Genomic DNA, 144,179 nt, shown 5'->3' with positions numbered 1-144,179 from the left:
AGCATGGGGAATGGGTTACCAAAAGCCAGCAAAGCACCAGGGAGAGGTCCCGTTCTCACTGTTAGAAGCCTTACTAAGACACCAAGCTACAGAATTGTCACACCCATACAGCTGGGCCTAGGTTGGTCTCATCCAGTCTCCCTGATGTTGGTCCAGTGTCCATGAGCTCCCACGAGCTCAGGTCAGCTGCCTTTGTGGGTTCCCCCATTGACCCCCCTGGCTGGTACAGTCCCTCCTCCCTTTCTTCCACAAGACTCTCGGAGCTCAGCACAGTGCTTGTCTGTGAATCTGCCTCAGATTCCATCAGTTACTGGATAGAGTATCTCTAAAAGCAATTGGGGAAGTCACCAATCTGCTTACAGTAGATGGCCAGTTCAGGCGCCCTCTCCACCGTTGCTAGGAGTCTTAGTTGGGGTCATCCTTGTGGATTCATGGGGTTTTCCGTGGCATCACGTTTTTTCATAAACCCATCAAGACATCTCTTTTGTTACTCTGCCCTCTACCCTAATTTTAAATAGCAATTATCTCAAAGCAACACAGAAGTTTAAGCACTCAAAACTTCTGTGTTTAAACTTTTAAACAAAAGAAACAAACCTAGCTATCCTATTCCGAGATCTCACTGCCCAGCAGAATTTTAAAAATATTTTATTTTGTTCTTTTAATTAACATATATAATACTAAGTAAGGTTTTAATGTTGCTACTTAATTTCTAAAATTTTAGATACTGCCTTGCTATTGGCTATGGCCTTTGTCTCTTGATAAACTGCTTACTACTTGTTCTGGAGCTATTTTTTTCATGATCCTGGTATTTCTTTTTGGGATATTCTACTTCCTGGACTCTATGATTTTTCATTTCTTAGTTCCCCAGATGTTTTGAGAAAACACATCCTTCTGTCCATGACTGGAGAGGGGGCACTGGGAAGGTAAGCTCTCAGGGACTGCTGGTCTGCGAGCTAGTTACAGTGGCTAATGTCTATAACTCCAGCATCTGGGAGGCTGAGTCAGAGTGGTTGTTAATTCAAAACAAGACTGTGCTATTCCACTGCCTCCAGAAAGAACACACCTATCTGGAGACATGCATGGTGGACTGGGAGTTAGATAGGTTCCCTGATAGACAGACAGACAGACAGAGAGGAGTCATGAGTGGGAAATAAAGATGGTGAACTTCCGAGATGGCTTCTTCCTCACCACCTAACCTGGGTGTTTTCTCCTGCCAGTGGGGTGTCTGCTGGTGCTCCTTTCCTGTGTTTTTCTGCATACGGACGAGTGCATCTCAAATTAGGTCACTGGTTTGATTTTTTTTGAATGATTAGTTCTTCTAGTAGAAATATTTACAATGTTCAAGGTGGGCTAGGTTGTAATAAGGTTGAGGTGGCGTTTCTCTTGGCTGCCCTGGGACCGGCTCAGTAATTAGAACCTCAGCCTATGTGTTTGGGGCACTAGGCTAAGACCCCTATTATAATTCCAAGAGTAGGACACTATCTGCAGGGATAATAACTATAAAAGCATAGGCTCAATTAAAAGACAATTCCTCCCTCAACTGTAATTGTTTCAGGAAGGGGGGGGTACTCTAAAAATACCGTGTGTCCTAAGATATTAGTCACTGGTGGTATACGGGAAAGTAAATAAGCAGAACATGGCTGACTATTACTATTAAGATGCTAGAAAAACAATGGAGGGAAAATGAGGGGAAACACATAGACGAAGGGGAAGGATGGGGCAGCTATGGCTAATGGTAGGGATGAAGAGAAAAGGGCAAAGAGAAGCAATGAGATGACCCTATAATCACAGCTCCAGAAAGGCTGAGACTAGGGATCTCTAGTCCCTAGCCAGCCTGAAGTCTTGAAACAGTCTATCCAAAGGAAAGTGGGGAAGAAAAGAGGGGGGAAAAAAACCCCAAATGACAATAGGACCAGACAAAGCTGGCTTGCCAAATTACCTCAGGCATTGAGTAAAGAAAGTCTAAAAATGAAGCGTTTGTTGGAGTTTAGATCTGACTCTGGACTCTCACCTCAGCTCTGGCTTCGGTATTACCTCTGAGCAGTCTTTCCTAGGTTCACGGACAACCAGTTACATCCTAGAAGGTCTTTGCTGTCGGGCTTCTGCATGCCAGTCATGCTTCAGAGAAGCCAGTCTCCTGATGTCAGTATGTGTTGGGGCTGGGCGTCTGTGGTCCATGCTGTACTGTAGCTCAGGTCAGTTCTGATTTGGAGATTCTTCCCTGCTGTCCAGAAGTATTCTTCAAGTCAGGTATAGTGTATTCTTCCAGTCAAGTATAGTATCACAGTGCTTGCTCTCGGTCTCCAAGTGTGTGGTCAAGTACCGTCATTTTTCCCCAGAGTCACCAAGCCAAGGGCTCTTCAGGAGACTTTTTACAATGGTTTCTTCCCTCTGCTCCCCCAGTGCCTCCCCATCCTCTGCAGAGCAGCTGCTATGTTTGCCCGGCCCCCCTCTCCATCCCCACCTTCCTAAGTCCACTCTTACTGTCTCTGTCACCCCAGTTATTCTCCAGAGCCTCTGTTAGTTAGAATTGCCGTGCTTATTTCAGAGTTTCCCCTTGATCTGTGGTCCTGGCCTCCTGCAGTTGTACCCCTCTCACTCCTGTCCCTAGGGACACACTCTGAGCTTCCCCATTTTCTCTCCATTTTTCTTACTTTGCTTTGCTACCGAACTATGGCTTTTTGCGGCCACAGCCTTCTATTTATAACTGTCTACCTAGCTACTCCAGTTGGAGATCCTACGTGTCTTTTTCCATCTCCTGTATCCTATAGACAATCTTTTTAAAGATGTCAAGCTCTACCCATCCTTCATTGCCCATCTTAGGACTGTGGTCTGGTCTCAGCTGCCCGATGGATCCCTCGTCCAGAAATAATCATCGGCCTTCTGACAGAAATACCGCATTATATGCTACCCCTGGCTTTCTTAATAGTTTTAGATCACACAAAGTTTGGGAAAGAAAAGGCAGGGATCCACATCAAACACCCAACACAACATCAGCTGCAAAAACACAATGTATAAGGGTGCACTTCAGCAACTATTAGACACCTGTTAGTGACTTCACGTCTGTTTAATCTATACAATGAATTACTATACACATCACTATACTCACCCTGCTTACCTCGCCGAGTTGCAGTAAACTAAAATATGTGCACATAGAAATACTTATTAGAATGTTAGAAACCTAAGATACTTTTATTTGATATTCCATCAGTGTTTACTTGAGCTAATAAAAACATTCTAATGGATGTATGTTTCCTGTTTCATGGAAATGAGGGGAAGAATGTTTGAAGCGGGTGTGACTTGCATATTAATACAAGTGAATCTTCCATTTAAGGAGAACAAACTTAAGTGATGAAGTAGCAAGTTGAAATTACAGATGATTTCTAGAACTCATAGATGGAGAGTGTTTTTCCCATGCATACAAAACAGGCCCATCACATTCATTTAAAGCACCACAGACAGGATCTAGAATAACGGTACAGTGGTTGAGAGCCCTGCCTGCTCTTCCAGAGGACCTGGGTCAATTCCAGCACCCACATGGCGGCTCATGCCTGTCTGTAACTCCAGCTCCAGAGCTTCTGACACCCTCTTTCCGGGGTCCCCATGCATCAGGCATATACTAGGGAGTACAGACATATGTGTGGGCAAACACTCACACATATAAAATAAAAACAAATATATTTTTTAAGAATAATCAGGCAGTGGTGGTGCATGCCTTTAATCCCAGCCTTGGGAGGCAAAGGCAGGTGGGTTTCTGGGAGTTGAGGACAGCCTGGTCTACAAGAGCTAGTTCCAGGACAGCTAGGGATGTTACGCAGTGAAACCCTGTCTCAATAAACAAACAACAAACAAATCAAATAAATAAACAAATATCATAGAACATTGAAAGTGGGTGAGAAAATAATCCAGTTGCTGTATCTATTAAGTCAGTAGCCAAGTGTGTTCCTACCACTTCTAGCCTTCAGCATGGGTGGCATAAGATTTCTGAAAATACTCAAAAAAATTAGTAATTTCGGTGAAGTTCATATTTTTGAGTATGTATAGCTTAGTAGTTAAGAGTAAAACTTGGAAACTAGATTGACTGAGCCTTGTTCTGTTGCTGTCACAAAGTACTCTTGCCAAAAACAACTTAGAGGAGCTGTATTAGTAAGGGTTCTCTGGAGGAACAGAACTGATAGAACAAATAAATATAATATTATATATATATTATATATAATAATATATATATATATAATATATACTATATATAATATATTATATATATATATATATAAAACTGATGGGCTGCGTCCCTTCTAAATCAGTCAACAAGTAAGGCAATGCCCAAAACAATGCCCCACATACATCCCTACAGGTCAGTCTGATGTAGGCAATGTCTCAACTTATGTACCCACTTCCTAATTAACTCCAGGTTTTGTCAAGTTGACAGTCAAGACTAACCAGCAAGAGTCTGGAGAGATGGCTTAATGATTAAGACCACTTTTGCTCTTGCAGAAGACCAGAGATCAGTCTCTGGGACCCATGTTAGAGAGATCACAGCTGCCTATCACCCCAGCTCCAGGCCTCTGTGGGCACCTCTGCTCACATGTACATGCTTACATACAAACACACAAGTACACACAATTAAAAATAATAAAAATAATCTTATAAGTTAACAAGCAGAACAAGTTTAGTATTTGGATCTTTCACTTACTACTGACACCACAACAAGTTATTTTAGCTCTGTATTCCTAGTTATGAGTATTAAGTTGAATTGATAAAAGCAGATCTTAGAACAGTGTGTGACGTGTACAACACCACCACATTATCTGTGTTAAATTGTTTCCTTTCTGTTCAGAGGAGGTGGGCTCTAAGGCTCATGTGGGTACAAAAGTCTCCTAGCTGTTCATAGTCTTTATGTAAGACAACATGCTGTCTTCATAGAACTTATGCACACCCTTCTAAGTTCTGGAAAACATCTACTGACTACTTACAATACCCAGTTCTGTGTGCTGTGAAAATAGCTAGTATGTTACATTATTTGTGAGATATCTGATCACACCGTAAAACTCCAAGACCATGTTAATAAAATTAACCTTGGGTCAGGTGGCAGAGCAAGTGACCAGGTGACAGGAATTAGCCATTGAGAGGTTAGAGGAGCCAGGAATAGAGATAGAGAGACACAAGAAGGAGTTGGGAGGGACTTATAGATTCATAGTCTTTTTGGTTTGGAAAAAGTGGAGAGACGCTTCTCTTGCTGGGTTTCTGGAAAAGGAAGGTTAAGGGTTGCTTCTCAGTTTCTCTGATCTAACAGGTATTCGCCCCAACATCTGACTCCCAAGTCTTTATTGGTAAATAGAACAATAGAGACTTAATTAAAACCTAGATTTGGTGGTCACAGCCTAGCTGGTGCCGTGGGACGGGAAAGCCTCTTGGGGCATGGTCTGAGTGGCAGAGTGCTGACTCTGGGGCTGTTGGGTGCAGAGTATAGTTAAAATATCAGAAACCAAGAGAAAAACAACAGAATACTGACAAGAAAAAAATTCTGTACATCTTTAGTACAGACCTAATTGTTCCTAAGGTGTGTTGGTCAGCAGCTGGTTAAATCCGGGAATGTGGAACCACAAGATGTAGACAGACAACTGTATAACTAGTGACACAGCCCAGGGTGTTGTTGTTGTTTTTCTCTTTATTCTTACTCTTTAATCGCTTGGGGGTCTAGCTCCCAAATAAATACACACACAGAGGCTTATTATTTCTTTTGAATGCCCAGCCTTAGCTTGGCTTATTTCTTGACGGATTTTCTTAAATTATTCCATCTACCTTTTGCATTTGGATTTTTACCTTTCTCTATTTCTGTACAACTTTTCTTTCCTTCCTAGTCCATGTCTGGCTCTGTGGCTGGTTGGCTGGCCCCTTCTTTTCTCACTTCTCTTTTTGCTTCTTCCTTGAACCTCCCTTCCCAGATTTCTCCTTCTATTTATTCTCTCTGCCTGCCAGCCCTGCCTATCCTTTCTTCTGTCTTGCTATTGGCCATTTATATCTTTATTAGACCAATCAGGTGTCTTAGACGGGCAAAGTAACACAGCTTCACAGAGTTAAACAAATACCACATAAAAGAATACAATACATCTTTGCATCATTAAAACAAATGTCCCATAGAAAAAACAAATGTAGCACTTCTTAAAATAATATTCTACACCACCAGGGTAAAGCATTTGGAATGCGAAGCTAAACAGGGTTCATAAAACTAGAAGGTAGGAAAGTGATCTTAAACTAAGCAATTGTCAAAGAGGATGCACCAGGTAGGACCAGAGAACAAATCAAGTCAACAGGAAAACCTCGCTGTAAACCATCAAGTTGTCTTTGATACATTTACAGAAAGGGAAATGAGCTTTGGCTGCCTGTAGTAGTGCAAGGAGCAGGGGTTCCACTATCACAGAAGATGATCTTACATTCATTTCTGCTCAACTTTAGGGAGCATTCTGGTATCTTTCCAGGGATGGCTTGGCTAAGGTTATTTTACTGAAGTCGATATTTGAAGCACGATTAATAAAAACTCAGAGAGAGAAATTGGGGTTCCACCTGAAGATCTGAAAAGCAAAACAGCAAGCCACTGGCTCTTACCTCAACCTCTGAAGTGGCGATCCTGCAAGCCACTGGCTCTTACCTCAACCTCTGAAATGGCGATCCTGCCTCCCAGAATCTCAGAATGAGACTATGTATTGAGGGCTGTTTCCTCCCATCTTATAATTCTCTCTAGGGCTGGATTAAAGACATGTACCACCATGATTAAAGGCATTCATTGCTCATTTTCTATGTCATCTAGTGTGGCTACTGGGATTAAAGGTGCCTGTCATTGTGGTTACTGGGATTAAAGGTGTGTGTTACCATTACCTGGTGTGTAAGGCTGACCAGTGGGACTGTTTTACTGTCATATCTTCAGGCAGTCTTTTCTTATTAAAGTACAATTGAAACCTCACTGTAAATATTAAAATAACTTTTTATTGTACGAAGACTCCAGTCTGTGAGAGAGGGAAGGGCATGAAGCATGACTGTGAAAATGATTGGTGGATCATTGACTCATTATAGAGAATCTTCAAGGTAAATAACAGAGACAGGAAAACAAGCATTTAGTAAAGTCCCTAGAAGACTTACCTGACTTCAGTGTGAAGGCATCCTTATATTGAGAAAGAGGAGACAGCATCTAAGAACCTCTCCTGTCACTGTTGGCAACTGAATTCTTTTTTAAAAATACTATATTTTTAAGTGTGTGTGTGTGTGTGTGTGTGTGTGTGTGTGCCATGGAGGCCAGAAGAGGGCATCTGGTCCTCTGGAACTGGAGTTACAGGGGTTGTGGACCAGCTGACACGGGAACCGAACTCAGGTCCTTTGCTATAGACATATGCATTCTTAACCACTAAATCATTTCCCTAGCCCAGAAATTGGATTCTTAATGTGAATGAGGCCATCATTCATCTCTGACATGGGTCGGATGACAATTTTTGCAGTGTTATTGTAACAGCTGCTTTTACTAGATAGTGGAAATGAAAATTGGAAATGTTCCAGCTGTTGGTCCTTTCAGCACCCTCTAAACTGCTTGACATGAAATTCAGAATGCCAAGTAGTTTCATACAGAAATAGAAGTTCTCAATATTATAAATTTATAAATATCAGTAATGTAATTAAAATGTAAAATCGTAAAAAAGCCATGTTATACTTTGTCATTATTATAACCTTTCGGTGAAAACAATCATTTCAGAATTTAATGTAGATTTATTCTGGACTTCGTCAAATGGTGGTCAATCTCTATCTTCATAATTTCACTTCCGTTTTTTTCTTTAACTTTTGTTGCTATTGACAGTTAACTAAGTACAAAACTTGACTGAATCACCTGGACTGATATTTTGTACGTTCACCACCAGACCCTTTTTATCTGATAGCCTGTCTAATAGACGGCTGACCTTTTCTATTTCTACTGACTACATTCATTCATGGAATAATTTCCTTATGAACAATAATAGCTTTCTAAATAGAGAAAATCAATTCATATTTGAATATTTCTGTTCATACTAAATGACAGGCTGCAAGGAAAAGAAAGGGCAATGGAACATGCAGAGGACATAATATCCAAACAGGCAGCCCTCTGAGGAAGGGCAGGACAATGGCCGTGTGGAACGGATGTGTGACCCAATCCGAAACTGCCCATGAGGTTTCTGCCACCTTTTTACGGGAAACCCTGATAGAGTGGAACCTGTGGGCACAGCATTTTCACACCATCGAGCCATTGTGTAGCTTACATTTAAACACTCCACTATTTTATTCTCCCAGAAGCATGGAATAGAGAATTCCAGCAAACAATACACACAAAAATGGAAGATCTGTGTGCATTTAAAGGACGGTATGGCCCCCAGCACTTCCCAGACTGGCCGTTTCTGGTGAGAAACTTAGCACTTCGAGCTTTTCAGTCATTCACCCTTTCTGTCCATGTCAAGATGAAGCGGTCTTTGTTCCTAACAACGCCCCATTTGACGCTCGCATCATCAAAGCCACTGGCAGTGGACAAAGCATGGGGGCACGTCACACTGTGCAAATGGCCCTCAGCCTGACTGCCGCGGCACAGTTACCATTGTGGCCGAGTGTCCAAAGCCCGGCCCGGGCCATCCCGTCAGCCCATCACCCTGCATGAGAGAATTCACTGAAAATGCAAACCTGGCCCATGACCTCCGCTCACGGAATTTTAACTAGAGATGGCGGCGGCCGTGAACCTGATTCTCAGCCCCGCACGAGCGCTGACTACAAATAAAAGACCAAAGAAGGAAATTGTCAGAGGGACTATATTAAAACCCTGCTCTTCCCCACAGTGGCAAACACACGGTCTACTTAGATACGACTTCCTTTGAGGTTAAAATCCCAGCAAGCTCCCATCTGTGTCCTTCCACGAGAATCTGTCAGTTTCAGTTCGCTGGACCAAGTTTGTGAGTTTCATTTTCCAAAAACAACTTGGCTGCTAACAGGAAGAGAAAGGGAGCTATGGCCATGCATACGATCTCCCCTTTTTATAAGACGGTGTGCGTGCTGTGAGCCACTCTGGGTCCATCTGCATAACACTATCTGGCCGTTTCTCACGTGGCACTGTAATTCTGGTGTCAATGTGGTACGCTCTACTTGCCTGTAAAAGCTTTGTGCATTCAATCTCTCCCCTCGCTTATACCTTCAAAGCGTTTGCAAATCCAATATGTAGACACCGTCAATAAAAATCAGCACAAAGGTGTTTGCAATGAAAACAATGTCCCTTTCTATTTATTCGCAGTGATTTTTTTTCATTCTAAGTAGCTACCATTGATTTTGGAACACATGCTGCTCAAAGAGTTTTCTGCGCACACATGAGTGTGTGCGTGCTAGCCCCTCATTATCTACTAGGATACATCTCGAGAGCCCCAGTGGGTGCGGGAAACACAGATAATATCACATATTATATATGTCACGTGCTTCTAACACAGAAATGCATAGGATAAAGCACAACTTAGGAATTCATGACCACATAGGTTAGCATAACAAAAATAGACCTGTTACGACAATGTACTCTGGTAGAAGTTGTGGGACTAGGAACCTTGCTAAGCATCCTTTCAGATCGTACTCACCTGCTTTGTAACGACGTGATAATACACCCTACACGGTAAGATGAGCAAAGTGAATGGTACAGGCCTCACGACACACTGTTCTGCCCCTGCACCAGAATGATTTCACAACAAACACTGGTCAAGATGGCTGCTGACCAGAGTGTGATCTGCCTGTTCAGCATGCGTATCATAGAGCTACTCAGAACAGAGCACCTGGAACTTTCCACTGAATAGTTCCTGAATGGAGCTTGGGTGTAGGCACCTGAAGCCAGAGGAAAGGCTCTCAAGCTAGAAGGTATAGCATTGCTTTCTTTTCCTTTACAACCACATTTTGTATAGTTTTTGACACCAGCCTATGACCTTCCTATTTGTGGAAATTCTAAGGGCAGCTTTATAGTCTATTCTTCTCAAATAAATAATCCTTATGTTCTTTCCTGGCATAGTAAATGCAAGTCCATGTACCAAGGACTTACAGTGTTGTTTCTGGGAGTCTCTCTGCTTTACATCCTTAAGGTCAGAGCTGACATTTGTGACAAGTAGGATAGCATGGGTTTGATAAAGATGATATCTTGATTAAAGAAGGAAAGAAAAAAATGGAACATGTTTCTTAAATCTTGTTTTTCATATCTGACCTCATTTATTGTGGCACATTCCACATTGACAATTGTGAGACTGTAGTAGCCTGGGGAAGAGCTCAGTTAACACAGTTATGTTGATTCAGATACGGAGGCACACATTTATAATCTCAGCACTTGGGAGACAGAGTTCATGAGTTCAAAACAAGCTGGGGCTGCGTACTAAGACCTTGTCTCAAAAAAAAAGAAAGAAAGAAAGAGAAAAAAAGTTTATTTTCCTATGATTTGCTTTCTAAGCATGTAATTCTCATGACCTATATTTCACCCAAGTCCCTTCATAGGACTATCTTTTTTCTGTTTTCTCTTATGTATCTATTCCTTTAACCAAAAACTGGGAAGCCAAATGGGTCTTTTGAGTTTATGGACACCTGGGAAATTTGGGAAAAGATCCTTCAATAGTTCATTCAGTAGTCTTTACCCCATTAATTTCCTGGCCATTTCTGGTTTTCTTTTTTATTTAAACCTATTTTATCTAATATTTAAATGCAAGAATCAAATCCACAGCAAGGAAATTAGTTCTCGGAGCCCTTTCTGATATGTTGGGCTTCCTCTCTAACTAGAGGAAGTCTACATCTCAATGCTGTCAATAACCAATATGCAACACTCTCGATTTTCTGCCTGAGCCCTCTTTCTATTTTATAATATCATTTTCCTTTCTGATAATTGATGCACATGAATACAGTTGATTTCGGAGGGAGGATACGCCTGGTGCCTTTTGTTACACGCATCACTAAACACTCAAATGGTTCTGGCCAGGCTGGAGTACAAGCCGTGCATGCATGAGGATCAAAGGTCAAGTCCCCAAAAGGTAAGTGAAGGCTGGATGCTTAGCATGAGCATCTGTAGTCCCGATGCTTTGATGGGGAGATGGAGAGGAGACAGGATGAATGTTGGAAGCTAGCAGGCCATGTAGCGTGGTGTTTGCAGGGAAAACCAGCAAAGACCCTCTTTCTCAAACAAGGCAGAAGCAAAGGACCTACACCTGAAGTTGTCTTCTGACTTCCACTATGGAACATATGGGCCTGCATATCCACCGCCCCACCCCACCCCACCCTACCTCACCCCACCCCCAGATCTACTCAAGCTTATGCCAGTCTCTGAGACTTTTAAATAAGAAAGCGAGACACTTTTTATTACTAAAATTGGACTCTACTGGCAACCTATATTCTTTTTTATTAAGGGTAAAAACATGCAGAGGTCAGTGCTAACTCTTCCTTATTCTATCAGTTTATTGTCATCAGCAAATGAACAGCAGTCTCACAACTGGTTCATGGGGACACTCTCCAAACCGTAACTCCCATTGCACATCTCCAGTCATAATGTCACGGGATTGCACAATGTGCTCCTTTACGCTCATGAGAGATGTTACTTCTCTTTTAGTGGTCCAAGGATCCATTTTTACCTGACCACGCAATTGCCTTCTTGAGAGATGAATTAAATTGCTTGTCCAGTTCATAGAAATGGCTATCTCTGAAGCTTGTTCTGCGGCTTTCATGCTCATCTCTTGGTTTGGTTCCCCAAGGGGGCTCCTTTAGTGGTTTCAGAAATGTGTGTTTACTTTTAGATTTCCCCTACCATATGCTAAGACATCTGAATGCCAACCCTTGATTTTAAAAAGAAGTAGATGTTGGAAACTTTCAAACTAACCCTTGATAAAACATTTTAGATGTCATAAAGGCAGAAATCTAAGAATCTTCTGATGCGAGTATTTCTTTTGTCTTTAATTTTTTGTTTATTTTTAATTTATTATTGCTTTGGGAGTGTGCATGCGCATGCATGAGTGGTGTGTGTGTGTGTGTGTGTGTGTGTGTGTGTGTGTGTGTGTGTGTAGGTAAGGTGACACCTTTGTCAAGTTGGTTCTCTCCTTCCATCTTTTTTGTGGGTTCCAGGCACCAAACACAGGTTGCCAGACCCATGTGACAGTCACATGACCCACTGGGCCTTCTCACAAGCCCAAGAATTTTTTTAAATAGCTCACTCCAGCTCTGAAATTGCTATTGCATATTGCAACCGGGCAGAATTCAAGCATCCTCCTGATATAAGAGGCTGAGGCTCAAATCAAGTTGTTTAGCTCTGTAGGTCTTCTCGGACTCTCTGCTGGTGAGAGAACACCCCGCAGGATGTATGCAGACAGACTCTGTTGGTCAGAGAGCAACCAGAAGATGTTGTTGGGATAGCTCTGGTTAGAAAGCAACCAGCAAATGTCGCTGGGATAGTTATAAAATCTGAAATCTGAGTGTATCCTTTAATTGGACAAATCCACGGCAGGTGCTTAGAGTATTCACGCCTGTTTTGAAGCCTCTCTTCCTCCCAGGTCTGCTGTGACTCAGAACTTTTCATTACGACTTGGCATAATGCTTGCTTTCAGAATGTAGCTTTGAACTAGCCAATTCCAAAGCTCTGCAGAGGAAAACAGCTGCTTACCATAGGCTTCCATCTTCTGCATCCCACCTTGGTTGCCTCACAGAAACCTAGAGATGAGAAAGGGGAAACAAACAGGAAGACATTTAGATCCGTGTGGACACGGTACTGCGTAGCGTGCCATTGTACACATTCCATTGAGAACCAGTTAAAAGGCCTCGCCCCTTCTCATTGATGTGCAAAATGATTGTGGAAAAAAAATTCTATCTTTCAAAAGTGATAAATGATCATGCTCCCTTTTAATTTAAGCCACGGAAATACGTTTTCCAGGCCAACTCAGAATAAATCACACGTGATGCCCGATCTGTGCAAAACACGCTTGGATAACAGCAGCAGAGGCAGCGAAGATTAAAAAGTAATGAAGCCACTGAATGGGGTATTGGAAATAATCACAAAGGATAAAAGCCTAACAAAGGGTGCCCAGCCCTTGTTGCTACTGAGTTTGTTTTACCAGCTTAGAGAACTGTTGGATGCTTTGGTCAGATATAAAATGAAATCGTGCATTGTTTCAAACAGGAAGTGATTTATTGCCCTGCAGCATCTTGACATGAAAAGATTCCACAATTACTCTATACATGCCTGGCTACGAAAAAACAGAGGAAAGCTTCCAGGTGGGCAGTGTGTATGAGCTTTAGACACCTTCAGACGAAACTCCGCAGTGGGACTAGGGCCGTGAAATACATGGAGTTATTTTAATGATTGAATTCATCTCAGGAAATTCGTTCTTAGGCTGCTTACACTGGATGTTAGCATTCTGAAACTTGTAATGAGTTCCAGGGCCAGCAGGTTCTGAGGACAGCTGAAGCGGGTTAACTGTTGTTTTTCTCTCTTTGCCGTCACACCCAAGGAGGAGAATTCAGTTCTCAGGAGAAGCACCATAGAAGCAAAACTATACTTGTTTTAACACACAGTGCTCCACCCAGCATCGTATTTATGAAAATGATTACACGAGATGACAAGAATGAAGCTTTCAAAATACACGTACTTAAAAAAAAAAACTCATACCAAGGAGTGTGTGGGAAGGAGCTAAAATGTTAATCACTGTAAACTTCCAGGAACACAGAGGTAGACTCCTTGAGTTCTGCTAGTTAACTCAGGAGCAGGCACCTTGTTCACATTTAAGAATAAATACAGTACTTATTAAACAAAGCAATTATATACATACAATTTTGGTAAGAATAAATGTGTATTTTGAGACATGCAACATCCTCTATTCTGCCACGTACAGAAAAAAAAAAATACCTGGTTCCCATGTCTGCTGCATAACTTAACCTGTCCCATCAAAGGCTCAGTAATGTAAGCCGCACAACCCAGGGCATTGACTCCCCACAAGAGGGAGACTGGCTAATCACAGGACTGCAGGATGGTTCCCCTCCCTCAAATTTGCTGTTGCATGATTAAAGCATATTTATAGCAAGCCTTACCCAAACCCACCTTTCAACAAAAGAAATTACAAGCAAGCTAAAAAGGAAGCGAACACCCAGATTGAATGGATGGAATCTGAGTCAGAGATATAATAAGAATTCATAGACGATGAATATCCTAAGGGTTTTAATGTAAAAATCAGATAACATCCATAAACAGTTGGGAAAATGAAGGAAGGGTCCAAAAGAAGTGATAGAGACCAGAACACCATCCAAAAGAAGTGATAGAGACCAGAACACCATCCAAAAGAAGTGATAGAGACCAGAACACCATCCAAAAGAAGTGATAGAGACAAGAACACCATCCAAAAGAAGTGATAGAGACCAGAACAGCATCCAAAAGAAGTGATAGAGACCAGAACAGCATCCAAAAGAAGTGATAGAGACCAGAACACCATCCAAAAGAAGTGATAGAGACCAGAACAGCATCCAAAAGAAGTGATAGAGACCAGAACACCATCCAAAAGAAGTGGTAGAGACCAGAACACCATCCAAAAGAAGTGATAGAGACCAGAACAGCATCAGAGAAGTAAAATCTTCCTCGGGTAGTAAACACTATTGAAGACAGTTATCTCCGAACCTGACATTACGAAAACAGACATTTCCAAACCTGAGGACCACAGTGAAGAAAGGAAAGGAGGAAGAAATTAGAATGATTAGGACCCATGAGACCACTCTCGATAATGTATCATAAACATAGTAGAACAATGGAAGAAAGACAGGGATTTTAGAAAAGGGCTAAAAGCAATAATGATTGAAATCCTTCAAAATGAATGGTAGACCCTAAGTATTAGATCTAGGAAATTTAAAAATGGACAGACAATGCAAAAATAGCCAACTTTGTACTGAGGAAAAACAAAGTTAAAGGCCTAGTACTATCCAACGTCAGAACTTACTGCTAACTCACCATAAACAAGACCATACGCTGATTGTGAGTGACACATGTCATCGGGAAGGAATGTCAACAGATGAGGAAAGCATGTGTATGAGAGGACATGATTATGTGTCGAGTCTCTGCTTTCTACTGGTCATTTACTGTGACCCTGTGACTGCTCTAAACAATAATTTATTTTAAAGTGGCATTTCACCTACATAAGATTATCTCTGCTTTAAAACATACTTGCTCTTTTACAAATTTGCTCAGGGAAATGTACCATTTCTATCCTTGCTTCCATGGTGTTATTGAAGTCTAGGAATGACATACACACCTCTAAGGTGTGATGTAAAATCATCTAAGCAGGACACTAAGAAAGGTCATCTTGTCACCAAGAAGTTAAGCCAGGATCGAGCGCTACAAATATTAGGCTTTCTGACTCCCCAGACTATTTTTTGCGCCATTTGAAATCGGGTATGTTATTTATTTGGAGTTATAAAATATGTACTTAATATCCTATGGCAAGTCTAGGGATAACAAAGTCAGTAGCTTCTCTCCTCAGGTAAATAACTATTGTCAAATGAGGTGAATTATTTTGATCATGCAAGGTATCAACACTAAAAACATTTTTTTTCAATAAGCCAAGCCCCCTCCACATTCCCTCTTCTATCATTCTGAGAGTGAGCTGATGATCAGATGATCAGGTGATCAGTGAGCCTCTCAGTCCACGAAAGAATTTGAAGAAGACACAATGAAAACTGCTTCTCCAGCACCATAAAAACACACTACAAAGAGAGTGAGCTACTTAGAGGGAATATAGCATAGGTAAAATAATGAATGGACCTAAATAATTGCTATGGCTGTCTTAGTCAATGTCCTGTCGTTGTGAAGAGACATGACCATAGCAACTCTTATAAAGGAACACATTTAGTTAGGGCCTCCTTACAGTTTCAGAGGTTTAGTTCATTATTATCACAGTGGGGAGCATGGTAGTATGCAGGCAGACATGGTGCTGCTTAGGTAGCTGAGAGTTCTATATCTGGATTGGCAGGCAGTAATAAGAAGAGAGAGATGCTGGGCCTGGATTGCACATTTGAGGCCCCAAAGCCCACCCACAGTGACGTACTTCCTCCAAAAAGGCTACACCCCCTCCAACAAGGTCACACCTAATTCCTGTTAAGCATAGCCATTCCCTAATGATCAAGCATTCCAATACATGAGCCTATGGGGTCCATTCCTATTCAAACCACCACAGTAACTATGTTAAATTGAGATGAGACTTCCTTAACTACAATGACAAAAACTCTGCATCATAAAACAATGTTACAGGAAGAGGAGTTGTGACCTGCTTGTGGTGCAATGAGGAAAAAAAAAAACAATCAGAAGATCAAGAAAAAACAAGGGTGCTCTAGACCAGGTAGAAGTCAAGTTAACATCATCACTTCCTACGTGGGCCACCTATACTAATAAAGAGAGCAATGTGTGTTTAAGTCTTATCCTCCACTTCTGCAGAGTGTGACAAGATTCCGATCATGGAAGAGGGGACAGAAAGAGTGTAATAAAAAGAGGGAAATGACTGCAAGGAAAGAGTGTCTTCTGAACACAGCAGGGTGACTGCATGCATGAACTCAGAATGGTTATGACAGCATGTATAAGATACATACAAGCACAAGTCAGACCAAATCCCAGTGTGGAGCGGGAGCTGGGCACAGATGCCACTCCCAGCCATGGAGCTATTGACAATTATCAGCCGTTAGGGGAGGGAGAGTCATTGTTCTCTAAGAGTATGGTTTCTGGTGTGTCAACCATAATACAGTGGAAGACCATGCATCCAAGAACATTTGGGTAGCCCAAAATGGTCCTGAGAGTTGTTGTGGGGGAGATGCAGAGTTAGGTGAATGAGAACCAGGATGGATCTGGGAAGAGTTGGGGGAGAGAAGTTAAATATAATCAGACCACGGTGTATGAAATTCTCAAAGACATAGTAAAACCTTTTAAATGCCAATAAGAAATGCGACCAGAAGAGCTGACACTGTTGAGCACAGTATGAGGGCTGAGTTCACCCAGTTGGCTGTGACATAGGATAAAGGACCCGTCATGCTCTGCCTCTCCAAGAAAGCAGCTGACTTTTCTATATTCTCCAAGGTCTCCCTTGGAGCCTTGTTCTCCTTCGGTTTCTGAATGAATTTCCAACAGCGTAAAGCTTGGAGCAGGAAAACAGAGGTCTGGTTTTTATCAATGGAGAATTTGATATGTACACAGGCAAACAAAGGCTTTCCTTGAGGTCACCCTCTTGGATAATGACGTATCCCTTTGTATGAAAGCAAGGGCTCCTTATTTATCACCACCACTGCCACCATGTGAACTTGTCCTGTATTAAGTACATGACGCTTTAACAGGTTATGTTTCATGCTTCATTGCTAAGTTTTTTTTAGTGGCACTTCGCTTTTTAATATTTGTTACTTTGGACTGATTTTGCCTTACAATCATCTATGTAATGAAAGAAATGTTCTAATATGTGTTCATCTAATCAAGGTTTAATGGAGCCCAATTTATGTGTACCAGGTGCACAGCTCATAGACAAGTCCGTTATCCTCCTAAGGGAAGGACGTTCCTTCCAGGATCATTTTATTTTCTTTCTTTCTTTCTTTCTTTCTTTCTTTCTTTCTTTCTTCCTTCCTTCCTTCCTTCCTTCCTTCCTTCCTTCCTTTCTTTCTTTCTTCATTTGCTTTCTTTCTTCTTTCTTCTTTCTTTCTTTCTTTCTTTCTTTCTTTCTTTCTTTCTTATTCATTGAAAATAGTTTTTAAATACAATATATTCTGTTTATGGTTTCCCCTCCTCCTACTCCTAAAATCCTCCCTACCTCCCCTCCCATCTGGGGTCATCACCTTTCTGTCTCCTTAAAAGCAAACAGGTATCTAAGTGAAAAATAAAATAAGATGAACTAATAACAAAGAAACCAGGATATGATAAAACAGCAAACTAAGGAAAGGAACCAAAGAAAAGGGTCAAGAAACACATAGAGGCACAGAGACACACAGGTTTGCACACTCAGGAATTCCATAACACCACAAATAAGAAGCCTTAATATATACACAAAGGACCTGTAAGGTTAAAAAAACAAGCAAACAAAAATAAAACAACCTTGACTTCACATTATGAATTGAAGAACCTGCAAAGATGCCTTGAGTGTGTTTGCTCTTGAGCATCTACTGCTGAGGCCAGGGACTACCCTTAATAATGGTTTGTATCCCCACTGAGACTCCCTTGGAGAAAACTAATTTTTCATTTACAAGTGGTTGTCAATTGCAGGTAGCTTCTGGGTTAAAGATGGGGGCTTGTGCCCACTTCCCTTCTCAGCACTGGGACCCCATCTGGTCAATGGAGGTCCTCTGTATGCTGCCACAGTCTCTGCGAGGTCAGATTGCACCAGCCCTGCTGTGTCTAAATGGCCTTGATTCTGTAGTGTCCTCCAGCCCTCTCTCTTTCAATCTTCCAGACGATATTTTCTAATAAATGATTTAGACACTCATCCCTCACTGTAGGGTGAGGCTATTCCCTGATTACCATCTTGCTCTCTCCTATACAAGGGCAATATCACATTTTAAGTTGTCATGTCCTGTCAAAGACCAACTTTGACAAAACTTGTATGTTCCAGGGTAGGGGCATGAGGATTGGAATTATTAAGCAAAATGAATAGAGATATAAGAGAAATAAGAGACAGAAACACAGAATAACATCAGGAGGAACATTTAGTGAATAGTGAATCTGTCTCATTTATTTTCCACATGCTTACTTTACTCCAAAAGGGAAGAAGGTATTGCAGCAGACTTCATTAGCATGCTATAAGGAATAGACTTGAATTCTTTGACCTTTGGTCCAGGTAGAGTGGATCCACCTCTATACCCAAAATACTAATTAACCACACCCTGGGTCAGAATCTTTCTTTTGTAGCAACACGTGTTGTCAACAACTTTGAGAGAACAAAATTAAGCTCAAACTCTCTGACCTCCACTTTTGACCGTTCATGGAACAAGAAGGAAGAAGCAAGGAAAGGACATTGCTCCATTCTTTAGGTTAACACACAGAGAAATGGTTTTATTACAACATTTTCATACATCCCCATCATTATCCTCTGTTCTTATCCATTATCCTCTCCCATACCCCCTGCACCTCTCTTTCTGATTTTCATATACACATTTCCACTGTGTATACGAAGTATGTTTTCTTTCATTGTATATATGAAAGCACATTGATTCATATCTGTGGATGGACATCGGCACTGCATTCTTTCCTGGCCATTGAGAATAGTGCAGCTATGAGAAAGGATGTGAAAATATCCCTGTGGTGTGCTGATACATATCAAAGCGTGGTAGAGTGGGGGCATATGGGAGTTCTACTTTCAGAGTTTTGAGGAACCTCTGTACTGATATCCATTCTGGCCACATTACATTTCCAGCAGCAGTAAGGAAGGGTTCATCTTTCTTGTATCCTCGCTAGACGTTGTTGTCTTAAGACATTTAGGGAAGACTGTGTTCATGTCTGTCTTCTGCTTGTACTAATGACCTTTAAATAATAAAAGAAAATGTATCCTGGGAGCTAAGTTGTCTCAGTTGGCATGATAAATCTAAGCGTGGATCCCTAGCATCTCCATATAAAAGTTGAGCGGGGTAGTGCCTGTCTATAACTCTAACACTAAGAGAGGCAGAAACAGGCAGATACTTTGGCCATCTGGTCTGCCTGAATTGATGAGCTCCAGATTCAATAAGAGACCTTATTGTGAAAAAAGGGGGGAGGGGAAGAAAAATAATAGGAAAGAAAAAGAAAAGGATGGTGGAGAACAATCAAGGAAGACATCTAACATCGGCCGTGGGGCCTCCACTTCCACTTGTATACACAGACACATGTACTTGATGTGTGCACATGTAGGCATGCTATACAAATACATACACCCCTACCCACATACAAAACAAGAAAAAACAGCTTGATAGCCAGCTAGAAATCCAGAAAACAGGTTCATTGTTATTTCAGCAGCATAATTTCTGCTTTGGGGAGCATTAAATGGAGATTATAACAGGCTAATGGATTTTGAGTCCTATTTGTAGTTGTCTAAAGGTCATTTATTCCATAATTCTGGGCATATAATGCTAAATTATTAAATATACTATGGCTGCATGGCCAGTTTGTGATCCATTTTGATATTTTCCCACCACATTATAATCAGGAGTGGATTCTAAATCATTAACACTAGACAAACTGTAACATATCATATGCCAAGAGCTATGCAGGTTTTCATTCATTCTGACCTTGGAGTTTTATTTTTATTCGTTCCTTAATAGCAAGTTAATGATAAACAGGTGCTTCTGTTTTTCCAGCTTCCTCCCTATGCCCATCCAGAACACAGCATCTTCTGTGCCGAGCACAGCATCTTCTGTGCCCGAACACAGCATCTTCTGTGCTGTCATTGCTCATTATCGCTTCTTGATCTATACTAGTTTGTATCAAATACTGAGACAAAAATTTAATGGGGGATTTTCAACATCCTGCTGACAGGTGGTCTTCTTGTTCCAGCAGGAGGCACCACTGATGTTGCGGCAGGAGAATAACAGGCAGTTGAACGACTTAACTTGTCTAGTCATTACTGTCCTTGCCTACTGTGGCCTCCTCCCCCTTCCTCTTCCAGCTCACACTGTCTCTATCTGCTCAGGTTTTCTTTCCTTTGTAAACATTTTGTCAAGCCTTCTAGTGTGGTTTAAAGTTCTTCTATCATTAAGGATCTAGGGATTTCTCCAGGATGTGCCTTCCTCCGTATATTTTTCATTGAATTTTCTAAAAAGGACAGGCCGTTTCCCAAAGGGAAGATTTGAATGTCTGGGTCACATCGTCAAAGTTTTCTTCTGTTATTCTTTTATGACTTCATGGTTCCTCTTTTCTTCTAGACCAGCAGCTTCTTACATACTAGGACCTTTGGACCAGTCTTTGTTTGCACCTATGATTTCCTAAGATTTTACTCTTGGGCTGGGGAGATGGTCCAGGTGGTGAAAGAACTTGCTATATATAACCACAGGCTCAGTGGGAGACCTTGCCTCAAAAACAAATGTGGAAAGCAATAGAGGAAGACACCTGACGTCCTCTTCATGCATACACAAAGATACATACACACACACACACGAAAGAGAGAGAGAATTTTAATTCATCTCATCTTTGAAAATATGAACTCAATCTTCTTATCTTCCATGTTTTTATGTTCCACTTATGAATTTTTAAAGTAATGTCAATTTTAGTTCCAGGAAACTCTTTCTGCCCCCATGATTATATTCCCTATGAGCTTCACTCTTTTTCTAGGTGTTTCCCACATTACCTCCATCTCCATTATAAAGGCTCATTTAATTGTCTACTTTCGGTTTTTTCCTTCTAACTGTGTCACACATCCCCACCAGTCTTTATCTGTTCATATAGATAGTGTATTGAATTTCAGCACATCTGTAGATCTCTCTGGTCTTTGGCATAGTCCAACAAGAAGCCTTAGCAGGTAGTTACTGGACAGGCTAGTCCTTTTTACCACATCACTGGCAAAAGGCCTCCAGTTTGAAAATCCAAGTACAGATAGATGTTCTCAGCCCAACTTGAAAAATATCCTTCCTTGCTTAAGAGAACCCAACACTGCTAGCTTCTGTCACTTCTGTGAATGTGACAATGGAGACACCCCTCCTTTACTTTCTCTCTGTGTGCACTCCCAAGTCAGTTGGCTCTCACTGGGTACTCCCTTCATAATCCCCCCTCACCAGCTCACAGAAACTTAAATGTCATACTCATGTTTCCTAAAATTACTTCTCTAGAAATAAAGTATGTGTGGAATTATGTAACAGTATAAAATAGTCTGGGACGGGGCTGGAGAGATAACTCAGAGGTTAAGAGCACTGGCTGCTCTTCCAGAGGCCCTAAGTTCAATTCCCAGCAACCACATGGTGGTTCACAACCATCTATAATGAGATCTGGTGCCCTCTTCTGGCATGCGGGCATACATGGAGGCAAAACACTGTATACATAATGAATAGATAAATAAATATTAAAAAAATAGTCTGGGATGGATATGTAAATAGATAGTTTTTATAATATTCACTTGATATTCTGATCTGGTGATCACAAATTCATTCATATCGTTGATTATTTTTCATACTGGTGATCTTGCCTAACTTTTACCAGGTCATGTACTAATATTTCCAATATATTACAACATGGAGAATAAGGCCTTGAGAGGTTAAGGAACATAGCAATGTACCTAGTAAGATGATTTGCCTCCCTTAACTGAGGAGAATGACTTGGAATTGTTACACTTCTCTGCATTGTCAACTTCACTGACACTGAGATCCATAAGGAAAGAATTTTTTCATTGTTTTGAATGAGAATAGCTCCTGTAACTCAATTTTTGAATGCTTGGTCCCCAGTTAGTGGAACTGTTTGGGAAGGATTGAGAAAAATGGCTTTGTTGGAGGAGTTATGGTTTTGTTTTAATAGATGTGTCACTGGGGGTGGGCTCTGAGGTTTCAAAAGCCCAGTCTCTCTCTTTCTGCTTGCTGCTTGTGTATCAGGTTGAAAGCTCTCAACTACTGTTTCAGCACTATGCCTGCCTGCCTGCCACCATGCTTCCCACCACGATGATCATGGACTCACCCCCTGAAACTGTAAGCAAGTCCACATGTGAATAAAATGAGGATTCTGTCTTTCCAGAACAAGTAATATGAGGTTGGGGACACAGTCGGATTAGTAAAGTACTTGCCTGTCATGCATAAAGCCCTGAGTTTGATCCCAAGCAGCATATAAACTAGACATAGTGGTGTACCCCTATGAAAAGAATATTATAGTTGCAAGTCACGACAACTTGAGGAGCTGTATTATAAAGGGTCGCAGCCCTGGGAAGGCCGAGAATCTCTGTTCTGAAGGGAAAGCATACATATTTGCAATTACATATAATAAAGTGCTACTGCTTTCTTATATACAGGCAAAGTACTATGGAGCCACATGTGACCAAGTGTCAGTTTTCTAAGAGCATCATGAATCTTTCTCTCATTGGTCAACAGTCACATGAAGAAATAAATACTGCTTTAGAGATTTTTTTTAATCAGAAAGTTTATTGCATTCATCTATTAATCTACTTGGCAGAATAAATGTCAGCGAAACCGATACTGAGGAGGTTTGTCATCTTTGGAAAAGAGAGATAGCTTAACACTCGAAGCGTTACTTTTGTTTGCCGTTACCAAGTAAACCAGACTGCAGTTGGATTTTTTTCCTTTTAAAATATATATATATGGATAGATAGATATTTTGCAATTTGGTCATATCAAAACAAAGCTGAGACAAAATAACAAACAGGGCTCTATGGGGCAGTTTGCTGTGTGTCGTCCCATGCTTCATAACCAACCACTTCACACCAAGCCTCTGGACATGTCCATGGTATTAAAACTTTAAAATAAAAATAGCCCTTGAGTGTTTCATTGAAATAATAAGGACATGTTACCCAGAGATGGAACATTCATTATTTTAAAACCACAGCCCCCAAATTAACTGTTAAGATTTTTGTCTTACTTGAAGTGTATCAATATGAATTATTGGTGGTATTATGACGCTTATGTTTGACTTTCATATTTGGCTGAAAATTTCCCCAAGACTGACCACTGTTACGGCCCACTGAGGTCCAAATGACCATATTTCCACAGAGTAGCCTGCATTTCTCACAGTCAGCGGTCCTTATGCTGATGGATTTGGCTATGGCACCCTGTGCTGCTCTGTTACAAGCGTCTAAGGTCAGTTTTTCTGTACTTGGTCAATACCCACAGAAACACTGCTAAGCACATTGAATTCTGTCTGCTACTAGTACTCTACTGGGAGGGGCTCATGTCTAACACTGTGAATAATTATGAAAATTTCCTTATCATACAACTAACCACAATGATCATATTCTCCTAATGAAAGTAAGTATATGTGTTATCACTTGGGCAAGTTTGGATGTAATGCTGTACAAATGCAGTAAACGAGAGAAATTTTAAAACATCGACTTCAAGGCAGAGAGTAGTGGCTAGCGTCACATTCTCATACGGCTATATCATCATGCAAGGCATCGCCGACTCATTAAGTGCTTTTTTTTCTTTCTGCCACAGGAGACTGGAGAGAAATTACAGCAAAACATCTAGAAAATAGATTCCTCTCCAAAGACAAGGAACGTGGGATTTATAATGTCTGAATTCTGAAGTGTTCTGACTTAGGAAAAGTCTCACAGAAACTGCTAGGTAAGCGCTGCCTCAGAAACTGGCAGGACAGCGGCTTGTCTTAGAGCGTGGGTCTCAGTTGGACTCTACAGGGTAGCTTGCTGCTGCGTGTCCTTGCTGCTTCATAAGACGGCAATTTGGAGTCTTCCTCAGCTCGGCAGGCTTTCCTTGTAAGGCTTTGCACACAAAGCTTTCTCCCAAGGGGCGGAATGAAAAAAGATAGAATAAAAAAAACCTAATCTCCAGAGAGTAACAGGGAACCTCAAACTTACCCTCATGCTCAAAAAGAAAAAGGGCAAGTACTCATCTTTTTTATTTATTTATAACCAAGAAGGACTCAGTCAATGCTTAACTACTGGAAAAAAAATCAATTGTTTCTAAAGTACGCTCCAGCTAATAAAAGAGAAATTGCCCTAAGTGCGTTTGCAGCAGATTTATTATTCACCTGACCGAATTAACCCATCATGACAGGCACAGGCATAGCATGCACAATGACTGGATGTCCTACCTGGAAGACTGACCAGGACAATACTTTATGGCTCCTGCTAGTAGACACACATGGAGCAGGCCATTATAAACGGACTCCAGCAGAAGGCCATGGAGGGCTTCCTATCTTTAGAACATCAGAGACTGCTGCATTCTGTTATGATATTACATCGCCTTTCCCATCCTCTGCTGCTCATGTGTGGCATTCTCATGAGATGAAAGTCCGGGGTACAGATGTGTCTGCAATAGTGTGTGCCGGGCAAGCCTCTGTTCTAGTCTGCAGGGAAACGCCCATATTTTAAACCCAATGCAGGGTGACTATTAGTCATGCCCGCATTTACTACGAAAAGTGTTCCAGTTTAGATGGTCAGTTGTCGATAACCGTGATGGAAGTCTTTAGTAAAGTCACCTGTAGTACCCACTCCTTCCTGAGTTTAACCAAGGCTCGGGAACTACCACGGAAAGAAGAGCTCCACTGTGGACTCTAGAAAGTTCCATTCCAGTGATCTGCTATGTACCTATGGCTACTATACTGTTTTAGTAACGGCCAGTTTAATAGGTCCAAATTGTATATTTTCATTTCCTCCCTCCAAAAGAAAAACGATGGATTTGTATCGAGCAAAAGATGAATGGCAATGACGCAACAAACAATGGCCATTACATATTCTTGCAATTTAACAATCCAAACACTACAAAACATAGAATATACAACTTAATGAAAATACAAACTAAAGAGGCATGGGTACATGTCACATTAGCAATGCAAAAGGCCAGCTTAAGCATAGTTTCTCTAAATCAACAATTAATAAGGAAAGTGCCCTTTTCCCAAATATGAACAAAAATATTTCAGTCACTTCTAGGGAAAAATTAAGGAGAACAGTCGCCTGAGTCTATATTACAGCATGTATTACTAAAGGTTCATCACACCCAAGCATCTTATACTTAAATGTACACCCTCTGGCACTCATCACACACTCACGCAATCAAAAATAAAACAATGGCATCTTTGTATTTATGATTAGCTGATAAGGTATGAATCTGACGTGGTAAATACGCATGGTGGAGACAGCAATTAGAATGATGTCATGAATCTAACATGGGCCAACGGTCAAACAGAAATATTACATTTATGTGCTGCTTTCTCCAATGTTTATGCTATATCTAAAATAATTTTAATTGTACATTTCTCGTTCTAAAAACAAAACCTTTTGTATTTAGATTTGCTCCCATTGCTAGTGTTTATTAGAAGTTGATGCAATTTCACAGCCCGACGGACTGCTTCCTCCCAGGATCATACAATGCCTATGAAACCGAGTCCAAATGGAAAAACATTATGCAGAAGGACTTGGGAATGTGTTTTCTGCCTCCTACATATTTAGTAATTTCCATCGTCACTAAGTAAATGTGTGGTAACCTGAACAATCCTAGGGGTGTCTCTGTGATGGTAAGGACAACAAATCGATTTTAATTTTCCAGGGATAATTACAGTGTCCCCTCAAGCCTGTGTCTCTGAAAGGTTTTGCCAAGTTCACCCCATCAGCTAACATCTTAAAACAAGTCACTGGCTTTGCAGCTCCTAACCTAACCGCAATGAGAAATGATGGAGTTCTCTCCTTCCAGACCACCTGTTAACAACACACCATGCTGGGCGTCGGCCTCAGCCTGGAGCTTTCTGGTATGTGTCCAACAACTGCTTATTGGATTAGTTCATGTCATCTGCAGCATCAACTGGAAGATGGAGACCTCAACAGTGGGCCTGGAGAGAGTTCCAGCGCTCACCCAGACGTCCTTGGATGTCATTCGCTGCTGCCGCTGCTGCTACTGCTGCTGCTGCTGCTGCTGCTGCTGCTGCTGCTATTGCTGCTATTGCTGCTGCTGCCACCGCCACCACCACCACCATCCTCTGTCTTGGGGGAGGATGAACTGTCCCTTACTGGCAGCAGGTCATAATGGCAAGGGATGTGACTGTTCTTTGGAAGGTCATATGGATCTTGGGTGAGATGACCACTATTGCTGAATACTCCTTGAACAATGCTCACTGTAGGCTCTGTAATAACCAGCAACAACAACAAAAAATTTAAAGATGATGCTCTTTATTTCAAATATAAAACACAACAGAAGTACTTTATAAAAATCTACAGAAATAGTTTTTTTAAAAAAATCTTTTGTAATCTTACAGTGAAGAGAAGTCTATAATTATTCACACAATTGGCACCCAGAAATAGTATTCAGAGAAAAGGGTGTGGAAATCAAGAAGATGTGCAGAAACCACAAATATGAACCATTGTCTCAAAATACCTTGGGAATAATGTAGCCCAAGCCCCTGACTCTACAGGTAAAAGTGTTCTTAGAGGTTGCCTCAATTTATGGAAATACTCAACATGTTCACAAGGTTAGCCCTAAACACTGAGCTGAGTTCTCATCTTATTGTGATGGGCTTAAAGAACAGCTGGGGGATGCTATCACTGACTATAAATAAATAAATTTACTGTACTTTTTCCATTAACAAGATATTTTTATACTATATCTATGGACAGAGAGACTAAAATAAATATATCTCCTATCTAGTCAACATTGGCGGCAATATGTTTTATTTTTTCCCAAATGACATTCATAGAAGGCACTCAGAATGAGTATAATTTTGTATTTAATTACTCCTAGTTCATATCAGATTCATATGAGACTGCACCTGACATATTAAGTAAGTTTAAAACAAAAGTGTTCCAGTTCTGCTAAAAGCATTGTATTAGCATCATGGTTACAGCCAGGAAACGGAGCCACCTGTTTGGTCAACTCAAGCCGTTCGTTTTGACTTACCTGCTGTCTTAACTAATATGGTTCATATGCTTCTTCACGTGGGTGCTAAAATATTTACCATGCTTGTAAAACAAAAGATGATGGCCATGTGGAAAACAAGGGAAATAAGTTTTAAGTTGCTAAATGTCGTTTCCCTGAAAAATTCACTTCATATCAATTAATACGATCTTTGTAAAACACAGTCGCGTATAAAACACGAGCTTACTTAGAATTGTCTCAAGCACGGTCTTATGCCAAGGTTCTTTAAAATGTGGACAGAGAACTCACCAACTTCATAGACATTCCTGTTGGCCGAAGTTGAGTTATTGATCTCCGCATATGGGGAGTCTCTCCGTGCGGGCGACTTCATTTCCACATAGCCACACTCGGTGCTTTTAGGCAAGAGTGCAGGTGGGTCTTTAATTGTGGCGTATGGGTTTTCAGAGCTGCTTAGGGAGCAGTTGCTGGAATTATAGTCAGAGTTCTTTCCCAGATCTGAGAAGGAAAAGAGAAGGAAAGGAGTAAATGTGGTTCACCGGCACCGTCCTTTGTCGGTGGTAATTTCCTTGGGAAGATTATTTTGTTTGCTTTATGGGTAGGTTTCTCTAATGGTATATGCTAAAAACAATGTGCACTTTCTACTTATTTTGAAGACCATTTGCTATAAAATTGCCCATCTATAAAGTAATTTTAACTTCCCTCTAAGGGGATTGCTAAGAAAAATGTCATGGGTCTGGTTTCATTTCAATGATCACGTTCAAATACAATTAATTCTGTTCTGACATTATGAGGAAATTTACTAGTTAAAGCCTTTAAATCAATAATCAGGAGTTGATGGCCCCAGAAACACAGGCTATTTCTAGTATGGTAGAAAGAGGGGCATTTCTGCCGTGGAAACTCTCTGTAACCCTTCGGTACTGGATAGCGTATTGTTCAAAGCCATTGTGGAGGGCCGGTGTTAATAGCTGATCCCGTCTTACTGCCTGCTGCTTCTCGACCACATTTGTCTCTCCCCAGACACTGTTTCATTTCAAAAGGAGTATTCTGCAGGGAGCCGATTTGCTAGCCGCCATTACAAGATGGCGCTGAGCCCCTGCACCACCGAGTAAACAACTCCATATATGGTAGGGCTGTAGACGGAACCTCTCGCATGCGCAGTAGTGTGCAGTAATCTTAGCCAATCCCGTGGCCGGGGGCATCGGAAGATGAGTGAGTAGCCAATCCAGGCATGACCCGTGTCCGCTCTCCCTATATAAGCGGCTGCCGTTTAGTGCTCTGCCCCTTCGCTTCCTGCTCTCCCAACAACCAAGAGGCTCCAATAAAGCGTGATAGGAGAAGAATCCTCGACTCGGTGGTCGTTCTTCCCTGCTGGCCAGGGGGGTTCGCCGCAATTGGTGCCGAAACCCGGGACGCCGGGACACCCTTCGGTCACCGGGCGAGGGGCAAAGAGGATCCAGAACTCCACACGCGGGGCGGCGACGTCGGTAAGCAAGTCTCCAAAAAAATGATGATTGCTGGAGTTGATCCTGGAGTGTTCTGCCTTGTTTTTGTGGTAATGGTGATCTGTGTGCTCCTGTGTTGCTTTTGGTTGCGTTGCCATAAGCCTGGTCAAGAGTGCCTTTGCTGTTGCGACCACGCCTAGTCAGAATCGAAAGTAAGTCCGTCGTAAATAAAACGGCTTTTCTCTGAGGGGAAATAAGACCGCTGTAGCTTAAGCGGCTCTCCGGTAGGGTGCCCGTGCATAAGACCTCATTATGGGCAACACTCATGGCTCTGGTCCTGGTCCCATCGACCTCGTTAGTCCCCTGCAGGCGCTGCTTAAACAGCGTGGCCTGAAGGTTTCTCGGAGCACGATCGATAAGGTCGTGAAGGACATTGACCAGAACGCACCATGGTTCGCGGTCTCTGGGGATTTCACCTTGCCCTCATGGGAAAAATTAGGACGGGACTTGGAAAAGGCAAAACATGAGAACCAAATAAGCCGTGGCACTATGCCGCTATGGCGACTAGTGAGGAACTGCTTACGAGGGGGTGATAATGCAGATCTTGTTAGGAAAGGTAGAGAGGCATTAATAGCACACCAGGACAGCTTATCAGAATCGGAATCAAAAGGGGGAGACTTGGGTAGGCCTAAAAGAAAAAAAGAAAAAGAAAAAGAAAAAGAAAAAGAAAAAGAAAAGGAAAAAGAAAAAGAAAAGGAAAAGGAAAAAGATTCAAAAGTTAAGCCCAGGGAAAAGGGCCAAAGAGAGCCCTTGGGCACAAAAATGGAGGAGAGGAACCGGCTTTATCCGGTTCTTGAGGAGTTCGCCGACTTAGACTTGTCGGACGATGAGCTCAGTCCTCAGGAAGAGGAGGACTTAGAGGAGGAAGTTGCTAGATGTGAGGAGGAGCGGCGTGGGCGGAGATGCCTGCCGCAATTTTCTGCAGTTGGAGGCGGGGCCAGAAGAGGGCCTAGGCAGCTGCTGGGTGAGTCTCCACCCACAGCGCCGCCGCCATCTTACGCACAGGCAGCAAAGCCTGCCGGAGGTTATCATTTCATCAGCAATAACACTTGGGCTCGTTTGGCCTCAGCCTTCCCAGTGTTTGAGGATGCTGATACACATCATAGGTGGTACGAGCCGGTGCCCTATAAACAGCTGAAAGACATGGTGACTGCGGCTAAGGACTTTGGGCCCACCGCAGACTATACCATTGCATTGTTGCGCAGACTCTGTACCCAGGTTTTAACACCCACAGACTGGACAGAGGTCGCTAGGGCATGCCTGTCCCGAGGACAATTCCTGGAATTCAAATCTCTGGCTGCTGACAAGGCACAGGTTCAGGCTCGACTTAATGCACAAAATGGCCACCCAGATTGGACTGCTGAGATGCTTTTGGGACAAGGGGAGTTTGCTGAAGACCAAGTTGATTATCCTCTTGAGGTGTACCAGCAAATTAGTAATCTTTACTTCAGTGCTTGGAAGGTCCTACCCAGTAAAGGGGAAGTGGCAGGCAATTTGACTAAGATCGTCCAAGGACCCACAGAGCCATTCGCGGACTTTGTGGCCAGGATGACTGAGGTCGCTGAAAAGATCTTTGGAAATTCAGATGTGACCTTGCCGTTTGTGCAACAGATAATTTTTGAACAAAGCACTAAAGAATGTCAGTGAGCCATAGGACCAGTCAGGCATAAAGGACTGGATGCTTGGTTGAAGGCTTGTAGGGAAATTGGAGGTCCTTTAACAAATGCAGGCTTAGCAGCAGCGATGCTTTCGACCACTAGATCGGCCCGGGATACAAAAAACAAAGGATGCTTTCGGTGCGGCCAGATGGGACACTTAAAAAGAAATTGTCCTAATGGCAGTGGTCCACGTATGCCAGGCATTTGCCCTCGCTGTAAGAAGGGAAAGCATTGGGCCAATGAGTGCCGCTCAGTAAGGGACATTAATGGTCAGCCTATCCCACAAGTCTCTAGTTCTGAGACAAAAAACGGGATGAGGGGCCCCAGTCCCCGGGGCCCGAAAATATTCGGGGCGCTTCAGGCTTCAGCCCCACCTCTGAGTTACCAGAGGCAGACACGTCAGTACGGAGGGCCACCATCGGTTCCGCAGGGTTGGACCTCTGTGCCACCTCCGGAATGGTATTAACACCAGACATGGGAGTTCAGATTATGGAGACTGACATGTCGGGTCCCTTGCAGGAGGGACATGTAGGGATTGTTTTGGGGCGCTCCTCATCTACTATGAAAGGGCTGGTAGTTCACCCAGGTGTTATTGACCCTGATTATACGGGGCAGATTAAGATTCTTTGTCACGCTCTTCATGGCGTAATTTCTGTTGCTCCCGGTGACCGGGTTGCTCAATTGTTAATTTTGCCCTCCAAGCATGAATCATTCCCCTCTGCAGACAGAGTAAGAGGGAATGAGGGCTTGGGGTCCACAGGAGTTGATCTTGCCTGTTTGTCCATGGCCCTTAATGATAGACCGATCTTAGAATTGACTATTGAAGGAAAAGTTTTTTCGGGCTTGGTGGACACTGGCGCTGATCGAAGCATTATCAGAACCCAATCATGGCCTAAGCAATGGCCTTTACAGCAATCCTGCCAGTCCCTACAGGGACTAGGGTACGCACGTACACCGTGCATCAGTTCAAAGGAATTGACTTGGAGAATAGAAGATCAGCATGGAAAAATACAACCTTTTGTAGTAGACCTCCCCATTAACCTCTGGGGAAGGGATGTTCAGCAGCAATTACAGCTCAGATTGACTAATGAATTTTCAGATAAAAGTAAAGATATGATGAGGTTGCAAGGATTTGTTCCTTCTCGAGGCCTGGGAAAAAATCTTCAAGGCATACCCGACCCGATAATACCGGTCAGTAAGACAGACCGCAAAGGACTGGGTTTTTCTTAGGGGCCACTGACATATCGGCTTCCACAATGGGCTCCATACCCATACCATGGACAACAAATAAGGCTGTATGGATCCCCCAGTGGCCCCTTTCCCAGGAGAAATTGGAAGCCGCTAAACAACTAATTGAGGAACAATTGCAACTAGGTCACATTGAGCCTTCTGTATCACCATGGAATACCCCGATCTTTGTTATCAAAAAGGCATCAGGAAAATGGAGGTTATTACATGACTTGCGGGCTGTAAACAGTCAGATGCAAGTCATGGGGGCAGCCCAAAAGGGTCTCCCATTACTCTCTGCTCTGCCAAAGGATTGGCCAATTATAGTACTAGATATCAAAGATTGCTTCTTTTCCATTCCGCTGTGTTCCCAGGATAGGGAAAGGTTCGCTTTCACTTTGCCTTCTGTAAATCATGAACAGCCTGATGCTCGTTATCAGTGGAGAACCCTCCCCCAGGGGATGTCAAATAGTCCTACTATGTGTCAACTATTTGTAGATTCTGCTCTGATGGCTGTAAGGAGACAGTTTCCCACTGTAAAGGTCATTCATTACATGGATGACATTCTATTGACAGCTTCATCTCAACAGGTACTTAGGGAAGCTTTTCAAAATACTGTTCAGACCTTGGAAAAGCAAGGGCTAATTGTAGCCCCTGAAAAGGTACAGTGCTCTACACCAGCACGGTTTCTGGGTTCTATTATTTCCCCAGATACAATCAGACCACAAAAGGTCCTTATTCGTACTCAAAACTTAAGGACCCTTAATGATTTCCAACAGTTACTAGGAGATATTAATTGGATCCGAGGGTATCTACATGTACCAAGGTCGGAGCTACTGCCCTTATTTTCTATCTTAGAGGGTGATCCTGATGTTACCTCCCCGAGGACATTGACACCTGCTGCTATGCAATCTTTACGCAAGGTTGAGGGAGCTATATCCAAGGCACAGCTATGCCGCCATGACCCGTCTTTGCCAATTTCTCTTTGTATATTAAAAACAAAAAATGTTCCAACAGGAGTTTTATGGCAAGAGGGACCTCTATGGTGGCTGCATGGTAATTCAATTGGAGCAAAAACGCTTAGATATTATCCTGACTTGGTGGCTAATCAAGCCTTAATGGGAATAAAATTTTGCTTGACCTGTTTTGCAAAGATGCCTGATAAGTTGATTATACCCTATACTAAGGAACAAGTGGAGGTCTTGGCCGCCACTGTGGACAATTGGGCTATTTTGCTTTGCACCTTTTCTAATACTATTGATAATCATTTTCCTAAACATCCAATTTTGAGTTTTGTGGAAAAGAATTTAGTGTACTTTCCACGAGTTACCTCCCCTAAGCCCTTATTGGGAGCTGTAACCATATTTACTGATGGCTCAAAAACAGGAGTAGGAGCTATGGTGGTGGATAATCAGTCACCGGTGCTATTCAATTTTCAACCCGATGCCCCTCAGACTACAGAATGCTTGGTGGTATTGGAAGTTTTTAAGAAATTTTCTGAGCCCTTTAATTTGTTTTCGGACTCACAATATGTGGTTAATGCGGTGTCCTCTCTCGAGGTGGCCGCTTCCATTCGCCAGTCAAGTCCGGTTTCCAATGTTCTAATACAGATTCAACAACATATACTTCAAAGGAGTAATCCATTCTATATTGGACATATTAGAGCCCATACTCTACTTCCTGGTTCTATGTCTGAGGCTAATGCAAGAGCTGATCAGGCAACCAGAGCTATGGCCTTAGTTGCTGCGGACTCAATGGAGCTTGCTCGAGAGTTTCACAGGCTCTATCATGTACCCGCTGATACTCTTCGTAGAAAATTTGCCTTGTCCAGAAGCAATGCAAGAGATATTGTGAAGGCCTGTTCCTCTTGTGTGACTTTTCTTCACCCTCCCCACACAGGGGTTAACCCTCGGGGCCTGCGCCCGACTGATCTATGGCAGATGGACGTGACTCATATCCCTGAATTTGGGAAGCTGAAATATTTGCATGTGTCTGTTGATACCTGTTCAGGCATTATCCATGCCACCCCTTTGGCGGGGGAAAAGGTCACCCATGTAAAGACCCATTGCCTGGAAGCTTGGGCAGCTTGGGGCAAACCGTTGCGCTTAAAAACAGACAACGGCCCAGCATATTCCTCCCACGGCTTTCGTTCCTTTTGCACACAGCTTCAAGTTGAACATACTTTTGGCCTACCATATAATCCCCAAGGCCAGGGGATTGTTGAAAGGGCTAATAGAAGCCTCAAAGATATTCTGACAAAACAAAAAGGGGGAATAGCAGAAACAGCTTCCCCCAGGGACAGAATTGCTTTGGCACTTTTTACAATTAATTTTCTAATTTTTGATGGTCAAGGCCGAACAGCGGCTGATAGACATGCTAACATGACCCCTGAAGATAAGGGATTGTCTGTTATGTGGAAAGATGTGTTGGATAACAAATGGTATGGACCGGATCCAGTTGTTGCGAGATCCAGGGGAGCTGTTTGTGTTTTCCCACAGAGTCAAGAAGTCCCTCATTGGGTACCAACACGGCTGACAAGGAGCCTGAGACCAACAGCTGAAGATGAGGGCTGCAACAACATGGATGCTGATCCTGGCAATGAAGACAGCCCTGCTGAATGCGAGTCCAATAACGTTATGGGCGGTAACGAAGGCCTGGCCCATGCCAATGCCTGTTCATGCTAACTCTTCTATATTGCCTACACTGTTTTCCACCTCCTGCGATCTGGAGGCACCCTGTCTGCCTAACTCAGATGCTAAACAGGAGTTGTTTAATGCTACAAGGATAGCCCTAAATGGGACTATGTGCTTCTCCCTTGAGGAGAAAGGACCCTGCATAAGGCTTTTACGCAAAAACTTGACCAATTGGATGGATCCCCTGATGCAGAGTAATGTAGGGTTAGGGTCCCTGGGCGCAGTATTAGCCCAGGTGACTCAGGGGATCACCTCAGGGTCAGGAGGGCCCAGTAATGCTACATCTATCAATGCTACCACCTTGGCTATGAGAGTGGAGTCCCTGGTACCATTGGGGGGTGCATCCACTCCTAAGAATGCTACTCGTTTTAGGACATCACCACACTGTGTTCCAGATTTTTCATTTCCACCTACATTTACAGCCTGCCAAGCTAAGACTTGGGAAAAGACACAGGTTGCCTATGGGTTCTCCCTATCCCCATCTATGAGGAGATACCTTTATAACCAGTCTAATCAAGATTCTGCTATTGGATCAGGATGGTCCTGGTATCAATGGCTGCTCTCTAATGAAGTAGGAGCCACTGCAGACATCTCAGCCCTGGCAACGCTACAATTAACTAGGACTTGGCTCCTTAATGTTTCTGGTAGCATATCAGAGTCATTGGGCCCGGGGAGATGGCTTCGCATTTATCAAGAAGAAGAATTGAGTAATGCTACTCTAGGGGGAGCTGCGGTCTGTGTGACCCCTCCTTTTTCCTTTTTGCTTACTAATTCCACCCCGGATTCCTCGGGTACCTTGGATTGCACAAATGGATCAGTTAATTGCCACTTGTCTGAATGTTGGAATGGCACTCAAAAGCTGGCTATAATGGTGAAGGTTCCAACCTTCGTACCACTCCCGGTCCAAGCTGACCCGGACCAATTTCCCATCACAACGCTTTTGCGTGAACGACGTGACTTCGGTATTACTGCAGCCATTGTCACCGCTGTAGCAGTGTCAGCGGCGGCTGCCGTCACGGCTGGGATAGCCATGGCTAATCAGGTGCAAACGGCGACCACAATTAACAATGTGGTTTCAAAAACAGCTGATGCATTAGAAACTCAAAATAGAATTAATAATCATATCCTTTCTGGCATAATAGCTGCCAATCAGAGGATAGATTATGTGCAGACTCAGGTGGATGAGTTGACCCGCCTGGTCCAGATTGGATGTGTCTCCTATCAGAAACATGTGTGCATTACTTCTCTTGTCTTTAATAATTCCAGGAATGAATCACGAAGAATTGGGGAGTATCTGGCGGGGAACTGGTCGCGGGAAGCGGAGCTGTTTCTCCAGAATCAATTGTTCCAGATCACTATCCTGAATAACACTCGTGTCCAGCCTATCACCCTTGGACAATTTTCTGACTGGCTATATTCTGCTTTCTCCTTTTTCAAGGAATGGGTAGGGGTTGGGATATTTCTGGCATGCTGTCTGGGAGGATGCATGGTCTGCCTGTGGCTGATTTGCCGTCTTCGAGCCCAAACGAATAGAGACAAGGTTGCTGTCCTACAGGCCCTAGCCGCTTTGGAGTGTGGTGACTCTCCCCAAATATGGTTATCGGTTCTTAAGAACCAGTAGGCATTTGTCTGTCCTGCATAGCCTTTGCACCCCTGTAGGGCTTGTTCCCATTGCACCAGGGAAGGTGTGCTGAGACAACGCTTGAGGTACTGCCTTTGCACCTCCTAGGGATTTGTCCCATTGCACAGGAGAAGGAGTACCACGAGCCTGGGCCTCCCTTGATCGGCCCCCACATCATGAGGTGGGGGCCAGAACGGGAATAAGACCCCTTGTTGCCTATAAAACAAAAAAGGGGGAACTGCAGGGAGCCGATTTGCTAGCCGCCATTACAAGATGGCGCTGAGCCCCTGCACCACCGAGTAAACAACTCCATATATGGTAGGGCTGTAGACGGAACCTCTCGCATGCGCAGTAGTGTGCAGTAATCTTAGCCAATCCCGTGGCCGGGGGCATCGGAAGATGAGTGAGTAGCCAATCCAGGCATGACCCGTGTCCGCTCTCCCTATATAAGCGGCTGCCGTTTAGTGCTCTGCCCCTTCGCTTCCTGCTCTCCCAACAACCAAGAGGCTCCAATAAAGCGTGATAGGAGAAGAATCCTCGACTCGGTGGTCGTTCTTCCCTGCTGGCCAGGGGGGTTCGCCGCAGTATTCCCTCCGAAAACTGGAACGTTTGCCCCCTCAAACAGATCTTGTCAGTCTCTCCATGCCCATCAAACATGTTGGTGCCTTACTACAGTGACTGTCACATTGAAAATACCAGGTCATCTTGGTTAATTCCACATCTGCTTGTTTTAAAAATTGTTTCAGTCTCTGAGATACGTCTTCAATTCTACACCGTACCTTTTAAGGACTTCCCCATGTAACTTCTCTCAAGTCCGAAAGTGCCTGTGAGGAAGAAGGAAACCCAGCCCGTGAGGACGGAAAGGAAAAGGAAACAAGCCCCCCATCTCAAATCACGGCAGATGATTGCTCCAGGGTGAGTCACCATGGCTCTGCTCTGAAATCTCTGTACCCCATCAATCATGCCAGGGCCTGGACCCCCGTGGGCAGTAGGCATGGATGCACATGTTTCATCCTTCACCTACTTGTTTGCAGGGTTTGGGGAAAGGTAGATGAATGTATGTAGGAACAGAGGGACAAGCAGAGAGGAAACCGCAAACCTGAACCAAGGCTGAATAACATGAAGGACGTAGTCAAGGCTAAACCCGAGAGGTCACTCTCTACCAGCTCCTTCAAGGGTCTGCTGGTTTTCACACCGTTTTCTCAGTAACTAGGATTCGGCTGTAGCTTCATCTTCATTCTGAGTGCACTGACTTTAACACTTTATCAGTCAATGCTAGAACGTGACCATTTTTATTAACTTTTATTTGAAATTGTTGACTTTGTCAGGTTTCTTGAGGGTGGGCATCTGTAGAGGTGTCTACCTAGACAAAACAAGTAGTTGTTTTGTTTTCAAATATCTGAACTTCATGGAGGTGGCTGTTGGTTTGGAATAAATTGCTCTGCTCACCCTGGGAAAAATGAAATCTGTTGGCGGCGAATATTTTAGCAAACGCTGAAACCAATGAAGCCATAGCACCTTTGACAGAGCATCAGACTGTAATCATCAATCCATAGCACCCAAATTCATGAGAAGACACAAAGTCCCCTCTGGTCCGACTTTTTGCCACCTCGTGTAAATGCTATATTGCCATTCTGGTGCTGAATGGGAGACGAGGATCCCACTGGAGCCATCAGGGGCTAGAGGAAAAGGCAGTACATGGGAGCCAAGGCACTTAGCTCCTCTCACTCCCTAGAGACATAACTTTAGGGCTTAGCTCCAAGCGTCAGTCTTCTCTTCCTCAAAACCTGCACTCCAGCCTTACGTAGCTATTCTCACCTTTACGTGAAATAGAGCACACACACACACACACACACACACACACAACACACAACACACACACATACACACATACACGCCTTGCAGACTTTGAAGCACCATATACATGAATGGAGTTTCAATTACTGTAACACTTAAGTTGTCAAAACACCATCAGCATCAGCTCTTCAAGACATTTTTTTAAATCTTTCAAAGCAATGTTAAGGACTTAGTTAAAAGCAGAAAGGGGGTAGGAAGAGGGGAATGGAAGGAGAGCGAGGTTGGGGGAGCATTCCTCCATGGCTTCTGCCTCAGGTTCCTGTTCTGACTTCTATGATGGATTGTCCTCTGGAAGTGTGAGATGAAAGAAACCCTTTCCTCCTCTGAGTGGCTTTTGGCTAATGGTTTTTCATCGCAGCAGCAGAATGAAACCGATACAAAGGGAGTACACACATGCTCCTTCCTGGATCACCAATCTTCCTCCACCTAATGAGCAAACTGCACCATATGCTGGTCAGTATACCCCAGAAGCTGGCACCCACAGTTCCCAATCATGAGGTCCTCAAAATTAAACCGATTTCCTAGTAAAATGGTATCACTTGCCTGTCATTTTAACTCTCTTTCTGGTGTGCGGAGGGGTTTCCCTGAGGCTGTACAGGGTGAGCTCCACAAATGACTGGCTACAGAGCAGATGTGAGAATTTGGCTATTTGCTCTTAAGCCAGACAGGAAATAAAGCTACGAGGCAGAGCCAGTCTTCTCATTAACCCTCGCGGGAAGGGGGAAGGAGAACACAGTTCTATAATAAGCTCTTAGTGAATTGAAATGAGATTATTATTGCCAATTAGCTAAAATAACTATTTTTTTAAGTTTCTCAATTTTTAATTTGTAATATGGTAACTATTAAGTAGCCATAGTCTACAACAGCAGGGGGCCCTTTGGGGTATTCAAATAAATATTTAAGAATATAAATTTATCCTGATTGCAAAAAGCTCATGGACCACTAATCTCATGACTGTTTCCACACCTGAAAAAGGGGAGAGGTGTTGAAGGTGGCCTTCAGTAGTAAGAGAAACACACTGTCATTTTTTACCAAGAGGAGCCCACATTATGACAGGGTTCAAAGGCCACTTCTAACAGGTTTTAAAAACATGTTCCTGGGCCTTGTGGAAATCACCCCAGCTTTTTATGGCTCATTAACTGTCACACGGATCTGAGAACTACCTCTCAGAGCTCCGGTGAGAACTGAGTCGACACTAGGATGAAGTTCCTAGTGGGCAGAGATGCTTGTCTGTCAGTTCTGGAGCAACGTAATAACTCAGAAAGTGATCATCGAACCAATAAGACGTTAAGGCTAGTAGTAAGCCCGATAAAGGAGTTAGACCTAATTCTGTTATTTAGGCATGTTTCTGGTGGATGGCTATAGCGCGCACACAGCAGAATGAGTGCTTAGACTGTCGAGAATGCGCATGCGCTTGTGGGCCTCACCAAGCTCATTAAGGTAGCCGCCTTGCTTCCAGTCGGCTGGCAACGTTCCGCTGCAGTCCACCAAGGCACCTCTCTTCCCCGGATTCTCGTTTTTAAGGTTCACAAAGAGCTGGTTGTTTTTCGACTATGAAAAGAAAAACACGCTTTAAGAGGAGACCACACTGGGGGAAAGCAGTTTCAGGGTTAATGGCAAGGCCCTTCCCTCAAGGGAGAGGAGAGGAGAAAGAGGTGAAGGAGCCCATTCCTGGCTGAGTGGACATCTCTCAGTACTCACGACCTGAAGGGCTTCATTTCACACTGTCACCTTTTACCAATTAGACTTTATTTGAGCTATAAACGAAGAATTTTAAAGAAAAGAATGGTGGGTCTGAGTTCTATCACAATCTCAACGCTGTGGGTCCCCAGCGCCTTGGCCATGCTGCTAAACACGCGCATGCGCATGAGAAGCTGTACCAGATTAGGTAGGATGATGAGCATGGCATCTGGGTGGGCAACGTGAGGTTCTATTTGACTCTCAGACGCCACTGTGAAAACCCAGCAGTGTCAACAATGGCAGTGGATTAAATTAACTTTAACCTCCCCCCTCTTTTGTTCTGTTCCTTCTTTCCCTAATAGAGAGCTGGACATGGTGAGCCAGAAGATGGAGCCTGGGGACAATGGGAAGGAGAGTTTGGAACTCAGAGCATCCTCGGAGGTCACAGAAATACAGGTGGTCAGAAAGGATTCACGTGGCGATTTCACAATAAGTCTTTATGCTTTTATTAGCATCATTATGATCAAACATTGTTTTAATCTCAGGTAAAATTAGGAACACAGCGAGGCCTGTCGGCGAGGAGACCTTAATGCCCACAGCAACAGTGGAAGAGGCTGGAAGCCATTATTACTTAGGCCCTGGTGAGTTCCCTGGAGATGCTAAGACACACTCAGAGGATAGTTAGGAGAATCAGGTGTGCACAATGCACGAAATAACTAGAGCAGCAGGGTGAGCTGCCCTCATGAATGTGTGTTCCTTATCTCTCTCCCCTCCCCACTTTCTGATTATTGGGGGCATTTCCCCCTCACCTTGGCAATGGTCATCCTGTCCCTGTTATTGACATGAGGGGATGTGGCACACTGGCTGAGTGTGTGGTAGCTGGGGTTGGTGAAGTAGTGGCTGTTGGCATTTCCACCGTTGCTGTGAGGCAGGGTTTCTGCAAAAAGAGAGGAAAGGGTTAATTGAAAGTGACAGTGCAGATGTTTCCCTCTCCTGCCCAGCTTACTCCTCAAAGCCCCTGGAAGAGCAGACGCCCACTATTGCCTCTTTGGAAATTGTGAAGGCATTGGCAGAAGACCGTTCTTAGCTTTGGGGCCTGAGTTTGGGAAGAACAGAGACAGCATCACTTGTAACAACAAAGCCACCTGCTTCTTGAAAAACACTTGATTCTTGACATAGTAGTTCTGCTCTGAAAATATACTCTTATGTAAATTTCCTATTTTGCATATTCTCCCAGAATTATAATATTTATAAGCATATCGCCAGGGTCCTTCAGTAATTGCTCAAGACTGAATAAGATTTTCAGTTTCTTCAGTTTAAGAGTTTACTTCTTTTGAAGGTTGAATGGATTCACAAGAGGTTTTTATAATGGACTGCCTTGGTTCTCGCTAATACCTCAGGCTTGTCTCCTGTATAACTAGGTACTCAACAGCTACTGATAGTGCAGGTGCAGAGACGGAGGATGCCGGCAGAAGCACACACCGGAAAATGCGCCGTCTCTCCATTTCTCCTCCCCACTTGTATAGGACAGAATTTGGGATTGGCTGTTCAGCAGATTCTACTCACAAAGGAAATTGCCTAAATATAAAAGCAACCATTCATCCACCCCAATTTAAAAATCCTTACAGAAAGGGTGGAAGGTGGCTAAGTGGTTCAGGGGGCTTGTTGCTCTTCCAGAGGACCTAGAGTCAATGCCAAGATTCCAAGCACCCATGTTGGGCAGCTCACAATCATCTGTAACTCCAGCTCCTTCGGGGATCTGTCTACTTCTTCTGGCTTCAACAGTTATCTGGATACACATAAGCAACGCAGGCATGCATACACACATACACACATGCATACACACATGCACGCACATACACTCACACAAACAATAAATCTTTTTCAAAAGCCTCTGGCAAAACTGAAAGTGGTAATTTTACTATGGGTGAATTGTAAACCCCGTCTCTAGGCACATGGACCTCTTCCAAACGTGTGGTCACCTCCCGGAAAACAGCCAGACACAATGGACACACAGCCAAACACCAAATTCCTGAGAGAAGCAGGCGAAGCCTAAATTTGCGAGGCAGGACATGCCTCCCTGCGCTGCAGTCCTACCCGCAATGGTATAATCTGCATTGATGACCCTCATGGCAGGGGTGTAGGTCACCGCCGGCATGCTGGACTCCTTCCTCTTCTGCTTGTGTCTGTAGATAATAAACAGTGCCAGCAGGAAGAGCACAACAAGGACCAGGATGATGATGCCCGCGATGGCGCCGATCTGATAGGAATCAGCGGGAAGGGCGGTGCTGGTCCGGCTTAAGCTGTTCAGGTTGCCCACGATGATGACACCAGCTAGGAGAGGGTGGAAACGGGCTGAGTGTGCATGACGGTGCGTGTTATAAAGGTCTGCTCTCTACGTGAAACAAAGCATACACACTCCCACTGGCCTAATGCCTAGGTGTTTTCACTCCATGAAACACCAATTTGGGAGCAGAGCAGGGGAAAAACAGACGTTCTTCGTTTTCAGATGTTGTTGGTACCTCTGTTCCTGACTCTAAGCCCCCAGGAGACAGGGTCTGAACCCTGAGATTCAGGAGCGGGGATAAGAGCAACTTGTGTATTTCATATTAAACACAGACTGGCAATTAAGCTTGGATAATGATTTATCTAATTTTTGTTTTGCTTTACGCATTCTCTAGTACTGATCTTACACGGGAATAAATCCTAAATGCCCACTTGTCTAACTCAAACTTTCACTTATCTTTAACATTTTTTTCCGAGACAGGGTTTCTCTGTAACTTTGGAGCCCATCCTGGAACTCACTCTGTAGACCAGGCTGGCCTCGAACTCACAGAAATTCCCCCTGTCTCTGCCTCCTGAGTTCTGGGACTAAAGGAGTGCAGCCCTACCGCCTGGCTTATCTTTAGAACTTTTAAGAGTGATTTACCTTCTAAACAAGCACAGCTCCAGTATAACCTTAGTGCCATGGGCCTCTTACTGCTAGCGATACTGTCCTCTGAAAAGCTATTTTGAGTAGCAGAAAGATTTCTCATGATAGTGCCTGGTAACAACACCTGAACATTTATTCATTAGACTCAGAATTCCTGGTGGAAGTCATGTGCAGAACCACCAGGATAACACTCTCCAAGGGCCCTCTACCCTAGAGAGCCAGAACTGCCTAGCCCAAGTGCATGCATGGAAAGTCCATTTGACAGATAATTCCAGTTGATTATGATACATACCCCAGCTAAAGCAGCATACACACACATTTAAAAGTTAACTATAATACTGCTGCTTTCTACTTCAGTCACTCTCTTCCAGTGTGTTTAACCCGAAAGAATGAAAACACGTGTCATGTGAAGATGGGCACACATTGCTCCCTGCAGCCTTAGGAGTAGTCAGCATTGAAAACTACCTGCATGGCCACAAGTGTGGTAGATCTCTTCAATGGAATACTAGCAGCAACAAGACAATGGAACTATTGATTTGCTTAAAAACATTTTTAATTTCAAAATATTTAGGGTGACTAAAAAAACAAGTATGAAAAGAGTAGCATGTGATTCTGTTCACATGAAATTCTAGAAAAATGGAAATAGTGGCAGAAAGATCAGCAGTGGCCTGCAGACTCGTGAAGAGGTAGCAGAGAAGGGCGTGAGTCAGCAGAGTGATGGGTATTGTCTTGATTGTGGTGGTTGCTGCAGGGATATATACCGACTTCAGAAAATCGTGGTTAAATATATATGGTTTTATATGTCAGTTATGCCTAAATAAAAATTTAAAAGTTCATGCATTTCATAATAAGAAAAGCATGGCATCAAAGCTGTGACATTCTAAGCATTAACTCCGTGACCTTGGGGACACTGTCTACCTTCTGTAACTTTGACCTCGTTTCCTTATCTATTAAAGGCAGCAAAAGCAAAGCATCCACCCAGCAACCACATAACTAACAAACTAGACCATATGTGCTTCCATGAGGCTAACCCAGGAAAACCCAAGTGAGAGTACTCAATACTGGTGTCCGTGGTGGCCACACACTGAGAGGCAGCCCTTGTCGTTATTTCCTAGTGCCTTACCTTGGTCACAGCGTGCTCCTTTCCATCCTGGGCTACAGTAGCAGGTGCCAGTGATGTGGTCACAGGTGGAGTTGTTCAGACAGTCACAAATCTGGCGACAGCCATAGCCGTATGTCCCCGCCGGGCATTCTGGGAAGGAGACGAAGCCATATTTCTCAAATTTCCCAAGGAAATGAAACTATACTTCCCAAGTCTTGAGGACCCAGACCAAAGCTGTCTTCGTCGGTGTGCTGTGTGTATCAGGTGCTGAACCCCATCCAGGGGTTTCTGCTTAGAGTAACCTGTGCCACCCGAGGTGTGGGAAGCCAGATGGTGGTTCTTGTGCATGGTGGGGTTCGCAATCCTGCTGCTCAGGACTGAGCCAGTCAACATTATGGCTCAGCTCCTAACACATTTGACTGCTGAATGCCCACTTCTCTGATATATATAGAGTCTGTGGGACCCCGGTGGAACCGATGAAAACATAAGAAGCAAACTGATGTGACTCCTACAATCAGATCTGTGGGTCAGAAGGAATGGGACCCACAGTGTAAACTAGAGATAATCCCTAGAGAGCACACATTTTATGTAAGCTCTGGAACCCCTCTTGAAGACATGTTCTCACTTGGGTTAGCTCTCACTAGGAGCAGTTTGGGTTATATTCTCAGTAACTGTTTCACTTGACATAGAATGCCCCAGTGTAGACTCGGAGTCTAACACAGTAGGACTCTTAGGCTATGCTCTAATTTCAAAGAACACTGCAGGGGAAACTTAAATCTCAGCATCTTCAACGCCGATGTTGTTTGCAAAATGAACAGCAGGGGGAGATGTGTCATTGCTACCAGGTCTGGCAACCAGGATAGCTGGTTTTAAGCACTGGGAGCAAGCTTCAAAAACATGTACACTTTAAACACTGTAATTCCACACCCAAAGAAATCACGGAAGCACTGGAGAGGTTTTTCTTAAGAAGACCTTAACTGGTTGCCTGGCATTTGCATGCGCGCCGGTTTAGAGCCTGTGTTGATTTCTAGGCCTGAGTTTAATAGGCATAGAAAGCATTATACACACACGGATTGCTGCACATGGGACTCGCTGTGACTCTGTATCCCTTTTATGATCACTGGGAACAGTGGCACAAGACTGACATTGTGCCATCTTTGTCTTGAACAGGCTCTGGGAGGCTCTTGCTGTTTTTGCAGGAGGGGGGTTCTGCACAGACATGCCATGCATCCGCACTTAAGGCTGAGACCTCTGAGCTGCGCTGGTTCTGTAAAGCTGGACTAAAAAGGAGGAATGCTGGCTCTACCCACTTGTCCAGGCCATTCCATCTCTACCCCATCTTGGGGGCCACCTTCCCAAGAATAAACTCAGTGGTCAGTGGTAACCTCTTGTTTCACGAGAAGGACAAGCCAGAAAAGACATACTGGAAAAGTTGAACCTGCCTTCATTCTTACAGACTCTCCCCTTCCACCCAGAGCACTGGGTGTCACTCAGAATCTTGAGGAAAGACAGCCAGCACGGATTCTAATGGGAAGGTCCTGAGATGGGGAAGTGGGCTGGGCTGGTAACTAACCATCTCCCAGACAACTGGAAAAAGCAGCAGCCATGCTGCCTTTGCATCTCTGGCCCTCGAGAAAGGTGACCCAGGTGCCCAGGGAGGCCAGGCAGCGTACTCACTCTGCTCGCAGTGCCGTCCCATGAATCCTGTGCGGCAGGTACACTGCCCTGAGATGTGGTCGCAGTCCGCTCCGTTCTGACACCGGCAAATCAGTGCACAGTCCTTGCCGTAAAACCCCAGAGGGCATCCTGTGTGAGGAGGGAGGGCAGAGGAAGTCAGAAGGGTGCCTGTGAGAAACAAGACTCCTGCCTGCACGGACTTAGGGTCTGAACTTCAAGGACTTGGAATACCATGGAGGAGTAAAGGCATTCCCACGCACCTCAGCGGTCACAGGGCTGCTTATGAGTCTCAAGTCTGGGCTCCTGCAAGGAGATTGCACTGCACAAGCCAGAGGCAGGAGAGTTCCCTAGATGTCCATGTCACCACCACTGGTGTCTTCCCGCAAAGCTCCATGGAGCCCAGGAAGGGTGTGTGGTGTTTATTAGCTTTATTCTTCACTCGGTTTCTAGAATCCTGGATTTGAGTTCCCCAGACTGAAGTGAGCACTTTGCATTTTGGTTCTCTTTTAGAGTTGTTTTTACAAGTTCAAAAAGACTCAAGTTCTCCTACGAGTCCTGTCCACCGTGTCTGTTTGTCACTTAAATCATATTATCACCATTATCAAATATATGTGGCCGAATGCCTAAGGAGAAGACGTCTGTGTCTCAGAGGTGCTTTGTGAAGTCCTTCAGGTCTTAATGCTACTACACAGCTTCTAAGATTTACACCACCAGGAGCCTGGGGCAGAACATACATGCGCACACACACATACACCCACACACACACCCACACCCCCCCCCCCCCCCACACACACACGCTCTTGGCTTACATGCATCAGCAGCTGCTCTCTAAGACTGCTTTAGGCACCATGAAGGCTAAAGTACAGGCAGATTTCTTAGTTGTTTCCAAATACTGTACACGCCTTTTATTTTGCCATTTAAGGGAAGCTCAGATTTTCAGGAGTGGGAATGGCACACGGATCTCAGAAGCCAGCTCGTAATGATACCCCCATATCCTGCTTTTGTTTGACACCCCACTCTGTGCCAAATCCTTTGCGTTCATTTTATCATTTGATCTTTAGCGGCCTAAAAATACAGAGGTGGGCCTTCCTATGCTGCAGATAAGAACTAAGCCTGGAGTATCCCAAGTCTGGCAAATGGCAGATGGAACTATGGTCAGACCAGACCAATGCAGATAACACTATGTTGTGCTCGGTCCACTTTAAAGGGTCCTCTGTTTAAAGTCATGCCTACCTTTGGAATTATAAATGATCTCTATGTTTTTTCCTAAGGAGTTCAAATATCTTTATAGATACACAATCTTTAGAGAATAGCATTCAAATTTGCCCTTGCCAATTCTGTCTTTCAAATCTTGGGTCAATAGCCATCTCTCCTCCTAGAAACTTCCAGAAGTCTTCTTCCAGCTATTCTCTATCCCACTTACGAATTAGTACTTAATAGGAATCACCTACTTCCTAACTCCTCTTTTTTTCCCTCAACACGGCTGTCATTTAAAGTTATGTTACTGTTGATAATAGCTGTAACAAACGCCTTCCTGGCTTGTTGCTTCACTTAGCTGAAAGCCGTGGGCATTTCTCCACAATGTGTTCGTCTGCGGGATGCTTGTACATCGCATCTGATTCTAAAAACCACACAGGGAAAACTGAAGGGCAGTATGAGAACGGGCTAGGAGTAAGAACTAGAGGGATGGCTTTGAAGACATGATCCTGGGCTGACATCATCACCAATAGACAGAAACCCAGATCCAGACACACTGAATCAGACACCACAGGAGGCGGGCCTGGCATATGGAGTTGGTTGATTCCTATAGGTAAACCTCATTTTCTCTGTGGCAACACAGTATGCTAATCTATGAGGTGTGTGTCTCTTCTTACTTTCTATTCCCTATCATGGATCCTCACATTTGTACATTCAGAAGAAATAAAAGCATTTCATGTACAGAAATATAGTCTGATAAAAAAAAAGAGAGAAAAGGGACATCGATTGCTCCACCTCACTGTGCTCACAGAAGCTAGCTGAAGGAGACCTGGCACTTGGGGGTTCTTAAACACTCAGAAAAAGGGAGCTATCTGGAGGTCATTGAGTAGGCATCACACACGTGGGAGGAGCCCTCACTGACCTAATATGATACACGCAAACAGGGAGGATATTTCCTCTGTAGCTGTGCCCCCCGCCTTGGTGACATCCTCCTTGCTTACTCTGAGTGCAGTAGAGCCCCGTCCATCCAGGAGTGCATTTGCATTCCCCGTCATAGGCGCTGCAAAAGGCTCCATTGTGGCAGTTGCAGGTGTGGATGCAGTTGGGACCCCAGTGGGCAGGCGGACAGGCTGAAAATCACATCAAGTGCAGAGAGATGAATTGGAGTCTCCAGGACAACACCAAACAGAACATTCCACCATCTCCTAACCTTCAAAGTGCTAGGTTCATACCACTAATATGGACAGTTCGTTCACACTTTAGTTGACAGACAATGGTGGTGACAATAACTACCAACATCGCTGACACACCCACACATTTTCAGCTTTGGAAGGACTCGAGGGAGCAAGAATTACTATAAAGATTCAACTCTTAGACAAATCACACTTGACACCGACTGTGTACCTAGCACTGTTCTAGACCCAAGGGAGAACAAAGGACAAAAAAAGGAGTCTGAACTCTTCTCTGGACACTTCTATTCTGCAAGGTAGCAAAACTGTCAGCCAACTGAGAAGCAGTGCAGGGAAGAGCTGTGGAAGAGAAAGGTGTGGTGAGGAAGACAATGATGGGGCTCCTCCTACAACCCAGCCTCCCTAGAGGGGACATTGAGTTAGGATCAGGCGGGAGGGATTGTCCTTATGACCCCTAGGTGGTGGGCTCGGGGCTCTGATTCTCCTTGGGGCTTTTAGGTCATGGACTCAGGAATCTAATTTTCCTTGGGGCTCCTAGGTCATAGGCTCAGGGCTTTGATTTTCTGATCCTGTCCTGGTCTCTAGGCTCCAGAGTTGCGATTAGAATCTACTTTATGTGCCAAGGTCACCAGCTTTATGAAGCAGTTTATTCATAGAAATTTCTGGCTGGAAGAAGTAGAAGACAACACAACTAAATCATCAGTGGCCCCTGTCACCGAAAGAGCTATTAGAAAGTCACATCCAGTATGGGCAAAATGATTCAGTCCCCCAAACAATTCTATCTCTACTACAGCCTTAAGAAAACATTTAAAGGGTGGCTACTTATAATTTCTATCTTATTATCTAATTGAGAACATGGAGAAATAAAGAAAATTAATGAATCTGAAGTATTGCCCATAAGCATAATGTGCCATTTTGACCCAAGAATGAGGGAAAAATAACAGCTCCATTCATGGTCCATAGGAGCCTTAGGATGGATTGTCTAAGAAGACATTCTTAAAGATGAAGAGCTTTGGTTCAATCCTGGGTAACAGGAGCGTATCCAAGGTCACACAGGCTCACAGTGGTAGTTGCTATTTGGTACAGATGCATGGCTTCACTCTAAAGGCCACAGTAAGGCTCAGTGTGAAGACAATTAAAATGTCCAACCTCCTCGATGCTGCGTATCGCCCTCTCTATCCCCCACAACCAGTTTCTAAAAAAGGAAAAGCTCAGTTTTGTTCTCCTCCACCCAATTCCCCTAAAACCATTTCTCTTCTTTTTGTGTTTATTTACTTTAGCTGTGTTTATGTGTGTGAGAGAGTGTATGTATAATGAGTGTGGGGGCATGCACACCTGTGTGTACATGGATCTCAGAAGAGGGCACCGGGGATGGAGTTACAAGTGTTTATAAGACGACCCTCCCAGCTTGTTTTCAGGGTGTTGGGATCCAGACTCTGCTCCTCGTGATTCATCAGTGAGAGCTTTAAACCACAAAGTAATCTTGTCAACCCCAAACAGGCTTCTTCTAATGATGCTTAATAAACCTTCATGAACTGTCTTCTGCCCAGAGCATATTTTTCTAAGTTGGCCCCTTGCAGCAGGTTTGACTCCCATGTCAGCTGTGATCAGAGATTGGAAATAAAGATCATTTAAATTTTCCATTCACAAAGGTAAATATAGAGACAAGGCTTCCGATAGTCATTTTGCCAAGGCCATGTGACCATTTAAATGCATCCCATTAGATCTCCAAGTCTCTGTTTGCATGGGGAAGGACTTTCCTCCTTTGAAACTAGCTGACAATCAGCTAAGAAGAAATATTAAGATGGACCCATAGGGAATCAATGAAACCAATGGTCCCCAGGAGAAGCAAGGCTTGCCAAATAAATCAGTTTCCTCCAGAGCGATTACGGGGACAAGCCATGCTATTGTCTCCATTCACTGTGCTGTTCCCATTTTTTTGTTCCTTCCAGAACATTCCTCCTCCAAATGAGGAAGTGACGAACTTCCAAAATAAAGACTATGTGTTAAAGGAGCATATCACACCAATGGTGTTCCAGCAATGACATCGCATCTCTGTTTTCCTTCCCAAGCCCTGGATGTTCATTTCTGAGGACCTAGTCCACATCCTGCTCCTGCGCCAGCCTGAATCAGAGGCCTTCCATGCACGGATCTGAATAGATGGCAATTGCTTCTGAAGTTCCACCCCCCAAAAGATTAAAACACATACTATGAAATTATAACAACAAACATTCCCTTCACTGAAGGCTTACTTATCTCAGAAATGGTCTGAATGGTTGAAAACAAAACTATCATTCAGACAGAAATATATTCCTCACCAATTGATATTTGCAGATTGATAGTCCTATAATCTGAATTCAGTGGCCTGCAAACCACCATGTAGTATCAGATCCTTCCTTGACCTATCATATGCGCAGTGTGTTGGCTTCAGTATGAGCTGATCATGGGCCATGCAGGCTATGATGAGGAGTAGGAGGGGGGACATATGCTGTCCTTGGTCAAAACCTGAACACTTTGTGAAGGTGACTAACGGAGCCTTTCCAAGTCTGGCTTATGGCCACTGTCCTCTTTTTATGTCACGGGGAGCCTAAAGTCATCAGCAGAATTCCTCTTAGGGTCATACTACACCCATCTGAAGAGCAGAATGAGAGGCACCTGGGGAGCCAAGACAGAGGACAAGATGTGAGGAGCGCTAAGGCGGTCAGTCTGCCCAGGATCCCAGAAAGTTTCCAAGATCCATGTCATTTTGATTCTACTCCTTCATGGCTCCATAATTAAGTCTTCTGATGACTAGATGACAAAAAGAGAGATCTCTAAATGCATCTACTCTTTATTGATAGATAACAGGAATAGAGATATGGCTTGGTTGGTAGAGTGATTGCCTAGCACCCTTGAAGCCTTGGGTTCAGTTCCCAGCACAAGACCAAATATGGCTGTGCACACCTGTAATCCTAGAATTCAGGATGTGGAGGCAAAAGGAGCAAAAGTTCAAGGTCAATTTAGACTACATAGTGAGTCTGAGGTTAACCTTGGCTACATGGAGCCTTGTATAAACAACAATAACAAAAAAAAAAAAGAAATCAATGCATAGAGAGTCACTGAGTAGTGAATAAGAAAAAAATTTACAAACTGAGGCTTTTCCCAAAAAGCCATATTATTTATTGGTAGATTCTGATCGGTCGTTGTACAGATATCTTAATTTTAAAATATAATACTTTTAATAGATGCTCAAGGTCATATAGTCTTTGCTGATCATATATAACTCTCATCATTCAATCCTAAGACACAGGAAATGGATTGGATGTTCTCCAACAAGACTTACGCTGAGAGCAGTCACTGCCGATCCAGCCTGGGTAGCACTGACAGGACCTGTCGATGGGGTTGCAGGTGCCATTGTTGGTGCAGGTGCAAACGCCCGCACAGTTTTTCCCAAATCTGCCACTGGGACACACTGTGAACAGACGGAGTTCAGTCAGCTAGAGTTGGAACCCATCTCATAGAACCCTGGGAATGGGAGACGAATTCCAGTGTCACACCCTGCTGCCCGCTGCCGGCCTGCCTCCACTTAAGAGATCACACATGCTAATCGCAGATGGGCTCACTTTTACAAACACGTGAAACCAAAGGCCTTATTCTGATATCTCAAAAAGAAACCGTGGTGTTCGTAGAACTCTGACTTGTGGTTTCTCCCTCAGGGAATCAAAATCCTTTCTCACGTTGACTTTTCATGAGTGGATGGTTCCAGTGACATCATAAGACACAGCCAAGGGAGCGTCATGCCAAGGAGGCATTTCCAATGCTCGTGCCATTTTCAGAACTACCTAGAGCTGGTGGTGGCACCTGTGGCCTTGGGGAAGTCTGAGGACAAGCTTCAGGAAGTTTGATCCTCCCCACGGCTCTCCAGGGTGCCTGGGTGCTTACCTTCATTGCACAGGGCTCCCGTGAAGCCAGGCAAGCAGTCACACAGGCCTGTGATGTGGTGGCAGGGCCCGCTGCTGTGCACACACTGTGGGCATGTCTGGCTACAGCGATGTCCGTAAAACCCCGGAGAGCAAACTGCAAACAGAATGGAAATACATAGTTACCTTTCTGAGTTGGGTCTATCTCCTGTTCCACTCAGAGGTCTAGTTAGAATGGAGAAATAAGAAAACTTCAAAAAGCTAATTAGGATTTTTCAGGTGTGGAACAAGAAGGGCAGCTTTTAACAAAGAAGGAAGCCACTAAACTCCGAATTTCACTGGCATGAGGGAATGTCACAGATAGACCTCACTGTCCTCCTGTGGTTGGCTCAAGGCCAGGCCCAGACCAAAGATTCAAAGACATTTGTTAAATGAATAAGGAAATGGAGAAAATAAAACTATAAATACCAATGCCTAAATTAAATATTACCAAGCCATTTGTTGGTCCTTTATTATTTAAGAACCGTGACTGGCAAACAAACTAACAAACAAACAAAAAGATAAACGCTCAAAATTCAAAGATCTTTCTTCTTAAAAAAAAAAAAAGCACAGGTTGACAGTTGTGGTTAGAGAGAACAAGTATACAAAATTCCATGTATTTGGATGCTTCCAATACTTTATTTGAATTTAAATACAGAATGACTGCATTGAACTCTTAGTGAAAAAAGAAATTGATCTTAGAAATTACAACAGTGTGTGTAATAACTTTTCTTATTACATTTACCAAAAGATTTAATAAAATCTCACAGACTCTTTCTTAATTCGAGGCTCCTACAGAGCAGTATCAACAACCCCATTTTTAACTTTGAAGTCTGCTTTCTCCCCAGCACTGACTTTCAGCTTACTAGTGAGATGTGTGATTGCCTCGAGGTTTGGCTGATGTTAACTTCTGGTAATTGAGGTGAGGCTGACGCCAAATTGCTGAATAAAATATTTACAGGTCAGTGGATTTCTGGAACACCATTTGCACCCTCTGAGGAAGAAATGAGAATCGCGCCCTGATGATGAGGCCCACAAGGTAATGAAATCATCACTGGGAAGAAAGGGTTAACGCCCCCATCTGTTAAGTTCATCCTGGAGGTTGAAAAGAATAAAGTTCTTGGGGAAGTGTCATTTGAGGACAGTGACAGTCCTTGACCGCCACAAACCATCATTAGAAACTAAAGAGTAGAACAGAGACCGATCTACACGCAGTTCCCAGGAAGAGGGGCGCAGAGACCATCCCCTACGAGACACTTACTTCTCTGACAAGAGGTGCCTCGGAATCCGGGCGCGCACTCACAGATGCCATCGTCAGGAGAACAAGAAGCCCCATTTTTACAGTAGCAGGGCAGCGAGCAGTTAGGACCCCAGCGTCCCTCGGCGCACACACTGTCACAGTGCACACCTGAAACACACACAGGGCAGGGCTGAGGAGGGTGCAGCGTGGGCTTCCGAGGACGCTAATACGTAATGGGGTTCAAGGACGGCGTAAACACAACGGCTACAGAGAGCACGGGACAGAGATGATACCAGGCTTAAAACACACTTGCCATCGCCCGCAGACGCCAATACACAGAGTCATTCGAATGTTAACGAATACCCAGAATTCCCTTCTATGCTGCCAAGGAGAAAATACTTTCACTGAATTGATTTTTCTTCTTTATTAGGAGGGAGCATCGGGAAGCCCGAGGGCTCTGTCTGTTGAAGGCAAAATTTATCAAAAAAAAAAAAAAGACTATTGATTTCCTATTTATCCCTCCACCCATTCTTTGCTTTTACAGAGAAATGAACAAAGGGTACAACGATCAGACAAAGCATAAAATGATTAAATTCTTTTACATGAAGGAAGCCCTACTGGGGACAGGGTAGGATAAACAAGGAAACACAATCCTAAAGTATTTCAATGATGCATTGTGCGGGATACACTGATGTGCTCATACGTATCACCAATTCCATTCCTAAAAAAATTGTTTCCATCTCGACAGATAGAGGCAGACTATCCCAGCCAATGTCATGTATGTGCTATTGTCTGAATCATTGTTATGAAATTGTATGGAGCTATTTAAGTTTTTGTTTGGGAATTAAAGAAACCTTCAGTCAGTCATGACCCAGTGAACCAATTTCTACGGGAAGCTGGGTCTGCAGGAATGAAAATAAAGCCAGGCATTAATGGAGGCGAAGGAGGATTCTGTAAGTTTGTGTTTGAAATACAACAGGGATCTCTTTGCTACATCAGATTCTCAGACCCTTCACCTGCAGAGAAAAGACTTCTGACCAGGGCTACACTGGTGACGGCTGGCATCAGAACAAGTGAGAACACGCGAGGACATGCTCAATCCAGGATTCTAGAAAGTTCACAGCGGCCCTGCCTGGAGGATGATGGGTAGGCCATACCACATTGAGGGTGCCCTGAACCTAGTATGGAAGGTATTCTAGAGGACCTCAAATATGTCACCAGCTAGTATAAAGCCATTACTATAAGATGATAAATCTCTGCTTTTTCCTGTCCCCGTGTCCATCCTCCAGCAAAGGCCTTAGCTTGGCAAAGGCCAGCCAGTGAGGCACAATCCCATTGTGTTCACTCAGGTTAGCAACACACTTTGATTCCAGAGGAAACCAGTTCTGGATGTAAACTGATGAGGGGTGGCTAAATGTCCCCCACAGGATAAATAAATAAAACATGGACCTGCTGTTCTTTCCTGTGTTCATACACACATCTTACGTTTCAAGGTCTTTTGGAAAAGCTGAGACACACTTGCGAATTCCACACTCTCTGAATATGAAGCACCAGCCATGGTGTCTCAGTTGATTTTTTTTTTTAAGCCAATACCTATACCACACAGAACTGCAAGGCATTCTGAGCAGCAGTGAACTTGGGAGTAGGCTGCAAATGTAAGCTTTGCTTTGCATCTGAAAAAAGAACTACCAAGGGTAACCTGCCTTGGGATTTCCCCTCGATTGGAATTCAGATTTTCTATCCTCACTGTAAGCCAAGGCTCCTGTTTGACAGACAAGGTGGTAAGGGACCACCTGCTTCATAAATTCAGATGTCCCTCAGCATTTTGACCCAGATCCATTCAGGCTAATCTCAACAAGAAGCCCGAGGAAGTAGAACCCAAATAATTATGCAGCTAACCTTATAACCATCCTGAAAATTAGTTCTGATTTCTTAATACTTTTTTTTAAATGTGGAGTAGGGCTTGAAGCACAGGACTTGGCCATTTAAGGTGTCTTAATTTATCAATTATTGGTCAAATCACATTACACTTAAATTCAGCCATAATGGAATGGAGTATATTTCAGGCCAAAAGTATATACATGGTTCTCTAGAGGAACGGAATTGATATAATAAATTCATATGTGTGTGTATGTGTGACCATATATATATATGCATGCATCTATATGGAGCTTATTAGAGTGGATTACACTTATAGGCTGTGATACAGCTATTCTAACAATGGCTGTCTACCAACAGATAGTCTAAGAACCCAAGAGTTGTTCAGTCCACAAAGCTGGATGTCTCATTGTACACCTGAATCTCATAGAAGTGGGTTCTAATGCCAGTGAAGGAATGAACTCACTGGTGAGAGAGAGAGCAAGCAGGCAAAGGGTTTTCTTCCATGTCCTTTATAAAGGATGCTACCGGAAGGTGGGGCCCAGAATAAAGAGGGCTCTTCTGACTTTAAATGATTTAACAGAAACAAACAAACAAACAAAAAAACCAAAAACAAAACAAACAAAACACCCTGACAGGTGTACCCAGCCATTTGGGTTTTAGATTAATTCCAGATGCAGTCAGGTTGACAACCAAGAATAACAATTACATTGATTTTGGATATTATAGGTTAGCATGATTAGTGGGTAAGCACACAAAGCTGGTTCTAAAATATGACTGAAGATTAGCAATCAAAATTAAGTGATCCTACACTTGGTATTTGACTCCTTTTCCCTCGGCTGGCTAGCATACCCATCTGTCATGATCAGCTTCACCATTTACTTCCCCAGTAAGTAGAAAGCACCATGGAATAACCAGGCAGCCCATTGAAAAACAAACACACGCACACTATGTTTCACATGATTTACCCAGCATTTTGTTCCAGAGACTGTCTCCAGTCATAGAAACGTATTTCAGCAGAACCAAGCTCACTTTTCAAATAACTTTGGTTTCTTAAGTTTTAGGATCATGAAGGAATTTTTCCATTGAATGCAAATTATAAACATTCCATTTTCTATTTTTTTCTTTGAAATTCAAGCTCTCTTATTTTATTCTATGCAGTAAAGGTGTTATCATTTTGCATATAAATACCTAATCTATTTTGAGACAAGTATCAGGTATGAGACAAACCCACAGAAAAATAGGCTCCTTTGTCCCCCAGTGCTACCTCCCCTCAGACTCTCCATGACTCTTGCCGTCTCTTCTTCCATAATATATTCAGGGAAGGGCATGATAAGTCTATTATTGCGGGGATCTTCTTTCTCTAGGGATTATTAATATTGCAAGAAGGCACACATTTTGAGAGTCTAAGAAGTAAATACCTATTATAAAATTTCAGGCAATGAGAGTCACAATTAAATCCTGCCTAAGTGTTTCTTTGAATCGCTTCCTGGACTCAGGTGGAGGCTGTGAGCTGCGTAAGGACACAACCCTGCAGTAAGGAGTGTTCTGAGCTGAAAAGGTGTTGAAAGAGTTGTAAGCTTGCTCTAGCAGCTCCTCCTCTCTTTGTTTCTATTGCTCTCATACCTGCCCAGTCTGAGAGAGTCCTCTGAAACATATTTTTGCTTCCTTGTTTGCCAAACATGAAAAATAACTTAAGATAATATGCCTTCTAGGAATCTAGCCAGTGCTGACTTGTTGGTGAGGCCAAAAAAATGTTAACTCCAAATGATAAACTCCAAAAAAGTTAACTCCAGATGATAAAGCCCCGGGACACGCCCCCAACTCTGTCTAGTGACCTGGACCAAGGGAGGAGGGAAAATGGTTCTAGGCTCAGGGAACAGTAGCTACAAGACTCAGAGTCCCAAGAAGCATGCAGAAATCTTCTAGGAATTGCCAAAGTTGGGAACAGCTGCAATTTAGGAACTAGAAATACCAGTTGAAGTGTGTGGCCAGCCATGGGCTCATAGAGAATAGCTAAGAGCACCATAAGGTGGAGGGAGAGACCCCACCCCTGCACCACACCGTGTTTGCAGAGACCCAGTGAGCGGAGGCATAGATGAATTTATGCTTTATGGGAGAGTGGATGAACGTGGGAAGACGTGAGTCTTGAAGGCAAAAAGTTGGGTGACGAGTTGAGATGAAGGGGTGAAAGTGAGAAGCCACTGAACAAAACCCAGCGCAGGGAGGAAGAATTCTAGAGACTGGTGGAGGAGGGGCAGATGGAAAGTTCCTCTGCTCCTGACCCCACCCTGGACAACTCATTCTGCCAGCTGGGAGAGCGAGAGAGCCCGACTGCGCTGTCTGAGACCTAACACACATGGAGAGTAATGGCTGGCCCTGAGGGCCGGTGTGCCTCGTTCACAGAGGTGAAGTCTCAGTGTGTCTGTGGGGGTTTTGCAGAGAGGATGTGTGAGCAGTGGGAGAACACTTGCCCTGAATGGGGGGGGGCGGGGCAGAAGGATAAAAGTAGCTAGAGCAGGAAGAAGCCAACACATAGTCCACATGTGTGCAGGCACCTTTTCTTTCCTGGGTCAGAAAGGCAAACTTTTGGGTGCTGGGAGCTGTTACCCCCTACTAAAGAGAAATAGAAAAATAATGAGATACCACAAGATGATTTCTTTGGGGTATCCACCAAGGAACAAATAAAATCTTCAAAAATCAGTTGTTTCTTTAGCCAATTCCTTAAATATTTGGAAGAGGGGGCAAATGGGAAGAGGGTGGGTTTCTATCTGAAGGCAGTTTTGCTCAATGGGAGCACTTCTTCCTGATAAATTTTCCAATGCTGATAAGGAGATCTGCAAGGGACTGTTTTTGCCAGGACTAGGGACAAAGAGCCCATTGATAGCCTTCTCAAGTTGCTAGGCAATGGCTGAATGACCGTGATAAACTTCAGCTAGGCAGCACTAAAGAAATGTTCGTGCATTTAATGCCTGATGCATTAAGCCAGGGGCCTCAGTGTGAAACCCACATTCACTGGGCATTAGTGACTGCATGAATGTAGTAAATAAATCATCTAGGATGTCGTTATTTCCCCTCTCAAAGATCTAGCCCCAAATCCTCATCTCATTTGTACTCAACGTGCCAATATTGCAATAGCTGGGATGTTGGAAAACAAAGAAAATGATTTTGATTCAATGTTTGCAGCAATATATTAAATACATGGCAGAGTTAAAAAAAAAGAGAGAGATTTGTTATTGATAATTGGGGTAGAAGAAGAACGTGGTGTCTAGTCATAAAGTTGCTAGTTTCTTCATCTCTAACATGACCCTCAGTGATGGCACAGACAGTACAGGCAAATTTCCCACCAGTGTACCACCTCTGACCATACTTTATCTGGAGTTGGCACTATTTATCGCCTCCCTCCCAGTGCCCAACCACAATGCCAGCAGAGGGCATGGAAACACCCAACATGTGGTTATTAAATCACACTTTTTTATTGGCTCTTGACAAAAAGTCCCTCAGTCATAGAAATTAGGGAGGGTCATATCCGTACCCGCAAGACCAACAAGCGGGCGAGCACTGTGTGCCCGAGTGCAGCCCTAAGTGAGCAAACAACAGGCTGTGGGGCAGAGCAGGAAACCTGGGGGCTTCGCAGCAGCCATTCTCACTTCAGAGACTCAGCCTTCTGTCCATCAAGGGAGAGATGGACAGACAGACAGGTACCCGCATGCATAAATATCTCTCTGTCTCTCTCTCTCTCTCTCTCTCTCTCTCTCTCTCTCTCTCTCTCTCTCTCTCTCTCTCTCTCTCCCTCCCTCCCTCCATTCCCCAGGCCCATAAGGTCTCAGATGTGGGTCATGTGCATTTGTGGTTAACTGGGCACTTGCATGTTAATTAAGCCCTTTGGTGTAGTTATTGACTTGAACTTGGATTCTCACTAAGGTGATTCTGGGATGCCGTCCTCCCAAGGCCCTCATGGTAACCATTTAGGCATCACTGAGGGGCTAAGGTGCCAGAGAACTACACTGGGATAGAGGGGTCCCTGAAGGCAGTTTTCATCTGCACCACAGGTCACAGCGGGTGTGTGGGACAGAAAGGCTGCCAAATTCTGCTTCCTGGGGCTAAGGAGAAGCCGGTCTCTTATCATCAAGACACCACGGGGTTCTCCTTCCAAGTGCCGCATTCCTGGCTGGGCTCAGGTGAACACCCTAACTCTCATTCCATTCTGCTGTTCCCATCTCCCTGTTATATTATGTCTTGTTCATCCCATTCATTTTCCTAAGGGGCTCAAGGGCTGATGCGATATCCTAACCCCTTTTCTGCCAGCTTAGCATTTGTGATGGTTTGAAACCAAACAGCCCCTATAGGGAATGGCATTATTAGGACGTGTGGCTTTGTTGGAGTAGGTGTGCCTTGTTGTGGGAAGTGTGTTGCTGAGGGTGGGCTTTGAGGCTTCAGATGCTCAAGCCAAGCCTAGGTCTGTCTGCGCTCTCTCTCTCTCTCTCTCTCTCTCTCTCTCTCTCTCTCTCTCTCTCTCTCCCTGCTGTCTGTGAATCAAGAAGTAGGACTCTCAGCTCTTTCTCCAGCACCATGTCTGCCTGTACACTACCCTACTTCCCCGCCATGAAGACAAAGGACTAAACCTCTGAACTGTCAGCCACCTAATTAAATGTTTTCCTTTGTAAGAGTTACCATGATCATGGTGTCCCTTCACAGAAACCCTAAGACAGTATTCAGTTTTCTTGCTCTAGTACAAAGACATCTTTGCGTGTTCTCTTTTCTTTGGTCACTGGAATGAGGCTTCTATTAAGAAATGGTCCCTGGACCCCATTATCATCACTAATTAGGATATAAGATATACAAGATTTCATTAAACAGACTGGAGAGTGCCACTATCTAGGCTACTAGGGTGACTTTTTGAATGCCAGAAAGAACGATCTAGTAATGACGTGCAGGTAGTATACCAGACAGTTGCCCCTGGCAGACATGCAGCTCACCCCGTATGCCAAGGAGAGAATGCCAAGAGATTTCCAAATCTTTTCAAAATTTGTACCAAAAAAAAAAAAATGCTTCATGGGCTGGTAAGAGCTTTCTCCTCTCTGCCCCACCCCTGCCGCCTCTGCATTTCCTTTCAGTAGGTGTTAGAAGGTGGCCAGGAACATACAAGTGGAAAGAGTTCCCAGGTGACAGTGATCGTGGCCAGAGCTGGGAACCAGGCCACAGAGTGCACGTGTTTTCAGACAGCAGGAATTAAATGGTGATTAGCCGTAATGCTCAGTGAATAGGTGTTTCTGGCTGACTGATCCCAGAGCAGAGAGGGAGAAACGCCAACCTGTTTTTTGCTGTTTTTAGGAAATACTTTATAAAGGCCGTCACTCCACGACTGCTCTAGAAAACCGCACATATATATACATCTCTATCTGTGCAAAACTAATTATAGTTCTTCTGGAATTTCTCAACCATTTCTGAGAAGCCAGTTTCAGTTCATGACTGTGTGGGGTGTGTTTGGTACACACACCGTTTATGGTATGTGAGTGCACATGAATGTGTGCAGTGTGTGTATGCACATGTACAAAGCCCAAGACACAGCCTAGATATTCGCAAGCCTGTGACAGAGTACCATGGGTCTCAGAGATCCTAAAGACTTAAAATATGTTCTTCTAGCCACAATGGCACTTCATCTCCCTGCCTCCCCATTTTCTAATGAGGTCTGTTTCTTTTGGATAAGGCAATCTATTGGCTGGAAATGTCAATAAATTAAGGTTTTAAATATCTGCATATGGTAAATGTGCATGTCCTTTCTTTGCAAAAATGGCGCGTTAACTTTAGAGAGGTTGCAATACTGAATGCACTTTGTATTTTGGCTAACTTTCACAGTATTTTTTGTTTGTTTCTGTTTATCGAGACAGCGTTTCTCTGTGTAACATCTCTGGCTATCCAGAACTCACTCTGTAGACCAGGCTGGCCTCGAACTCACAGAGATCTGCCTGCCTCTGCCTCCCGAGTGCTGCATTACAAGCATGAACCACCACTGCTCAGCCACAGTATGACATTTTACACCTAGGTAAAACATACTAACATTTGTAGACCCATTTTTCTCAATTTTAAAAAAAATGTTTGAAATTATAATTATGTCACTTCACCTCTTCCCTTTTCTCCATCAAATCCTCATTGTGTCCATCCCTGCATGCTCCCTCTCGGATTCACAGTCTCCTTTTAATTGCTATTATGTGTATATATACACATTATATATATATATATTATGTATATATAAAATTTGAATGAAGTCATGCCACTTGAGCTGACAATGTGCTCCCCTCCTTCCCCGGTCAGTAACCCTGTATTAAAAATCTCAGCATTTCTTAGGAAGATACAGACCTGAGTCAACATTGTGAAGTTTTGAGTGGTGTGACTCCAGGTTCAGAAACCCAATTTCCTTTAAAGATGGGATGGTGGCTGCTGGGTCTAAGTGTGTTCCTCCCCTCACTGCCACCTCTGCCCGTGTCCTCATTGGCTGAACACTTTGTAGCGTGTTTTTTTTTTTCCCCTTTGTTACTATGCCCAGGGGAAGAGCCTAGGCCCGGTGCTGCAGTTCACTGAGGACACACCCATTATATCAGACTGTACCCTCTCCAGCAAGTAATTCCTGACATGTCACATAGAGCAATATCAGCAACAGAGAAGAAAAGCGACTGATTCTCATGGCTCCCTGGGCTTATAGTAAAGATTTGGCTGAAAGCTGGCTCCTTAATGAGAAGAAGCAAGGCCTTCTTCCTGTTGTGAAGTCTTAACAAGGAACTTATTCAAAACAAACTTATCAGTGAAAAAAATATGAGCCTGTTCATGGCCGGCAACGAAATGATGCCCTGTATAAATATCACCCAGAATCTGTTCTTTCTGTTTAGAAAAAGTAATCCAGCTCTCCATTCCAAATGTGATCTGTTTTTAAATTTGCTGGAACTGTCTTTTTTCCCACGTTTGTTTGTGTCAAATGTGTTCTACGAGTGTGGGGGAACAATCTCTCAGCAGGTTCAGAGACTGACAACTATTCACACACCCGAGCCCATGGAAGACAGAGAAATGAGACATTGGGGGACCACTGGGTTGGCCTGAGAGCGGTAGAGACATAAGTACAGGCTGCAAAGCAAAGATACAGAGGGCAGCCAGAGGAAGGGAGGGAGGGAGGGAGGGAGGGAAGGAGGGAGGGAGGGAGGGAGGGACGGAGGGGGGGGGGGAGAGAGAGAGAGAGAGAGAGAGAGAGAGAGAGAGAGAGAGAGAGAGAGAGAGAGAGAGAGACATTAGGCAGGAAGCAGGCTGGTCACAGATGGGAAGGGGATTACAGGATCACATTGTGTGGCAAAGCCAGCGCATTCCCTCAGGAGCCTGGTAGGTCTAAGGCCAGATGGGATAATTTGTCTTACCCCATGACCCAGACTGTGGAATGCCAGGAACACATTTTCTGACTGGCTTTAAGCCAAGTCATCTCCTGCTTTTCTCATGTGACCGAGGGTGTCCCTTTCACAGGCTGGTTCTAAATCATCAGAGTAGGTTGACACCCAAGCTGTGACTGGTATGTCCAGGGACACCTCCCACTCTACGTGGATTTATAAGACAGAAGCAGGTTTGGTACAGCAGAGCCCAAATTAGATAGTGTGGCCTCTGTTAGGATCGATCAGTTTCACCAGATTGAAAGTGCCCCTTTGCCTCACTGAGGACACTGAGAATTTAATATCCATTTGCAAAACTCTGGAATCCTGGTGAGATGAAATTTAATGCCTGACATGATCAAGCTTCAACATCCGTGATGCAGAGGTGACAGGGACATACAAAGATGGACTTTTGTACTATAAAGTCAAGCTCACAAGTCAAGAGGGAACTACAGGGAGGAGGCCTTGAATCCATGGGTCACTCCTCCTGACAGCAAATGAAGTCATTGTACCAGCTTGGCCTATCTGACAAGGTGAGAGTCCATCCCTCTTTTCTTTTACCCACAACCAAAGAAACTCTCAGCAAATTCTGGGGTGAGGGCAACAGATCCCTCTGAAGGATTGCTGGTGACAGGCCATGTTTGTGAATCTGGACTTAATGTAGCTAAGTTGCCAGTGCTCCCCAAGTTAATCTAGCAGCTAAATCCCACTAAATTTCCATCTTGTTTATTTGCAGAGACTGGTGTATATATGCTGAAAGCCACATGGAAATCCAAGGGATCCAGCATGACCGAGACAACCATAAAATGAAGCAAGCGTGGGATTCTCACCCTTCTCCCTGTTTAAAACCTCCTACACAGCCACCCTAATCAAGGAAGAATTGAACCAGTTTGAGGACAAGCATACAGCCCAATGGAATTGACTAGAACATCCAACATAAGCTTCACATCTGTGGGGAACTGACTTTGGCTGGGAAGTTAAGACACTCAGTGGGAGAAAGAGTGATCTCCAAAACTGTGCGGAGACCACTGATTACAGAATGAAGTTTGGTCCCCCACCCCCCATCATAGCATAAAAGGTTAACTCAAAGTGAATCAAAAACCTAAGTATAAAGAAAGGTCTGAAAAACTTTAGAAGTCGGGGCTGGAGAAATGGCTCAGAGGTTAAGAACACTGCCTGCTCTTCCAAAGGTCCTGAGTTCAATTCCCAGCAACCACATGGTGGCTCACAACCATCTGTAATGAGGTCTGGTGCCTGCAGGCATGCAAGCAGACAGAATACTGTATACTTAATAAATAAATATTTAAAAAAAAACTTTAGAAGTCAACATAGAAATAAGCCTCTGCAATCCTGCATTAGGCAATGATTTCTTAAAATTGATACCAAAAGCACAAGGGAGCAACATCTGAAAATTGGGACAAGGTAGGCTTTAGCAAAATAAAAACTTCTGCTGCGAAGAATGCCACGGAAATAGCGGGAGCAAAAGTAGAAAATGCGGGGGGGGGGGAAGGCTTGCAAATCTTATCTGGTAAAGAACATTTATATAATGTGGTCTTAGAACTCAATGGTATAAAGAAAAAGAACTCGTTTAAGAATTAATGAAGGCTATGAATATATATTCCTCCCAAGAAGATGTACAGGTGGCCAATAAATGCACAGATGATGGATCCCCAGCGTCATCAGTCACCAGAGGAACACAAAGCAAAACCTCCAAGAGGTACCACTTCACAGCCACTGTGACGGATGTCACCAGGAAGACGAGTGTGTGCCGGGGAGACAGACGCGCTCAGATGCTGCTGGCGGGAACGTAAAGTGTTCCTGCCAGAAGAGCGATGTTCTTGCTCATGATTTACAGACTTTGAAGGCAGCACTAAATGTCCAAGCAAACCTGTACATCATGAGTAAAGATATCATTCTTCTTCTGGGATCACTATTCACCCGATAAGCTTCCCAGCTGAATTCATAAAGCCACATAAATAAGGAGGAGTTTCTACCCCATGGTTAGAAATTTTGTGCTCAATCATAACATGAATTTATCATGACTCAAACTTTTAAGGAAGGAAAAGTTTTTAAACTTTTATTTCTGGGAAAGAGTTTAATATTTTTATATGAACCAAATCAGGAGTAGTTAATAGTTTTATCTCTATGATGGTTCTAATTATAGTCTTGAGACTTATTTAAATTTTTTTCTCTCTCAATACTCAAAATATACCACAGAAATCTCGCTGGCCTACGTTCTATCAATGGGATCTTACATTTAAGCTCAATGAAACTGACTGCCCTTGGTGACTGATAAATCACACCTAACACATAACATTTCATGGACAAAAATGTATTCACTTGCTGGGGACTTTACTGCATTTTTTATTTTTTTTCCTGAAAAAAAAATGACCTGTGTGTATTTCTTTGAAGGAGGAAGCAACACCACCAGATACTAAAGCATTGGCTATTTCTTTCAAACACTGGCCCTAAGGTCATACCTGACCATCCAGGGAGGCAGCGGCAGTGGCCCGTGGTGGGATGGCAGCCGTCTGCATGGCTGCAGTCACAGCGCTCTGCACAGTTTAGGCCATATGTGCCATCCTGCAAGGAAGAGAACGCCAAAGCCAGCGATGACACATCTAAGTATTCCCATGACAGCGAACCCCAACGGCCCTGACATGTTTCTTAGGGACATACATCACATCCTCTCTCCCCATGATGCAAAACACACGCTTGCAGGGTCGCATTTGAAAATCTCCTCAACGCTAACTTAGGTTTGATCCAAGAATTAGAAGATGGGCACGGTGAAACCAATTGTGTCAGCTTATATGTATGTATGCATACAATAAATATAAGCATGCAATTGACTAAAAGAACCCTTTACCACACTCATGAAAATATGTTCATTTGTCTTTAATGATTCTTACAACATAGTTCAGCGTTGTGCTCCCTATCATTCTCTTTCCTTAGAGGAAAGAGGGGTCTTTGTCCACATAAAAAAGATACACATGCACACATACAAACATACACACACAGACACACACACTTACACATGCTAGACAGACACACAGATTAAATCGATGATAAGTACATAGATACATGGATATGGATATATAGATGCTATGTGTGATATACATATAATTGAGTTACGTTCTTTTCCATAATCTGTTGTCAGTGGAATACATGACATAATAAAGAAGACTGAAAATTAATTGTTATTTTCTCTAATAACTATCTTTCCTTCCAGGAAAGAGTCTACTCTGTGCAGAACGTTTTGATTCAAGACTGTAAATAACCATTACATTGGCAGCCTCCTCATCTGCCCCGTATGTACATGCTATTGTTGAGAGGTCCAATAAAGAGGAGACTCTTGGTGGATGGGCATGACCAATTAATTATTCATAAAGAAGAATGAAAAAGTTTTTATTGGTAGGGGAAACTTATTTTCGACTCCAGACCCTAGGAATTAGTATAGGGTACTACAGCCCTCTCTGTGTTACCCAAACACTGAGGAAAACAGCCCAGTGACTGAGGGTGGGGACATGGAGACAGGCAGCGGGTGTTAGATGACATAATCATTTGTCTAGAAACCAGCTAACCCATGACTTAGGCTCCACTAATGTTTGACAGGATTGCACAGCATTTAGCTCTCTTATAATAGATGTGACCGAACCGTCAGATTTCTCCGATTTACTAATACATCTACTGCAGAACAAGAGACAGCGTGCACAGGGGTTTCCACTTTGTCTATAATGAAGAATTAAAAGGCCACCTAACAGCCCAGTGGAGCTTTGTTAATCTGTCCATTGCTCTGAAGAGACATGGCAAAGATAGCTTAGCTCCTAGGGGCTTGGGGAACACAGAATAATGCGGGGCAGGAATCCTTTATTGGTTGGGAAATGGGTTGTACTTAACAAGAGGATGCCCAGAGGAGGAAAGAGAGGCCTGTGGAAGCCCTGTCTCTGGAAGGGCCCAATTCAGGGGATCCCATTGTTATCTGATAATGTCCTGGGGGAGAGAACCTACTACTGTTGATAGAAGGCTTGAGGGCCCCAGAAGAAATCATGACATAAACAGGGAAAGAAAACAGTCCAGGGCTTTGGAAAGCAAGCACCAGGTCACTTTAGAGCCCCCTTCCCATTTCACCCCCAGCTAGTCTGCAGCACCTACAGAGGAGAGTTTCCAATGATGCATGTCTCCAAATTAGGTCAAGGGAAGGGAGTAAGTGCTGCGGAGACTTCTGGGCCCCCAGAAATATTTACATCAACCGAGGCTGTTTCCAAACCTCCCTTTCATCACTTCAGTGCGTTTCTGTGACACCAGCCACCGCCCCCTTTTCAGCCCCCTGTCACTTCCCAGCCCAAAGCCTGCAGATTTCCATTATAATGGAAACAGAATATGCGGAGAGTTGACAGGCGTACACTGGGTGTTTGACCAATGCTGCTGCCTGGCTGCACCCCAGAGATGAGGGAATAAGAAACGGAAAATGCTGGAGTGGGGGGCTGGGAAAGCAGCATGGGGGTGAAAGGAAAGAAGGAAGCATTCTTTAAAGCCTGCCTAACTGATTTCCACTCCATGCCTTTCCAAGCCTCTGCCCACTTCCACTCATGTAACAGTTACTGAAGAATGGGTCACACTCATTCACCTCCAGTCAGGAAAAAACAAACAAACAACAAAGTGGGCAAAGGAATCAACCCTCCTGCATAGTCCTCCAGGCGTGGCCACCCAGAGCCCACATACCTGGCAGGGAAGTTCACATTTCTTCCCTCGCCATCCAGGCGCACAGGTGCAGGTCCCATCCAAGGTGTTGCAGGCACCCCCGTTGAGGCACTGACATGTTAAGTTACAGCCAAAGCCCCAAGTGCCACTGGGGCAGCTGATGGAACAGTCCACCCCGTGCCAGCCTGCGTGACAAGAACGACAGAGCGTGTGAGGAGACAAAGGCCGACCGGGAGCTTTGCTGAGCCCTTCCAAACCACGTCTCCCTTTAGAGACATCTTGGAGATGCCTAACAGCGCTGCCCAGCCCCGGTCGCAGCAGTGGCAGACAGTTTTGGCTCTGCCACAAAAGGCCTTCACCAGAAATGAAAAGGAACCCCCAAGGAAGCAAGCAGCCAACTGTGCCCTGTGATCGGTCAGGGATGCTAACACTGAGACGCACCCCTGGGCTACTGGGATGGGATGGTGGAGTGAGGTCACCTTTAATGGGCTGTGGTGGTTGGGGTGGAATGATAAGCTTTGTTTATTTCTATGGGAGGAAGTAGAAGGTTTGTTCTTGGAAGAATAGCCCCATCTTTGAAGCAGTAGCCATTAACCATAAAAAATGGGTTACCAAGATCCTGGCTGCATCCATGGAGGACACAGTCTGGGCCACACATAAAATCTGTGCTGGCTGCATTTCCTGTCATGCCTCCAAGTCAGGCCATTTGGGGGCATAGACATGTCTGCTTGTTTACCCTTCCCAAAGTCATGGACTCAGACTTTGAAAGCTGGCAGCAGCTTCAGAGATGACCAAATACGAGTTTCTTTCCTGGAAGATGAGGGAGGAAGGATGAGGGAGGATGAGGTCGCACTGAGTTTAGTGGATTTCGAGCTAGAGCCCTCATCTGTGTATCCTTCCAGTGACTCTAGGAGGTGACAGGACCAGAATCTAACAAAAGATTCAGATACCCATACTCTTACCTGCCTTACAGATACAAGAGCCATCCACAGGAGAACAGACAGCATCATTTTTACAGCGACAGTGAGAGGAACAGTTTATCCCATAGCTTCCCAGAGGACATGGGGTAGAGCAGTTAATTCCCTAGAGGAGTACAAACAGCAAAATGCGCTACCTTTTCCAACCGAAACCATGCCAGCACAAACGAAAATTCACTGCGGCGCTGCTAATTGAGCTTTCTCTCTCGTTTTAACACTCAATACTTTTGAAAGTTGCTATTATACTGTTTCTTATACAAGTTGTACATATTCAAGTGCAACCCTGGCTAGTTCATGATTATGATAAAATATTAACTAGGACATGCCAAAAGCCTGCTGACTTCTTTAGATTTATCTTTGTAACAGAACAAACCTTTCTCCCTTGGTTATGCAAGTAGACATATAAAAATAAATTATAACTGTAAGGTTATGGTCAACAAAAATATAAACACAAACTGTACAAATGCTTCGTGGGTCTCCTCATATAATATGCATTATTGTAAAAGGATACTCAGCCAGTGGTATGGTTCAATTTACCCAGCAGTAGGCATTAAACACAGAACTGAGTTACCAAAGGTGACTGGGGGACAATACTTTTCAAAAACTTTTAAGAGGAGGTTAATTTAAGGGTCAGCCAAAGGATTGTGACTCTAATCAGAAATGTCTGGGAAGGTCCTCTCTGCTCTACAACTTCAGGGTCCACTCTTTCTACATGATGTACCCCGGAATGATCATCAACATTTATCAGAGTTCAATGCTATCTTTACAACGGGATGAAAGAAAGCACAGTCACTGTGACCCCTTTTCAATAGCTAAGAAAGTCCTGGGGACCACAGGCACAATTCTGCTCTCATGTACAGGTACAGTTGTAGATGCTACACTCTCAACGGGACTTCAGAACTTTGCGCAACGCCTATAACGTGTGGATGTATCATGAATCAGAACTGATGCAGGATGTGTCTTTAAATTTTGAGGAGTTAAAACAGAAACTGCTGTAAATAATAACTAGGCTGGGTGGTGGTGCTACATGCTTTTAATTCCAGCACTTGGGAGGCAGAGGCAGGCAAATCTCAGCGAGTTCGAGGTCAGCTTGGTCTACAGAGCTAGTTCCAGGACAGCCTGGGCTATTGCACAGAGGAAAAAAAGAAAGAAAATAATAACTAACAATAACCACATGGAAAAACTATCTCTCTGTTGTCTATAGGTCACAATAAAACGACATAAGAAGTAATTATAATGGGCCATACTTCCTGATGAGTTCGAACAGCAAACATTAGTGACATCTTCATGGTTTTATTAGTGTTCTCAGTTATCAATAGGATGCTAGAGTTACTAATCTTAAACAGTTCTTCTCTCATGGATGCTATGGGTGGTTCAATCGCATTCACTCTGCTTCATGGTAGTTCACATAAATGGTGCTGCTGATGTGTTTGTTCCACACTGCGCATCCCTGCCTCCAGAGGCCAAGGTACTCACTTTGAATCCAGGGGCGCAGGCGCACCTTCCCGTCACACTGTCACAGTCAGCCCCATTCTGGCAGCTGCAGATCTGTTGGCAAGTTTCCCCATAGAATCCAGGAGAGCATGTCTCATTACAGTAGAGTCCAGACCAGCCCGGCTTGCAGCCACACTCTCCAGACATGGGATGACAGCTGAGAGACACAGGTGAAAGGAACAAGTCATTCTGGGTAAACATGACACTTCAGCCATGTGCAAATGTTGCTTTCTCAGTAATCACTATTTAGTGTGCAGGTAATTCCACGAACATGATTTAAGCCTAATTCTTATGGTGGTGCATTTAATTAATTGATGTTTGAGTGTTACTACAGAGCTAGTGAATTGAATCAGCATTGTGCCCTAGCCAAGTAGCTACAATAACCATATTCTTTTGTCTAAAAGGTTTTTTTTTTTTTTTTATTGTCTTGAACTGAAAGCACTAACTCAATAAGAAGGCAGCACCACGGGACACAAGTCCACTGTGAAATAGCCAAGGAATTCCAAAAGCAGCGACCTTGCCAACAAGCCTCTTCCCCCAACCAATCTACCTGGTGGTACAGCAGCAGCTGCCACCTGGAACAGTAGCCACATTGACAGACCAGGCAGCCAGCTGTTGCCCCACAGCAAATGGACACATCAGCTGTGCTAAGATGTTCATGCAAGTGAGTGGATACAATAAGGCCCTCTGTGGCACGCTGGCTTAAAACGTGTGCTCCTCGGCACAGGAAAACCTTGACAATCAAACTTGGCTGACAATAGAAAAACTGTATCGAGGTGCCTTAAAGCTTGTCAAAGGTTCCCCACTAAACAACTCTTGGAATAAAACCCATACCGTTTAATATGCTGACGTGATTGTACTATTTGTTACCTAAACCAGAACCTCTTAAGAGTGGAGAGGGAAATACTAAAACTTATCCCAGGACAATAGGCTTAACTAGCATGTCCCCGTGAAGTCAGAGATAGAGTCACCCTAAGACAATCATGAAGCCTCGGCCTTGGCCATTGCCATTTCTGCACGTGCTCCAACCCAGTAAAAGGCCTGCCTTGTGGTTCTCTCTTTATCTCTACGCTCAGCCACATGGCATATCTTTCAGCTCTACAAAAGCATCCAGAGTTCTGTCCTTCAAGAACATCCATGAGGCTGCTCCAATGTCCTAAGAGACACCCTCCCTTTTTCACCCCTCCCTCTCCATCTTGTCCTTAGTCTCTGCTGAAACAGCCCTCTTCCTAGACGTCTTCTCCACCCAGTAAGACTGAAGTAGGCCTCCCAAGTTCCCTTCCCCTTCCTTGGCTCCCCTGTTGAGCCTTAACTCATTTACCCCTACGACTTCCTTTCCCACCACGCCACAAGATCTAGGAGGACAGGAGTTAAATCTCTTGTGCTGCCCATCCCCTGCACATAGTAGGCTCACAGCAAAGACTGCAGGGCGAATTGATGAAAAAGGCATAGCTGTCTTCAGATCTGGGTCTCGTATCATCCCTGCTCCTCCCTCGCATCTCTGAGGCATGGCACAAGTACCTGTGTCCAAAGGCAGGGCTTCCCCTAAAGTTTGTTTCAAAAGTGTTAGTCTTAAAAGAAATTGCCTCCAATACCTGTGAGGTTCACTTAGGTGAAGGCAGACATTAACAATGGCATTTACAAGGCACTGACCTGGTGCCAGCCCCTGCAAAACTACCTACATGCATTCTTTATCTCAGTCCCCATGGCCACCTAAAGTGGCAGGCATGGTCCCATTTCACAAATGAGGAAACTGAGGCCTGGAACGGGTAAAGCTTATTCAGAGGTTCGCATATGTAGGAGTGGCAGAATCAGACTTCAACACAGCCTTATCTGTGTGTTTTGAAATGGAGAGAAAAGGAAGTTTGTTGGCAGCCTTCAGGAGAGACTCAATGCGAAAAGGAATTGCCAAAATTTAGGATTTAATGCTGTGATACAAAGTCATCAAGACTGTGAAACCAGACAAATTTATTTGAGTAAAATCTTAAATTTAAGAAAAGCAAAAGGAAATAAAATATTTTTATTTTTACCTGCTATAAAGGAAAGGACATTCTTTGGTAGAAAATGGCTTACAATTAAAAATCAGAAATATTATTCATAAATGCTGAACAAAATATGTGAATGTAAATGGGGGGCAACAGAGGAAAAGATATTAAAGGGACCCCAGTGAATGGCAGTCCAATGCACTGGTGTTCACAATGATTGACACCAGGATTAGCATTCTGCAACTTGTAATTAGGTGTAGGACACCTCAGCAGTTTGAAGGTACTCAATGGGCTCTCACTCATGCAGTTAATGGATAATGAGACCAACATGTGGAATATTGGAGGTGGAAGGGTGTTACTTCGTACCTGTTTTCTGTCAAAAGAACAAATTGCTTTACACATGAAAATATAATTATGCACATATGGAAATATTTGTCATTTTATATATGCACATAAATAAAGCTACTTTAAAAAAGTAATTCTTCAATTTAATAGCTAACTTGTAACAGGAGTCCAATGGGACATAATACTGACTGAGGCTCGTGACATGGGCCTGTGACTCCAGCTATTCAGGAGGCTGAGACAGGAGGACTGTCAGTTGAAGGACTATTTGGGCCATACTGTAAATTCAAGGTCAGCCTGGGCATTTCATGAGACTCTGTCTCAAGATAAAAACTACAAAAAGAGCTGGGGCTGTATCAGTAAGAAAGTACTTCCTAGCATGTGTGAGGTCCTGGGTTCAACCCCAAAAGACATATTTATTAAACCATAATGAGTTATTGAGCTTTCTTTTATTCCTTTCCTTATATGACATCTCCACTCAAATGCAATGACAATTGGGGGTCTCCTGGCTGGTTTTGACTGTGAGCTTGACGCAACCTAGAGTCATCTGGGAAGAGGCAACTTCAATTGAAGAGTTGACTCAATCAGATGGGCTAGGCTTGTGAGGGATTTTCTTGATCGATGACCAATATGGAAGGGAGCAGCCCACTGTGCGTGACACCATCCCTAGGCAAGTGGGTATGGACTATATAACAGGGTTGGGTAAGCATGAAGAGATGGAGCTCTTTCCTCACCATTTCTACTCCAGGTTCATGTTTGGATTTCTACCCTGACATTCCTGGGGGACAGACTGTTACCCTGGAAGTGGAAGCTGAAACAAACCCCTTCCTCCCCAAATTGCTTTTAGCTGTGCTCTTTATCACAGCATTAGGAAAACAAATTAGAACAGGTGGGGTTTGCAAACTCAGGCGATATTGTTTGCTAACGGCTACTGACTGTCCTTATTAACAAGGACTTGTAGACATATGCTATGCGCAGTCTAAGTAAACTCATTCTATCTTCTTGCTTTAAATCATATCCACTATAAAAGTTAGTTTTCCACCTGAAAGTCTAGGTCAGCAAAAATGTCTTTGGGTTCAATAATATGTATATATTAATATGACCAGTAAGTATATTTAAATTAATCTCAACTAAATAATGGGTTCCAAAATAAAATGGCTACAGTTTGGGGAATGCCTTTCCTAAAGAAGTGGGGCCAAGATCAAGGACAGTCTGGTCTACATAGCAAGTTTCAAGTCAACCAGGGGTATACAATGAGACCTTGTCTCCAAATAATAAAATCAAATAAAATAGTTTATCGAACCTGAGCTCTCTTGTGAGTGTTGCTTCATCTTAAAGATGAATATTGGTAACACAACATAACCAAAGCGTAAACGTATTTAGATGTTAGAGCCTGCCCTGGCTGTTGTTGCCTTTAGAAGCCAGCTGGCTAAAATGAGCCCAGGCTACCCTTCTGGATACTCCATGCACTTAGTCACTCTTGTCATCTAGCCAAATGCCAGACACGGAGTGAGGATTTCCAGGACCAGTCAGCTTCCGATGGATCTGCCAGGTGTCCCTACAGAAAACAGCAGACGAGACCCCCCCCCAGGATGAGCCTAACCTACACAGTAGAAAGTCATCGACTACTAAGGCTGCTCAGTTTGGCATCATATGTTTGTTTGTTGTGGTGCGACTAAAGCTAGCCTATCCCCACCCCTCAAGTGTGCCGCTCTCATCGGTCAATATGGGCATGCGCAGAACCTAGACATTATGTAAACCAGTAATTTACATTGCATTGTATATATGATTAATTACACAGAAAGGCTTTGGATAAGTTTATTGCATGAATTATATATAACGACAAATCTGTACTGCTTTATTAGATGAGAGGAAAGCAAATTAGGCTTTCAATTAAAGCAATGGTTCTGAGCCCTTTTTCTTTGAAAGGGCCCTGCATTTTACAGGGATGCTCAAGAGATAAGAATTAATAGATGGCTCCAGCTGTGTAGCCAACATGATAGATTCATGTAATCCACATTTAACTAGCTTTAATGGAAATTTGGAAAAGCTAATCTTTTAAAGTAGTTCTCATGACTAAGGGCATTTGAATTGTTTCTAATTCTTCTGAATATTTGATACATATCATTTAGGTATTGTTTTGATCTATGTAATTATCAAACAACTGCATCTACTTCTTTATTGGAGTATATACATTTAGTCTGATGGGGCCTATGTCAAAAGCACCACAGTCCTATGATGGCCGGGGGGGGAAGGGGGGGCTCCACCTGCATCTAGATGCCCAGTTCCACCAAAACCATGTCTCCATGCTTCTCCAGTTCCTCTCAGAATGGAGGTCTACTTTCATGCAGGTTTTAGGCTTTATTTGATTTCAGTTGTATCCACATATAACGAAGCAGTCTGCTGGTGATGTTGCTACATGAGGCTAGCCCTACTGTAGAGGAAGCCACACTCATGATTTGCACTTAATTGAGCCAGCTCCTTACGTATCAGAAAGTTGAAAATAAATCTTTTCAAACATACTTATCTAAATGTTTCATCTACAGTATAACAATATGTTCCAATTTAAGAAACCCAAAGTTGACCATACAAAGTTATGTGAGTCACTTGGAGTGCATACTTCTTACACACACACACACACACACACAATACAATACAAAATACATTTTTCTTGTGCTCATAACAATGGCTTAAAGAATCGACCAATCACACACCTTGGTTCCCCTTTAGCTCTCATGTGTTCGGGATTTGATGTGGCTAAGTACAAATGGAGTCCCATCTGCTCTGAACGCAAACAGAAGTCTTTCTCTTAGCATCTGAACTGTTGTATACTGCGCTACATTCTTGTCCGATTTATCTTTTCCAGAAGTCTACAAACAGGCAGGGAATTCTAAGTTCCATGTGTCTGCTCTGTGGAGGAGGGGAGAGGAAAAGACTAGGTGGGAAGATACTTTCCCGGGACTGACATCCATGTGTCTGCTCTGTGGAGGAGGGGAGAGGAAAAGACTAGGTGGGAAGATACTTTCCCGGGACTGACAAGGCACAGTAGGGTGGACAGGAGTTGTGGTTTCCTGTTCCTAGATTTCTGGAGAGGTTTTTGAACTGAAAGACCCCTGTGAGCTATTTTTTTTTTTCTTTTTTTGGTCAGAGCAATCAGTTCTGAAAGTTATTCCACATGTGACCGCCACATGTGAAGCCCGTTCACAAACCCCGCCCACTTCCTCTCTGCAGCCTTTCCTTCCTCCCCCAACTGTGCTCACAAGTAAAAGAAGCTGCAGTAAGCGCGCCTATTTCCACATCCCGCCCTCAGTTTAACCCCTGTCCCTCCACCGTCTCTTTGCTTCTCTGGGAAGGTCACACAATCCTTCTCTTAGGAAAACGTTCTGTTCATCTCAGCAGAATCATTTTACCAGTCCCCACCAACAGATAACATAACCTAATACCCACCAACAACCAATAACCTTAGCCCTTCGAACAGGGGCTTTCAGTCACTAGGTGAAAAAAAAATGTCCTTCAAGGTGATGATTTCTGTCGATGAGAGGCCATTCTTGCCAAGCCCCGGACACTCAAGTTAGAGTTTTAATAGACAATGCTTTTCCCGGGGCGGCTGGCACTCACCTGTGAGTATTGTCCAGGTGGCAGGGGCACCGCTTGTCACATTTGATGCCATACATCCCTTCGGGACAGAGGCGCGCCTCACAGAGTTCCCCTGCGAAGCCTGCTTCACACAGGCATGCTCCACTCACGTGGTAGCACTTCCCTCCGTTAACACACCTGCAGGGCTCCGCACAGCCAGCTCCATAGGTCCCGACAGGACATTCGTCCTGACACCTATTCAGACAAGAGGCCAACAGTTGGTTCAGAGGGGCCTAACCATGTACAAGTTGAAATGCTTTTTGAGCCCATAGTATTTCATGTTTGTTCCATTATAGGCGGAAAAGTCAAGAGATGGATCACTCTGGATAAGAGCATTAGCAATCATAAATGTGTAAAAGGGGGAACTAAATACAAACAAAAGACTCAAAGAATTCTGAGCTTCCGACATCAGATGTCCTGCATCCCAGTTTGTAGGTTTATAAGATGGCTTTGGGTTTTCTAACATTTTTTTTTTTTTTTTTTTGGCAAGTGAGACATTGTCCTCTGTTGGGAAAGATAGCCAAATGGCAAGGGAGAAAAACCAACCAAAAATTTCACCTTAGTGTCTTTTGAACAAAAAATGACGTGGAGGGGAAAGATGCTTCAGTAAGTTGGACAAGATAAGAAGCTGATGCTGGAGGACTACAGACAGTGCTCTGTGGAAAACATGGTAGTTACTGGGGAGAGCCAGCTCTCTTTCAGGTGATGTGAGGTGACGGAGTTAACATCACACACCTGGAGGAGTGCTCACCTCAGTAGGGAGCACTATCTCAGCAGCCACTTCTCATGTGGCTTCCCAGTCATGCCAGACTCCGAAAGAGCAATGGCAGAAAAACAGTTCCAAGAGAAACAGACTTTCCACTGTGCTTGGCATAATGATAGGGTGTGGTGGGCACCAACACTGGGATTCTAAGTATAGCGGGGAAGCCTTGGGAGCCTGCTGACATTTCGCTGGCTGACTCTGGCTCTAGCGTGCCGTAAGTATGATGCAGGAAAGAGAAAGGGCCTCCTAGGAGTAGGTTTGACTACTTCTAGACCATCTCCAAGTGCGCTTGTCAGCTGCCATCACTAACTGCTTAACCACTAAAGAAATTCTGGAGCAGTTGAGTGAGTACTTCAAATAAATTCAAATGTAGACTTTAGAGCTACCTTTGAACGCATATAGCTATTTCTAGACCAGAGTATTTTTTTTTATAAAGGTCCTCAATATTTTTAACCTTCAAGGTGCTTTAATAAACCAAGTCATCTGATTTTTTTTCCCTTTAAAGTGTACACTTTGGGCTGGAGAGATGGCTCAGCAGTTAAGAGCATTGCCTGCTCTTCCAAAGGTCCTGAGTTCAATTCCCAGCAACCACATGGTGGCTCACAACCATCTGTAATGAGGTCTGGTGTCCTCTTCTGGCCTGCAGGCATACACACAGACAGAATATTGTATACATAATAAGTAAATATTTTAAAAAAAAAATACCAAAAAAATTAAAGTGTACACTTTAAAGAAAGACTTCATAAGGTACAGAGATTAGACCTAATCTAAGGTTTTGCTAAACAGGCTGGCAAGAGAGCTTCTCAATATGTCTGAAGGTATGTCCTTGCAATTCAATGCCAATGGAAGAAACATTAAAAAAAAATACCACTTCCTCACCCTCTTCTGCGAATTTATAAACAAAACAATTGCTAAATTTTGGGTTGTTGGGATGACTCAGGGTATAAAGATACCCAGTGGCCTGAGCTGGATCCCAGAAGCCATGTGACTGAAAGATGAGCTGTTTTCCACATGTTGCTCTCTGACCCCCACACAGGTTCCATGCCCCACCCCACCCCCAACACACACAGTAGCTACATAAATATTAGTTAGGAAAAGGCTGGGCCTTGAGTTATCTGCATAATTTTAACAGGGTTTATTTCAATATGCTGTAAAGGCTGTTGGAAGTCAGATGTCTCAGAAAGTTATGTCGCCAGCCTCATTGTGTCTTGGCACAGGGTTTTCTTTTTCTTGCAAAGCAAAAGGTATAATAGTTGGCCCTGGCCTGTATTTACCTTTCTAGCCTCTAATTAGACATCCAACAGTTTCTAGTGTAAATTCAGAACCCATACACTTGGATTTGCTGTCCAGACAGTCACTGTGGGAGCTGCTTCTTCTGTTAGTGCTGCACCTTCCTGTCAGTAAGAGGTATGCATTTCTACCTGCCAAACGCAAACAGTAGGGCAGCTTTCTAGAAGAGACTTTGCCCATGTTTTTTCCCCCATCGCTGCTTTAAATGTGTACAAATGTATAAGGTAGAGTGTGATAATTCAATGCATGTATACAGAATATTTTCTACCTTAAATAAACATCACGGAGTGGTAATGCCCTTCCAGTTGGTCTCTAGCTTAAGACCATTTCCCTTTCGTGCCCTCCGAGTTGCTTTCGTGATCCCACAAGAAACAAGAAAGGCTATATCAGGAATCAGCAATACATTTTCTCAAGAAAGAGAGCAGAGAGCTGGGTGGTGGTGGCGCATGCCTTTAATCCCTGCACTTGGGAGGCAGAGGCTTGTGAATCTTAGTAATTTCAAGGCCAGTCTATTCTACAAAGTGAGTTTCAGGATAGCCAGAACTGTTACACAGAGAAATCCTGTCTTGAAAAACCAAAAAACAAACAAACAAAGAAAGAAATTTCTAATAGTGTTCTAGAGTTATGAGAAAGGACAATCATTAAGTAGATACAGACTGATAAAACACTAATTAATGGGGCACATGCTTACTGATGTCATTCTGATCACTACTTTGCATTGGACTGTAAATTTAAGGAAGAGGAAGTAAGGGGGGTTGGCAGCTCCTTGTCCTTTGGAGCACGTCAGTTCCCAGAGTGACCAGAAGAGCTGAGCCAAATTGTACTTCAGTGTGAAGGACTCTCTTTCTTCATCAGACCTGGACACCAGGGGTCAGCAGCCTGCCTTTGTAACATCTGAAGCTGCTGGCCTTGCTGCTGGACTGGGGGAAAGCCAAAGGCACTTTGAAGGTGCCAATTTTTCCACCAGCACAGAGAGGAGGAGGATGCCCCTTCATTGAAGACCAGTGCTGTGCTCCTCCATGGCTGAGTGGTAGCCCCCGACTTTGTGCCATTGTCCTGGTCTTTCTTCACTCTCAGAGTCGTACAGAACACAGGTCTGGCAGCGCTGTCTTGGGGTTCACAATAACAGACTCCATTACTGAGTCATGAACACTCACTAATCCTGCTTTGCAGGCATGTCTGTGTCCTATCATCAAAGGGCCACGGAGAAAGCCCACAACACACCATTAACACCTTGTAAGGCATCTTCAAGTAGAGCTCTGTGAGGATGCCAACTTCCCTGTACTGCATCTTCTGACCGCAGCACCCTTTGGGTCTTTCCACAAACCTCAAAGCCTCTTCTGTGTCATCCTTTGTGCGGTCCTGCAAGGCTGCAGGGTGCACCATTTGTCTCCCTGCGGTGGGGTGGCTGGCGTCCCCACATCCTGGCTATATTTGCTGGCAGCTGCCTGTGGTGGCAACCACTGTGGAGCGGCCCTGCTAATCACAGTGCTCCGGGCACACTGACGTCTCAGGACAAGTGAAGTGACACTTAATGATCCCCACCCTCAGGTCTCCTCCCCACCTCCCTCCACAAACTGCTCCACAGCCAGCCACTCACTGTGTCCTCTGATAGAGAAAAATGTGCTTCCTGTCATCCCTTGGATTGTATATGGTAATGACTTAAAACAGAGACTAGGACAGCAGTGAGAAACAGTAACCGCGCGCTATCTCTGATGACTTCACAGAAGCATGGGTAGAAGAGCAATCGCCCCACCCCGCTCCAGTTTTCCCCTTGCCTTTGAGTTTCAAAAATTTACTTGAAAATTAGGTATTATTCTCTTCCCCTGTGTTCCTAGTCAGCTGAGCAGAAGAAGCTCGCTGGTCTGGTAGGTGTGGTGTTTTTCTGTTGCTTTTAAAGTTAAATCTCTAAGTGAAATTTTGCACTGAAAGGTCTCTAGAGCTTAAAACATTATAGAAATAATCACTTAGGATCCTGCTTGGTTTTGTGCCTCTCCTCTTTCCCTGATCTTGTTAATCAATCATCTAATGACCTCATCTATCCAAAGCACAGCTGAGAACTAGGACGTGGGTAACAGAAACCACAAGGAGTAGCCCAGTTCTATATTGCAGAGCGTGTAATTGAGATGTCGGTAGTTCCTATATCAAAACACTAAGTAAACAACAAAATGGCTTTTAATCAAATTAAGTGGACACTTCTAACAAAAGACCTTAACAAAATGAAGGACTAAGGAGGCAATCAGTGTGAGGTAGCAACCAGAAATTGTAGACAAAAAATTATTTGAAGCTAATTTCAATAAAGCACAATAAGCCTGGACTTGTCACATTGACCTCCTGCTCGTCAAAATCAACTCAGAGCTTCCAATAGGTCCAATAAGAAAACAAGCTAATCATTAGAAACAAGCTAATCATTAACGTTGACTCATCTTTAGTGGTGGATACTATCACAGCAAAACTCAACAATCCCAGGATTTGCTTAAATAAAATAATATCAAAACTGGCAAGACAAAGAGTAAAGAAGCAGAAATGTGAAAGCAAGTTTTCCTTTCTCTAGAAAATACCCAGTTAGAGATGGAAAGAGAATTTATCTTAATTTATAAAATATTTAGAAAATGCATTTAATTAAAAAAAATCCAGACAGTTCCTGGAGAGGTGGAGAAGCATATAGTATCTGATCAAAAGTCATAAAATTAGAGCAAATTTTTGGAAATAAAAAGCATTCTTAAGGCCATTCTGAAGAGACAGTACTTCGTATAAGTTCCTAAGGACATTTGAAAACCAATCTGTCAATGTCTGTCAATGGCCTTGTCCCTTTTCTCATTATTCTGCCATGCCTCAAACCTACCTAAAATAATGAAAATGTAAAGTCCTAAATACTCAACATTTCAGAATGACACATTCATCACAGGTTCTGAATAGTGCATATTCTATTGTCTTTTTTCTAACTTCCTTCCTGTTTTTCTCTAATTTCCTACAATTCAGTATTGGCTATTTTGTGACTCGGTTTCTATGCATTCAACAAGGATAGAGTTCTTTGAACACCTTTAGACTTTATGGATGCTTCTGAAATATTATATAGTAGTTATATATGCATCTTACTGAGCATGCTCCCTAGACTCTCCTTCTAACTCATTACGAAGAGTCACAGAAACTCAGGAGTGTCCTTACCGTTCCCCTGTGTATCCTGGGCTGCAGTGACATTGGCCTGTGGTGGCGTCACACGTTCCTCCGTTGTGGCACTGGCATTCTTGGGAACAATTCTTTCCAAAGCGACCCTCAGGGCAGGGCTGACCACACACTGTGCCCTGAATTCAAAGAGACTTGGAAAATTAGATGGGCCACCAGCCAGAGCCATGGAAGGCAGAGAAAGAAAACAGGGACAACAGAAAGGGAGGGAGAGATTTGGGGAACAGGGCTGTGAGAAAATTAGATTAAGGGCATTTTAGAACACTAAAGGTACATCATCTTTAAAATATGAGGAATTTCAGACTGAATTATTGTCCTGATAAGCCCAATTCTCAAGATGCACTCAGAGACAGCAGGATAGTGGTCCTAAGAAATTTTCATAATAAAAACTGAACTCTAATGTAGAGTTACATAAAATTATTACGTAAATACTCCTAGGCATTCTTCCCTGTGCCTTACATGCACCGTACGTCAACAATACTCACTGAGAATCTGCAACATCTGATTCCCACAGAAAACCCAAAGGCTACCTACTATCTCTAGCTTCTTTTCGTAAGGTGTAGCAGAGGAGGGAGTGGAAACTGAGGTTGGTATGTAAAATAAATGAAATAAATAAATAAATAAATAACCAAAGGATGTAACAGGGCATTAGGTTGAAACTGTATGTATTTGAGTTAGCAATAGCATGGCCTAAGAAAGACTTCTACAGGAATTAACCCTTGTTCCAGAAGAAAAGACACATTTTCAAGAATGTTCAATAAACATTTCTGAGGCAGACTCATTCCCTGAAGAGAACCCAACAAGTTACTAGGACATTTCCCCTCACCCTAGGAGCTATCCTTAGCGAGCGCAGGCATGTATATTCTAACCCTGTGTGGATGAAAGTCAAGACACGGTTCCAAGATCTCAATATATTAGTGGACGCCCCACGGTTTTCTGCTTCACTTCGCTATGTAACTTGGGCTAACAGTCTCTGATTTATTGGAGTTATAATCATTAGAATATTTATTGGAGTCATAATTAGTGCAAACAGCATTCCCCACATAACGGGATTTCCCTAATGTTTTTCATTGTCCTCTCTCTCTCTCTCTCTCTCTCTCTCTCTCTCTCTCTCTCTCTCTCTCTTTCTCCCTCTCTCTAGAGACAGACTGTGAGTACTCTGAAATTGGAGCCTAGCTAGAACACCAGATGGTCTTCTAAATGTTTATTCTGGATAGCGTAAGAAATACATTTTCCCTAACTACTGGCTACCCACAAAGGCAGTTGGTGAGCTAATTAAGTCTCCTCTGGTGGTTTCAAACTATCCACCAACAGGAAAGATTCTTCCACAGGCTCTTGGAGCCATAAAAGCCTTTGAGAGATGATTCACATTGGTGCTTAACAGAGAATCATCCACATGCCAGGCATTGTGCTAAGCACTGAGATTCAATAGTAAACGGCATTTGCCTGCCTTGTTCATGGGTGATGAGGAGAGCAGATACAAAAATAGCTTTAATCACTCCGTGTTAGGACATCCTATTGCACTTAGCGGAATATAATAGCATTACTGAAAGAATTATGGACTGAGGGCCAGCTAACAGCTGACCAAGGTTCTCACTTTCTCAGGGTCTAATTCTAATGACCTCTCATGGTCCCTCATAATTTCCAGGGATGCTCTTAAGATACTGGCTATGAATAAAGTCTAGTGTAAGCAAGCAGTGGAAAGGTGGTTGGCAGAGATGCGTGTGTGTGTGTGTGTGTGTGTGTGTGTGTGTGTGTGTGTGTGTGAGACAGGAATGCCAGTTCACCTTTGGAAACATCTAAAATAACAATATAAATAAGATGTTGCAAAGGAGAAATTTAAGTTGGCAATTCAGTTACCCACAGAGGAAAAAGAGTCTGGAAGCTTCTATTAAGAAACATCTGTTGTGGCCTAGAGGAAGTGGTTGAGGGCAGGTTCCAGGGGACCCACAGAGTGGATCCATCTGTCTACCTCCTGAACTCATAGTCCCAGGCTGTGGCTTCCACCTTCCCACGTCGTGACCTCTAGGTGACGAGGGAATGTTTCAACCTCAATATGAGGCGACCTCAAACTGAAACGCCTGTAGTTCTTCACTCAGAGATCTTGGGACTCCCTGGACCCTGTCACTTCAACAAGACTCTTCCCTCACCAAAAAGCAAGGGCTGTTGTTGGCAGAAGGCTGATATAGGGGTTGAGAGAACAAAAGGAGTCAAAGATAATCTGACATTTCTACTTTGGCTTCTAAGAGATGTTGGCTCGCACTCAGATCCAAGGGGCTGAGAGGCAGATGGTAGGTTAGTTTCCTAACATTTGCTTTGCTGGGCATGCTGGAACTACCCCCGTGATCCTTCCATCCTCAGGCCCTCAACAAAAGACTGCACCCCCAACTCCATTTCTTACCTAGCTCCCACACTTTGCTTTTAGAATCAGACTTTGACCGATTTCTGGCCTTCACCATGGACCTGATCAATTCATTGTATGTTTTCCCCAGGGCCCTAGATTAAAAGCTCTCCCTTATGCCAGTCATAAGGTCCATACCTATGTTCCTTGCTGACACTAAAGAGTAATCCTACCCCCACAAGGTAGGTGACATTATGACCTCAGATTACCAAGGTTGGAGTAACTAACAGGTAATTGTGTCACATTAGGGCTCGGGGCAGGGGGTAAAATAAAGATCTTGGGAAAGCGGAAGGTGACTATCTGAATGAAGTTCCCAGAGAGTGTTTATGTGAGAGGAGAGGGGAATAAGACTGAAACCCGAGAAATGCAGTGGACGAAAAGGATCAGGAAGAATCCTTTAGTAAGACAAGTGGGAGAGATGGCCATTGAAGAAGTGGAGAACCAAAAAGGTCAAGGCAGAGAGGTGGGCAGTCGGGCGAGTCAAAGCTTTGGAGAAACAAATCAGAATAAGAAGAGAAGGGTCTTAGTGGCTCTGACAATAAAGCCGTCACCACTGACAATAAAGAAACTGTTCAAGAGGTCCTGGGCAGATAAGGTAGTGTAGACTGCTCTTGAAAGACACTGTTTTCTTTAAGCAGACAGGTGTAAACCAAATCAGAGAAACAAGAACTAACACTCTTTCCTGGCTTCGCCTGTGAAATTAGTAATGCTTTCACACCGCATCCTACCGAGCAATAAGCCTATAGAATTATTACATAAAGCAAAAGCGTTCTGGTCAAAGTATGGGAAGCTTTGTAAGCCTGGCTTATTCTCACAATCTCATCAAGTTCTACAATTCTCGGTCGGCTTGATTTCCTTCAGTGTTTCTTCAGACTTTTCTAACAGCCTAGTGCCTTCATGTGACATTTACCCTGCTAAGAAGGAAGCTGTCATAGATAGTAGCAATCCATGAATGTAATTGTGGAGGCAGTTATTGAATAATTTCAGCATTTACCAGTTGCTATGGTTATGTGTGAGATCAGATATCTGCTTCTTTTTCTCCTGGGGGAAATGCAGAGCCCATGGTCCTTCTTACTTCCACGGGAGTTCTTAATACACTCATGGACAAGTGTGGGTGAAGTTACCTCTGGCTTCTCTGATCTGAAGGATTTGTTTTTAAGTGGCTACTTATTTCAGTGTGGGAATTATAGCCACTGTTGCTACTGTCTTTTGTGCTAAAGTCTCCAGAGGACATTCGCTTGTGCGTCCTGGAATGTGTCATTATTGGGGGTGGAAGGGACACTTACCATCCAGCCAGAAGGGCAAGAGCACTCTCCAGTTACGTGATGGCACACACCTCCATTTTGGCAGGGACATCTCTGCTCACACTGTAGCCCATGTTTGCCAGGGGGACAAAGATCTTCACAACTGAGGAATTTAAGTAAAATACAGGACACTGCTATTTATCCAAGCACACGATCCTCAGATTCACAGACACATCATCCAGAACCCTAAAATATACAGCCTGTTCTCATTCGATAATTATTAACATAATCTGCATTCAGAACACTAATCACAGTGGCTGGAAGCATCTGGATGCGCCATTAGATCCTTCTTTGAGTCCTTCTTTGCGTTTGAGCTCTCTCTCTCTCTCTCTCTCTCTCTCTCTCTCTCTCTCTCCTTATCTCATCTCTCTTTCATGTATGTGAATCTGTGCATGTGCTCTCTCATTCTCTATGTGTGTCTGTGTGTGTCTGTGTGTAGTGTGCCTGTGTGTCGGTGTGTGTGTGCACACATCTGTGCACAGGTGTATTTGCCCATATGCATGTATGGGGCTCAGAGGAGGATGCAGTGTATACTCTCCAGTCTCCAGTTATTCCCTGAGACGGGGTCTCTCAATGAACTTGGAGCTCGCTGACTATAGCTCAGCTGGTGTCCAGCAAGTCCCAGGATCCCCTGTCTCTTCCCTCCTTTGATTCTCAGCACTAGGGTTACAGGCCCTGAAGACTGCACCTGGCTCTTTATGCACCAGGCTCTTTATGGTAGGGATTTGAACTCAGATCCTTAGGCTCGCACAGCATGAACTCCCAGCAAGCAATCCACCTGGCTCTGGTTAGGGGGAAAATCTCCAGGAAGAAAAGTGACCGCATACTGATGGCAGAAGCTGTCCCTGGCTGTCTTCCTAAGCTCTTGTGCTGGAGTGAAATCTGCTTTTCTTTGGAAGTTTGTCCTAACATGAAAGCAGATCTAGATGCTCACGTATTCCCTCCGTGTGCTTATTCACCATCAGTTTGCAGCATCCCGTCTCCTCCTTTCCCCCTGCGGTCCTTCGACCCTCCCCACTAAAGCACCTGTGTTTTTGCTCTGAAGAAATGCCTCCAAGTTTCCCACGGCCCCATTTAATGCTGGCCTTGATAAAAACCCATGAAAGTGATATTCACAATTAAGCAGTTTGAAACAACCATCTATTCTGAAAACCAGAGCTTTCTAGGCTACTGCGGCTTTTTCCTTAGCTCTGCAGACATTAGCACTGTCAGCAGGACATATTTACCTAATCAGCTACATTTTCCCAACTATTAGTTCTGTGATTTACGAGCATAATTTTCCCAGTAAGAGGACAATATCTCTCTCTCCCTCCCTCTTTCCCTCTTTCCCTCTTTCCCTCCCTCCCTCCCTCCCTCCCCCCTCTCTCCAAATTATGCCTTTTATTCTGTTAACAGAAGTAAACTAAAGACTGCCCTTCCCAAAATAAATACATGGAGATTGAGAACTTATTTCAGTGTTCTCCAGAAAAAAAAATAAAACTTCAACTCTTTGTGTGCAATGCATCCTAATAGATGAGCTATGTGTACTTTTATTTCTGAAAGAAACAGATGCACAAGCACCGAATGACTCAGGATTGTTCACATTATTGTCTGTCATCGGATGCAAGCATTTCGATCTTGTTCATAGGCTCTCAGTCCACCAGGATATAACCAATTAATTGCCACAAGAGCAGAACCACCCGGATCATTACCAACTATTCCTAGACGGTGCATGGAATTGTGGAAATCTGTAACAGAAATCCACACCTGCTGTGACAACCCCCAAATATACTCATTCATCCACCATTCCCTGAGCCTGAAGGCTGGTCCTTATATGTTGGCTGAGCTCTAGCACTGGAAAGTCAAGCAGCAGCAGGCCCTAGTGGCCATCACAGTGGTACCTGGACCCTAGACCCGGCAGTACCTATTGAGGGCGCAATAGAAATCGAGGCACACAGTATCTGTGGTGCTGCTCCACGGCTCATCAACTTACAAGGCCCCAGTGTATCCCGGTGAACAACGGCATTCCCCGGTGATGTGGTCGCAGGTCGCTCCGTTCTGGCACTGACATCTCTGGTGACAGTCATTCCCGTAGGTACCCTGTTCACACCGGTCCTCGCAGCGCCATCCCCGGTAGCCTGCAGCGCAGTGGCAAGCCCCGGTGATGGGGTTGCACAAAGCTCTGTTTTTGCACTGGCACCGGCTACTGCAGTGAGGCCCCCAGTGATCACCATCGCAAGCTAGGAGGAGAAAGAGAGGAGGGCATCAGAGTGTGAGGGCGGGTCTAGGCAGTTCTTCACTCTGCTGTTACGCGAGAAAGGTGAGCCTTCATCATGATACCCCATTGGTTTTGTTTGTTTGTTTGTTTGTTTGTTTGTTTGTTTGTTGTGTTTCTTTTAGATAAGGTTTCTTCAATCCCAGGGTGGTCTCAAACTAGGTAATAGTAAAGGATGTACTTGAACCCCTGACTCTACCTTCTGAGAGCTGAAATTTCAGGTGTAAGCCACCACAACCAGATTTATGCCATGCTGAACTAAGCTTCCAAAATGCTAGGCAACCATTCTGCCAATGCCAACTACACTACATCTCTGAATCGCCATTCTTACACCGAGCATCCAGGCTCCAGCACCAACAGCTGCATGGCACAAGCTGCTGTTCAAGGGTCCCTGGTACCAATCAGGCACCATTCGTGGCATCTCTCCACTGCTTAAGCATCAACGTATTATTTCCCAGCTCCGGGCTTTGCTCTTCCTGTTCCCTAAGCCCAGAAGATAGAGTTTGATGTGATCGGGGGTAATGAGTGGGCTAGAGAAAGCTGTGAGGAGATGAGCAGGGCGCGGAGGCTGGGAGGGAAGCTGGAAATGAGCAGTTTGTACAGAGGTTTCATGCCTGCTAAAACCTGGACAACATCCTTTGTACGAGGAACGACAGCTGAAGGATTTTAGGCAAGGAAAGATGGAGCCACCCTTGGTGTGAGAAAAAGGTTAGGTAAGGGGCTGACAAGGAAAAGCAAAGGGACAGAGCGTGAAGAGCAGCGACTGCTCAGGTGGGTAGGAGGCACTGGAACCCAGCCAGTGACAATGGAAGGAATGGGGTGCGGGGTGGGGGTACATCAGAAGCTGGGGTGTGAAAGATCTGACTGGCCCTTTGGCAGTCTGGGTTTGCGAGATACGGGCCAAAATGTATGCCAGTGGGTAAGCCCAAGGACCTCCCAAAGAAAAAGCAGGATAAAAATAGTGGCCTACATGAAAAGTACATCCAACCTACAGCTGAAAAGAGACAACTAACAAAAAGATAACTGAGACAGGAAACCATACAAGACAGAAAGAAAAAATAGAAATTGAAAGATATATTCCAAGTGCGACTTTGAATAAGAAGAAGAACAGCTATTAGGGGTCCGTGAGGGAGGGGTGTCAGTAGAAGGAAACACCCCCAACCCCAACCATCCTGAAACCTATGGTGGACACAAACACACCTTGCTTGGTACACATCCATGTTCATTTGCTTATTAGATACCACAGCCATCACCAGGAGTGCGCACACCATGTAGAACTCTTAGGGCAAATTGCCTTTATGTATAAAAACTATACGTGTTTTTATACATATATATATATATGTCTTTATACATAATACCCAAAATAATACTGTGAAGAAAGCAATAGTCTAAGCATATGGCAAGCGACTCACCAGAAGTGTAGGCTCCATCTTCCGACGGCATAATCTACCATGGATTTCATAATATCAAAAGATTTAAATGAATAATGCCATTTTTAATCAGCACGGCTTTGGTCTCATTAGTATTTTAATAAACACTCTTTAACAGAATTAAAAACAATGAGCAAGAATTATTGAACTTAAAGCAGATGAGGGAAGCAATTACCTACGAGCTCACAATCTTCCTTCACGAAATAAGATTAGGTGGTAACTCTAAAATGAGATCCAAACCTAATTATTATTCATATCAGTTCTGCTGCCGGTAGTGTAGGACCCTGAATTTTAAAAATCACAACGTTCAGTCTTAAAAGAAAACCACACCATCCTAAAACTGTACGCACACGCCTTACCTCTTAATTATCTTGAGCGGAGACAAGAGTATCTCGTTTTTAAAGGCATCCGAAGTAAAGCACGTAGTTCTGTGTAACTCATTCCCTATCTCATCCATCATCACTAGTGAGAGAAGTCATCATTCTACCCAAGACAAATCCACATCCCTTCTTCTAATCCATTTCCTCTGCCTTAATCCCAGGACAATCAGATCCCTATCCTGTTACAAATGATCTTATTCCTGACTCATGAAGGTACCCTTGACCCTGTTCTGGGTTTCTGTGGAGTAGCGCACACATGTTTGTGCACTGGGGTTATTCTCTATTGTGCAACCTTAGTTTCTGAGACAGGGTCTCCCGAAGATTGACTAGACTGACTGGCCAGTGAGCCCCCAGATCCCTCTCTCTATGACCTCAGCCTTAGGAATACAGCATTTGCTGCCATATCTGACTTCTAACAGGGATCTGAACTCGGGTCCCCACGCTAACACAGCAAACACTTTCCTAACTGAGACATCTCTCCTGCTCTTGACCAGGTTATTCAGAGAACTATGGGGTGTAGTTCAAATACTCATTGCAATTCTGTAGAACTTTGTATATTTTTTTTTCTTTGTTAAACCCTCTCCAAAGTTCCCATAACCTCCCACATTGTAGGAGCCTCAGCTAACTGGGCCAAATCCCTGCCCCCTCCCATGTTCAAAGGGACGCAAGCTTGCAGACACAAAAGGCAATTTTAGCTTATAATATTATCTTGATAAAGATACCAAGGTTGTATTTAAAAACACCTTTAAAGCCTGTGTTAAATTATCATAGGGCCTTTCGCCCACTGAGACGCTGTCGTAAGAGTGGGGATAAGCACATCCACATCACAGGATGTATTTTATAAACGCACAGTGGTGGCAAAATGACAAAGAGATGCTGAGGAAACAGGACCCATCTCTCCTCTCCAAGAGCCTTCCCACATCCCATTCAACATTTTCCCAGAAAACCAGGCAGAAAGAAACCAACTCTCATTTCTTAGGATTTGACCAAAAATAGAAAGGAGGGGAAAAAAGGAAGGAAAACCTTAAGACTTTCCTTATGATAGAAATAAATTTATAATAGAAATTGATAATATTACCACGGGGGGGGCGGGAAGAGTTGCAGGCTTTCAAAGAAAAATTATCACGCTGACATGGTTAATTTCCTGGCTCTGTCTAAGCTCTGTGGCATGCTTTGAAGTGACGGTCTCCCTGCTTTGGGCTGTATTTTCCTACGAAGCCACTGATACCCACCCCGCAGTGTGGGCACTGGGTGAACATGTGCTGTGGACGAGGGCAAAGCCTACACCCAGAAGTCTGAAGGCCATCAGGGAGAACCAAGAGAGCCCAGAAGCCCAAGCCTTCACACGACTGGGATTCCCTTGAAATGTAGTTACCCTCTGCCAGCACGTCTACTCTCACGGGCGTCCCAGGGAGTTATGCAGCTCACACCTAAAAGGCAGCTTCTTCTCTGATCCCTACCACATCTAGAAGAAGCTGGCATTGTCTAGGCCAGAAACAGAGGTGTTCCTTACACGGATGCAGAATTTGATCAGTTGTCTTCAGTTCGAGCACCATGTTTGATCACACAGTTCAGGGAAGCTCTAAACAAAAATACACTTGTGTGTCCACGGGCTCTATAGTGCTGAGATGGATTAGCTTAGAGACCCTGAAAAGTAAGCATTCACTCTTGTTGCTGTTTCGTAGATGATCAAGTGGAGAGCCGGGTGACTTGTTCGGGGTTACAGGCTGTGAGGCATTGAGCACACAGCACTCATCTCCAGAACCTGTGCCCCAAATCATAACGTTTTATTCTTCCCACGTTATAATGATGTTTATCTCAGTATTCTCTATAATAAAAAAAATAGAAATAATCTAATTATCCAGGAACAGGAGACTAGTGAAGAAAAAAATAACCCGGCTATAATTATACTTCAGAACACTGTGCACAATTAAAAATTATATAGAGGATAGCTAATGAACTAGAATCTTGGCAATATCATAATTATAAAAAGTAGATTAAAAACAATATAAATCATGTGATCCAATTTTAGCAGCGAACTAGATGAAACTGCCATTAATTTGAGTTTAAAATGCAAAATATCAGTGGGAGAATTTGGCTGGATGCAGTATCTGGGAGATGGAGGGGAGAGGAGAGCAGGAGAGCCAGAGAACCTAGAGGTCCCCACGGTCACATGTCACCACCAGTGGGCACGCGTGGGGCCTCAGCTGATGCATGGTTTTTCCTGTATTCTGACGTTGCTGGGTTGCTCACATTTTCTAATACACATCTTCCAGGCACTAAGAGTTTTCCACCATGTCTCGAGGGGTATTTTATCTGTTGCACACTTTACCATCCCAGTAAGCTTAGTGCCCTTTCTGCAATTCACACACCAAGGATTAGTGCACCCCAATAAAATGTCAAAAAGCACCATAACAGTAAAATGTGACATCAGTTTCAAACCCTGCCTGGGATTTCTGTACACTGGCTACAAGCACCTTTCATGGGGCCATTCTGCCTGTGGCACTAAAATGGTGTTTTTTAGGTGCATAGAATACTCCTACAATTATGTTTTATCTAATATGACCCATTGCAGTAGGGCAGATTACTGATAGCCACTAGTTAAGAAATTTTCGGAGGTTAATCAACAACTTAGTGTTTAGGAGCAATGAGGGTAGGCAATGGCCGAAACAGTGAGCACCTGGAATGTTTCGCAAAGGGAATAAAATGCAGGAGATCATCAATTTGAGGATCCCCTGTAAGGTGACAATCATATTACACAGTAAGAAACTGGAAAGTCACTGTGAGAGAACACTGGCATGTGTGCACGGAAATAAAGAGGCCACTGTTCTCAGAGAGGAGGGAAGTCAACTATGGCAGACGATACTGGGGTACAAAATAAGAGCAAAGCACAATTCTATGTGCATGAAAATGTCAGGGGGAGAGCCATTCTTCTGGACACTAACTAATGAATAGTAGTTAGTTAGTATTTGTAAAACAAAGGAAAATTTAAAAACTAAAAGAAAACACTCTGGTGTTTATATTTAGAAGCACACAAACCCGAAAACTAGGTCTGCATGGCAGCTAATGTATGTTCCACCCTCAAACACTAGATGGGAAATGAATGAACATGATTGTGGATGTAAAGAGCTACAACTTCCAAGCTGAGCCACCCATTAAACCATCAAAATCTTCTAGGTACATTATTCTCCCCTAGGCTATCTCGAACTGTCAGCCCAGCTTTCATGCACAGGGGATAGAGATCATGTTGGGGAGAGGGAGGGAGCATTTCTAAGTTCTTCACAGGTCCCAGGCCTTATGAGGGGCACTAGGGAGGCATCTTATTTAAACCTTATGGTAACTCAATTAGATCGGTAGAATTATCCCATTTCTGCAACATGAACTCAGACAGAAATTTGCCCAAAGTCATTTAGCATTGAACTGCAAGCAAGGGCTCAACTCAAGCCAGTGCTTCGAACGCTGTGGTCTTCCATCACACCGACACACAAGCAGAGGGCACCTGCTGTGAAACCAGCATCTCAGGACAAAGGTCTTGCAGCTCCTTACCTGAGAAATAATACTGGATTTTGCCTAGAATGACAGTTCTCCGACTTCAGGCCTACAGCAGCAGGTTCATCAGACTGGCAATTATAGAAACTACCCACCATGCACACAGCCTCTCATGTATTAAAAATGAGGCCGACTTTAGGAAAGTCTTTGAGCAAACGGAGATGCTGTTCAGCATCTCTTGTCTTCATGTAGATAAAAAATCAATGAAAGAATACAATTAGGGGGCAAATGAAAATGCCAAACTGGGAGGCTCTCTGCAGGAGGAATAAGGACATTAATGCATTGTCTGATATCAGGACTATTTCTCCTGGAGGCAGGGAGGACGAGATGAAATCATTTTGTCCTGAGGTGATATTTACCATCAAGTTTGTCTTGCTGCGGAAGTTTTTGATCACCAGTTGGCACATGGGGTGGTTATAACCATTTTATATTAATACGCCTGGGGCCCTAGCTAGACCACATCTACTTACAGCTACAGGACCTCGGCAAGTCTTCAGATTTTGTTATGTTTCCTCTTCTTTTCTCAGAATGGAGATGGCAGAACGTATGATACAAAGGGCACTTTTACATGTGACACTGCCCAGATTCGAGTAGCAGCTCTCTGAGCCCACACATTGGAATACCTGGCCCCAGGGATGTGAGTGTCCTAGGGAAGCATCCCTGCTGTCTATGAAGCTAGAATAGCATGCCCCTGCCCTGGTCTGATTTGTGTTGTGTGTTCAGGGTGTGCACACCCTAAAGGTCAACTTGACTCTCACAATGTAAATTCCAAACATAAATCATCCAGCAACTCTAAAAGCAAACCTGAAATCTATTCAGGCCTATAAGGAAAAGCAAGTACTGCCTTATAGGTTATTTATGAATGGTAATTAAAAACTGGGCCTACCACGCCACAAGAGAAAACTCATACCTAGGACTGTAAATCTGGTCAAGAGCTCATGCCTTGAGAGTTCAAAAGTCACAGGTGAGGGACCTACTAAAATTGCTTTGCTAAATGATCATGATGCCAAACTGCCTTCTAAACATGCATGTTTACACCCACAGGTTAATTCTGTCTTCTGCCTTCACTGGGGAAGCATCTTACTGAACTGAGTAGAGATTAATGCAGACGCCCATGACTGATAGGACATCTTTTCACGTCCCCAAAGGCTCAGAGAACATCACAGAAGGAAGGGGTAGAAAGAATGTAAGGGCCAATGGAGAGGGAAGATGAGCAGCAAGAAGACATTTTTTTCTGGATGTGACATACTTGTTGCACCATGATGGACTTCACCATAGATATGGTTACCTATACATTATAGATATGTATACCTATGCATCTGTGAGGATCATAAACATATCCTCTCTGATGGACTAATGGCAACTAATGGTTGGGCGAGGAGTGCATTTTCTTCAGTGGCACAGCCATTGATAAGTTTCTCATTCTCCAATGACCACACACACACACACACACTGACACACATACACACACACACACACACACACACACACACACACACCCCTACAAGCAATTTTAATTACAGTAGGTGGGTCACATGCAAAAAGAAGATATGAAAGGGGGGACTTGCTGAGAAGAGGAGTTTCAATGGGAGGAGAGAATGACACAGATCCGTGGGGGGTGATGTGACTGAAACTCATTCTATGCGGGTATAAAACTGACAAAGATGAAAAAATAAATACACACACACACAAAAACAACAAAACAAAACACCTACATTTAGGCACTTCTTACTTGGTGATTGTATGTCCACCAGTCTAGATCTATACAGGGGTTTCATAAACATAAGAAGAGAAAGAGGCAAATTCCATTGTAATCTCCACCCAGCACAGAGAAACAGGCTGGCATAAATAAAATCTAGGCAATCTCATCAAATTGGCAGGGACCAGACAATTCCACTGACTTGATTTAACATCTTTATCTATGACCCTGGTTCGCCAACTAAGACTGCCAAAGAGACTCTGAATCACATCTTGACCTATAAGGGCCTTCTCTTGGGAAGCTGGTTCAGAATTGTACTCTGGCAGAAGCATCCAGATGTGTGTGCTTGTGTTACATCCAACAACCCTGAATAAACTGAACCAACCTGAATTTGTGTGTGCAAATGTGCACATGTGTGTGAAAGCCAGAGGATAACTATGGGTGTCATCTCAGGTATCATGTACTTTTTTTTTTTTGAGCCAAGGTTTCTCATTGACCTAGAACTTATTAAGTGTATTAATTAAGTGAGCTTGCTGATTACTTAGTGAACTCAGGTCTGGCTATCTCCTTATACCCAGCACTGGGGTTCCAAGCATACGCTTCAACCTTAGCTCCTTTTATGCAGATTCTAGGGACTGAACTCAATTCCTCATAAACACTTTACTAACTGACCTATCTCCTTAGCCCCAGGCCAGATTATTTTTTAAATCTTATTTTAGTGCCTCTGGGATCTAAGTGTAAGTGTGGGATTTCATGGAGTCAACAGCTTTGGAGACATGTTTCTGTGACACACTTGTGGGGTGTGTGTGTGTGTGTGTGTGTGTGTGTGTGTGTGTGTGTAATAACACATTGGCACTTAGTGCTCCCGCTCATCATGATGAAAGATGTCAGCTTGTGCTACATAACCAGCCACACCAGGATTACTGCTTGAAGTAAGGAGGCTCTGAGGACCCTTAACACGGAAATGTCAAGTATCTATTAAGGCACAGATCAGCACCGTGACTTAAACAGTGTTGCATGAGGATTGGCTGAGGATACGTTTAAACATTAAAAAAAAATATGTGGCCAAGAGAGAAATTAACAAGGAAGAAAATTTGCAAAGCCCCATCCCCCACCCCCACATGCATCATCTAATATAGAGGCAAAGTACAAATAAGTCACTTTCAAGGAACTCTCGCTATGGAGTATTTTTCAGAAGAGACCAAAATAATTTCCTCTATCTCAAAGGATAGAAAAGCACAGTTCTTGCAGAAACACACACCCTTTCTTCTTAAGCCTCCTCCATCCCAGGCTTTCATCTTCCTGTGATTTCCTTCCTTGTGCTTCAGGCTAACATGCTTGGTGCATCATCCCCTTTGCTGATGGAGAAGAAAAGAGCCTCATTCAAAACATCAAGCAGCTTTAAAAATAAAACAACTTTGTAAAGTGTCTCCATCCATGAAAAAGAACAATAAAAATGCATTTTTCCAGGTCCCCTGAAAGTGCTGAACCCTGTGCCCGTCACATAGAAGAAAAAAAAAACTCTCCACGGGCTGACAATACCAGCCATCAGCGTGGAAAGCTGCCCAGTGCCTCTCAGATTAATTTTAGTCACTGGCTGAGAAAGACTCTCCCTTCTTGTAAAAGACGTTTGTTAAAGGTTAGGCTGTGATTTTATGATTTTATTGTAGGATTATCTCACGTCACAAACCAGAAATGCTTACAACTTGATACATATAAACACAATTGTTAGTGTCTGGGTGAGAACATCTTGATGAGTATATCCACAGTGCAGCAAAATCTCAAGGATATAAAGAGGTGTATGTAAAGATTGGAGGGGATTACACGTATTCCTGATGTCAAGAGAACAATAACCAGGGAAGCTTTTACACAGAAACTTGCACTATAAAGTCATGCCATATGTATATATAAATGTTTTTGCTTTTATTAAGAGGTTGTTAGACATCTTCTGTAGCTACCAAGTTCTTGTTATTGAGCCCATACTACTTACTCCTGACTAAGACAAAAACCTATGGTTAAAATTTATTATATATTAGAAGAGGCAAGACCACAGTGAGATTTATCACGTAAGAATATATATATATACATATATATATGTGTGTATATATATATATATATATATATACTTGGTAATAAAGAGCACAGGATTCTGAAGAGAAGGCCTGCTTCCATCTGCATTTCTGATCATGGAATCCTTGGTCAAAGGGAGAAAAGAAGGGGAGAGATTGCTACACGGAGGAGGTGGAGCTTAAGATAAGATTGAAGGATTAAATATGCAAGTCCACCATTGTGCAGATATCATCCTTATTTTAGATATGAGGCTAAGCATCAGTAAGGGCCTTAAATGATCTGTCTGGAACCCTGCAGTAAGAAAACTAGGCCCAGACCATCCATACTGACTGAAAGACTTGAAAGTTTTAATAAGTTTTCCTCAAGAAAACTTAGTTTCTGATGACTGGAGAAAGTGTTAGTACATTGAAATATAACTTTTTTTTTGATGTTGCCTTCGTTATTTTGATGTATCAGTAATGAATGGTGAAACTATCCAGTTTTTACAAGATCCTAAGCTAAAACTATCTGCTTATCAGCCAAGAACTATGTTCCTATAATATCTATTATATAACCCACCGGCCTGGTCTCTGTGAGATAAATGTTCTCATTTTGTTATTTCCTACCTTCATTAATTTTATATATCTTGTGTTTCTAATTTGTTCCAGGCAGAGTCACAAATGTTCAGACTCTGAAATAAACTAGGTTCTCAATAAATTAGAAGTGTTTTTCTATCAGAAAAGGTAAAAAAAAATGGTGACTTTTTAGAGTTTGCTTTCAGGCATTTTCTGAGTATTTAAACAAGGATTATTTGACAGAGTCACCAACAAGATACTGGTTTTAGCCACTGTGTTGTAAAACAATCAAGAACACATTATTTCAGGCAACTTACAATATATGTGTGAATACACATGAATCAACCTGAATCAGCAGTGGCCTAGACAACGGCAGAAGGCAACCAGCGAACCCGCAGGACCATCCCGGCACCCATCATCCCTTCACCCAGAGCAGAGCAGGCAGCTAACACATTACTGCAGCAGGGAAATGCTTATTATAGGTTTAAACGGAGGAAATTACAAAGATCTGTGATGAACCAATACTTCAGCTCCCTATCTGAATATGTTTTTAAAATGGACTAAGCTATTCCTTGCTATTTATTTGATAAGAGGAGAGTCTAAAAAGGTTAATGAAATTCTATTCACTGCTGTGTGCTTTAGAATAATTTGTAGTCTGAATGTCTTTGCTTAATTTCTTGCTGTTTATACTCCAATTGGATACAGATTAATAGATAATTCTATCCCTTATAGAATCTTCCCCATGAGGAAGAAATGGCAAAAAAAACTGAGGAGGAAGTAGATTAGTAGACATTCTCTATTCACATAAAGGCTGTCTTAGCCAGTTTTCTTAGTCTTAGACCCATCATTCAGAAGTCACATCCCCACATCAGGAATCCTTGATGCTTATAGTACATCAGGGTGTAGACATCTCTCTCTGGAGAAGAAAACACTCCCATACATCTGGTATACCTCATCCGACTCCTAGTTTTATTATTTTAGCTATCAGTATACAGGAAGAATCCCCTTCTGTCTCTGGGGACCAGAGTCTACACCACAGACAACCAACAGTGAATCCCGAACCCCAGGAGTCTGCACCCCCTAAGGTAGCAGAATAAATGGCTCCAGCTCATGCCCTATCTCTGGCAGACCTTTGGCCACTTCTTTCTTGATTCCTGAAGACGCCATCTCCAAAAACCAGGTTTATCCATTCTTGCTTCTGACACATTTATGTCTTTATTCCCTCCATCTACAAATATTTACTGAACATTACAGCACGCCCAGAACGAAGCTAGACAACAGTGAGTTAAACAGATCAATACCTGAACCTGAACTTTAGTTTTTTTCTGAACCTGTATTTTTTATGGGGCTTACATTCTAGAGGGAAAGATGGACCAGACAACAACCAACAAGTAAACAAGGCAGACATTCTCAGGGAGCACCTTTTTTGTTAAAGGTCAAAAAGGAAATGTGATAGCAATAATAGACACCTTTTGAGAACGCAAACAGCAAATGTGAAGGCAGAGCTGAAACCAGTATGTCCCGGAACTAGAAGGCAAGTGCTGAGCTGTATGAGACCTTAGATGGCATATATGGCTGAAAACTTGGGGGATGGGGCAGATCATGCACAGCTTGGTGGACCACGGAGGTTTTTTTGGAATATACCGAGAAGCACAGAGCTTGGGGACAGTAGCAGCCTGCTCTGAAGCGTGTTTTCACAAGGTCACTGTGGTCTCAAGACAGAAAATTGATTCTCAATAGGCCTGACGAAGAAGTGGGGGAGTCAGCAAGGACACTACCGCCATGACCCATGAAGAGAGGATGATGCCGTGGAAGGGGGACAGCAGTGGGAACAAAGAACAAATGTTAGATTTTGTAGCTAAGCCAACAAGATTTGCTGGTAAATGGATATTGCATAAAGTTATTTTTTATTAATAAACCATATAGTGCTGAGTTAAACAGCCCAGTCTTTTCTTGCAGTCATTGCATCTGAGCACAGCTAGCACAAGCAATATGAGCATCTGTAATAGTCTTGTGTCCCATATAGGACAAACCAGATGTGTGTGTATCTTGTACAGATGACCTTTATCAGAGGTTGGAAATGATGTAAAACAAACAAAACAATAAATTAAAAAAAAAACTCTCTAAGGCTTCTGTATCAGGAATGTCCTGGCGAGCCATATTGACAGGAGAGTCCTGTTAAAGAGAGGCAAGGCCTACTGAGCAAGATGAGCCCTCAGAAGGGGCTGCTCCATCTGTTGATGGTCTTAAGCCCAAGTGAGTAAGAAAGTGATGACTGTCGCGAAAGCATCACATGCATCCTTGACTTGCCCTTATGATGATGCCAGGCACAGCATCTGTGAAAGCGATGGCTGTCGCAAAAGCACAGCACGCATCTTTGACTTGCTTTCATGATGATGCCGGGCACAGTGCTGAAGGCGGAGCATGTTTTCATTGTTTAATCCTCACGTGACTATGAAGTAGATAACCTTATTCTTAGCTTAAGCATTAAGGAAGGAGCACCCAAAAACACAAGGAAAGGATAAGACCTAGGGTCGGGTTGGACTGGGAGAGTGGTGGGGGGTGGCAATCTCAGTTCAGGTAGTGGCTCCTTTAGAAAAGCAAAATTAGCAGTTCCTGTGTGTGCTCATCACACAGATGATGGTCCATCAGTGAGTCACCTTCAGTCGGTTCTGATGGACCATTCTTCTCTTCCCACCTCTCATCAGTATCTGCCCCCCTCACTCCAGTGAACCCAATGATCTCATGCTCTGGGCGCTCCATCAAACTGATTGCTAAAGTGGTTCTGACAGGACTAAAAGGCATCTTAACTACTGGGTCTGGGGGCTGGGCTCCCAGGGCCTCTCCTCCTCAGACAACATCGATCCCACCATTGTGTCTGGGTAATAGATCTATACCACAGACTTTGCTAGGGAACATGTCAGCTTTGTGTACCTTACAAATTGTGCCTTGTAATATCTCTCAGACAGTTTCCTCCGTTCAAACACCCTGCAGGCAGCGTCTTACTGCTCCCTGCTGCACAGCACACCTCCCTAATTCAAAAGGTCCCTCGTGTTCCTCGCGCCGCACCTGGAAATGCTGATGCCAGCCTTGCCTTCAAGGCACGTTTTTACTGTCTGCGCATATCAGGAATGTCATTAGTGACCAAACAAAACCCCTTCGTGGGTTTTCGGGACCAAAATTAATTTCCAGTTTTGCCTCTGTTTGGTTTTAATCTTGAAATTAAGGAGCTTGAGGGACAAGCTTTTGTATCTATTTATTGGTTGGTGGCTCATCTGGGACTTCCACTTGTACCTGGTGGCCAAAGGAGAAATAAATTTCTCAATAGTTGTTTAAAAAATTATAAAGCGAATCCTATAGGTTTAGAAAACAAAAGCTTGTTACTCCTTATAGTGAGGGTAGAGGGTTCACAACACAAAGAAAGGCTCTGGGAAGTGCATAAGCATGCTACTGAGGGCTTGGAGAGAGAGCTGGGCAATGAAGGCCAGGATCCTTGCCAAGGTCCTACGTTCAGTTCTCAGCACCCATGACAGGTGGCTGACAGCTACCTGTAACTCCGGCCACCGAGGAGCCAGTGCCCTTTATAGTCACAGGTACACACACACACACACACACACACACACACACACACACACCCCAGAGCTGGGATCCCATCCCAGTCCTAGCTGTGGCTCATAACTACCTGTAACTCCGGCCACCAGGGAGCCAGTGCCCTCTATAGTCACAGGTGCACACATACACACACACAGACACACACACACACACACACACACACACACACACACAAGAGATAAGATCCTGTCCCAGTCCTAGCTGTGGCTCATAGCTACCTGTAACTCCGGCCACCAGGGAGCCAGTGCCCTCTATAGTCACAGGTACACACATACACAGACACAGACACAGACACACACACACACACACACACACACACACACACACACCAGAAATAAGATCCTGTCCCAGTCCTAGCTGCCATCTGGAGTCATCATTCCCCAACTACTTGATTTCCTTTCTCACCTGAGTCCCCAGCCTCAGAGCCCCTGTGAAAGTCAACAAAGCCTTCTCTTGAATGTACAGTTACTTCTTCATTTCTTTGCTCCTTCTCTATGGCTTCTCAGAAGTTTCTAGAAGTAGTAGTTTCTAGTAGTCCGTGTTCAATCATCCTTTCGTGTCCTAGGACGGTCTGCTCTCTGTTCCTGGCACAACTTTTAACCCTGCCTGCCCTTGTCCTTTCAGAACCCTCCCGACCTTACCCAACCCCAGTCATCTTTCCTGGGCCTATTATTTCATCTCCCCAGCTATGATGTCTGTGAGATCAGTGGCCACTCATCATCATTTCCCGTTATCCCCAGCATCCAGTACGATGCTCTGCACACTGTAGTCATTCAGAAGGAGTCCTCAAAGTGAACACATGAACGACCTTCTCAGACTCACACAATTCATTCAGTCTCATAAGCTCAGCCACTTGCCAAGTACGATGGAGACGAACATATTAATAACACCTGGATCCCCCGCCCGGCCTCCAGCAGCCATCACCCAGTGGGAGGGGCGGATGAAGAGAGACCAATGCTTAGGCAGATCGACTGATGAGGGGAGGAAAGAGGAGAAGGAAGGTGAAGGCAGGTAAATGAATTAGCGTCACTCAGTCATACAGGCAGGGGTACACATCTGGATGCCAGTGAGAAAGAAATATGTGTGGGCTTTTTCCAGAACCCACTTTAATCAAGTTTCTAGTCAAATACATCAGGATTGCCTTCTGAGGAAACCGACTTTGAATAATCCTTCGACTTTCCTCACTGGGAGCTGGACACACCCTGGCTGCCTCTCAGAGGGGAAGCCCACTTTCCACGGACATGGCAACCAGTCCTATCGGATCTCACGCAAAGATCTGAAAACCTCGCACTTGAAAATGTCCATCTCTCTTGGCTTCCTATGTCTTCTGAGAAGAAAGAAAATGAGAGCTGTGTGTGTGATCGTTATTAATGTATTGCCACCTGACCCTGAGTATCAGAGGGGAAACTGGATTGCTGCTAGACAGAGAGCCTGGAGGACATTTTCCCTGGGTAGAACACGGAGAATGGGGAGAACCTATCTGGTGTACCCATGCCTGTGGTGAGGGAAATAGAAAATGGTAGCGCCCAAACAGGGAGAGGAGGACAAAAGGGAGCACCACCCTTTCAGCAATGAAGCCTTGAGCCATTCCTGTGGCTAACAAACCTCAAGCAGCTGAGGTTCTGGGTGAGAGAGAGACAGAAACCAAGAACGGGAGAAGAGGACGCTAAGGCTGGGGCTATGCGGCTAATGGCTGAGGAAGGAGAGGAGCAGCTTTTGGTAATTTTCTGTTTGCCGTGTCCCTGTCCACATGTTTATTTTCACGATATCTGATTATTATTTTATTTTAGGTATAAAGTGCTTCAAGTGAACTGTAGCATTCAGGGGACACAGCAGAGCCGTGACTAACGTTGGAAAGGTGTAAACAGCAATAGATACAACACTTTCCTTATTCTATGGAGAAGGTGATGAAAACATTCTCGTTTGTGAAATGGGGGCTCTGTCAAATTAGGAGGGGAGACAGAATCATTGGGTTGTTTTAGAGAAATTCAAGCCACAGTTACTGAAGACAGTAACTGAGTCAACCCAGGAGTTACCAATGCATTGCCTCCCCGTTCAAAATGCAGCCCTCACTACCTGTCCCACAAAAACATGTGTGAGTCTTTTAACTGCTCTTCCTTTGCTCTCCGGTTGAAGATTAAGCATTTTCAGTAGAGGGGACTGGAAAGACACGGAAAAAGGCTAGGAGGTTTGGGCTTTTGGCCCCAGGGTGTTAGCTCAGCAGACCCTGCTCAGTGACTTCTCTAGCACCTGTACCTCCTTCAGAGTCCTGAGGGCAGCAAGAAGCTCCTGTTGCATGAGTAGCTTCCCTGGCATCGAGACCCTGCAGGACACTGAAAACAGCCAGCAGCCGACAACTTTTTCCTTTCTGTGACAGAATGGAGGTAGGACTCTGCTCAGTGCACAGGCGTGAGTGGACTACAGTCTGTGTGGCAAACACCAGGGACATAGATACGGACTGGATATCCTACAACATTCTTGCCATCCTCCTCTACCCAAACAAGGACAAACCAAGAAATCCACACAGACAGAAGAGAGCAGGGAGCTGGGACAACCACGTACAGTGTGGCGCCAAGAGAACCTATAGCAGAAAGAAAACAAAAATCCATCACTACCACACGCCACTATCTTATTTAATTTTTTTCTAAGATGTATGGGAGATGAGGAAACTAACACGGGGCATCTGGGATTTGCTTGATACCAATGTGCTAATGCCAGTTTCTCAGTCCTGCTAAACTCACCGTGTATTTAAGGACTTAAGGACAGAGGATTCAGAGGATATCCAGTCCCCAGTCTATGTCCTGGTGTTTCCTCACACATAGACTTCAGAGTCAGCATGCTCTTCTCACACCAACACGATGTGCGGGAGGAAGCATGTGCGTGTGCGTGTGTGTGTGTGTGTGTGTGTGTGTGTGTGTGTGTAGCACACGTGACGGGGTTTCTGCATTTGAGTGCAGGTGTCCATGGAAGCCACAAGAGAGCATCAGAGTCCTGGGGCTGTAGTTACAGGTAGTAGTAAGATGGGTTCTGAGAACTAAGCTCCTGCCTTCTGCCAAAGCAGTGTGTGCTCTTAGCCTCTTTGTACTGAGGGTTTAAAAAGTGTCAGGAATGTTATGCTTGGAGCATCTTTAAAGGCTTCAGAAATATGTTCACGTTTGTTTATAATTTTGTTTGTTACAAAGCCCGAACATGGATAGTAGAGAATAAACTAAAAGTTGCTTAATTATCATACTTTATTGTTAGATCGTATGATCTTAGAATATTGGAGTCTTCAGTGGAGTCAGAAAACTCTAACACAGAGAGCAACCTTTTACTTTCTCAAAGGCCAAAGTCAGCTTTAAAGAGTCTAAAGTTCCTGTTTTGTGCACAATGCCCTCTAGTCTGAGCCCTTAACTTGAGGGAGTCTCCACTTTTTAGGAGGAAAAACATGGAAACAGCTGAAATTGTTCCACAGCCTCTTGCCGTGGGGTGAGTAAGAAACCCACTGCCAATGAAGAACCCAGCCATTTCCCCTTTTCCACTTTACAATAATATTTTTCTTCAAAATGTCTAGGTACAACTGAGTTTAAAGTTAGAAAAGTTAATGAAAGCGGTCTCATATTTGCGGTCAGTCAGCCACGAAAATGGACACAAGCCAAATCCCACATCCCAAACATTCTGCCTCAATTGCATGTGGACAGAGTGCCCACCCTGCCTCTCTGATTTCCATGAGAAGTGGAACAAAACTCTGAAAAACAGTTACCCACTGGAACAGACTCCCACACATTCACACATGCCGTCACACCCTCACACACACACACACGCACATGCACACTCACACACACACAAGCACACTCACACATTCACATATACCCTCACATCCTCATAAACACTCGTACACATTCATTATATGCTCTCATTCTCTCTCACACACACACATACATACACACATACACACACACACACACACACCTCATATTCCCTATCAAAGTTATAATAAGCAGGCTCTTGACACTGAATGTTTTGTGCACAAAGTCTTCCCCCAGGAGATGAAGCTTCAGGGGCAGCCAAGAAATCCTAAGTCTAAAGGTGTTCTTAGCAAAATAAGAAAGAATCTTCCCAATTCCAAAGAAAGCAAGTAAAAGTCTTAGAAGTCAGTTTAACTGGGCAACTCAAAATTCTTCCAGACTAGTCTCAAAAAACGCCATTGGGCTGTTAGAAGAACTGGCTCACTTTTGGAAAACAATTTTTTCTCTTGGATGAGTTTAACTATTTATTTATTTATTTATTTATTTATTTATTTATTTATTTATTGCAATGTAGTATTGTATTTCCATTTCCTCTTATATTTTTAGGTCATGAAGAAAAAGGCACAATTTTGCATGCAGCAACAAGTTGCCAGGACACTGAAAGTTTAGCTGCAAAATGTATGACAGTAACTGTATTCTTTGACATTCCATCATCCCATTGTTGTGACCCTGAAAATGGGGGCCTTGAGTGCAGCCTTCTTAGAACCTAGAAAACATCATTTAGGGTTGTAACTCTCTCAGAATGAAGACAGCCACAATGTATGTTAGAGTTTTGTTAAGCAAGCATCAACACGCTCACGGATTTTTATTGCAGATTCAGCTCCCTAAAGTTATCTGAGCAAATGAGTAGTCATCATTTTCATCTCAGAGTTTAGAGGCAAATGGACATGCTAACATCACACCACTCTGTTTCTGAATCAAGCTCAGCATGTGACATCCCCAAGAACGTAGCTTACTTAAATCAAGTCAAGAACAGTAGTTAGACCACCATAGCTACGTTCCCACAATGACCTCCCTTTGCTGAGGAAACTAAGCTCCGCTCCCACTCTGATCCTGACAGAGGTGTGGGTCACAGATTCCCTAACGCTCCTTTCCGAGAACCTTCCTTTCTACTCAACAGCAGTGCTCTCTGTGATACATGCATGGAGCTAGGAGGAACAGCACGGATGAGGTAGATTTGCAATCCACAAGGCCCTCTGCCTGGGATGGAGACAGGAACTTTGGATTAGAGTAACCCGCAGACAAGGGGCCCACACAGCAACCCCCGGAGACAGACAATGGCAGATGGGCACTCACCACTGGAGCAGTTGGTCCCACCCCAGCCAGGCTCACACTGACAGGTGTTTGGAGCAATGCAGCGGCCGTGGACACATTTATCAGCGCAGTGAGCTGTCAGAAAGGAAAAGAATCAATCAAACCAAGAAAGTTGGCACAAGAAAAGAACCAACAACAACACAGCTGTTGCACTCCCTAGGCTCACATATCACTCAAAACAACATGCGTGCTTCGTAGCTGCTTTCAATCCTCTCCTCGGCCCTTTTAGAGTCTACTGTACAACCAAACAATTCCCCCCTTATTTTGCTATTTCCAAGTAAATTCCTCCATTTCTACTGTTTAATTCTACTTCACACTAAATTAGGGCAGCAGGGTCAAGGAGAAATTGTCTAATCCACACTTTAGAAGCTGCTTCAGTGGTTCCCAAATACATCCTCTTTGTGCTGGGAAGAATAGACGTGGAGAAATAAACCACAAAGCAAGATATGAGGACTCCACAGTGACAGCACAGTCAAGAGGTCATTTCCTGTCTATGATATAGTCACCAGAAACAATGGCCGCCTTTCTTTGCGAAGGCATCCACACTATGACACAGCAGAGTCTAAGATGTGTCGTACTGGACCTCAGTGCCTCACACACACATCCGTGTTCTCTAAATACCTAGATATAGAAGTTATTGTGAGAGCTAATTGAAAGCACCTGGAGTTACAACATTCTTCTTAAGGATGGAGTAAAGTACCCTGACTTAGATGCGTTTTATTAATCTGTGCTTATCATTAAAGCGAAACACATTAACTGCCCAACCTCATAAAATATCAGTACCTAAGTAAGCCGCGAGTCCAGCTGCACACACTAGTAGCATTTATTGTGGTTGTTTTCAGTATTTTTTTAAATTTTTTGTACTATACATTGTTTCTTCACAAAAAGTAGAACCATAGTAATTTTTGAATTGTTTTTCTACCCAACATAATGAGAAACATGTCATTAAATAATTTTTATGTACTTTATTCACCATTATTGTTGTAATGCATGCCAATAATGTATATGTATATATGTATATGTATGAATAATTATGGATCTGTAATAGATGACTATTATGAATATATAAGATTCACAATCATGGTCACTCAGAAAGTCTTGACCTTAGACATGAAGAGAGACACAGGGAAAGTTATCTGGAGAAAATGAACACCAGAAATCAAAAGAAAACCAATGGGAATGAGTTTTGCTTGTTGCAGGATCAGGGACAACAGGACAGACAGAGAGAGACCTTGAACCAGGCTGGTGTCAGCAATCCACTCTGAGAATTAGCAGTGAAAAGTCGAAGTGAAGTTGAGACCTGTAGGCAGAGGACCACAGAAGAACTTACTACCACCAGAGTAAGCTATCAGTCACATTAGCGACCCAGTGACTGGGGTGCCAGGCCTGTTGAGCATGAGATTCTGACCTACAATAGAGTTTCCTGACATCAGAACTTCAAGGAAGCACTTGGTGATCTTGTAATAGTCAATTCAGACTATTATACCATTAATAACCAGTAAGAGCAGAAACCACCCATAGCTTATGAATAGACCAGCCTCACAATATGTCACTTATATTGTCACGTGAAGTCAACATGTGCTGACCTCAGGATTCCGTTCCTTCTGTCTCTGTGCACGTGTTTGACCTCACAGGTGGTGTTTGTTTGTAAGGCCACATGGCTCTCTCCTGGGATCTGTTTAAATTTAGGTGTGGATGGTACTGGAAGCCATCAGCTTGCTGCACTCAAACACATAAGATCCAGTTAAACGCAACAGGAGATGGGGTGACCATGCAGAGCAAACTCTCCACTGCACACACCGTGTCACAGGGGAGCATGTCCAGAGGACTCCCACTTTCTAAGAGTGCTGACCACCATAAGCAAGTCACCATGACAAGACTTTGCCTTACCTGCCTCATGGACTTATGGCATTTAGGGTCGAAGCATATGGTTGCTTAGCAATTTTTTCTCCTTCAGGGTACAGAAGCTATTTAAAAATCATGTTTTTATATCTTCAGACATTTTAGAAATTAGATGGTATTTACCTTTAAGGTGAAACAGGGTTTCTTTGCTATAAATAAATTTAAAAAAAGAATCCTGTGGTGACAATTTAAAATCTGGAATATTTTAAGAAATTTCTTGAGCTAACATTACACCAATGTCTGAAACGAAATATGAATGGGTTATTGACATAAGAACAAATTCATCCGAAAGCTAACTAGGGATGGGGGTGGCTGGTCTTAATTAAAATTCAACCATATGGAATGACCTTTGTGTGTTGCCTCCTGAAATAATGGCCCAAGTAATGAAAACAATGGTCTAGAGTCCACAAAGAACATAAGACTCTATTCCATGTATAGAAGCCTAACACAGCCTTCGACTCTCGCCATCCAAATTCCTTCTCTTCTCTGTGTTCTTCCTTACCATCTCTGGCTCCCCAAATCCAGTAATAGCCCTGTACACATGCCCAAAGATGGTCAGGGGCAAAGGGAAGCAGTGGGGCTGCTACAAACTCTCTGTGACCTAGGATGCCACAGGCTACAGAGATGCTAAGTAGGACAGCTTGGGATGCAGGGACAACAACGGACTATGGGTGATCAACTGCATTAGCTCCTAACCTTCCCTCAGACAGCTTTAGACGTCACCCGCTCTAGGTGCTGGGTGTACAGGACTCATCCCACATGGGAAATGAAGCAGGTTAAAGATGTGAACTAGCCATGTACATCCTGCTAAATGGGACTAGCCAAGAAGAGTGTTCAGCTTAGCAAGTGTTCAGGGACTTGTGTCCCAAGCACACACAGAAAAGAATCATTATAAGATCTCACCTACAGGAACAGGAAGGGTTTTTATTTTTATTATTACTTATCCATGTCCTTTCTTCTTATTTTTAAAGGGGCAGTTAAAACTAAGGTAACATGGAACTGGTGGGATAGCTCAGTCAGTAAAGTGTATGCAAACATGGGGGCCTGAGTTCAACATACAGAATCCAAGCTCAAAGACAAAGAGGATGACTAAGCCATGAAGATGACTGACAGCCAGTGATGAAGCTAATGATGGAGCTATGAGCCAATGATGGAGCTATGAGGATGAAGGAGGGGGGAGACGGGAACAGAAAGGGGTTAGAGGAAGAAGAGAAGAAGCAGATGTGGTGGCATTCATTTGTAATCCTGGCAATGGGGAAACAGGAAAAGGCAGATCCCTGGGGCTTGCTGGGCATCCAGTCTAGCTGAATCAGTAGGCTTCAGGCCAATAAAGACACTGCTCAAAAATACCCGATGGCACCCAAAGAATGACACTCAAGGCTGTCATGTGGCCTCTGCACTTATACACACACACACACACACACACACACACACAGAGAGAGAGAGAGAGAGAGAGAGAGAGAGAGAGAGAGAGAGAGAAATAGGAGACAGAGAACTCTAGAACAAACTTTCTATCCAACATGATTTTTTTCTTTTTTAAAATATTTTTCCCTTTAAAAGGACATAATTAACCTCATGCTCTATGTTTTCAGTAGCTTTTCTCTGAGGCCAGATACAAGCTGAACCTTTGCCCACAATCTGCACCCAGCTGGAGGTACATTAAGCTACGAGGCACAGCCAACTTTTCCCCCAAGAGTGGAGGGGCAAGAAATACAAATGAGACCAACAGGCGGAGTCTTTGAAGTGAGAGCTGTGGCCAGGCTGTCTGTTGGTGGACAGGTGAAGACTGACATGATGACCCTGGAATCTTCTAATTAGGCTCCTGTTTCAGCCTCAGTTCCTAAATCCATTTAAATCCCACGACTAATGCCAGGGGCCTCATCCCTTTCACTTGTGAATGCTGAGGGACATTAGCCGTAATCAAGTGTTTTCTCTTCTGCCACATGCATTTCCCTTCGGACTGACTCTTAGGGATGGAGAAGAGCTGAAAGGAAGAGCAGGCAGACTGGAGATGCCTGCATACCCCAAATATGCCTGGTCAGGCAATGCATCCATTGTTCTACAGGCAATGATGCAATCAACTCATGTAAATTAAGAAAATGTATCTCAAAATTAGCTGCCTTATAGCTTACTATCTTCATGTTCCTTTCCTTTCTATCAACAAACACAGGAGAGCAGGGTACCATGTAATGTTTGGGATCAGGAAAACAGAATGGATCTGGTAAGTAGGAACACAGTCTGGAGATGAAGGAGCAGCAAAGGTATAGGAAAGAGACTGTGAGGGGACCCTTGGATCATTCATTCACCTGAAATGTGCAAACAGGTCACTCCATACAAAACATACATTAGTGGTTGATGTACATGTGGGACTACGCAGATTTTTTGAGATGAAGGAAATATTTAAAATTTGTGATTTTGCACAACTCTGAATATTCAGAAACTAGACCAAATGTCATAACTTAACTATAACTTATATAGTATGTGAATTATATCTCCAAAGGTTATCATAAAAAAATCTTATGGAAATTGGGAGAAATTATTAATTAATTCCAACTGGGTTGGGATCAAGGACTATCTGGCAGGGAAGACATCTGAGCTAATGAAGTGGGCACTTTTAGAACAGTTACCTGCAGAAGTGGTCTGAAGTAGCTGCCTCACACTCTCTCTTCCTAGTACCCTGTACCCTGTCCCACATCCACACAGTTTATTTCTAGGATTCAGGAACACTTACTCCACAGTCACCAAAAACCTCTCTGCATAGTGGCCCTAGACGGCTAATCATCATGGAGAGAGCAAGAGTATACTAGGCAACTAGAACTCTGGACGCAGTAAATATAGTAGGGAAACAGTCATATGCAAAATTCCTTTCTGTCCACTCTGATAGGTTCTTTGTGTCTCTTAAGAGCAGATACAGAGTTTTTGCTAGCAGCGTGTCTGGCAGACATTGATAATTACTGCTCCCTCCTGTTGTATCAGCAGAGTTCCAGCCATGCCAGAGAGACTAGAGCCACCAGCAATCGACTACAGTTCTTGGCTTTCTTTCTAGAATGATGTGTCCATGTGGACAACAAGAGAAACAGACTCAGTGGTCAGTCCAGCTTCCCTCCTCCCTGGCACCCTGAGTGACGAAGAGCAGGATTTTCAGAATGCAGGTGACAACCCTAGGAAAAGAAGCAAGTCTGCTATGGCGCTCTCTACTCTGAATCCTTCCTGTAGATGAACGAATGCCGTCAGCACCCTGCAAGACGTTTACAAACCCTAGTTGCTTGGGTTTCTGTTCTGGATCTGTTTTCTTCTCAACGTGATTACAAACTAGTGCACCGGCCAGTTGAGAGCTTTGCCAGGTGAGGGCTATAGAGCATCTGCATTAGAATGACTTGAAGGCCCATTTCTGTTAGAAAGATATGCAAGAGCTCAGAGCTTCTACTAGACTTGGAAGCAAATGGACCACACCAGCCTATGCAGGATGATCAAATGGTGGAAGGAAAAGTAAAATCACTGCCACAAGGTGTGTGCACAGCTCTCTGTGAAGGATAACTTTAACTTAGAGCATGAGAAGAGTTAAGTAATGTGGATGGTGTCAGCCTTAAGACAAAACAAACAAACAAACAAAAAAAAAACCAGCAAAGCTGCTCTAGTTAATAAACCAAAAAAGGGGGAAGGGATAGAATAGCAGAACATATCCAACAAAACAGAAGCAGCTGAGAACTGAGGAAGGGTGGAATACAGAAAAGCCTTATAGCCAACCTAATAGCATCAGTAATGACATTAAGTGGAATGGTCTAAACCTCTCGCTTAACAGGCTGAAGTCTTTAAAGCAGCAAGAAAATACTATGTTTATACAAAATACATGTGAAATATAATTATAAAGCATATTAAACACAAAATTAAAAAGACACACCAACTTTCTAAGTTATGTTTATACTGCTGTAATGAAACACTATAACAAAAAGCAACTTGGGGAGGAAAGGGGACATTTCAGTTTAGGACTCTCAGGCCACACTCCATCACTGAGTGAAGTCAAAGCAGGAACCTAGAAGCAGGCATCGAGACAGAAGACACGGAGGAGTGCTGCTTATTGGTTTGCCCTCCATGCCTTGTTCAGTCTACTTGCACAACTCAGGACCAACCACGTGCCCACTGGTGGCACCATTTATTGTGGGCTTGACCCAACTCTTCCATTGTATTCCAGATACTACCTAACAGAAATGTAAGCCATACAAACACTTGGCCATCAGTTTTCCAGGCAGCCTTTTTAATAACAGAAGAAGGAACATAACTAACTATTCATAAATATGTGCAAGTGTAAATTAATTATGGACTATACGTACAAAAATATCACTCAGAAATGAATAGAAATGAACTAATGATTACACAACAACATGGATGGATCTCAAATTCATTATGCTTCATGAAGGAAATGGTTCATCCGAGAGAACACAGTACTCTAGAAAAGGCACCCTAAGCTAGAGCCACAGAGTCAGGGTGATGCTTGCCTGAGGAAGAGTGGAAAGGGAGGAATGGATGGAGAAAGTTATGAATAAGATCATTGAAAAGGAAAGCCTGAATGGAGGGAGTTATGAGTAGATTCATTATCACGAATGGGGTAAGGATTTCACAGTTTTACACACATGCCAATTCTTACCAATTTGTATACTTAAATATGTGCAGTTCATTTTATAAACTGTTTGAAAAATACAAGGGATCAAATAACTTTATATACCATGGGGATGGGTAGGAATGAAACATCTGAACTGTCACTAAAATACTGTACACACTTTATGAGATTCCTTTTAACTTTTCATTTTCTGTGGTGCCAGGGCTTGAACTCGGGACTTTAAACATGCTAGGCGAGCACTCTGACACTGGGCTACCTTCCCAGGCCTCCGATTTCTGTAGGAGTCAATGGGCTCTGCAAATTGACTTTGACCTCTCTCGAGAAATGTATTTGCGGACAATGTGATGTGCTCCTGAGCTTCTCCTCAGTGAAGCAAATAACTTAAGTTGGAAAAATAAAACCAAAATTTTGTGCGGAAATAAGATAGTTGCATGGAGCCCATATAAGGAATAGAAATGCCATCTGCGGAGCACATAATCCTATTCATTGCTTGGACGTGGAGTTTGCATTGAATTCTGAACTTACATAGGCATTATGGATTTTGGCTACAACTCTCACATTGGTCTCTTTAGGTTAAATCAGACTTTAAAAATGCCAGTAATATGATCCTAATGAGCCACCGTTTCAGAATGGTAAAGGTGCCAGAATAAACTCTAGTTTCCTTCATGGAAATGCCTAACAACTCAGCCTCTGGCATGTCTGATGACTCACTCCGAACAGGATTGAAAATTTCTTCACTGACAACTGAGAGAAGGGACCAGAAGGAAGCTGCGTTCCCTCGAGATGAGTTAGTCCCTGCTGGCCGGGTCTCATCTTTGTCTGTAAGAAAAGTGTGAACATGCCACAGGAAGGGCATGCCAGCCTCTCCTGTACTTAGAAGGGCATCTCTCCTGGCCTGACCCCTACCTATGGGGCCATTGGGTCATTTCAGAACGTTCTTCAACACATGGCTTGTGCCCCAGTTTACCTGACTGAGACATACTTCCGGCCTCTAGAAATCACATGTTCATAATTAAAACCAATCCCGAAGAAAGCTAAAAGGGCAGTGAGGCCATGGTTAGGCTTCCACTTCTTCCAGCCCGTGCCCTTACCCTCTTCCCCCTCAACGGTGATCTGTGGACACTTGGCTTTGGACTCTGAGACTCACGCACTCTTTCTAGTCTCCTCTGACATCTACCTACTTGGGAGCCAATCAATTCCTCATGCCCAAGAGTTAAGGACTAATAGCTGCTTTCCTTGTCTGGACCCTTTGCTTCACAGTATGGACATCTTAAGAAAATGTATAGATTAAGCAATTTAATTGATTCATAAAAGAGAAAGCGAGCAAGCTAACCATGGCTACTAGAAAGTTTAAAGAAAAAGAAAAGAAAAAGAAAAAGAAAGGAAAGAGGAAGGAAGGAAGGAAGGAAGGAAGGAAGGAAGGAAGGAAAGAAGGAGGGAAGGAAGGAAGGAAGGAAGGAAGGAAGGAAGGAAGGAAGGAAGGAAGGAGGTTTATAGAACACCAACTAAAATGCCTTTGGGAACCAGATAGCAAGGGACCAGATATATTAGAGGAATACTACAAGTCAGTAGTAGTCAGAGAACTTGGGACCTGCAGGAGTCTTCTGTATCCTTTGTCACTTAGGAACACCAAATCCGTGTTTCTAATTCCCTGGCTTTCCGAAGCTGCTACTAAAACATGTTAGAATCAAAGACACAGCACAGACCTAACCAGACTCGACCATACATCACAAGCTAAGTACAGTAGTATATCCTTGCTGTCCCAGCAACCCAAGAGACTGAGGCAGGAGATTCACTGAGAGTGTGAATTCAAGGCCAGACTAGGAAATACATCAAAACTCTATATTAAAAAAATAAAAGAGAACCAGCCAGATGACCCAGTGGGTAAATAAAGTTGCTTGCTATACAAACCTGGGGACCTACGTTTGATCCCAAAACCCATATGGGAAGGAAAGAACCAATTTCCAAGAGTTGTCCTCTGACCTCCACATAGGAGTCCTAGCACATGTACATTGTGGCAACCCCTACACACACACACACACAGACACACACACACACACACACACACAGACACACACACACCAAATATAAAAATATATATACATAAAAGAAAAATCTAAAATGAATATATGTCAGACCATCTGGACTTATTACTCAGACAACTTTAGAGAACATCAGGAAAGGCCCAAAAAGAACAAATAAAGGGGACTTTATGCTCTTTGAAGGTCACATTTTAAACTTAATTGCTATTTTCCCCTTGACTTTAAATTTAACCCTGACAGATCTGTCATTTATATGACTGTTCAAATTTTGACATTTTTAGATGCATATGTGTTGATATCTTCTAGCTAAATAATAGCTGGCCGTGACATACCTTCAGTGATAATGGTTAAAGATTTAGAAGAAAGACCCAGACAACCTCCCACCAGTGAAGCCAGTATAATAGACCTCTCCTCCACGCTGGAGGATGAATATATCTGCTACACCTGTGGATTCAGCTGATGGAGGAGGGAGGACCATGGCAAATAAGTTTGAGACACACCTTTTACTCCAAGCATTCCCAGAGCATGTAATAAGCTAAAGTCATCCCTAAGGAAGGGTATCCACTAGCCCACCAGGGAAAATGTACCCACTGGAACAATCATGGCATGATTGTCGTAGGAGTAACAAACTGTCCCTCTTGAATTTTCAGTCCAAGTCCACAAGAAGGAATCCATACCTGATAGTGTAACCCTAGTTTAAAAACCTAAAACTAGGAGGTCCAGGAGATATTTTACTATGGTTGTTTGGCTAAAATGACACAGACCCAACAGAATCTGTCAACAGTCACAGTCAATCATGGACAGAAGAAGAGCTGAAAGAGGGCAAAGGCAGATAAGGCAGGTGACAGATATCTCAATGATCTATATACATGTACGAAATTGCCAAAGAACAAATTTAATACAAGTTATACCAAATGGTGCAGAGAAGGGTACTGAACCAAGGCCATTTCCCAAAACACCTTTCTAATGTAGCAACGAACTCTACAGGACAAGCGGTCCATCATTCACATGAGGGGCATGGAACTGCACATGGTACCCAAGACCCACTTTCAGGAAGCCAGTCTTCTCCTAGCACGGTTCCATCTCTGGTGCCTTCCCTCTTTTTACGCCCACAAGTCCACACAAGTATACCAGATAAACTCAGCTGCTGTTTTGAAGGATAAGCAACCAGTGGGCCTCTGTCCTCATACAACTATCCGTTAGGATACTGACCACTCCTGCAGCCCAGCTGGCTCAGGAGACCCATCTCAGGGTAAGAGGTCCTTCTCGAGGACCTGGTAGAGAAGTTTCTTTTACTGAGTAAAAAATTCTCCGAGCGCTCTAGGTTCTTTCAAACCTTTCGTAGACTCATTTATCTTGAAAACAGATGAAGTCTAGAACTTGGGAGACTCTTAACGCTACCGCTGAAGAAAACAAAAACTATCTGTGCAGTGTGTGTGGCTCAGATGGAGGCCTTAGGTTTTACCACTGGATTATCTGGAAAAAAAAAAAAAACAAAAACAAAAACAAAAACAAAAAAAAAAAACAAAAAAAACAAAAAAAAAAAAAAAAAAAAACTTACTCTGGCCTCTGGCAGTCACTATGCCAGACTGGAGAGGGAGGAGGGAGTGCAGGCCTCTCACCTGGTCATGTCAATGTTGTTCACTCTAATCAAAATGTGGGTTTTTTTTTTTTCTATTATTTTAAATTACTTTGTCCTAAAAAGATTTGAATAGCAATCCAGTTAAAATTGCTTCTCAGTTCCGGGCTTTTACATTAGCGAGCCTCTGTCCCTGCAAGCACGCTGCATAAATTATTAGGCCTGTGAACATTCTAACCACCCCGAAAAGATTTCAATTTCAGAAACTCGCTTCCTGGAGGTGAGGCAAGCTTCCATTGTTTCTGTTAGCCTAGTCTCCCCGGGATTCTAAAGTCAGGCCTGCTTGGGCAGAAAGAGCAGCAGGCAAGATTTCCATCAGAATTGTATCGTGTCTATCTTAAATTCACGGTGGAATTCTTTAAGATTAAATTCATAGTCTCTATTTATAACAGTCTAAGTAACAGGGAGATACCGACAACCAGGAGGACAACAGAGGCCCACTGCATTATTTATTAGATCTTCGCTCCTAGAAGAGCCCAACGTCCCCAACCAGAAAACCCAAGAGTAGGTTCCAGAGGGCGTGTGGGAAAATTGGGATTCCTGCTGGTGCAGTGTGTGGACAAAAGGCTTCTCCCTGCATTTTCTGGAAGGTACCTCTGAAACAAGTAGGGCTTCCATAGCAACAGAGAACGGGGTCCCTATGGAAACATGAAAAAATCCCGTGCCTTGTGCGGGAGGGGCACGACCGGGTGGTTACACTGAGGGACATACCACCTCATTGTCGGCTCTGGCCAGCCTAACGGGATTGTCTCACTTTTATCTCTACTCAAAAGGCTGTGCTCAGGAGTCTAAAAGACAACAGATTTTTTTGGAAATGCCTGACAAGATCGTTACTGCAAATTAAACAAGCCTGTGGGACTCGGACAAACTCAGAGTAGGAAGCTCTGGCTGCCTTGGACTTCAAAGAGAGGCCTTCCGCTCTGGCTCGGTTCTTGCCTACCAACCACAGAAGTGCTTCTCTCCCTTAAACAAGCACTCTGCCAAACTCTGAGTCTATACAGCCCTCAACGAGGGGTCTCGCCTGCAACTCACAGTCTAAAAAAACATGGGTTCAAAACGCCTCAGAGAAGCAAACAAATAAAACAAAACAAAACTCAAGTCACACAAAACCTGCATGAAAGGTGATACGTGTCACTCACTGTCACCAAGGGGTGAGAGCTGAGACGGCATCCCAGCCAGCTCTTTCCCCGAGCCTCATCCAGTTGGTCCACACACTCTCGCTTGCTGTCTCTCTCCCAGCGCAATGCTCCTTAGGCTGACACTGAGACACAATGTGGATGTCTTCATCCGTTTGAGAAAACTGTAGACAGTGTTTTCCTGAGTTAGTGTGGCAAACAGTCTGGCTTTCCCGGAAGCAGCCAGTCTGTCCTGGTATAGCGGATAACATCAGTGAAGCTGCAGAGATGGCACTAACGGGGGCTTGTCACAGGTGATTTAGGGACCATGATGATTAATTGGGACAACCGATATCTCCATAACATCTCTCCAAGAGGTCAAAAATCCCTTAGGATGCTGGATAATTGCAGGGACAGAAAATAGGGTGCACACAGGCCACCCACTGCAATCCTGGGTCACCCATTGACTACCCGGGCTTTCTCTCATCCCAGACTTAGCCTGAGACTCTTTATAAATAACCACGTTCCAGACAGCTGCTTCCAAAAGAAGCACCTATTCTCCTGAAAAGGAGCATTTTTGTTAATTCCAGTCTAATATAACTTAATATCCAAAGACAAAGGAAGAGGCTGGGGGCATGGGAGAGAGAATTATGTGTCACATGACAAAGGGCCTCATGTGGCTCTCCAAAGTACAATACATATGTCTTTCGGAAGGAAATGAATCCTGACTAAGTAAGCCACAGATGCTCGCAGCCCTTGCTGCAGTATTTCAGTTTAAAGTCTATTGCCTATTTTATTTTGCTTCACAAAAAATATGGTTTTATTTTTCCACTCAAAGTAAGGACTATTTTTTATCTTGGCAGTTTCTAAACACAAAAATTTCTATTTAGATTCTGTAAAAAAAAGAAAACTGATTCATCATAAAAACATACATGTAGAGAGTGCTAAACAATTTAAAATATATATTCTGATTTTTTTGTTTTTTTATTTTTTAAAATGACTTTTAAAACTAGAGCAGAGTTCTTGAGTTAGGAGTTATTTTCTCATACAAACATCAACAACAGTTCTAGCTGCCCGTTGGCCAGTTCAGTTGTACATCAAGTTGGCCAAGTTAAAATCAGCTGTGAATAGTTCTTCACTGCTCTGGTAATCAATTGTCACACTGCTCTCTGCTGAAAACAGGAAATCATATAGAGAGCCGTGTGTGGGAGCTGGGGCTTTTTATTTACGGTTCCCAGGTTCTCTTAACAAGTGCCAAAGACAAGAGGGCACATCCATGGGAACTGATCCTCCGGAGCTAAAGGGGGGAGCTCAGCCCTTTCCCTTCTGCATTCCCCGCAAGCTTGAGAGTCCCCCGTTAGAGTTTTAACTCAAATTAACCTTAGACTTCCATCTAACGAGGATAGGATAGCTGCTTTTAATTTTCCCTCGGAGGAAAGCATCCTCAGAAATGCTCCTTCCTTTGCAGCAGCACCCAGCAGGGAAAAGCAGGGCATCTGGGGCAGAGAGAATGGGAAGTGAACTGGGAAGGGAGTCCTGTCCTGGACATTTGCTCCGTGAGTCTGCTACAGGTTGCCAGGCTTACAGTGGTCTGTCCTCTGTCATCAGCCAAAAGGAAGCCAAAGACAACATCTGAATGATGTGTGTCTGAATTTACCATCTCCCTCCCACCGAGGGGGAGCTGCTAGCACCCCACTCGTGAGCTTGTCCAAGTCCTGTGCAACCAAATCCGTAAGCCATCTCCAGCTTTCTAAAGGCCAGATCTCAAAGAAGTGTTTGGAGATCATTTGTGTGTAGCAACAAGCATATTTTCATAGAATTATAATGTAGACAATGGTAAGGCCCTTAGTATAGTTTCAAAGGTTGCTTTACTCCAAAATGTCCCTGAAAGAGCTACAGTACTCTGGGGATCACAGCTCTGGAATCCTTCGCATGAATTACAAGCTTGTGTTTCTGCTGGACCAAGAGCTTTCCTCCCTTCACTGCCATGGGGTCATAGATCACTCTCCCCCAGGGGAGAGAGCGTGGGGAGGAGTACCCCTCACTAGAGGAGCAGCACACAGCCGAGGTGTTGGGAGGGGAGGCCCTAGGGAAGTTTGGGGTGCACAGACGATGTGTGTTCCTTAAGCAGGTGAGATAAAGGTCTTAGGAGGTCCTAGCCGTGCTTCTGTTGGCTTCAGCTCTACGCATGTGCTCGCTCGTCAGTCTTTAAGTCTCCAGCTGTTACTTTCACCAGCCCCCAAACCCGCCTCATCCCCCTTCCTTTCACATCATCCCCAGTTGTTCTAATTTGTTTTCTGTGGTTCTCTGAAAGGCAAAGTCTCTCTTCGTCTCCCATTCTGCTCTAGTCCTTTAAGTCAGAAAACAAATAGATAACAGAAATAAGTTTTAAGAGATCAGTATCACTGGTAATTTGGAAATGCAAAAGAAAGCAAGGTCCTAAATTTTTTTTTTCACCCAACATAACGAAAAAGCAGTACTACGTAGTGTCAGTGTTATGGGAAGATGGGCACCCCCATGCATTACTGGGGTGAGGAGGCATGTAAGCCGTTATAACTCATTTGGATAGCAATTTGGCAGCGTAGATGAAAACCCATTAGTATTTAATGTGTGGAGAAGATCATTCTTGCCATTGTCTCTCAAAACCCATTATCTTCTCCCACAGATGTCCTTGCAGCTTGGATGAACCCACATTAATGAGATCTGACCATGAGTATGTAAGAGGAAATGGGACATGATCACTTCCGGCACGACCTTAGCGGTAGCTCCATTGCCCTGTGATCTTCTTTCCACGCCTCTTCCACTGGCTCTTTGGAAACTAGATTGATATATGGCGCTCAGTTGTGGTGTATGGAAGTACAGACCACTCCCCCTAAAGATGGTAGATGGGAAAGGTAGAAATTATTTTGTCCCCTATTGGTTTGGCCACCTTCAGGCACCTCACAGCTACATTGAATCCCAAATCATGCAATCTGCATCACCTTTGCTGTGCTTTGGATTATGATCATTGCGTGTTTCCCCCAAAGAAACCTCATGTGAAGGTCTGATCCTAATGATGTCAGTTCTAAATGATGTAGATCTTTAAGCTATAGGGCTCAATAGGAGGTCCTTGTGATGATCAGAGTGTGCTTCAAGGAAGACTATTTCTCTTGGGACCCTAGTTAGTTCTCCTGGGTGAAATATATATACATTCTCTCCACATGCATTCTCTCCACATCATGTAACACAGCCAAGAGATTACTTACCAGGACAGAAACAATACCATACTCTTGAACCTGCAGAACTGTGAGCTAAATAAGCCTCTTTTCTTTGTAAAGCAGCCAGACAGGTATTTCATTACAATAACACAAAATATACTCATATGCTCTTTGTTTCAGAAATCCTACTCAGCATAACTTATCTTATGAATCACTCATCTCTGCAGAAAGATTTATGAACTGGTGATTATTATTTTAGTAGCTAACATTAGTACATATCAATACATTATTCAGCCATAAAATGATTAACTCATTAGTTATATAAATTAATGACTAAACTACTAGATTTGATTTACTTATAGGAAATATATCCATGATATAACACAAATGAATGAAATTATTCACACAAAAAGTGTTCACATGGTGTAATCTATAAATTTTTAAATTTTGGATTTAAAAAACAGCCATAATATCTATAGTACTCTATAGTACTATATGAGCGACTGTTTTATTTCCCTCTCATGATTCATAAAGACAAAAAATTACTTCACTGAGAAAAATATTTTGAGAAAAAATTAAACACACAACAAATTATTGTCTCTGAAGTAGGTCTTTTATTTCTAGTAAACAAAATGGCCCTGTTGAGAAGGGAGGAGCCAATGGTCCATCTGCCCTCTCTCCAGTCTGTACCACGCTGATACCTTTGAACATAGACAAAGCCCTGAGGGACATCAACAGAAGGTGACTGTTTCTTTAATCTCAAACAGAAAAGCTCAAAAGTTGAGATTTCACTTCCAAAACAGTCAAGAGTTTTCAGAATGGAAACGATAGCATTTTAACACTTACAAGGCATATGTGGTCTTAGAACACAAGAAAAAAAAAGAGAAGAATCCATGACTGAGTCATCTATCAGGGTTATTAGACAAAAAAAATAATCGCAGTCTCTTAAGAAGGAATTACAATATTCAAAGAACTGAGATATCCAATTTATATAATTTGAAACACAGTAGGAAGCAATGGGTCTACATTCTAAGGCATCTGAAATGGACCACAGTGAAGACAATGGTCTTGGCATGCTCCATCAAGGTAGTAGCACAGACCATGTTCTTTGGGGTTTAAAGACTTCAGCAAACAATGACAAATAACACTTGGCCTTATGGAGAAGAAGGAAATTCCAACACATGCTGCAACACAGATGAACCTCAGGGTTCATAACTGTGATGCCCACATATTCATTAACATGATTGTATGAAACCAGTGTATTAACCAACCTACAGCAAAGAACCACAGAAGACAACAGAGATTCCAACATGAATATCGGTGTGTGTTAATAAAAATATGTTGGTATATGTTTGAGTGAGTATGTAGTTAGGGACAAGAACCTGACAATTTAATCAATAGCATTCTTTATAAAAGATCAAATAGGTGACTTTAAAAAAAACATGTATTTACATGCATATATAAACACATATGCAAACAAGCACACAGACATACACACACACATTTCAACTATTTTCATTTTTGGGGCATTACTTCACTAAGATGAAGATTTTTTCCATCTCAAAAAATAGCTAGATATCAGATTAGGTAAACCCAATCTAAGGATGGATTAGGTTGGTGTTCATCATGATTTATGAACAGACTAAAAATCTCAGTATCACAAATATCTTCATGTCCTAGTGATATTATTTTCTTGGTGAAAATTTTTCCTATTTCTTTTTTTTCCCAACAAGACTCTCAAAAAAAAAAAAAAAAGGCTTCTACTTTACACTGTCTCCTCTTCCTTCCCAACAACACTCATCTGTCTCCTAGCAGAAGCCTTGTTGCTCAAAGTGTGTTCTGTGGCCCTGTGGCTTCTGTACAGCCATGAGCCTTCAGTAGAAACACATAGATCTGTGTCCCGCCCAGACCCAGTGATTCAGAGTCTCCCTTTCACCACCTCCCCAGAGGGTCTGCCTACTCATTCACCACCTCCCCAGAGGGTCTGCCTACTCATTCACCACCTCCCCAGAGGGTCTGCCTACTCATTCACCACCTCCCCAGAGGGTCTGCCTACTCATTCACCACCTCCCCAGAGGGTCTGCCTACTCATTCACCACCTCCCCAGAGGGTCTGCCTACTCATTCACCACCTCCCCAGAGGGTCTGCCTACTCATTCACCACCTCCCCAGAGGGTCTGCCTACTCATTCACCACCTCCCCAGAGGGTCTGCCTACTCATTCACCACCTCCCCAGAGGGTCTGCCTACTCATTCACCACCTCCCCAGAGGGTCTGCCTACTCATTCACCACCTCCCCAGAGGGTCTGCCTACTCATTCACCACCTCCCCAGAGGGTCTGCCTACTCATTCACCACCTCCCCAGAGGGTCTGCCTACTCATTCACCACCTCCCCAGAGGGTCTGCCTACTCATTCACCACCTCCCCAGAGGGTCTGCCTACTCATTCACCACCTCCCCAGAGGGTCTGCCTACTCATTCACCACCTCCCCAGAGGGTCTGCCTACTCATTCACCACCTCCCCAGAGGGTCTGCCTACTCATTCACCACCTCCCCAGAGGGTCTGCCTACTCATTCACCACCTCCCCAGAGGGTCTGCCTACTCATTCACCACCTCCCCAGAGGGTCTGCCTACTCATTCACCACCTCCCCAGAGGGTCTGCCTACTCATTCACCACCTCCCCAGAGGGTCTGCCTACTCATTCACCACCTCCCCAGAGGGTCTGCCTACTCATTCACCACCTCCCCAGAGGGTCTGCCTACTCATTCACCATCTCCCCAGAGGGTCTGCCTACTCATTCACCATCTCCCCAGAGGGTCTGCCTACTCATTCACCATCTCCCCAGAGGGTCTGCCTACTCATTCACCACCTCCCCAGAGGGTCTGCCTACTCATTCACCATCTCCCCAGAGGGTCTGCCTACTCATTCACCACCTCCCCAGAGGGTCTGCCTACTCATTCACCACCTCCCCAGAGGGTCTGCCTACTCATTCACCACCTCCCCAGAGGGTCTGCCTACTCATTCCTGTCTCAAGCAGAGAAGGTCTCCTCACTGTGCTCCAAACACAAGAAAAACATGGTGTTGTTCTCCAGGGATTTCTCCCTGTAGCTAGCAGAATAAAGAGTATATTTCAACATCCTCTGTGGCCTCCGTTGGTAGTAAACACAGAAGGAAGGTTACATCTTGAGGGACTTTTTGTGAGAATCCCCACAAAGGCTGAACTCCAGACCTACCCTGCTTTGGATTTGAAATTAAAAAGCTTCTGGGTTTTTCTGAACTTCTATTCTTATCCTCAGAACCCCCAAAGTATTAAACAGAAGGACTACCAGCCAAGGCCCCCTCACTAACTGAAAGACCCACCCCACCCCCCAGGTACACCTCTGCATCCACAAGCAGCTGCCCAGCTCATTCAGACAGGATCGCCACATTTGTTATCTATCAAAACAATATCTACAAAAGTTGTTTTCAGAAACCTTTTCAAAGGACAACATCAAAAGAGAAAATGTTTGCCATTTTAGTCACTTTGAAAGAGATGAACATAAAAAAAAAACAGAATGGAACTTGTGAATTGAATAAAGTGACTTTGTTTTCTAAAGCAGAGTTGTCTCTCAGCTCCTTTGATATCTCTGAGGCCGTGTAACCATAATGCCACTGAGTCACTTCTGAGAAACACAGAATGACAGGAGCGAGGTGACCATCCAGCTATCAGCTGCTTCGCCACTTTCTTTTGCTTGGCCCAAGTAGCTCATTCCACACGTACACTATATATACAGCCCCGTCCCCCCCCCCCCCCCGCCACTCACCAGCACCTCGGTCTCCTCGTCTACAATACACATGACCATACCTGGTTCACGGTGAGTGTGGGGGGATTAGGATGATGATCTGTATGCCTAGAGCAGAGTAAACACTTGGCCAAGATAACTATTCATCTGTTGTTGTTTTGAAGCAATTATAAACTACTTAGGGCAAACTGAGAGGAGCATTGCTCTCTCGAATAAGCATGTAATTGCAGAGGCCAGCCCTTGGATTTTGTACTATAGACAACCAGTACATGTTAACTTTAATTGTACTGAACTCTCTTTACTGAACCTGACATGTTTTTCCTATGAAGAAGAAGATGAGAAGATGATTTGGGGAAAAATAAAACACACACACACACACACACACACACACACAAAAAAAAAAAACAAAACAAAACAAAAAAAAAAACAATGAATTCCTTTACATGGCAAAATAGAATACCAAATGTCTTTTAAGGACTGTGGATGTAGTTGAGTAGACAGAGTGATAGTTGAGCATCCGTGAAGCACTGGTTTTGATATGTAACACTGGATAAACCAAATCTGCTGGGCATGGTAGCACAAGGCCTGTAATCACAGCATTCAGAAGGTAAAGTCAGAAGGATCAGAAGTTCAAGGTCATCCTGGGATTCACGGCAAGTTCCAGGCCAGCCTGGGATACCTGAACCCATTTCTCCTGGAGGAGATTTTCCAGCTACCCGAAAGAAATTTGGTTGCAAATGCAGAGGAAAGCATTCTTCTTTGCCTTCTAGGAAAGCAGGTAATCAATGATCAACTTGAACTAAGGACTGGTCCTTACTTCCTCTACTTTCTGGGAACAGTTAAAAATGATTACCATGCTACCTGCTTGGCAGCAAAACCTGTTGAGAAGAGATCACAAGAGTAGCACCAAGAACACTATCCTCTGTCTCCCTGCTGTCTCCACAGTGGTACCTAGCTAGCCCAGGGATATAGAATGCAGACCAGTTACGGGGAGAGGCATCCTTCATCACAATCAAGAGAGAAGTCAGTTCTTTTCAGGGCATTCAGCAACCAAATAAGACATCACAGCTTATAAGTGCAAACTGCCCTAAAACATCCAAATAGCTCCCAGGCTGGTGAGAGCAGACAGTAAGCTGATTAAATACATTAACATATCTAAAAGAAGAAAAAAAACTTCTTTTCTGCCTATAGCGACAGCAGGTAAACTAAGAAGGTCAAGAAAAAAAGATTTTAGAAGCAATTGCTAAAGGTATCATTCACATAGCCTGGGGAACACATTATATGAGTCTAGTGGAAGAAAGGGGTTGATATTTTGCCAACATAATTCCAGGCAAGATAATCTCATAGATTTGCATCTGCGGTCATGGAGCACTGAGTGGCACTCTCTAACTGATCCTGCTTGGGTCCATACTTCCCACAACTAGCTGGCCTATTGGGTCTCATTTCCTCTATACAGGCATTCTAAGAGGGGAGTTATGGCCTGCACAACCCCAAGCCCTGTGCAGAGTAATAGCATTGCGACTTTATTCACGAGTCCTACGATCTGGGGACAGAAGTATCTCCATGTGGGTTGACAATTGTATCTGTTAGACTGAACCCTAGCTAAGAGCACCAAAATCATGTCACCCACGTCCTTGGAGGATGGCCATCCCAGCCAGTAAGCCCCCCCACACACACACACCCCACCGTCTGTATTCCCAGTCTTTCTTTTTTCTGACTGCTTCAGCTGAAGCCAATGACATCAGTTGCTGATTATTCTATTCAATTACAAACACGTAATTGTTCTTATCCACCATCCTCATTCGTCAAAGATATGCAAATTAAGAACAAAACTTGTCACAGAGTGTATGCTAATGGGCATTCTCACTTCCTGATAGTGTCTATACCTCCAGATGTGTACACCTCTGGCCTAGCAATTCTGCTTCTAGGGATTTAGACTTAACTGATTTAGGAAGTGAATTATTTAAGCACAGGGACAGCTTGCAGAGCAGTTCATAATAGAGACAACTAAGAGATCGTGTACATAGTCACACTAGTTTAATTTAGAACTATCTACAGCACAACAATGCATTGCCGGTTTCAGAGGACATTTACTGCCTACACGAGCCATGCACTGTGTACTTCTCATTCCTTTTTGTTAATTCCATATTGTATTTTTGTTTTCTATGAGCATGCGTCGATAGATACATAGATAGTGGCAGTTCTGAACCAAAATTGGGGTGCCACTGATGTCTGCATTAAGATTTAGCTTCCCACCCCCACTCTCTGAGCTTGAATTAGATAGTTCTTCATGATCTCTCTTCTAAATGACTTTTGCAAAATGATACCACAAAAGTGCCACTGTAACAGCATCCCATTAGATCTAGAGTCTTCAGAATATGTTATAAACTCTAGGCTTATCCCAAGATGTCTCAGAGTCAAGTGGGGGTTCTGCGACAGGCAAGGAAAATGCCAGTAAACACGCACTTGTGCCTTGCGCCCTGGACCCATCTCTTCATCTTTCTGTGACATAGAAAAGCACACTGGCCCCTCAGAAGTTAGCTGCTCCTGTTCTCTTCCGTGACCTCAGCCCAGCAACTCCTAACCAATTTCCAACTGAAACGCGACAGTTGACAAGGCCACATCCGGCCCTTACATCATCCTCCGTACAGCTGTTTTCTCCTCAAGCAACGCTCATCTGAAGAGTTTTGACAGGACTTGTGTTGACTGAGTTTTCTGTCCTGCCCAGTTCCCGCAGCCATTAAGTCCCAAAGAAATCACAGAGAGGCCTACATTAATCATAAACTGATTGGCCCAGTAGCTCAGGCTATAGCCTATAATTCTTGTCTGTGTTAGCCACATGACTTGGTACCTTTTTCAACAAGGCAGTCATATCTTGAGTCCTCTGCATCTAGGTGACAAATGCAGACTGAAACGTTCCTATTTCCATAATTCTCATTGCCCTGCCTCTATTTCCTACTTGGCCAATACTTTCTGTCTGGCTACTGGCCAATCAGCATTTATTAAACAAGTACAAGAAACAAATCTTTATAGGGTAAAACTAATGTCCCACAGCAGACTTGGGGACCAAGTTAATGTTTTTTTGCAGGACACAGGCCAAGAGCCCAACAGACAGGGCTCAAAGGGGAGCATTTCAAACATCCTATTTCCAAGGTCCCTAGTTCAGTTGCCACTCCCAGAGGCAGCACTGGAACATGAAAGAACAGCATGAAGAATGGACACCTTACTTACGGACACACATGTCCTGGCTCTCATAAAATCCAGGGCAGCACTGCGATTTCCGCCTATACATAGTTTTCTCCCCATGGCGGTAGGCCGTCCGGTAACTGATTCTGTATGAAGGCAAAAGATTGTGAAATTAGCTCTTATTATCAAGCTAATAAGGAATGAACTCTGTTTTAACAAAAATAGCTATCGGTCATAATAAAGGTATAAAAAGCAAAGTGTCTCAAAACATGAAGGATATAAAAAGAATATAGACCTGACCAAGACTATTACAGTTCATTATTAAGATGCTAAAGAGGATTCCCAATGCCAGTCAATCTGAACTTTATTGCAAGGCATCAGAAGTGCTGTGATTTCCCTACTTCAACTACCTGGAAATAGATGCAAAGTATTGATTAATTTAACATATGATACCTGTCTAGGTATTATTCACTTATGTTTCAAAGGAAGAATTCGTGAGCTTTCTTTTAAAATTCAACATAGTGTTATCCTGCTATAAAATAGAAGACTAATTTTACAATCTAATTTAACTGAAGTCCATTCATTCATTGATTCAAGAAATACACACATTCCTTAGCATTTAGCACACTGCAGGCACTATTTTAGGAACCAAAGAATGAATGTCAGCAAGCAAAATAGTATAAACAGTTTCTATTTCTCTTATTAGAATTTACACTTCTAGAAAGGTAAGATAGAGAATGTAAAATCTGTTTAATAAAGAAACATATTAGCTGGACATGGTGGCACACGCCTTTAATCCCAGCACTGAGGAGGCAGAGGCAGGCAGATCTCTGAGTTTGAGGCCAACCTGGTCTACTGAGTGAGTTCCAGAACAGTCAGGGCTACACAGAGAAACCCTGTCTCAAAAAAAGGAGGGAAGGAAGGAAGGAAGGAAGGAAGGAAGGAAGGAAGGAAGGAAGGAAATAACTAGATCATAAAATGAGAGGTACCACAACCAATCCATAATTTATGATACTATCAATACTTACCTAAGAGAAGTCAGGCATAAGAGTTCCCTTCATGACAAGTACTGATGTTTTGGGCTCTGTGTTCTCATGGATCATAGATAGTCTATCTTATTTAAACACTAAATTTCAACATAAACTGAGAAACAGACACTGAGGCCTGAGTTTCTGGGTATCTGGTAATGGCCAAGGGGAAAATGTCTCCAATTTGTGCTGGCAGACTTCTCCCGAGCATGGGGCCTGCCCTGGAGTATAGTTGACACACCCAGTGTCGATCCATTTAAGACAATAGATTTCCTCTGTCTCAGCAGATTGGACTTGCAAACAATTCTTGTATGGATGTGACTCTGTGCCCACTTCCCCACCCCTTTGCTGGGATTTCGACCTGCTTGAGCCTGCACAGATCTTATGTGGGTTCATTGGACTCCATGCTTTTTTAGGAGATCTTTGTTTTTTCCTTTTTTGTTTGTTTGGATTTTTGAAGAGAGAGAAATAATATGAAGTTTGTAGATGGAATCGGAAGGGAAATGGGGGATGGGAAAATATGATAAAAACATGCTGTATAAAATTCTCAAAGAATGAATAATTCTAAAAAAAAAAATATGTCTCTCCCAGCCAACCTCTATACAGGAGCTAGGCAAGGTTTTCCTAACCACAGGAAGAACAGTAGATGTGTCACCTGTAGCTAGACTGTAAGTTCACAAAGGTCATGGACCATGTCACCCTTTTGCTGCCCCCTGGACTTGGGATCAAAGCTCTCAGTGACTGCTCTCTGGGAGGGTGCATGGATGCACTTTCTCAAGTAGCTGGGGCTTCTGATTGTGTCAGGACTGCATTTGCACACAGGCGAGCACACAAACATATCCAGGCTTCCGTTACCTGTGCCGCGTGCACTTAAACCAGTTCAGGATGTCGGTGCAGCTCGTGTAGTAAATCTGATCAAAGGGGTGCGGGTACGACTCCTGCACAGTCACCGAGTAGCTGAAAAGAAAAGCAACAGCCAGAAATCAACATCCCTCTACTGTTACATTAGTGATATGATCCCCATGTTAAAAAAAAATACATATAAACGAACAAACAAAACACAGAGGTTAAATTATCATCATCTACAGCCCCGCACCGATTTTTTTTTCTCCTTTGGCAGTTTTAAGGACTAAACTCACGTTTTGAATGTCTTTTCCCAGCTCCCACACTGGCTTTTAACAGAAGATATTCATGTCTATGTAAGTTTTTGTTTGAACCAGCACAATACAAAGACAAAATAAGCAATAAAATAAAAGATGGGGGCCCACGTTACACCTTGCAACAGAAATCCTTTTCCTGTTCCCAGACTTCAAAACATATCGCTGTGTCTTTCTGTACTTAATTCACCCAGGATTCCATGCACAACAAAGACCTTTCATGAAAAGTTCTCGCCGCAAGTCAGCAGACAAACCTCAAGGTTAATAAGCAGAAATACAATCCCGGTATTCAGCACCGACTACATTTCACTGATTATTTTGAAAGCTCAGAACAATTGAAGCACTTGGCTTCCATATGCTGGTCCAACTTCCCAGGCAGCAGAGGAGTGTACAGGACACAAAAATGAAGGCTACCATGAGCTCTTTACACCCAGTTCTGAAAATATAAATGGGCAGAGGTAGCCAGCCCGAGGCAGTCATGCCAGCAGCTTGCAACCTCCTAAATGCTCTGTTCCCCTTTACACTCCACTAAAGCCTTCTTGGTAGAGCGGAAACACGGGATCCTGGGGCCTGAGAAAATGAAATATAATGAACACTGGATGCTCAGTTATATACTTGTTTGAAGCCTTTTGCATGTTCCAGCATAAAATGGATGCCTACAAGAAAATCAGGAAAATTTTCTTTTTTGAAAGGTTTGTTCCATTTGCTTTGTCTCCATTAAAATCTACACACACACACACACAAAAATGGGACAGCATCACTGACTTACTTGCAGTGAAATCAATAGTCTAAGCTCGTTAACAAGAAATGATCAACACGAGAATGGGCAAAAGGAAAAAGTTTTAACTTCTAACTTGAAGTTCTAACATGAAGAATTCAGCTTAGACAGAGGGGAGACCTGGTTGGACAGGCTGTGCAATGGTGACCGCACAAACAGTTGGTCTGCAACTGGTCTGGATTGTTTTATACACATCATTGTTTATGCACATCAAGGGGAGAGACATGGGATAATCAGATAGATAGATAGATAGATAGATAGATAGATAGATAGATAGATAGATAGATGATAGATAGATAGATAGATAGATAGATAGATGATAGATAAATATAATAAATATTTAAAAATAATATAATAAAAATATTTAAAAATAATAAATAAATAATATAATATAATAAAAATATAGCTATAAATATAAATATATAGATATATGAGAGAGAAAGATATAAAATATATATTTCATTTTTGGCATACTGCAGTGTAGTATCTAGGGATATTTAAAGATCCTCAAGAAAAATTAGACAGAAATAGCAAGCCCTCTGAGAAGATCACTGGGTTAGAAGAGGGCAAGGCTGTAATTCTGAGAAAGCAGATGACCTTCTTCAGGTCCTCCCGCTGCCCTGGGCCTTGATTCTCATATTTTAAACAGATAATCGGAGCAGGCATGGTGATGTCTTCCCAGAATCCCTAACATACATGTAGGCAACTATCACTTCTCTGTACCATCAGCGAGGCCCTGCTCCTTCCCATAGGCACAGGTTGAGGTGCAAGCAAGCCCCTGTTGTCATGAGGTTGCTCATTTTGTGCAAAGCAAGAGACCTCTGCCAAAATATCAGTGCTTTCAAAATGACAGGTCACATAAGCTCCTAATATTTTCTTCAGCTCGCAGCAGCACATTGGGGTTCACATGGGCGCAAGTGCTGAGACTTCCTTGCCAGTCTGTCTGCTCTCCTAGCCAGTTGCTTGCAAATAACTGAATCTTGAAGCCACATTATTATGTCTCTGTCCCATTCCTCTGGGGACAGACCTATGCCATTGCTATGGACCTGCATCACCTATAAGAAAAATGAGCCACTTCCTTTTTGTGCTTTGGAATAAAAAAGAAAAGACAAAAAAAATGAAACAAAGCAAATCCTTGCTTTAACAGGCTCTACAATATGGATTTTGTTGAAATAAATTAGTTTGTTGGAACTTGACCTGACACAGGGTTCCTGGACAATTGCAAAAGGACATGCTACACAATCCAGTTTTGTACATACAAGAGAGCAAAGGTGACCATTTGTGCACGTGTGGGCTTGTGTGCATGAGTGGGCATATGTGCATCTGTGTTCCAGTGCATGTGTGTGCACAGGTGTGTGAAAACAGAGGTTAATGGATAGGTTTGCTTCGCAGGATCCTTGTCTTTTAAGACAGGGCCTCTCGTTGGCTTAGAGGGCTCTAAATAGGCTAGGCTGACTATCAGTGAGCCCAGGGATCTCCTGTCTCTACCAGTGCTGGGCTTACAGATGTGAGCAAGCCTTTCCGGAAGGAAGCTGTCCACATGGACTGACGGACTCATTAAAACCTTGTCGAGAAGCTGGAAGGCTGCAGTTGCAGAATCTAATTACAGTTTCTCTTGGGCTACCACTAGCCCCATAAAAAGCCAGTCATTGTCCACCTCTGCCAGACCTAAGATCCTGATAAAACACATATAACGTTTGGGATTTAGTAACTTAACAAAACTCTACTCTCCCCCAGTGGAAGCGCTAAGAATGCTTTCTATAACATCTGAGGCCTATAGTTTGAATTCTCCCACCTGGCTGTAAGCCACCTCTCTGAGATTTCTACTAAGGTACTTTTTAAATGCCCTGGTATTTTTTACTTATTTTGTTCTGTTACAATAAAAAACTTCATGAAACTGCTTCCATCTTGGAACAATGAAATTTGGGGACCTAAATCTGTGTTCCTGGGCCATGATCACTTGGATTTGCCTCCAAAATAAATTCTTATTCCCTTGGAGGTGAAAACTGGGTTTGTGTGTGGACGCAAGCATAGCCACCATGCTATGTTTTTTACATAGGTGATGGGATAGACTCAGGTCTATCTCAGGCATGTGCAGCAAGCCTTCTCCTGCCTGGGCTAGCTCTTTACTCCTTCCGTTTTTAAAGAATTCTAAATCACACTATGAAATTTGGAAAGCAAACTTTTCAAAGGAGAATGAGAGAATTCTGTAACAACTGTGTATCCACAGACAGCACCGTTGCTCTCCTTTGTTTTCTTTGGGGTTTAGTTTAAGGGTTTTGGATTTTCCTACATTGTAATCACAAAATGCATACACTGTTGAAACCTAAAATCACGTTGCAAACTTTTTCCCATGGTCACAAATGGTCTTTGTCAGTGACTATACCTAACTCACTTAGTATCTGTCATTGGACAATTAGGCGGCCATTTCTCGAAGAGCCCATCGGCTGGAAGCTGCAGGTTGACATCAGGATGCAGAATGCCTGCAAAATGGCCTACCTCTCCCAACACCCTCACCACTGTGACATGGTCAATGTCTGGCTACTGTTTGAACCATGTTATCCCCTCTGCTAGCAGTCCAGGCCACCACACTGACCAGGAGCTGCTCCCAAAAGGCCTGGAAGATGAAGAAGGTCAAGGCTATATTGTATAGTCCATTTCCTTATAGTCTACTTCCTGTCACAGGTAGCAGGAGCTCCTGATGTTCAGGAGTCGGCACTAACAACTGACCGTGCCTTGACAAACCCTGCCCCTCACATTGTCCCTTCTCAGATGGCACCCCAGAACACTCCATGCTTCAAACCCAAGTGGTGAGCCCGAGCCCCTCTGCTAAAGGAATTCGATCCTAGCTTGTTTGTTTAACCTCCACAAACACAGAGAAACATATCATCATGATTTTAACCTATTAAGCATCACAAGGGAGAAACCCCAGCAGGAATTAATTTAAGGTCACAGAACAGGAGGGGGCAAGCCATCATCACTTGGGCACATTCCAAAGTGGTTAATTACATTTTATCTGCCTGAATTATCTTGTTACTTTAATCAGATATGGTAATAATCATCATTTCTTCTCTCAGCTCACTTCAGGACTGCTGATTCAATTACTACCACTTCTGTATTACTAATTGGGGGTTTGGGAAAGGAGCCATTTCTCCTCTTTCATGCCATCTTGATAAGAACCTAGATGAAAAGGCTGGAACTCATGAAGACGGGGATGGGAGGGAGCTGAGGGTTTTAGAGCTGCTGCCGTTCCAACAGGATGCTGGGCAGGGCTCCTCCACTCACGGGCTCCCCGTGCACATTTCTCAGGATTTCATTTTCTCTCCTTGCATTTTATGTGCAGTGTTCCAAAACCAGAGTTGCTGCAGTAAAACAAGGCATGGTGCTATCTGGAAGTAAACGTTCAAAGATCAGTGGAGATGCAGGTAGCAGGGCCTGGCAGAGGGTCTGTGTGTGCTTCTCCAAGGTGAACCAGGCGTCTGGTTAAGATGCAGATTTTGACACTGCAGGTGGAGCCTGAGGGCACATCTTCCACAAGATCCCACTGGAAAAGCAGGCTCCATTTCCTGACTCTAAACCTCAGGGTACAGGTGGTTATCACTGCAAAACAGCCTATGTGAGCCCCTCTCAAACCCTGCTACCAAGAACATGTCCTTGGGACTGGCTTCCTCATTACAATTTATGAAAATATATGTACTACCTGCACTTTCACAATTTTTACATGTATGTATTTATGTAGAATATATATGTGTATTTATATGTGCATGTGTGTGTATTGTTTATGTGTATGTATGTGTGTGTGAGTGTCTGTGTGTGCACATGCACATGCTTGTGCAATAATATGGAGAACAGAGGACAAATTGCAGGGACTGATTTTCTGCTTTCACCATGTGGGTCCTAGGAATGGACCCCAGGACTTCAGGCTTGGCGCAAGTGCCTTTAGCCACTAAGCCATCCCAAAGGCCCTGCATTTGGTCATTTTAATTGATCTAACCTTTTTCACTATTATTAATGCACTTTGTTTTCTTATGCCTTTCCCAGGAATCATCAGCTTAAAAGGAAACATGCAGCAACAAGGAGGTTGTGGCTGTGATCCCTTCTTTCCAGTAGCATGTAGAAAATCCATGTCTTTAGCATCCCTGCGTCCTTTAGTGCCCCGCATCCTTTAGTGTCCCCACGTCCTTTAGTGTCCCATGTCCTTCAGTGCCCCACGCCCTTCAGTGCCCTACATCCTTCAGTGTCCCACGTCCTTTAGTGTCCCACGTCCTTTAGTGCCCCGCATCCTTTAGTGTCCCCACGTCCTTTAGTGTCCCATGTCCTTCAGTGCCCCACGCCCTTCAGTGCCCTACATCCTTCAGTGTCCCACGTCCTTTAGTGTCCCACGTCCTTTAGTGTCCCACGTCCTTTAGTGTCCCATGTCCTTTAGTGCCCCACGCCCTTTAGTGTCCCACGTCCTTTAGTGTCCCACATCCTTTAGTGTCCCATGCCCTTTAGTGTCCCACGTCCTTTAGTGTCCCACGTCCTTTAGTGCCCCTTGCCCTTTAGTGTACCACGTCCTTTAGTGCCTCACGTCCTTTAGTGCCCCCACGTCTTTAGTGCCCCACGTCCTTTAGTGTACCCATTGTCTCCTTACCTCCTAGTGACTATTTCAGGGTTGACTCCAGATTCTATTAGAGACTACTGTGGCCTGTTTCTCTCACTGTGCATGTCCATATCCATGTTTGGCCATCTCCTTCACTATCAGGAGGCAGGTCACCCTGCACTGCCAGCACAGCACCACACAAGGAAGGTTTGCAGTTTTTTTGGCGTCCGCAGGAACTGGAAGATCCCTAAGGTGGCCTCTAATGTTGTGCATTTTGGATATTTCCTACTGTGAATCTCCCACCTAGATACTCTGTCTTCTGTCTTCACATAATCTACCTGGTGTTACCATCTCCAGTGCCCCACTGACTGTTGTGACTGCAGTTCTATGCGATTTTCAAGACACCAACTTCAAGCTCTCTTCCATCTGTAGAAGCCCCATCCCCATCCCGAACTGCTATCCACTCCCATCTTCCAGAGTACCTCAGGGGGTACTGCCTCTACGCCTCCATGCAGCCTTCCCTGTTCATCCAAAAATCAGGCTGCAAGTTGTTTAATGTTTGGTATTTAACCCAAGTCAAGAGTGCCACAGTCCTGCCCCCCCGCCCCCGCATTAACTCCACTTTCATTTTGAGACATGCTCTGGTTAAATTGCCAACTCTGTCTTGAAACTGATTACATAGTGATGGCAGATCTTGCTTGAACTTGTGATCCTCCTTCCTCAGCCTCGTGAGGAGCTGGGATGGTAGGACCGTGCAACATCAGGCCTGGACCAGGCCTGGCTCTGACCACCAAGCTACCCACAGCACAACTGCTTCAATCCTATATAGCTCAAAGTATTTGTATAGCGCATTATACCAGGCTGCTTCTCACTGTTCACGCAACAGCCTCACGCATGGATCCAGCGCCTCACGTCACCACATTTGGATAAGTGCTCACAGACTTCCACCCAAACTCTAGCTGAGTTAGTTTCCCTCCATCTTAACACTGTGCCTGTGTTAGAGCCAGATGTTTCTCCCCACAAAATATGCATTCCAGGGGCAATAACGTGACCCAACTTATCAAACTGATTGTTCACAGGAAAGCCATTTCAAAATGTCTTCTCAGATTTCTAGTCTACGTGTCAGGCCTGTGGTGATAATGGAATAGATTCCTCTGTCTGCTTTCGGGATGCTTACCTTTCCCAGTGGCTGCACACATTGGGGTCTTCCAGGTTCAGAGAGGATGCTGTCCTCATCCAACAACACAACAACGAGCAGAAGACGGCCAGGCATGAGTTTGAAGAAATGGCCATTTTCTTGGAAGAACAATCTGCAGGAAGAGAAACAATGGCGTTGCATTAAAACCACCAAACAGAATTGTTTCCAGTAGAACAGGGGTCTCGGCGCCAGTTGTCACTAGGGTTGAAACACACACAAGCCACCTAGTGAAACAGCTGGGTCACCAGATTTCTCACACCGGGAGAGAGAGGTATTTCTTGTGTTGTGCAGAGTGACGGCCATTTTTAAGTGACTAAAATATGTAGAGCGTCATTAATGACCACCACGACAAAAGCTCTTCTGATCCATGCCAGCTGATGCTGAAGAAACCCACCAGGGCAACACAGCTTCTCTTGCGAGGCATATTTCCTTCCAAAAGAAGAGGGCCTACAGAGGAATCTGGCCTCACTCGTCCTGAGAATGCATGATGAAACAGAGGCTCCTTTGGGTGTGGAGAGAGGCACCTCAGCCTCAGGCTGAGATTCATAAAGCAATTCAGCTCATGCCACAGGCAAGGAGTGCCACTCAGTCCTAGGCACAGCAAAATGCAGGTATCCAAAATTGCAAAGCTAGCACCCTTTCCTGCCCATTGAGAAGCCTGGTCACATGACACAAGTTTCTTCACACAGGGCTTTGGTTTTTCCATCATTGGAATAAAAACAAAACCAACTCTCTTACAGCAGTTTCTAAAACCTCAGATACCTGGAAAAAGTGTGAGTCTGTTTAGACATAGCATTGAAGAAAATGAAGCTCGAGTCTATGGCAGCAACGTATTTGGAAACCTGGTAAACAGAGATACTGGCAGGAGGCAGAAGGGGATAGAAGTTCCAAGACAGGAGTCAAGAGATGTGGGAGGGCTGGGTGCATTTATTTAGGGAGCTCAATTAATTCATGCAGGAGAAAGACAACAGCTGGAGAGAAGGGGGGTGGTTGTAAGCTTCTGTAAAGTCTGGGGCTTTGTCCAAGCACAACAAAGAGCTACTTGTCATGCCCCCAAAGAAAGTCTGGACAAATGGCTAACTGTGGTACCTATTGGTATCCCAAATGCAGGCTGACCTCCAGGCTTTCTCAGCATCACAAATACCTGTTACAGAATACATTCTGGCTTCCTGGCTCTTCTCATCCTACCCCTACCCTAAACATCCCTAGCTCATGGGCTTTCCTGCCCCTCAACTTCTCTTCCATATAACCCTGTCATTTTGGTCCTGTGCTTTCTTGATCCTCCTTTTAGACTCTCTCTCTTGGTCTCCTTTGTCTACACACACTCTCTTATCTTGTTCTCTCACTTCCACCCCTCTCTTATGGTGCGGTCCAGCCTGTTGGCCATGTTTAGTCTACTGCTTTCTCTCCCTGCTCCAAACTCTTCCAGATGTCGCTGGTTGTATTCTCAACCTTCCCCTCAACCATACCTCAGGGAGGTCATGTCCTCACTTTATACACCACTACAGTGTGCAGAAAGACTGACTCTATCCACATCTGTCAAGGAGAGGGCGGACAGACCACCAGGAGTGAACTAGAAAGCAGCATTGGTTACCAGGGACTACTCTGGAAATGTTTTAGCAGATGGGATCAGCATGTCTTGGTCACATTATGTAGGAATAATCAAGGAGAAAGACTTGGGATTTGACCCTCGGGGAACCGGACAGCCTACCACTGAGTTCAGCTTGGAGATCTTAAGATTGAGGCTCCAATTAGGTATTCAAGCCAAGCCATGAGTGAGCATTTATCAACCTCCCACTAGGTACAGAGACTACACCAGGTGTGAGTGTTTCAGAGCTACAATGATACGCAACAGGAAGTCACGTGTACTCCTTCACTTGCTAGAACTCGATACAAAAGGCTTCCTTGGCACACTATGTCATCAACACGTCATAGAAATGGACACAGAACTAGAAACAGCTGGCCTATTTACAGATTACAAGGAAATTAAGCATTGTCTTGCCTACGGAAAAACTAGCAACAGTGGGCCCGATTGCCTGACCAAAGCAGTTGTTTTTTCGGGTGAGAGCTGGCATCTTGAGAAGTTATACTAACTTTTTACATCACAAAAACTTGTCATATGAGGACCAAATGTCCTAACTAATAACTTGGTGGCTTGAAAAGATCACATAATTTTGGTGCTGTTATTTAGTTTGTTTTATGATTCTAGGGGCTGTAGCTGGGGTCTCATGCATGCTGGGTAAATGCTCTGCCCCTAAACTACATTCCCAGCATGGTTTCAACTTTTTTTTTTTTTTTTTTTTTTTTTTTTTTTTTTTTTTTTGTTTTTCGAGACAGGGTTTCACTGTAGTTTTAGAGCCTGTCCTGGAACTAGCTCTTGTAGACCAGGCTGGCCTCGAACTCGCAGAGATCCGCCTGCCTCTGCCTCCCAAGTGCTGGGATTAAAGGCGTGCGCCACCGCCGCCCGGCCATGGTTTCAACTTTTAAAAATTTTTGTTAAAGGCTCTTGATAAATTGCCAAGACTGGTCTTGATCTGATCCTGAAGCCCACGCAGGCTTTGAACCTGCAACCTTCCTGCCTTAGCCTCCAAATGAGCGAAAATCGCTGTCTTGAGTCATCACACTTGATAATGTTACTTTAAATATATGAATAACAATAATAATAAGCATAGCAGAAAAACCTGAAAACTAAAATATGATAGAGTCATCAAATTCAGAAGGACAGATGGAATGAGGAATTTTAAATTCTTCAAGATGAAGACCCCCACAAGGACAAACACTCTAAGTGCCTTCTATTCTAACAAGTTCCCCATCTCTGACTCCACAGAAGAGAAATCGAGGGGAAGTATTTAAAGATCAAGAAAAACATCATGAATTTGCAGGATAATTAAACAACAGTGTAAGCCATCAAGAGAGGCTGTGAAATCTTTTTAAAAGGGTAGTCACTAAATAATTCCAATATTTGAAGCCTAATTAGGTAGCCAAACTATGACTTATGAATTGGTGCAAATGAACGATACTTCTCACAGGCTCACATTACGAAGCTGTGGGTCGTGCAGCTGACTCTCATACAATCTAAGAAGCTCTTTTACGGAGAATGGGACGATAACTCACGCTGAGCCTGACAGCAACCACTTCCTCTCTGCTACCCTAGGCTACACACCGCACTGAGGCCTGTGTGCCAATGTTATCTTCACAGTAACTTGCCCGGGAAGCAGGGGGCTCTGACTGTATGCATTTTACACCTGAAGACATGTACTTTGTGGTTAGCGTTTCCCTCACCCACCAAAAAAAGAAAACCTTGAGTCTAGTTGGTTGTAACAAATAAGCAGAGAGAATCTTTCCCCACGCCATAGCTCCTCTTTGTCCAGATAAGTATCTCCCTTCAATGAAGTGTAAAATATGCACACTCGCTTTCATTTTGTCCCTCAAAGACAGACATGAAGGCTGGTTAACAGTAATCTGCCAACGACTCATAAACAATTACCCCAAATTGGGAATTTTTTCTCCTGAGCCACCATTTCAAATCAAACCATCCATTTACCAATTAGAACTGTTTAGTCTGGAAAGTTAGAAATTGCTGCGTGCTAACCAAACTGCCAAGAAAAAAAAAAGCCCCGTGTGTTCTGTTTTACTGTATAACTTGTATCATGAATTGTCCGTTTTCCTTCCTCTGGACCCGAGCAAATAATGACTGGGAGGGGCTGACCAACAAGACAGACTGTGGTCACCTCCTCCTTGCTTTGGTCTTTTTGTTTGAGTTATTTTGTTCTTGTTGTTGACTTGCTTGTGGGTAGGGGTGTGCGTGTGTATGTGTGTCTACAGGTCAATCGTAAGTGTCTTCGTTAGGAGACTTCTGCCTTGTTTTTATAGATAGGGTCTCTCCCTAGGATCCGGCTAGGTGGCAGGATGGTCAGTGGGCCTTAAAGACCCACCTGTCTCCACCTCCCAAGAGCTAGGATTACAAGCAAGCACCATCTCAGATTTTTACTTTAGTACTAGGATTGGTTTTGCTTTCTTTATTTTAACATAATTTCTTTACTGATTCTTTGGGAATATCACATCATGACCCCTAATTACACTCACCTCCCAGTCTCCCCACATTCTCCCCTCAATCCTGCAGTTTCCCCCAAAAAAGAAATTTAAAAAAAAAAAAAAACAAAGCATACAAGCAAGCAAAGAAACAAACAAGAACAAAATAAAATCCCCCAAAACCTCTTTGCTCCTCCATCTGTCCCGCCTCTCCAAAACCTCTTCATTCATCCTGGTGGCACTGGGGGTCATGGTGTGTCACACAATCTACCCTTCTGTCCAATCAGCGTTACTAGCAAATGTTCATTGCAATGAGCCATTGGTCTGGTTCAAGGCCTCTGGTTTCTGACACACCATCATCACTGGATCCTCACCAGAACTCCTCTGGGATAGCCTGCTGCCACCCAGAGTCATGGAGATTCCACAGGATGCTTCACAAGCTCCAGCAGGTCCTGCATGGGGCAGCTGTAGGGAGGGCCGACCCAAGGCTTGGCATTGGGGTGGAGCCCATGCCATCTGGGTCAGTCTCCAAGGCCTGTGGTGAGGGGTGGGGCCATCTCTTCTGAGTGGTTTGGGGTCAGTTCTCTTGCCACAATGTCTAGCAAGGGGCAGGGCCATCTTTCTCAGTGCCAGTGAAGGGCAGGGCCGGCTCATCATGGCTCTCCGATTTCATCATGCATGGTTCCTATGATCCCCTGAGGTGACTCAGGCCACAGACATCAACACAGGTGCAACTGCAGCTGGGCTATGGATCCAGACATGGCCCTCAGCACCATCTCGGGCTTGGATGACATCCTGGCTCTGGGTGGAAGTGCTGAACACACAGGTCCCCAGACACCACCAAGGCCTCAGATTGCGGCCCAACCCCAGGCTTTAGTGGGACATTTGTTGGCAACAGTGGCCTTAGACTTCAACACAGACTCCCAGACATGGCCCTCAGCAGCAGCTGGGTCTGGATATTTGGTGCTAGGATTATTAACTCGGTGTCCTTTATGTCTGACAGTGACTGCTTGCCCAGTCAAGCCACTGCCTCAGTTGCTCCTTTTAAAACTCAGCATCCGGATTATCAAAGGCAGGTCACAGGTGACATTTGTGTAAGGGAAAATATCAGTACATTAAAAGGTTTGTATGAGAACACAGTCACACGCACATATGAATGATTAAGTTAAAAATCATTTAAAACTGATTTTAAAAAAATGAATTTTTGGTGGTCTCCCATTAGTTCTGTCCTGCCGTCTCAGTGGGTGAACGCGTCCCTCATGGTTCTGACTTTCTCATGATCTCTCTCCATCCGCTCCTCATCAGAACTTTGGGAACTCAGTCCAGTGCTCCAATGTGGGGCTCTGTCTCTATCTCCATCCATCGCCAGGTGAAGGTTAAGGCTCACAGTGAGCCCGTCCATGCTGTAGAGTTCACATTCATTGCCGTTGTCCTTGGTTTCTCAGTCCTCCTCCACTGTCAGCCACATTCAGAGAGCTCGGTTTGGTCCCCTGTTCCATCAGTTCCATTCCAACTGGACTTGGTGGTCTAAAAATAATAGGTTCCCAGAGAGCCAATACCAGCAGTAAGGATAAATTCTGGTGCCACTGCCAGTGGCCCCACAGTCTGTCTCAACCATGCAACTGTCACCCATATTCAGAAGGACTAGTTTAGATCTATGCTGGTTCCTTCCCTGTCAGGCTGGAGTTGGTGAGCTCCCATTAGCTCAGATAGACTCTTTCCGTGGGTGTCCCCATCATGGTCTTGACCTCTTTGCTCATATTCTCACTCCCACTAACAAATGGACTTTGGGAGCTCAGCCCAGTGCTCCGTTAAGGGTCTCTGCCTCTGTTTCCATAAGTTGCTAGATGAACATTCTATGGTGATATTTAAGATATTTATCAGTCTGACTACAGGGCAAGGCCAGTTCAGACATCCTCTCCTCTATTGCTTGGGGTCTTAGCTGGGGTCATCCTTGTAGATTCCTGGAAATTTCACTAGTGTCAGATTTCTTGCTAGCCCTATAATGTCTCCCTCAATCAAAATATTTTTTTCCTGGCTCTCCATCTCTGTCCTTCCTCCATCTTGTCTATCCTGTTTCTTCAAGTTCTCCTCTCCCCTCCCCTTCTCCCCTCTTCTTCCTTTTCTGCCCTTCCTTCTCCCCCCACCCCCATGCTCCCAATTTTGTCAGCCGATCTTGTCTATTTCCCCTTTCCAGGTGGATCTATATGTATTTTGCTTAGAGTTCCTGTTCTCTTTGGCTGGATACCTTGCTCAGCCTATATATAGTAGGGAGGGCCTTGGACCTTCCCCAAAGCAATGTGCCTTACCCTCTCTGAGGAGTGGATGGGAGAGGGAGGGGGTGGGTGGGTGAAGATATAGCCTTTCTATTTCTGGATATTCTGGCTCATTCATAATTTACCTCCAAACCAACATTGGCTTTATAGTGAGGTCCAATATGTTGCACTGCCAACTTACCCTCATTTCTATGAATTGTCTTGACAATTTGCCTTTTCATTTGCATAAGTAAAGGGCACAAATAAATTTCAGATCAACTTTTTAACTTCTACCAAAAATCAACAAATATTTTAAAAAGACATCACAAAAAAAGCATTACATTGAGTTTATTAAAACAAAAATATATAAAATTAAAGTATTTTTTAAAAGGTTTGTTTGTGTATGTAAAAACATGGCCTCTTCATTCCAAAGCATTTGCCTAATTAAAAGGAGAACACTACTGATTATGAGGATAATCTGTCTTAGAATAAAATATCTAAAGCCAGAACAATTGCTGGATCAAGTCGCGGGAATCACACAAATGCACCTAGCTGGTTAAAACTGTGTGAGAATATCATCAAATGTTTTATTTGCAGAGAGAAGAGATCGCACAAATATGCTAATAAACTACAGATTACTATAGAAACATGAGATCTCACTAGAGTCAGAAACCTGGACGTCCTTTTGTTCTAACCACTGGTCTGCAATCTGAATAAGATGTTAATAGAACATTGCATCTGTTTTCTATATTTTATTCATTTTCTTCTATACATTAGGGGATGGGTGTGAGCACTTTTTTCATTTCTGCCTATTTTTGAGGGAGGAAAGGTTCAATATATTCCTCCTTATGTTTCCTGGTTTGTGCCATCATCTTATACTAAAATTTTCCAGTATTTTCTCTTTCAAAATTGAAAAAATAGTTTTGTAAATCATTATTTTCATTGATATGGATAATAAAGTGGCAAGTTCCTTCATTAAAAATAGATGTTTTGAATATCTTTAGAACTCTAAATTGGGTGTTAAGTCACCCTTACCCACTTTGTCTACATTTTCAAATACCTTTCTCTACGATTCCATTTAACAAAATCTTAAATGTAGAAAAAAAAAAAAAACCTGTCATTTGCATAACCCCCTAGTGCCAAACTTGATTGCATCTCAGATCATTCACTTAATTATTCTGGAAAAAATCAAAACAGAAAATCAGTCGAGCTGATTAGCATTGCTAAAACGCTGCTATTAGGGTAAGGACACAGCCTGCAGAGTTAACTCTTGCTGCCTTGGAGCTCTGCTTGTTCAAACACAGGAGCCATCATAAATAGTGGGGGTGAATAAACCCACAGGCTGGAGGAGTTGTGGCTTCTAATAATAGGCTGTTTCTTTATCAGTGTGTCAAGGAGAAATAAATAACGGGGTGTTGACTTACTAATTTATGTTTGTAACAACAGAGGAATAAATGATTCTAGGTAACCCTTTCTGGCTCTAAAAAATCTATTCCCATCCTAGAATCATTAAGTTTGCACGAAGAAATAACTTGGGTGCTCTCGCACTGAGCTTCTTATCCTAAACTAATGTCTTTATTATATATGTCCATTTTCCCACCAGCAGTTCCCCCATCACCACTCCCCATACTAAGAGCCAGTCATTTTACCTGGCTTTCGATCTTTTCTTTTTAAACAAATTGTCTGCAGTTAGTGTTGTAGTTTAAAAACAGCGAGGACAAATCACTCCATACAACAAACTCTGGTGTTGCAGGTTTATTGGGAAAAAGGGAGAAAGGGTTGGGGGAAGTTGGAAGGGAGAGGCAAGGAGTAGCTGGAAAGGGAAGGGGGAAGACCAGGCAGAACTTTTAAGTAGGGCTTAGCACATACACACAGAGACTTCGCAAGTCTAAGCACATGCGCACAGCAGCAATAGGACCCTGGGCTGGCCAGGTCTCTACCTGAATACTGACAATGTACGTACAGGAGATGCTCTTAGTGGCCACAGATGAGGACCCTGGGAGCAGGCTAGTGTGTGATGCCTGCAATACTAGCAAGTAGGGAGTGGTTGTGGTTTGCAACTGATTCTACTAGGTCCCCAAGAGTAGGCCAGCATAATGTCTGAATGCTGACAATTAGTCCTCATATGGCTCAGCTGGAGATGCACAGTGTGCCTCATGGCTCATGAGCCAGTGGACAGAGTATCCACGGACCAACTTCAGTGATACGAAGCCAGTAATGTTTGCTCATATCTGAGAACAGGCACAGATAAGGACCTCCATGGAAATACAACTGGGCAGGCAAAAAGGAAGATGGAAGTCACCATGTGGGTTCTATTTTCACCATCCAAGGTTGATCAACATAACAAAGGAGAGGACTGCTTCAGCTCACAGCTTTAGAGGCTTCTGTTAATAACTGATTGTTGGCCTTCGGTGGCTTAGTACCTCCTGGCTGGAGCACATGGCAGAGGGTACTCAGCTCACAGCGTGGTGTGAAAGGGAGAGATGGTAGGGTCTCACATTCCTCTCAAAGACACACCACAATAATGAGGCATCATCCCTCAAAGGTTCTACTACTTCTTCCTGGTATTACATTTAAGAATAAGTGATGTAAAAGTCCCCTCTGTGTTCTGTGATTTCCATTAATGAATAAAGAAA

The 144,179-nt window shown here is 43.6% G+C and overlaps 1 protein-coding gene across 1 annotated transcript; it reads right to left on the bottom strand.

Annotated features, from left to right (window-relative positions):
- Positions 1-26,543: 26,543 nt before the first annotated feature.
- Positions 26,544-135,351, bottom strand: Megf10 (multiple EGF like domains 10; the record flags this gene model as incomplete). Its single annotated transcript, XM_038330410.1, has 24 exons — positions 135,236-135,351; positions 128,397-128,498; positions 126,559-126,659; positions 105,017-105,109; positions 86,357-86,603; positions 84,367-84,487; positions 80,662-80,798; positions 75,423-75,635; positions 69,460-69,634; positions 67,969-68,089; positions 67,028-67,191; positions 64,786-64,888; positions 53,040-53,186; positions 51,762-51,896; positions 51,163-51,291; positions 47,652-47,780; positions 45,454-45,582; positions 43,798-43,926; positions 41,840-42,076; positions 40,552-40,679; positions 39,490-39,613; positions 36,985-37,029; positions 27,793-27,999; positions 26,544-26,755 (listed from the first exon to the last, which is right to left on the bottom strand). Coding segments are annotated over exons 1-24 (3,444 nt in total), but the record flags the coding sequence as incomplete, so codon positions are not given.
- Positions 135,352-144,179: the final 8,828 nt, after the last annotated feature.

Source organism: Arvicola amphibius, chromosome 5, assembly GCF_903992535.2.
Source record: "Arvicola amphibius chromosome 5, mArvAmp1.2, whole genome shotgun sequence".
Lineage (NCBI taxonomy): Eukaryota > Metazoa > Chordata > Mammalia > Rodentia > Cricetidae > Arvicola > Arvicola amphibius.
Note: the sequence above shows the minus strand (reverse complement) of the source record. Positions and strands in the feature narration are given on the sequence as shown.